Genomic DNA, 144179 nt, shown 5'->3' on the forward strand with positions numbered 1-144179 from the left:
ATGGACTCAGCAGATAGACAAAATAATTGTGAAATGTAACGAAAGGATGAACTTGCTGAGTATATCGGGGGACTTATGAAGGAGCAAGTATGAAAACTGTTAATGATCTATAGAGTGCTGATCAGGCCTGTACTATGGCTGTATGGTATATGAGGAAGCAGCTAGTAAGGAGCTGGGAAAATTGGATGTGGTACAAGCTAGGGCTCTGAGAATATGCAGTGGAACACTATGTTCACTGCCAGTTGCAGCATTGCAAGTAGGGGAAATGCCTCTCTTTTTAAAGAAGATGATGAGAATTGAGTATTGGACTAAGATAATGAATGGAGGAGATGGAAATCATGTTAAAATGATTTCTGAGCCCTGTAAGGAAAGGGAATGAGTGTGATAAAAGTTTAGGGGTGAGAATTAAGAAAGATTTTGAGGAGCAGGTAACAACCAAAAGACTCTATAGGAAGGATGAGACTAAAAAAAATATAAATTCAGTCATCAGTTCCTTGGTGTTTTAGAAATCCAGTGATTGAGTTGTATTTATTACAAGTTAAAGAAAAGGAGGAAAGAGGGGTTTTCTGTAAACTGGTGGGAAAATTACTGTAAGATTTTTACAGATGGGTGTAAAAATACAGATAATGGCAGGGTTGGAGCAGCTTATTACATTCCAGAATTATATAATATATGGAAAATATGTACATATTACAGATAACATGTCTATTATAATGGCTGAACTAATAGGGATTATTTTAGCATTTCAATGGATTACAAAGGTTAAGGTAGAGAGGGCAGTCATTTTAGCGTCAGAGTGTGTGCGTTTAGGATTGTATGTGGTTTTTGTGTGGATTCCAGCGCATATAAGAATAGAGGGGAATGAGAGGGTGGATGGGATAGCAAAAATGGCAGTGAAGAAAGTGAATGTGGGTCTGGATGTTCATTATGGGTTAAGAGAGCATTATAAAATAATAGAAACAATTCTAGTGGATGAATGGCAGAATAAGTTGAATAGGGAAAAAAGGGCGTACATTATATAAATCACAATCAGTTTGCAGGAAGGATAGTATGGAAGGAATAGACAGGAGGAAGTTAAATTAATAAGGCTGTTTATAGGACAGCCAACTTTAAATGAACATTTCTACAGAATTGGAGCTCATGAGAATGGGTTATATATGAGATGGGGGGGGGTTATGGAAACTGTGGAACACCTGATGCTTGAATGTGTTAGGTACAGGGGAGTGAGATTAGAGGTATGGCAAGAGTCGAGGGCTTTAAATATTCAGAATATATTTTTTTAGTGATGGTATAGGGGATGGTCAGGTATATAGGGCAATTCATTAGGAAAATGAAGAGATTTAACCAGTCAAAAAGAAATACATAAATAAAATAAATAAATAAAAATAAATAAAAAATCAGGAATCACAGTGTTGTGTTATAACGATAATCAAAACAAACAGTAGGTGGCGACAATAAGCTTCAGCGGAAGCTTGGCGGCCATTAACCAAAAAAGAAAAGACGAACACCTTGCTTTGCCCATATATATATAGCAAAATAACTGTTTCGTCATAATTCCAGTGGGTATTTTCCTGATATTTTAAAGAAATTACTTAACTTTGGGGGTTTTAAATATATGTGTATAGCTATGGAGTTGGTTTAACCGTAAGGTTTGATTTTTAAACTGCTACAGCTCATGTCAGTTTCTTTATAGCACTTCAGAAACGACCCCTTGAAACCGGGCGGTTTCGTCCTGCCCACGCCCCTGATCATGAGTTGAAAAAATGATCAGAGCTTTCCATGTAATTACATATTTAAAATCAAAGGTTGCACATACAGTAAAGCTGGACAATGTGAACTCTACCTTTAAATAAGATAATATTCTTAGAAAAAAAGGGACGCGAGTCAGATTTATCCAAGTCTTTACAACACAATGCTTTGAAAGAAAAATCTAACATTTATGTTACATAACTAATAACAAACACAGCCTCAACTTAAATAACCTTACAAGTTGTCTGTTACCTGTGGCTGTTTCGCATGAATTGAACCAAGTCTAGTGGGCAAGGGTTTCAAATAATGTTGTGTGTTTACTTTTGTGTTGTCAACATTTTGAAGAATAGATGGCCCTGTTTTTCCCAGTTTGCAATAACAAAAAGGTTTGACTTATTTTTAGTAAAGCTATGATGCTACAAAATTGCACTTTCTGTAATTGCATGTAACTTAGACTGGGGTATTTAGCTTGTGAAGGGGCATTTTCATCACAGCTTATCAGAGGAAAATGAATAATCCAGGCCTTTGTGCAGTGTGTGTGTGTCAGTCAGTCTCTGTCTGGCTCTCATTGCAGCTCACTGCAGACTGGTCAAGCCGTGTGCAGTTTAGAGACGATCAGATTGACAACATTTCTGTGAGGTGCAGCAGTGACTCCAGTTCAAGTTCTGAATCGATGAGGGGCAGCAGTGAGGAGGTACGCAGTTGGTGACATTTCTGTTTTTCAAACCCTAAATAATATTTACAAACATGATGCCAGTGCGTACATTCATATCACTCTAAAGCCAGTCTGCAGCATTTGTTCAGTACATGTGTGGCGTTCAAACACCAGCCTGACGTGTTCTCAGGGAGACCTTGCCCGAGATATGTAACTGATCACTTTAATAAATGTAATAATAACTGTTCTGTGGTACAGTAATTAAAAAGCATGTTATAAATATACTATCTATTTAGGGTTTTTGATTTTAGGTTTTAACCCATAATCCAGCTGCAATTTCAAGCAACCACTGGCACAGAGTTTGAATGGGAAACAATATTTACAGGCCTCTTAACACCCAGCTTGCATTAAAAACCCAGACAAGGTTTACTGCAAATAAATTAAATTTTCAGGGTGCTGACTATATAAGTTTTATAAGAATTTTTTAACGGACCTAGTCCCCTGAGCCAGAACAACCAACTGGAAACCAGCAAACCAACCAGCTCTGTCCATTGCTGGTCATGGCTGAAATTTCCCTCAACCCCCTAAAAATATGTCCAACAGTCACAGACCTATTTTGAGTTCTCATAGCCTCGTTCAGGGTGAAGGTTACCGTATTTTTTTGCTATTGTTGGATTTGAAAAAATTGTGGGAATTAAAGTGGTATAGTTTAGATTACAGCTGTTAGTGTACACCTGGTTGCCCAAAATATCTCAATTAAAACTAACGTTTCCCTTTTCTTATTCTCGCTGATGTCCCGGCACCTGACTGGCAGACACCAGTATAGTAACAGAGGTAATACCAGTATCATTGTTCGCATTGGGAACTACATTAAAACAAGTTAGGAGAGATAGTACCTTTATATTGGTTACCCTATGTGTGGTACTGGGAGAGATTAATAAAATGAAGGGCATGAATGACAAACTCTAACTCCATTTCAATGTTGTGATATCGAAATACTTGATACTCGTGGCCTTTTAAACAGGTCACTATATTTGAACTAACTCTTAAGGGAAAAGTAATAATAATAAATAAATACATTTGTTTGTTAAAAAAAAAGCCAGTTTGAAAAGTGCGCTTTTAAACTATAATGCAGCGCACCCGGTAGAAGCGCAGCTGCGCGGTACGCAGGTTCGCGTCCTGGCTGTGTGAAGTAGGCCGGCACTGGGGACGTGAAAGGGAACGTCGCATTGGCTCTGGCAGGGACTGTTTCTCCTCATCATGCCATAGCTGACCCTACCGGCCAGGCACCCAGTTAACCATTCTATATATTACAAATGATAATTGTATTATGAGTATTGTGATTGTGATACATTTTGCAATACTGCAATAACTTTATACATTGGACACTCCCAACCAATATTTATTCTTGGGCCGGATTCTGACAGTCATTTATTTTCATCTATTTATTTTCTTACTTAACCTATGACTATGAATGAAACCCCCATCAGTTATAACTTGTATCGTTACTCAAGTATTCATGTTTGCTTTTCTTTTTTTTTTTTTTTACTGCAAATAGTAATCCAAGAGCTGAGAAGAGCCGTTCTGTTGGGAACATTCATTGCTGGTCAATGCCAACCACACTCAAAACATTTTCATTAGTTTTCCCATTTTGTTGCTGGCATTCAAATGAAATACAATTAACACTGCAATTACATTTTTTATGGACCATATAGGTTTGTAATTTTTGTTTTACCAACTTACCCAATGGCAATTCTAACCCAAATGTTTGTTACAACGATAATGACCTAGAAGCCTTTATTCAGGTATTTTTCTGTTAATGATTTAATTGATAACCTCTAAAACCTGATGTGAACTGGCCCTACAGGAGCAGTTTATGTTTATTTTGTAAGAAGGAACACTTCACTTACCTCTCAACATGAATTTATTGAGTACCAATTTGATATTTTTTTCTAAATCAGAAAGCTGATTTGCAATCATTTTATTTGTTGCCTTCCAATTTTCCTTCATTTTTTCAACATCGTCTAGGTTATTATAATAATAATAATTATTATTATTAATTGGAAGACATGGCGATATTCAATAAATTAGCTCACAAAACAGAATCAACTCAATGTATTAACCTGCTGCCATATATTGTCACCCATAGTGTATATTACAATTATATTATGATGATTATGCTATGTTAAAGTTGTTTGTCAGTTTGCTGCTAATTTGCATAACAAGTTGTGATTACAAGTAAAACTTCCTGTGGATTAACATATAACTAATATTATGCCACACAGGATTAGTTCATTATGCTGATTAACAGTACAGGCCACATTAGCATACTGCTGTTAAATTAATAGTGAGCACAAAACGGCATTCAATTACAACGAAAGGCAGACTAGGCTTATTGTAGAATAGTACATTATCTCAAAAGGCATCATAGTTTATTTTGTATATGACCTTAGTTGAGCCATTACAGACCAAGCCACCTACTTTGCACACATGTATTTCTTTTACAAGGACGTCAGCAAACTGAATTCAATCAGACAAATGGGCTGCTTAGCAACCAGAGCTAGAACAAATACATCACAGTGGCACCAAATGTTCAGACTCTACACCAAGTTTCAGTAGCCATAAATGTAGAATGTATAGTATATAAATGTACACTTAAAAACTAGTTTCCTAATAAGTCAGCAAACGCTGTTAATTTTGAAGCAATAGTAAATATATACCAACCTATTTTTTTACACTAATAAAAGTATACAACTAAAACCAGATCTCATTTGTAAAACACACAAACAAAAGTAACCCCATTTTAATGATATGATTAACTTGGCACTGATAATCCTGAAGTAGGGATCTTATATTTGCTGAAGAATATTAGCTATTATATATATATTTTTTAAATATGTTACTATATATTAACTAATCACAACAAAAATGAATATTTCGTAACATTATGCATATTAAAGAAGATACTGTTTAAAGATAGTGCCTATGTTAATAAATGGACACAAAGTAAGAACAATGTAGCCTTTATAGGATTCTGCCAGAGGTTATTTTTTGGTGCCACTTTCACTATTCCTTATTTTGAGAATACATGGATTTCCTATTGCCAAGTGAACAGTAGACCATTGATAACAATGCTACTTGGTGGTGGCGAATAGGTTTACAATAAATAACAATCGTGTAATATTTGTAAAAGTGAACAGTAAATGGTACAGGAATAGTAAAATAATCATTATGAGCACTAGGAGTAATTTTCATTGCACTATTGAATCTGTATGAATGTTTATGCTTTATGTACTTCAATTATTCAAATGTAGCTGTACAACTCCTCCACTTCATTTTAACATTGGATTCCCATTTCTTTATTTATTATTGAAAAAGCGGGATACACTGTATCGTCATGAAAAGCACAGTCTGAGCGACAGACAACCCAGAATCTAGGTCGTGCTGTCTCTCACTTGGGTTGCTGTGAACATCGGTATCCATATGCGAAGCTGCAGAAGAAAATGAAATGATATCTAGAAAAAACTGATCACAAAACTCTGGCCAGGAAACAAAAACAAAGAAAAACAGTCACACACTGTGTTCTTTAAAAATAACCATTCCACAGAGCCATGTGTATGATTTTTACATTTATATGCGATCTTTAGTTTAACTGCAAGATACATGATTCCCCATTAATAATATCTTGGCAATATTCCTGACTTTAAAAACACATTTGGCCATTTCAGACTTACCAGTTTATGTATGTCATATTACGTCAATGCACCTCAAAACGTGACAAGCTTCTAAATACAAAAGAAACATGCCCTTCACCCCTGGTGTACTTTCTCTTTCAGTCAATACAAGTACTTTGGCATCACAGGCATAGTATACACAGAAAGTGTATAGCTGTGGGTTATGCAGCCTTTAACAACCCACAAACCATTGCTGCAATGTCTGCATTTACAAAACACAACAAAAATAAAACAGAACTTTTGATTGTAATTAATCTGATTTAGCATATTGCCTCCTTCAGAACCATGCCTGTTTAGCAGCATATTGGCTTACTTATAACTCAAGCCTACAGGGTTAGGCTTGTAACTATTGCCTGATAGCACTGTCATGACCCCTGCCTCTCTCTTGTATTCTAGAACACTGAGGTACTTCTGCAGATAGCTTCAGCTGATATGATAAACTGATAACAGAATGACAGTTTGCAGTAAGCACTCTCTATGGAAAGCAAGCTCCTTGTGAAAAAGCAGGGGGTGCCTGAGCTTATCTAAACTATGCACAAGGATGTGCTGGAACAGGCACTGAATTGGAAAGGTATTGTAATATTTGTTATGTCCCTTAGGGAAGATATACTATTTCAATTGGCCTGCATTAGACAGCCACAATTCTGCTATAAGTCTTACATTTCACGGGGGGTTGGCAGAAACAAAACAATACTGTACACCTCATTTAAGAATAGGCAATTAACAACTGTATTTCCTAAAAGGCAAGTCATACTCAAGGTTTATCTGAATGGATACTGTATGTCCTTTGTTAAGTGTGAAACAATGATCTCAGGTATATTTGATGGTTTGGTCCCTCAAACTGTAGAGAGTCACAAATTTGATTTGGGGAGCAAATCTGCAGAACTGTTGGAGAGGCATTTGTAGCACCCTTTAAGAAGACAAGGCGTTTTTGTGTAGTAAATCACCCTGAGCCTGGTTATTGCCGAAGAGGAATTGGGATGAGATGTAAGTCAGTGTAGTATGCTCAGTAATATTGGCAGTACAGGTGCTATAGGACATGCTCACCCTTGTACCTTTCCTAACCAATAACTGTAAACTTACTACCCAGTATACTTGGAAAACCACTTAAACAGCAAGGATTGGGAAGATTCTAATCAGTATACTTGGAATCCCCTAAAAGCGATCTTGGAAAGTAGCCGCTGTTAAAGACAATAATTGGTTTATATATAAACCAATTATTAGAATTATTATATAATATATATATATATATATATATATATATATATATATATATATATATATATATATATATTACACACACACAGTCACATTCTGAATCCGTGATGCACACTGCTCTAACTCGTCACGGATTCCCCGCTTGCAGAGGTGGAGTTTACTTCTTGTTGTATCCAGAAAACACTTGGGACTCACTTGGGTTCATTCCAGTTGTGAAGTGGTCACATTATTAAAAGGTTTTCAACCATTTGGTGCAATATTCCGAAGTCTCTTTCTGGTTTTGCATTAGAGTAAACGTCTTACACATATGTGCACTTACTAGCAAAAAATAGAAATTAAAACAGAATATACAAGTGCCACTAAATACAAATTTCAACCATTTTAAAAGCAAGCATACCACTTTCTTAATGCACAGTAAGCAGATGAACAAAAAAATACACTTGAATCCAGAATGCTTTCCAATTAAATAAATGAATACCATGACAAAGTTCACTTTAATAGATCTGTTTTGCGGTTAATAAGGGCAGCAACAGTTTATATTTGTTAAACCTTAAAATGTCATTAGAATCTAATTAAATAAAAACTATAACTATATTCCACCCTCTCCCCCACCTCTTACACCACCACCCCTCCCAAAACGCTGTCATGTGTTTATATAACATGTTCATTTATAATGAGTCCCATGCAGTACCAATATATTGCAACAAAAGTCATTTTCATTGTTATGTTATGTTATAGAATTGCCTATGTTACCAGAAAAAAGACACCATTGAAAAGCCGTAAAGGTTGTTTGGTCTGTCTTGAAATATAAGGATATAACAGGGCATCCTGGTCTGTAATGATTAATACTCTTTATATCAGTTCAGTCTGTTGGTATTGCCATTACCACTCTCCAGTGAGTTTGGTGCTTTGGTCCCGTTTTGGTGGGGCAGGAGGGGGCCCACGCCGCAGTGTTGCATAGCCTGAGATGTTGCTGGACATGTAGGAACCCTGCTTCTGTTGGTCAAGTAGAAGCTCAGGAGGGGGCGGCGGAAGGGCCATATCGTCCATGGTGGTTGTCGGCTCTAATTTGGACATCCGCGCCAAGGAAAGGGAACTGTGCCTGGTGATGGACTTCCTTTGCAGAGTCCTGTTCAGATCCGCCAGGAAATTGGGCTGCACAGACAAGTTTCCCTTGGGTGAGGTGGGAGGCTGTGGGGCCTCCTGCTGCTGCTGATGCGGTGGAGGTGTTGTAGGCGGCTCAGGGCCTTCCCCTAGAGACAGACGGGTACCGTCATTACGCCGGGGCAGTGTGGGTGGGGGAGTCTTCTTCAGGGAGGATTTATTCCACGCCTGGGGCTGGGGGTTGACAACAGCCACTTTGGGAGCACCAGGGGGCTCGGCTGGGGGAGGGAGGAGCAGCTCGTACTCCGGTGGGGGTGGTGGGAAGTCACAGTCTGAAGGAGGAGAGGGAAAGTCGGATGTGGGCTCCCTGGTCCCGCCGTTGCCCTGTGGGAAGACCATGGGCAGGTTGGATAGATTGAGCTTCCCTGGCTTCGGAGGGGCTGGGGGTCCAGTAGTGTCTTTAGAAGGTGATCCTGAGGAGGATGGGGATGACGATTCCGCAGCCTGTCCGAATTTATTCTTCAGGCTTTCCACTTTCTTCAACTCGTGGTACTCAGTTGAACTCGTGGATTTGATGCTGGAGTTCCGCTGGGGTGTTGGAGGCGGCCTCTTTCCGCCAGGGCTGGATGTCTTGGAGGCCTTCTTCACTGGAGAGCCACTCTTTGCTGGCGGGGCAGGTGGAGCGGCTGGTGTGGGGAGGGGGAGGGGGAGGGAGGGGGAGGGGGAGGGAAGGCCAGGCTGCTCTCTGGTGGTGGTGGGGGGAATTCAGGGGACTGAGGCTGGCCCCCAGGCTGCCATTTGGGTTTGATTTTGACAGCAGGTGGTGACTGAGGGGGCAATGCTTTGGGCTCTGGCTGTGCAGGAGCAGGAGGTGGGGGTGCAGGGAACTGGCTGGCCATTTGCTTGACTAGGGATGGGGTTGGGGTTGGTGAAATAGGTGCAGACATTGGAGGAGCTTTGTAAGAGAAGCTGTGCTGCTTGGGGAGGGTGGGCGGAGGTTGGTTTTGGGCAGGTGTGAGAGAGGAGTAGCCAGCTGAGAAGCTCTTCTGCTTCTTCATTGGTGGAGGAGGTGGCTGTGCTGGTGCAGGAGGGGGAGGGGGCATCGTTGCCACTGGAGATATAGGCATTGGCACAGCACCGGGCGCAGGGGGTTTGGCTGCAGTTAGTGGTGGGAATCCTCCAAATGGTTTGGCCGGAACCTGTGAAGCTGGTGCTGGAGCTGGAAGTGGTGGTGGAGGAGGAGGTTCTACCTCGGCCATGTGACCTACATTATTCTGGGGAAGGTCTGAAAATTTCTGAGCCAGTGCTGCTTGGAACCCGCTGTTGCTAAGCGACTGGAACTTTGGCTGAGGAGACTGTGGCGGGGCCTGTGGGGCATGCGGAATCCCATTATTCTGGAGGTGGGTCTGGAATTTCTGCGGGTGCGATGGAGGTGGTGGCATGAAAAGTGGCACAGCCGGGCTCAGTGGTCCTGGTTTTAGCACCGCCATGGCTGAACCAGGGACTGGTGGGGGTGGCGGAGGTGGTGGTGGAGGGGGAGGGGGTACATTAGCTCCAGCTGGGATGGTTATCTGGGGCTTCACAGACTGTGACACAGGGGCCTGCTGGCCCAAGGAGGGCAGTTTAAACTGATTGCCTCCTTGCTGCCGCGTGCCTGACACGCAACGTCTCTGCAGTCGGGTGATGGTACTGTACTTTGCAAACATGGTAGGGGCTGCCTGCTGGGGCGGGTTGGGTGGAGGGGAGGTGGAGTGGTGGGGTGTGGTGGTGGTGGTGGCTGGGGGGAGGGGAGGGCTGGGGGAAACATGAGAAATGCTTAACCTGGTCTGGGGGGGAGGCTGAGGCAGCTGAAGGGGGTAGGGTCTGCTGACGGACTCCAACCTGGTCTGAAAATGAGAAAAAAAAAATACTGTTCATTTCCTGTCAGTTATTGCTTACATACAGAGTACATATGCAAGAGTAATGTTGGTTTCTTATAACCCCATGTCACTGCTGTACAGTAATTTAACTGCTGGTAAAGTTCAGTACCAGTTGCTGACAGCTATTCACTCTGAACAAATCTATGACATTTGTAGCACCAACTTTGACATGTAGATAAGTGATAACTATAAACAAAAACCAAAAAAAAAAACAAAAAAACAATGAATCTAAATCAACACACTTTCAATTCAATAACACTGCCTGCTCAATGAGCATTCCTGGCTTCTCCTCTCCAATATGCTTTAAGCAGTCATTGATAATGTGGTTTCTGACAATCTCTAAATAAAACCAAACACCATTTCTTGCAGCTGTGCAAAAAGTTTTAGGACTTCACGACGATCAGCTGCATCCATGGGATACAAGTCTACGTAATTGCTGATAAAGTTGACTATGGACAGGCAACGACAGCAAACTGGCCTAGTAGTAAATTTCAATTAAAACAGTGGAGCTCCTTTTAAGATAACAATGCTTAGATTCTCTGCGCTGCCTCGGTTTGAGTACTAAAAGCATACCTGTACAAAATTAAATCTTACCTGTACAAAAGTAAAATCGTACCTGTATAAAACACAGCAAGTACTCTTGGCTTGGCTTGTTGTGGCGATATTTATAAAATGCCTGCTCTGCTAACCAAACCACAAACCCAGCACAATTCAACACTTGTGCCTTTAGATAGTCGTACCAATGTCATTAATTAAACCTTAGCATTCAAAACCCAGCAGCTAGACTAAAAGGGCTATTCACATACTACCTTTCATGCTTGAACGTAATCTCTGTGAAAAACAAAAACGAAACAGGTTCGACTTTTGGACGAAAAACGCTGCAATCGCCACCCTGTCCTGCTAAATTTGGATATAATCTGAAGGCAATGTGGATCAGATGCAAGCTGCCGCATGGTTATTGTACCGAAGAAGAAAAAGAAAGGTCTACACAAACGTGTATATATGTGTCTGACAACCCGTCTTCAGGACACGTGTATGTATGATTAGCCCTTAAAGATAATGACTTGCTGGCATCCCCCTCCATTTGTCTCTCTCCCTGCAAACTGCCAGCAGACAGAGATCCCAGACTAATGTACCCTCAATACAAACTAATTAATAGCATTCCTCTTCACAAGTATTCTAGCTAACCTGGGATGTATAATACCCCCTTTATTGCAAGTGGAGGAACTGAAAAATATTATCCTCAAATTACATCGCAGCATAATCCTGCTTGGTATAGTCCCCTAAAGCCAAAAGTCTACTAAATATTATAGGGACATACTGATAAAACATCATGCTGACAAATCCATATACTGTAGCTCTATACATTTAGGCATTAACAACCCATACATTATCATACATAATTTCTGTAACAATTGTATGGGAATTGTTTTTTTTGCGATTATCCACAAAACAGCATTTCCCTTCAAGCGTTCTCAGTGTTTCTGAAACAAACCTGCATAACCACACCAACCAAGACTGGTCAACTTCAGTAATCTGCTTTCATTGGCGTTATTATTATTAGCAGCATCATAGCATTATCATTATTATTGGGCTAGCTCACATTAAACAAACAACAACAACATAATTAGCAGTTACTATTAATGTATTTGTTGGGTATTAATACAGGTTTCACAAAATCTACAGTGAAATCCATTACAACCACTTGAGACTTTCAGATAAGGACAGTCTACTGTGCAGTGTTTGGTGCCATCTAATGGCCTTTTATTTGTCACAACAGAATATTGGGCTTTCTTGTGCTGCAGTGTAAATTGTATCAAGACACAATTCAGTATGGTTTTCAAAAGCTTAGGAGATCATACACGGCTGTGTAGTAGCTCTCTCTTCTTCCATGATATTTTAAATGTGCATCTTTAATTGCTTGGATGCCAGTTTCCATTTTCTACTGGATAAAAAATTGGGTTAGAAAACTAAATGCCTTTTGTTTAATTCTGTATCAATCATATCAGTGGTTCTCAACTACTCCCAAATCATCATGGTTTAGTTTCATCCATGTCCTGAATATTCAATATAAAAGCATTTACAAAAATCATAGTTATGTTCCACAATATACATCGCTCATGGAAATCTTTGGAATTTTTTTTTGGTGCAAAGCCTCTTCAGGTGCCCCCAAAGACTGAGGTTAAGAAACAGTGATTAAAAGATGATACAGCTGGCTAAAGAGTAAACCAATAGTTGCGATTCAGTGTTAGTGTGTTCCTGTTTATATCTAGAACAAGGTTAAATCCTCAAAGAAATAAACAGGGCAAATGTTTTCAACGCACTCACAATCCACACACACACACACACACACACACACACACACACACACAGTGAACTGAAAATCGAAAGGAAAAAAAAAGCTTTCCTTTTTTTTTTTTCAGTGACAAAGTAAATACATTTGATTAATTTTGTGCTTTAAAAAAAATAATTAAAAAAGTGCTAGGTGGATCAACTAGCTGTTAATAAAATCAAATCAGGTGTTTATCCCAATAGACATTCACAATTAGGATTAAAAGCCACTGTAAGAATTAAAAGCGGTTAGTTTTTAAATTCCTTTTTATATTTATTTATTTATTTATATATTAAAAGGTGTGTGGTTATATCAAATAATCTGTGTTACATCTACAGTCCAACAAACCCCCTACCCTTAATTCACCCCAGAACACAGGAGCACAGGCTTGCGAGGCTTGACCTTCGACCCCTGGATAGGCGAGGTGACAGGAGAAAAATGGACAGTAAGACACACAGGTGACATGGAGAAAATGAAAAACGGCTTAAAATCAAAAGTCTTATACCATCTTCCCAAGGAAACCAAAAGGTTAAAATCCTGAGCCCGTAATTATCCAATGTGCATGTATTAAGTACTTGATTATTTTTTTGCACGCACAAATTGATCCTAAATTTCCAATTCTCACGTTGAGCCTTCACACGTACAATTGGTGTAGGTGGAATTTGCAATTGAACTGCCCACAAATTTCCCACATACGGTGCTTTTGATCCTACATAAGCTGTCTGTGGAGTGTGTTTTGAAAGATGTTTCAGAAGAACACAAAGTGAATCGTAAAAAAAATGCGGAGATGGAAGTAAACATGTCGGAAGTTCATGCATGGAAAAACCTATAGAAAACCTATAGAAAATACAACGCCTTTCATAAATATGGGCCCTGGTCTTCTCAAACTTATCTTTAAGTGATAGCATTCTGGTTTATATTAACACACAAAGTGGGCCTTCATTGAGACTTGCACATTAAGGCATGTGCATTTATATCAAACAAATAATTTTAATCCTTAAAAGGCAATACCAGAATCCCAAACCACACTGAAGATACACTGTGGCCTCCTTACATAAAATTTAAAAAAGTCTATCAATGTTATCGAAACTGCTTTCTCCATTCAAAGGCAGTGCAAAACGGTGCACCTTTGTGTCTCTGACAATTTTACTCGACTAAAGGCTGAGAAGAGAGGTGGGCCTTAACTTATAGGCCTGTGCCACTAATAAGTAATCCCAGAGAATCCAGTGGTAGTACAGTCAATAGATGTTTGTGGCCCTTTGAACAGGCCTACCTTGCTAGTCTCCTCCATCTGTGTCCCCCGCTTCCAGGCCTCGGAGAAGATGGAGCTGACGATGCTCTGGGAACGAACATGTCCTGAGGACGGGCTATCGGACACACCGCTGTCAGAGTGGTTTGAGTGAGACTCTACCAAGGGAGAGAAAATAGTGAGCGCATTGCAGCTTTTACTATGAGCTTGATTAGCCACAGTGTGCAGGTAACACGCTCAGGTGTGAGGTTTTTTTTTTGTTGTCGTTATTGTTTGTTATTTATTATTGTTATTAAGAATAATTTTTTTTATAAAAAAATTTGTCCACACTTCCATTGTGCAGTCCACATACAATTGTACATACGATAGCATCAGTATCCGCATGCAACCGTAGTATACAAAAAATATTTTATATATTTATATTTTATATATATATATATATATATATATATATATATATATATATATATATATATATATATATATACCACACACACACACACACACACACACACACACACACACACAGGTTTAGTGGGAGATTTTTTTTTTTTTTGTGGAGGTGCTCAATTTGCTCGTCAGGAGTGGTGACCTATGCAGTTCAAACATCTTAACTAGCAGAATCACTTAGAGAGCTTGCATGTTCCGAAGCCAGTGTGACACAATCAATAAGCTGCGGCAATGGTAGTGCTAGCGGAGAGGAAAGTGAAACTTTACAGTATAATCGTAAATCTCGAAAAACTACTCACTTCTAAATCTTTTGTAGTCATTTTTGTATTACTTTAGTAAAAATACATGTTAATTTGGATTCATATGTTGTTTTTTTCTGACTTTATGTGAACGAAAAGCCCGTTTTCTCATTGGAAATAGTGATATTTTGAAATTTACCTGTCCTGGTCACAAAAGCAAAGTTTGTGGGGAATAATAGCCATTTTCTATACTTTTGAGGCATAAGCAATTAGGAAATAACACTTACTACCCAGGAACAAAAATTGTGTTACATAGTGTATTAATAAAAAAAAAAAAAAAAAAAAAAAAAAAAAAAACATGTGCCTGTCAATCCTGTAATTGGATGCATATTGTACAGACACAAAAAAAAATGGACAATAACAAACAACAAAATCGGCAAATCTATCCATGAAAAGGACTGCCTATTTTCCCATTAGGGACAATCTAGGGGTACTATTACTGTCTGGGGTCTAACCTGCAGATCTGTAAAAGTCACAGAAAGGAAAATACTTTTTTCTCCTCCAATGAGATGAGTCATCATATAAATGAATAGACTATTCACAGACATCGGTAACAGTGTAATCGAGGTAAGCAAGTCTTGAGCTAATTCAGATCCACAGTCTAACTCTCTCATTTCTATGATGGACTTGAATTTCAATTATTTCTGGATCATTGGTGGCTGGGGCGAGGGTAAGTAGACTTCTCTTTCTTACCTGGTAAGCTGGATGAGCTGGATCCTGATTTAATACTCGAGCTGGACAAGGATGACCAATCGTATGCTGCCTCAGTCCTTTTCATTGCCTCCTGGTAGTTCACATAGAGCTGCTTTCCATACTACAGACACAATACCCGTTAATGGAAAGAGCAAGAATCGATTCCAACTGTGAGAAATATAGGCTATAAACCATTATAAATGCTTCACCTAAAATAAGTAACACAAAACAACAAATACACACGTATAATGTCAGATTGCAAGAGATTAAAATACATTAAAAAACACATATTTATTTATTTTATACATTTACAAGAAATACTAAGAGCAGCTGATGTGTTAAAAGGTATAGTCGGCAAGGAAGCCAGACATCCAGCTGCAGTTACCTTGGCAATACGAATCCCGTTCACCCATTGGTGGAGGGTTCTGACATCATCGCAGCAGAGGTATTTTATGTACTGAGACTTCTTCTGAATCTGGGGGTACTGTACAAAACAGAACAGGTCTGTTATTGGACATGTCAAAACATTGTTCATTAGTTCATTTTATAGTCTTCCTGTCATGCTCCATTTCCCATAGAAACGAGAGCCAGCAAGTCCTACAGGGAAAAGCACATATTCCTTGAGATGCAACACAAGCACCACTGTCTGTGATCAAAGGAGACAGTGTGTCTCCAAGGTGCTCTTCCTCAAGATTACAAAAGAAAATATTGTGCCAAACTCTGTCGCCATTTTATTGTCATCCCTGCAGCAACAGTCTTTGCCATCTGGGCATCTTAATTGAGGAAATGGGAAAACCTTTAATCTATTTCAGACTACTGTAGCTCTACTTCTTTAAGCAAGCAGATGCCAAATTAAAAACACTTTAGGAGAGAGTTGCAAGCAACCAACGAACCTGTCGAGGCACTGAATCACCAAGTGAAAGACGACCCTCAATCCTGCAACATATGGGATTGAAAAAAGAACAAACCGTGCAGATTTATACTTATGCAATAAGACTTAACTCAAAATACACGGAATCTGGAGCAACATGAACTACACAACTTCTGAAATTCAAAGAGGTGAATCATATATAAAATAGGCACACAGAACATAAATATTGTATGTATGCCATTGTGATTAGCTGCATGTAATGCATGTTCAACACAAGTCTGCCTAACAATACAAAACATTGTCCCAGGCAGTACAGTGCACCACCCTAACCAACTACTGAACTCCACTAAAAGGCACTGTAAAAGGTTTCTGCAGCAGTAGCATAATATTAGGGTCAGACATCAGAACACTTAAACAATTTCTGAAATTTAATTTAGTTGTCATTGCAACAGCCTGCAACCATTCCTAAGGATGTGGACAATACAGAATGAGGGGTGACCTAAACTGTGAACGGAGGTCAGTATGTTATAGAGCAAGCGTCAGTGGACTTCAGGACCTACAGGTTTTATCATCTGAGCAGCTTTTTAAATGAGGCTGGCAAGACTTTTTGAAATGCATGGCTAAGAATAGATTTAAAAGCTTGTTTCAGTAAAACGAAAGCACATTGTACTGAATGTATTTTACAGAAATCCGGCCATGAAGGTCTGGAAACCAACCCGCACAACTACACTGAATTGTTCCTATTGGACTACTTGTGTGTTCTTTGGAGAACTCCAGTGATTCACCATCTCGTCAAGGTTTCCAACCAGCACCTATGGATTCATTTGAAATCTGCATTGCTTTTCAGTATGGAGTAGTACAGTAAAGTATGCATATGTATTGTTATTTTAGGTAGGTATGTTCATTATTTGGAACACGTCTGTTAATTGTCTCTGTGGAAAAGACAGGAACCGTTTTTTTATACTGCATATTTTTTTTTGTACTCAATGTAGTGATAAATCAATGTATTGACACTAGATGGAAGTATTGAGCCATGTGTTTGCCATTCAGATGCAGTTTATTATGCTGATTTTCACACCTAGCATATCCTTTTTTTTTTTTTTTTCTCTCTTACTAGAGATGGGCCAGGTTCCAGGTAGGTCAGGAAATCCTTTCTTCCTTTACAAGGGCAAAATATTATCTTATACAGAAACCCAACTGCGCTGTAGAAAATAATAAAAAGCACTTTGTCTGAACTAAACACTGAAGTCACAGGCAAGTTGCCGGTCACCCTAATGCAGTGAGCCAATGTGAATAATATAACCCCTTTAATATATTATATAGGTGCCACTTACAGGTGCCACTGGGCTAGATTGAAGCAGTAGTAACAATACCTATCTGACTGGGTTTGGGTGGAGGCACTGGTACACAGAGGCTGTCGCCGTCCCAGCTTGTAGTCCAAAGCATGCAGCCATTTGGACTACAACACACAAGGTGATGAGGTTCCAGGAAGTATTCCAAACTGAACTAATAAATACAACTTAAGAATCCAAGGGTGCCTGTTATAATACTAGTGCTTATACAAGGTGAGAAAAGGTTAGCATACCTACACCATTTACATGTTTCTACACAGCAACACAGAGGGACTTTTTTGGTTTTGTGGAGGCAACCAAGGGTCAGCTGCAACTGTCCCAAAATCACTCTAAAATAAAAGTTTCCTCCATTGTCACTGAATTGAATATATATATATATTATATATATTATATATATATATATATATATATATATATATATATATATATATATATATATATATATATATATATATATATTATTTTTTTTTCAATTTACATAATGTTCTATGCAGCATTCAAGTTGTAAAAAACATGGAACAGACATCCCCTTACTGCATACCTCAGACTCCAGCCAGCGCCTACAGGAATCTCATCTAGAATCACGGCCTATGCACTGCTATCCAGTTGAATTTTCAGCTTTCCCTTTGCTATAAAAAAAATCCAGTCAGGAATAACAAATCTACCACACACAGCTCTACCATGGTGAATATTTTAAGGCACAATACCTGAATGCCGAAAAGGAGGTCTGTTTTTTTTCCCCCCACCATTATCTTGAGCACAGAACTGTTGCTGTTGCCTCTAGTGGGCTGCTCCAGCTTCGCCCTAGTAATATTTAATATTCTCTAGTTTGAATGCAGCTAGCATACAGAAACATGTATCCCTGACACTGCGCCCTATTTCATTGTAACATGCCAATCAAATATCCCTTTGTTTTTACTCCTCCCTCAAATGTAGTCCATTATTTTCAAAAACACACATTCCACTAAAATCTTGCATAATCTTAAATAAAAATCCTAAAAGGTTTAGTTTTCTTTTAAATGTTAAACATCCTTTTTTTCAAGGATCTTGCATTGCACAGCCTCAGAGAATATATACTAAATATACAGAAGATTATTTAAAGGGTTATCCCACAGGCAAAATGGCAAGGGGCAATGGTCCTAGAACTGTTCAAAGCAACCAGACTGTACCAACCATTCTTTTAGAGTACTGTTGTGGAATCTGGCTGAATATCCTTTATGGTGCCATAAAAAAAATTAAAAAAAGACTAACCCTTTTTGAACTCCAGGGTTAGTTTTACTGTTTGCCCAGTCTAGATAAACTTGTTGCAGGATCTCCTTTACAAGCCGTTAGCGGGCTTGGTTAATATAAACAAGCTGGTGCTAAAGGCTGCTACTTTTCTCTGTTGAGCTCTCCGGTAACAGAGAACAGACTTTGAGCACGAGCCAGCAGCCTCAAGGCTGACCAGCAGACTGGGAAGCTACGGGACTCGAAATGGCATGCTGGAACCACTTATCTTTCCCAGGTCTTGCCAACTTTTATAAAATGACTTGTAATCCTCTACAGATTTGAAGACGTGCTAAACAATAGGCAGTGACAGAGAGGCTGATCGCTGTGATGGAGAAGTTTGTTCCACAGCCCCAACGGGTCTTATCTACATGCTGTGAGGGCAGGGGCTGGCTAATTTACACTACAGCTGGATGAACACCAAGCTGGCACCTTTGGAAAGGTCTGAGGGCTGTTACTACAGTAAGTCAAGTCAACACTCCAGCCTAGTTCTTTAAAAGGGTCATTTTCCAGTATGTTGTGAATGTGATGAAGCCCATTAGTCTTGCTATGACACTGCTATCACTTTCTGTGCATTAGTAGTAGAAACCCCCTCTGTCCCCACAGCCAGGACCAGAATTTGGAGTTCAGGAGGGGTCTGAATACCTGCTACACAGGAAGTGTAGTGTAGTGTCTCATGAAAAAATGACTAATTTCCTCAAAGAGAAACAATGGTTATATGTACTTTATATTCTGATATCAAGAATACTATGCTGGTGCATTTGAAAGTGCATTTGCAACAGTTTCCAAGATTGACAACAAAAAAACCCTTTTCCTCTACTACATTTTTCTGAACTTGATTGTAATGTATTGCTTGGCTTCGAGTTTTCTTCTCTTCGCATGCTGTAAACGACATCTCCTGACCGTGAAAAGGGAGATGATCGTAAAAAGACATTTGACTCACTACATTCAAAACGGACCGACAAGTCGCTCCCCAAAACAAAAGAAGAGAAGCCGTTACGTCATTTCTAAACTTCAGTGCGTGAATGCTTCATGACTCATCTGAGCCACTCAACGTCACTAAGCACAAGCAGATGGTCCATCATACCCAAGAGGCAGGAAGAGACGATTTTGTGAAGATTGAAGAAGGGTTTTGGATTAGTGTTCCACAGGATTTGGCCTTTTTATTGGGCTAAATAAAGAAACTATTGTGCAAATTGAATGCAATCGAACTTTTTCAGCCTGCTGCTTCGTTGTAGTTGTCAGATGAAAGTTAAAGGGCACCATACTACACAGCTGTGCTAGTTACAGATTGCCAGAGAGCTCATTATGGGATCCCCACAGTATATAAAACACTATCTTCACTGTAGTGACGTATGGGGATTGGACAGAAAAATACAATAACAACACATACCATGACACTGTCAATAGGCTGTAGCTTTATATAACACAGTATATAAATCATTTTAATTTGCAGGGGGGGTGGGGGTACAACATGTGACCATTCCCAAACCATTACCACCTTTCTTCAGGGAATAATTTTGACACTGTACTATAAGCAGTTGTATTAGCAAGCTATCAAAGTCTTGACACATTATCGTGGCTGAAACTGACTTGCTGGGAGATGTACGACAGTAGTTTTCTGTAATTTTTTTGTAAAGTGCTTTTTTATTTATGATGTACATAGCACACATCTTGCAACTTCTGCTATACTGTGCAGAAGACCCAGCTCACCGAGGTCCACAAACACAACCCGGGCTGAACAGATAATCGTGCCCTCAAGAACAACACTGGACCAAGTCATGTTGATGAGATCTAAAACTAGATGCGAGTCTAACACAAATCAGTTCCACTCAGTTTGTTCAGTTGCACAAATTCAAGTGCTTCCAAAACTGTCCTTGAAATAAAATAAAAAAATAACCGCAACCATTTTTGTACACCCTGATTACCGAGTTCACACGGTTTAAGGTGATATGGGCATGTTTTTTATTCACCATTTATCCATTGGTGAGCCACTGTATTCATTAAAATTAACTAATGAACACAGACATCTCAAGTTCTGAAAACTGCATGAGATTCTCAGTAGGCTATAAAATAAGCGACATCATTTTATATAAAGCTGCCCTACTAGACAATGATCACTAGAAAACGTAATTGTCAGTAAATTAAACACAAATACTCAAATATCAGCAAGAACAAGGCACTGCAACTTTCCATCACTGCCTTCCTATTAATTTACCAAACCAAAGAAGTAAAAGTAGCCATTATCTATTGTATCGGTCAAGAGAAACTACTATATAACTAAGTCTAAGATGCTACAGGCATTTGTATTTTTTAATTTTTTTTTTTTATTTCAAAACGGTATTGTGAAGATGTTGCTGTCTTCGAGTTGATAAAATTTTATTCCCATTTAAAACATTTTATTCCCATTAAAAAAAAAAAAAAAAACCCTAGATGCTGCTTAACTTTGCAACTGTGTCATACACACCTTAACTTTTCTTCTTTCCTTTGTGTTCATTACTGTTAATATGCAGGATGTTTTCTCATCATTAAGTTTGACAGTCTGCTGGCACTGCCCGTCTTAAAATGCACTCGATTGGCTATTGCTATATAACATTTTGCTTCTCTTAATAGGATGCTGTCCAAACTGATAAAGAGGGTATTCAGTTGCAGTGGTCACATCCTTACCCCCTATCGTTCAGACAGCCCAGAAAATGTTAATATTTTCTCCACAGTAATTTGAAAAAAAAAAACCCAGCATTCTTTTGCTGAGCTTGTGTGATCTGGAGTGAACACTGCTTCCATTTAGGTAGTGCCTGATAGAACTGTCATACCAGTGTGCTGTATTTGTTTTAAAACTTTAAATTCAAGTTATTTTCCTTGTTCATAACTTGTGTGTATTTATTTAAATAGCCATTTAGAAACGGATTACAAAAAAAAAAAGACACTATACAGCGGTATGACAGTAACTGTGGTGTATTTTTTGATGGTTACCATACCGTCAAAATTTGATACTTTGACATCCCTAAACATCGTACAGAAACACCTACCATCTATAGCACACACTAATTCTAAAACATTCGCAGATCGAAATACTGTCACTGTTTAATGTGGCACTTGAATTAGTTTTTTGTTTTGGTTTTCACTAAGACTTCTATCTTTTAACAGTATAAACGGTATTTAGATCGTACAACACTTAGATCAATTGATCAGACGCCCAGAATAGTTTATTATGCAAATGCAACCCCTGATCAATACTCATATAGCAAATAATATGTTTCTTTCCCGAATGGCAAGACTAATAGACAGAGGGGGATGACAGCAGCTGCTTGGTTTCCAGGTAGTTCTGCCTCCAAGACCGAGGTGCTTGTGGTCACACAGTATCAAAACGCCATTCTTGATTTTTAATGTAGATTTTCAAACTGAAGGATTAAGATGGAGTAATCATCAAGGAATGACCATGGAACAATTTGAACAGTTAAATCATTGTCGTGCTGGCTGCCCATGATGGAACTTCTTGACAGTGTTGTGTTACCCACAGTTTTTTTTTTTTTTTTCCCCTCACCCACCCAACCCCCCCCCCCCCCCCCCCCCCCCCCCCAAAACCCTTAAATCTACTCAGATTTCAAACACAAGGTCTATTTTGAAGGCAGAGATCCAGACCTGTGAAACTGATACACAAACAGCACACTTTTTAATATGCTAGAACTGTTCGAAACCCTCAAGAGAACTTCTCTTTCTTTTAAACCTTGTGGATGCTCCTTTTCGTATCGGCAGATGTAAAGAATTAAAACTTCAAAAGAGCCAAAGCGTTGCCTCATTTTTCAGAACACAAATCCAGGAACTGATGCAATCCCAAATCAGCTGAATAAAAAGGGAACTTTTTTTTTTGTTCTGGCACAGGATTGTCCCATCTGCTTTTATTATACATGATTTGAGTTTTTGGCAAGTGGAAGAAAAACGATAATATTTTTTTTTTTTAAAACACTACACATACTGTTACTAGGCTATGTAGGCTTATTACATTGTTTGTTGATGAGATTGTAGCTAACAAAACAATCCATACATCTTAGCTGTTCTGCACTTCTTTCAAAGCTACACATTTGAGAGTAGAAGTGCACTGTACACACACTAATCTGGTACTACACTGCTACCATGCCTTAATCTGAGAAAAATGGTTTCACTTGTACTTCTTAGGGTGTCTCAGCAGAGTCTTCTTGGTCAATGCATGTTACTGATTGACATCATGTCAGTCAATAGGGGAAGCAGATGGTTGGTTAATAACAGGAAAGAAGAAGTTGAAGGGGTGGGGACAGTTGTACCTGGAAACGACCAAAGAAGTGCAACACTATCTAAAAAGCAAGGCATGCAAACAGATTAATTTAACCTTGTGCATTACCAAATATCATTTTTTAAAATTCACACTCAAAACACTCAATGTTATTTTTACATAAATCTAAAAATAATAAAATCAATGACAAACAAGAAGTTTTGACAAGAAGAACGTTTGATGACAGAGATAGATTTCTACTCTAAATGTTTCTCCCTGAAGTTTTTTTTTTTTTTTTTTTTTTTTTTTTTTTTTTTTAGTATTTCTAGGATTTAAAATGAAAATACATACTTACTATAACATGTGTTTCTTTCAGAAATGTAGATCTGAGACCTATTACAGAACGGCAGCGCACAACAGGTACGCTTTAAGGAATTGTTTCGTTCGCTACAACCACAATGTGTTAAGTGTCTTTTGAGATCAGGCAGATATATAGCTAGATATAAAAATCAATAAATGTTGAAAGTACAAAGACACTGGTACTTGATCTGCGTGTTTCAAGCCCTAATTACAAGCTGCTGCATAAGTGTTTATTAACATTGCATTGAGGCAGTTTCAGACCAGCTCAGTGCTTTCACATGTCCAGGTCAACTGCCATTCTCTTCATGACATAACTGCTAAATGATCTGCAAGGGGAGAGAATCGCTTCCCACGAGGGATCACGTGTGTGCAATAAGAACTGAAAAAAATAACATTATATATATGACACACACACACACACACGTATAACAGGAAATTTGGGCTGGTATTAAATTAGGTGGATTTGCTACCTTGGTAGATTTTGACAGTTTTTGAATTGGTGTTTTTCACTTAGAACATTCCCAAAGATGCCACAGTTTTGTATTTCGACTTTTAATATAAAAAAAAAAAAAAAAAAAAAAAAAAAAACCCACACATTCAAATAAATGTTTACTTAATTAAATCTGTCTTCTAAAACAGTATCTCATTTACAGTAACTTGTTACAGCATCTATAGAGCCACTGTAGCAACATGGATAGCAACAAAGGCGGCCTTCTATAAATTAGTTACAGCATTAGTGTTATATATTCCTTCATTTTAAGATACCAGTAATTGGAAAGGATTAGTAGCTGCAGTACACTAACGATAGACATTTGCTAACTCTCAGTTTTAAAACATAGCTCTGGTTCACTAACATAACACAGTGGAATGACCACAATATCATTTAGTAATTGTAGGGCAGTATTGCCACATGTGAAAACTTTAACAATTACAACAAAAATGCTTTAAATTTAAAACTAGTTAATAGACTAGCAAGCACTGGCAAAATCAACTCCTTTTTTTATGGTGCAGAACTAAATTTATTTTAACATTGTTTGGGGACGTTGTGATACCTGCACGATGGGTGTCTTACTGGTAGTATCTACACCGAATCGACATTAACAATCCCAAGCAAATTTGCTTTTGTTACAGACTTTCTAACAAGTCTGGAATAAACTATTTTAGCGGTTACAGTACTTAATTAACCTTTGTAAAAAAAAAAAAAAAAAAAAAAAAAAAAAAAAAAACACACCACAACACTGAACTGAAAAAAAAAAACAGGTCGTAAAGGTACAGCAGCTGCAGTTTACACTCAGAGTTCCTGATCGCATCATAAATTCCAGATTTTATAAATCCATTGATGTACATGTCTGGTCTGCTTGAAATTTTTTCAGGCAAACAGGCAAAACGCTGCCTCTCTCATTCTGTTTGTGACAGCGGTACACAGAAAAACCCTTAACCCAGTAAGCTAAGAAAAGAAAATGGGTCGCGTAGAAGTTGTCACACGGAGCCGGATCAGCTGTATCTCCGGCCCTCTGAGCGAGACATATGGTGAAGAAGGAACTTTGGCAATAAACCGTTTTTTAGTTAGTTTTGGTGGTTATAAAGCGGGTTTTTAATTTAAGGGACGGTTTTACTAGGATACATAATATGACATATCTCTCCCCCCCCCCCCCACCCCCACCCCCCCCCACCCCCCACCCCCCACCAAGGAATGGGATACCTACTTTCCAGTCCTGAAAGTCATTTTGATATCTTAATTATATATTTTTTAAATCCCATGAACATTTATATTTACATAGCATTTGTACAGCCAGTATAGATTATTATTTTTTTTGTTTGCTTTTGTAGTTTAAGATGCAAATCAACAAATTCAGTTTAACAATACAGTACGTTTGTTAATACAGTACCCAATAGTGAGAGAGAAGGGAGTATGAAACACATTAAGCAGAAATCATGTTATCAAACAACGATATACAGCCCATTCAATTCCTAAAGCTCTTTGGCGCACTCTGCTTTTACACATCAGGCTGTTCCACACGATAATCGTGGTATACCCTGACTTGCCTCAAGCTACTATAAGATTACCTGATACCAAGGACATTTTCCATGGGACCCACATATTTTATTAGTAAGTGATGCCTCCCAAAAAGAAAATAGCATTCTGCTGAGAACCTTAACACATGTATCTGTGAAAACGTACCTTCAGCGCTAAACAGTAGTCACTTGGCGCTTTGTACTTGTTGCGATAGTCCTGTCCATAGTAAATATTAACGTGGTCCAGCTGAAGAAAACATACCAGGTCCCGCGAGACCTGGAAGAAAATAAATGGTGGGAAAAAAGTAACAATTGTTAAAATAAATAAGTTAAACAAAAACCACTCCAACAATAATGATCATATTGGTAATGAGAAATCCTACAATATTGCAATATATCATAATTTCCCCTTTTGTTTTATTATGGTTATTTTACATTTTTAAAACATTTTTGTCATCTTCCAGGACCCTTTTTTGGCAGATTATCTCAAAGGTCCATGCCAATAGGAAGCTTGAAAGTTTGGCTACAGTACAAAGCTGTTTCTGACATGCTGTCAGGTTTTCCCGATACAGGAGTTGAATGAATGAGCCCCTTAGGAATCATCCTCATGTAGCCCAGAGAACACGTGCCTGTTATTCTCAAGCAGCAACCAGACTAACGATTAAAAAAACAAGAGGCAGATCCGGGAGGCTTTGTACCTCACCTGTGTATAGACAGGGGAAGGCTTGAAATAGCCTGAGACACAATTCCAGAGGGGGGGGGGGGGGGGGGGGGGGGGGGGGGGGGGGGGGGGTCAGATGGTAGGTGACTTTGATGTACCTTACTATAGTGGACTCCCAAGAGTGACAAGATTTAAAAGATAAAAGTCCCTTTTACAGCACTATATACTAATATATGTGTTTAACAGTTAAAACCTTAATGATCTGTTGCAAAATGCAGTGAAGCACTGATGTACCTTTTCAACATCACTGTTTTTATACAAGTGCGTCAAGTGTAAACAAAAAAGTTTCATGCAATATTTCTAATGGTTTCATTTATTATGAGTAAACACGAATAATATGTTATTTAAACAGTTGGGAACTTGTAACGCTATATTTTTCAGACCCTCTCTACTTACTCTTTAAGCCTCACTAATTTTTGGTTGCTGTTGCTATTTTTATAATGTGTGTTCATACAGCTCCCCACAAAATGCCAATCTTTCTCAAAGCATTTTTAATGTTTCCATGGACTTGAATAGGAATTAATAAAGAGCTTTGCAACAGAAAGCATTGAACAAAATACCTCTCATCTGAGTGATACGCCAGTAATGCTTCACTTACAAATGAGTGAGCTACAGTGCTACCTGTAGACTAAAACGTACACCACCATTCAATAATGATCATCAATTGTCAAGAGTGTGTCCCCCAAACTGTGTTCACAACATCACAGTCATTACATACATGCAAAAGCCTTAGCATAGCCTTCACTTTCTGTTACTTTTCTTCATTCTATCTATATCTATCCAGTACTTTAACATGGAGAAATAACAGTGCTACAGTATGTGAAGCAAAAGGGGGTCGCATGGCTACTGTAGGTGGATCGTGTGACCACAAAATACTGTCATACCTTTAAATCCTTAGCATTTGATTACAGTGCATATACACTTAATCCCTAACAGTAAATTATGCATTATGAAGCCAGCTCTCCCATCATGTTTTACTATTCACCCATACAGAAAAACAAAGTAATGTATATATAATTTGTATTTATCCTTTCCTGGAGAGGTGTAAAACTTTGTATTACACAGTACAAGGAATCAGGGAGCTAATTAGCATATGGCCGGAGCAGGGCATGCTAGGAACAAGCGATTGGACTTTCTATCAGCTCTGAAGGACAGGTGGACTGTTCCCCTTGTGTACCAGCGTCCTCTCCTGTCTGGGGTAAGTGTGATGTGTTACTGTATTGTGTGTGTAAGTCGTGTGGTGTGACCCCCCCCCCCCCCCCCCCCCCCCCTCTCCCCACTGAGTGTTGAATTTCCTGACCTGTGTTGTGCTCTTCAGCTGTTGTTGGGTGAATCAAACTCGGTTGATTTAACTTTGTTGAATCTGATATCAGTTCTGGGTAGAATGGATGTGTAACACTAATGCTATGATAAGCTAAACATAATATAAATCAGAATGTTATATTTAAGGGTTCAATTCTGTAATTGAGTGCTTGGTTGGAACAAAAACCAGCAGGGCAGTGTTCCCCCAGGACCAGGGTTGAGAACCACTGATCTAGAACAGTGGTCTCCAACCCTGGTCCTGGAGAAACCCTATCCAGAAGGTTTTCTAGGTGACTTTACATCAGTGGCTAAAGATCTGGAACACCTGTTAATCTTGACTAATTAAGCCAATAACTGGTGCAATTAAGTAACTGAGAACTTGACTGAAATGAAAACCAGTAAACCCAGTAGCTCTTCATGACTGGGGTTGGAGGCCCCTGCTCTAGAATCACCATTAAGTAAGTATTAACTAAAGTATTTTAGTTAATACTTTAGTTAAAGTATTTTAAACACATACATGTTTCAGGCTTAGGGAGAGCTATTCTCTCATATATTCTGCTTGCCACAAATACATTATAAATTGACAGGTAGAGCAGAGTATAATGTTTAAGAACCCCTGCACTAGAGAACAACTGATAAATTGCAGGATATCTTCAAGGCATTTAACTGTCCTATTGAATAATTTTTAAATACCAGATCTAGGCTTTAAGGCCACTGCACAATGGATCCGATCATGCATCCGACTTTAACGTGCTTCTAAGAAATTATCATATGTATTTCATATTGCATCTTGCACTCTGAGTCCATAATTGTCGTACGGCAGTGATGCGTCAATTTTGGAATTGAAACAAGTTAGATTTGATCCAATATGATGTGACTTCATTATATTGACTAATGAAAAACAACTTGGAATACACATGGATTCTTGCAGTTCCCTGAACAAAATGGAAAACTAATTGTGTGTGTCACCAAACAAAAATTACTTTATGATAAATCCAAAAAAGATTACAAAGATTTTGAAAAAAAGAAAACATATGGAGACACATATCAGAGAATGAAGCATGACAGGGCAACCAAGAGCAGTCAGGACTTAACAGTCAGAATTTCTGACTCCATAAACAGAGAGTAGAAGGTCATTATGGCAAAGTATTTTCAGTAGCTCACTGCTAACTTTCCAACTTTGATACATTTATTACAGGAGGGAATGTTTGAAAAATTAAATATTGGTCATATGGTTTCTGAGGCTAGGACAAATGTGTTGTGTAACATCATATGTTTTTTTATTATTATGTATTGTGTAATCACATTATTGTAGATCTAGTAGAAACGTAATTAGCAAATGTTTTAACTTCCATCAGCATTTGCTGATCATTAAGTTTGTACTACATTTAATTTTTTTGTGTTCAATTATGTAAGAATTAACAGAATTGTATTTATTTTTTATTAAAATACTGAAACTAGGTAGATTTACTACAAAGCCCCCACTGCACAGCAGCGCTCTGAAGTGCAATATTAACGGATCTTTGCAATGGATTGACGCACGACTTTTTCGGATGAAGGATGCTAGATGACTGAATGGATCCAGTGTGCAATGGCCTTTATAGTTGAAAGCAATGATGCGTTGCAATTTTCAAACCAAGCTGTGTTAACTGTGTGATTTCACAGCTCGCATATGCCCCACTGGTTCATTAGCGAGTAACTATGCTGGGATTCAAGCCCAGGATCTTATGCTAGCCCTCAACTCTAACAACTAAGCTACACTGCTCCATTGCTTGTGTGCATTGTTGAGGATATGAACAACTATGGAAATGCATGGCACAATCTACTCTCAAAAATCAATTCTGGGCACCTTTGCAAACACCAAACACCAATAAAAGGTACATTTTTTACCTTATATATATATATATATATATATATATATATATATATATATATATATATATAATATATTTCTTTGGTGTTTACATTCTTAACTCCCACCATGAAACCGTTCTTGCAGCAGTAGGAAATTATAAATGTCTTCATAGCTAACCTCACCCCAAAAAACAAACAAACAAATAAAACATTGGCTTTTCTTAAACCTTCTGGATATACGTAAAATAAAACTGTACAGGGGAATCTAATAACTAAAACAGATTTATTTGGGGCATTTTACAGTTCTGAAATGTTAGGGGGTCCCCTCTAGAAACTCCCACTGTCTCTGCACATTATTTTTCATAAAACTTTTGCAGGATCTCCAGTTCCAACTTTACTTGCCTGCTTTTGGGCCCCCTTGGGAGCTCAGAAAGCAATATACAAGAGAGAGTGTGTCAAAGCTGCTGCAAGGCCAATGAAAGATAAGCTCTTTCAAATTTAGGAGTTCTGTGATACAGCTCTACACAGGGACGAAAAGCACGTCTGATAAACAATTTGTCTTTGTCAAGTTTTTATGTTATGTGACAAACTACAGAAGACTTTTTTGTTGGCAAGATGGTATGGCCATGGTTATTTCTCACAATCTCTGATGTACTAGGAACGGAGGTGAACATTATAACCTCAGACAAGAACACTGGCCTCTTGTAATCTTTTGGCTCTAGTCTTCATATTTTCTTTTAATATAAACAACATGTTTTTCATTGTGCTGAAGCAGTGACAGTTAGAAAAACAAAGAAAATGTTACATAAAATGCTAAATCTAACTAGGCAACCCATGCCTGCAAATGTATTAACTAATTAAATATATATCACTACTTCCCCCGGTAACAGTAAAGCATCAGCTTACAGTTTAAAAAATATACATAAAAAATAATTAAAACCATACACATTAACCCTGTTGATGCTAGTAGGGCAACAAATAAATAAATCAAATAAAAAAAGTTATGACACAGTGATCCAACAATAAAAGGGAAAAGCTAAAACCCTAGATATGCAGTGATTGAAAAAGGAAACATATCTGATTCACTGTCCAGAAACAGCAAAGTGGGAACTTCTCTAACTTGAAGCAGACAGAAGCTATATTAAACAGAACAGATAAGCTGATGGGGTCCCCTAGTTTAAAATACCAAACCTTTGTAACGCTAAACAAGATGGTACCCGTTCCTTTGGCAACAATATTGATATGGTTTAAATCTACAGCATGTTAAAGGAAACTGTTTCAAACAGGCAACAAGTTAGATAATCCAACTTTTCAACACTGAGCAACCATACAGAAAAAAGCCCAAAAGACGACTAAATTACACAATAGCAGCATTGCATATCTTAGACTGGTTAACTCGCCACCTGTGTGTTGAGTGGCATTATTTTTCCTAGATTGCAACAGAGTTCTGCGGTCTGGTCTGAGTAATTTCCTAGACCTCTATGGACCATCCCCTGGAGAGTTTAAGTATCATAAGCTGTTTGTAAGATGTCTCCAAACTAGAACACAATGCAGCTTTGGTTCAACTGTGGACTCACTTTCGCTTTGCCCTTAGGGACGTAGTAGATCCCAGAGGCTCGGAGCAGGAAGTAGCGTTTCTTCCATGACTTTTTCCCATCGTCCTTAAGCCACAAGACTCCCTCAATCTCTGGGACTGTAACTGAGCTTCCACAGAAACACTCCTAGAATGAAAAAACAGAGGGAAAAGAGGGACCGCCATGACACACAGAGGACACACAACAGCTTGCTGTTCTCCTTGTCTTTAAGCACTGCTGTGTGAGTGTCCACCAATGGATGTATGAATAACATAACCTCATGCAAACAGAAAATATTAATGAGCTACATGGACTGTTTAGCTAATATTTAGTGAAAAAAAAGACTTGATATTCTTAAACTTAACATGCCTTTTTATATGTGCACTGTAGCTGTCGTTAACTGCTGCTGAGATGCAAGATGTTCCACAGTTAAAAGTGTGGATTTTCAGCTGAGCTATTTCTGTATTCTCTCACCTCCAGCAGGGCTTCTTTCTTTCTGTCTGCCATCTCAGATGTCTCCTTCTTCCCCAGCAAGTAGTTCTGTTATTAAAGAAAATAATAGGTTTGTTATGACTGCATACAAGAACAACCCCCACAAACAAACTCTTCAGTGGTAGAGTGAACAGCATGCAAGAAGTACAATGCAGCTGGCATGCTCATTAACAGCTGCCTTAATTAGACAAACAACCTGATTTTAGAGAAGCCCTTAGTTTATCATGTTACTGTTATCCGGACTATTCCCTTCCTGGAACTACTGAACAGTTATTTTATACATGTATACATTAAGTTAACTTAAGCTTCTATACCTCTAAAGTTGCATAAATAACCCAGTTGACATGTTCAAGTTAATATGTGCAGACTTCCTTTCAGTCAATTTGTTTCCTTTCAGATGTGCATTAAGGACCCTTTACTGCACATGACCGAAAGCATTCCCTGAATATGTGCAGCCCTGGAGGAGGGCCCTGCTCACCTGTGGGTTCTTGAACAAGGCGTATTTCTCAATGCGTTCAATGAACATGAGTTTGTTCTGGCTGTCTCTCGTCCAGTTTACCAGATTCTCCACCAGGTTCTCATGATCTTCAAAGATCCTCTCTGAGCATTCAAGAAACAGTCACAACATTAGGTACATGCCAACGGGCCTTCATAACACACATTACTGTATTTTCAATTGCTCTAAATGGTGGCGGAGCTAAATGCTTCCACCATTTAGAGCCTTAAAATAGACTAAAGAAACCTGCATGCACGGTCAGAGATGTTGGTTTTCATGAACGTTTGCAAACAGCCAACATCTGCCTGTTCACATTTTTACACATGTGTTAATAGCAAACTATCTTAGAAGAGAATCTAGCGTGGATTTAATGGTCCTTACCACTATGCCCCAAGCTTGTTCACTGTTAGTGTGCATCTCTAACAAGATAGGGAACAAAACTGAAGTGCTTGTAAATTATCAATGTAACTGTTTCCCAAAAAAGTTTAAGTCATGTAAATGTACATTTCGTTGTGCTGCAACGTTAGTAAGTGATTATAAATGATATATCTAATTGACTCGAAGGTCAGTTAAACTACTCAAGATGCAGGTTGATTCGAATGGTTTACACAGTGCTATAAAAAGCCAGTGTCAGCTAACAGAAACAGCTACACTAATAGTCTGAAACAAAATGTCACCTTTCCCAAGAGAGGAAAAATACCACAAACATTGATTACACCGTGTAACAAATTTTTTTTTTTTTTTTTTTTGTTCCTGGGTAGTAAGTGTTATTTCCTAATTGTTTATGCCTCAAAAGTACAGAAAATGGCTATTATTCCCCACAAACTTTACTTTTGTGACCAGGACAGTGATATTTCAAAATATCACTATTTCCAATGGGAAAACGGGTAAATGTGTGTCTTTTCGTTCACATAGTCAGAAAAAAACAACATATGAATCCAAATTAACATGTATTTATACTAAAGTAATACAAAAATGACTACAAAAGATTTAGAAGTGAGTAGTTTTTCAAGATTTACAGCATAATTTACCCGTTTTCCCATTGGAAATAGTGATATTTTGAAATATCACTGTCCTGGTCACAAAAGTAAAGTTTGTGGGGAATAATAGCCATTTTCTGTACTTTTGAGGCATAAGCAATTAGGAAATAACACTTACTACCCAGGAACAAAAATTGTGTTACATAGTGTTATAAGGCAAACATTGAAACGGTTGAGGTCCAGTTTAAAAAAAAAATAAATAAAAATAAAAATAAAAAAGGCACTTTTTCAAAAGGTCACTTATTCATTTTGCCTTATATTAATTACAGCAAGGACAATTTTAAAGAATTGTAGTTGTTACAGTATATAATATATACTAGTAGTAGTCATACTAGTTGTAGTAGTAGTAGTAGTAGTGTATTGCTGGTACATTCAGAGCTTTAACATGTTTCTCATTTAGATTCAGATTAACATACAAGGGGGCACATTGTAAAGCGTATTCTCCGGGTCTTTAAACCCTACTTTGAGGATAAACAGACCTCTTAACTTTACAAAACTAAAAGCAAATAATAATTTCCTCTTGGCAGATGGCATATTTCCATCTGGTGTTTCACCCTCTCCTTGTTTTTACACAGCAGCTGTAGAAGAACAGTAATCTGACTGGACACCTGGACAGTTCAGTAGTTTTTCTGGAGAATGTGCTGCAACAGTTTAAGCATTAGCTAATAATAATCCGCTGCACAGAAGAAAGAAAAAAAAAATAGAAAAATGACACCTGGAATAACATTTTATAAACTCATTCCAGATAACAGAGGTACCGACAGCACAGATTTTCCTTTTCCATTCTCCAGTATTTTACCCTTTGTAAAATATGAGGCTGTCACAAAACAATCTTCCTTCTTTAAAAGAGCTCCTTAAGACGCTACAGATAAGACTGAAGCTTCTGTTCTTTTCCTCTGGGATGTGGCACTGTCTTGGTAGTTATTTGTTTAGGCACTAACTCTTTAAACACCAAGTAACTTTGCACAACAACACTACTATATAAAATAAATAGTTTCAGTGTCTAAAAATAAACAAATAATTTACACACAGTTTTGAGTAGAATAATTTTTCCTGTCTCTTTAGTGGGATGCAGTGTTGACAGTTAATACAACTTTATAACATTAACATGGCTGTGTGGTCCAGTGGTTAAAGTACAGCGCTTGTAACCAGAAGGTCACCGGTTCAAATCACACCTCTACCACTGACTGACTCACTGTGTGACCCTGACCAAGTCACTTAACCTCCTTGTGCTCCATCCTGTGGATGAGATATTAAATCAATGTCCTATTGTAAGTGACTCTGCATATAATGCACAGTTTACAGCCTACCTCTGTAAAGCACTTTGTGATGGTGGTCCACTATGAAAGGCACTATATAAAATAAAGATTATCATTATTATTATTATTTATTCCTACTTCATGTTAATAAAGCTATTTAGTTACATATTTAATGTATTAGCTAAACAGATAAACTACTGTTCTAGAGTACTGTAACAAGCTTACGTATATAATAACACTCATAATAATTATTGTTTTGATTATTGTTATGATTATTAAATAATTATGTCTTAGTTCCATCCCTGAATTTAAATATGGTTTACACCAACCACTCCACACTGTAAGTGAACTATCAAAAACAATCTGACATGGTATCAAAAGGAGAACTGAAGTGTGTTGAAAAGGGAGTTCCCATACTTTTTTTCTGGCACCCCTGATTTAATGCCATTTAAGAGCAATAAACTCCAACGCTAGGTTATTACCATAACCCTGGTTCCCTGAAAGAGAATGACAACCATTACCGAATGGGAAGAGCCTCTCTGACTGTCAATCACTCAGCATATATAAAAAAGATGGACTTGGCTGTGGCAAAGAAGTCGACTCGTGCCGGTCTAAACCTCTCCCAAATCTGTTTCACTACTTGAGGATGCAGTCTCCACTCCGAGCTGTCTGGAGCGCTTCTGGACAGGAGGTCTGCTGCCTTGTTGTCCACACCAGGGAGGTGAACTGCCCTGATGGAACGCAAGTTTTTGTGCGTCCAGGACAGGAGTCTGTGTGCTGCGTGGTGAAGGCCTGGTGAGTGCAGGCCGCCTTGGTGGTTTACGTAGGCTACCACTGTGGTATTGTCCGTCCGGACCAGCACATGTTTGTGCACTACTTGCTGGTGAAAATGAGATAACGCCAGTTTCACTGCTTGCAGCTCTTGCACATTTATGTGCGCTTGCTACCAATGTCCCTTCCATTGACCTCTTATTCCTCTCCCCTTCCAGACCATTCCCCAGCCCAGGCTGGAGGCATCTGTAGTGATCACTTCCCTTCTGTGAGGGGATCCGAGGGGAGACCCGAGGCGTAGATTGCCGGGACAGAGCCACCACTCCAGTGTCTTACGGCATTGACTGGACACTTGCACCAGGCGGTAAGGATCTCTGACTGAGTGCACCTTGCGCGTATTTACCGAGGCTTGAAGCGGGCGAATTTTCAGCAGCCCTAGTGGAAGGATTCTCGAGACGGGTCTGAAACCGCCGTCTCTTTTGGGCACCAGGAAGTACCTGGAGTAAAATCCGCTGCGGGCATCGCTTTACCAAGCTGTGACAGGACTGGAAGGAGTCCCTGTCGTAATTTGCCCTCCCGACCACCGGCAGCGCTGTGTAGGGTTGACCGTGATTGGATCAGGAGGCTGAACTCTGACCATGCAGGAAGTTCCGGGTCAGGCAGCCATCTTGGCCCAAGGTAGAACCATGCGGCCGTCGGGTCCCATCATTGCAATCAGCTGTACTGTTCTCGTAGATTGGCTGACGTGGGGCAGCGTGCTGATTGCAGGGGTGGGACTTGGCAGTATTTAAGCAGTATGGTTTTGCCATTCGCGCTGTCTGGGCTGAACTGAAAACACATGCTGTGCTTGCTTTGTTGCTTTCATTCACTGCTGTTATTCACAGAAGCTTGAAAATCTTGGACACTGTTGGATTACTGGAGTGAGGAACCGAGGACTGGCCATTAATCTGTGAAAGGGAGCTAAGAAGCGGTGAGAGGAAACCCACCGCAGTACCACAACGAAACCCAGTGCTTCCTTTGTTGTTATTTTGTAACCGTGACATTTTTGTTTACTCTTTTTATTTCAAACCTGAGTTTACCATTGCTGGTATTCCAGGTGGTTTTCTTGTTTATTTTTTGCAATACTGGACTGTTCTATTTTTATTGTTTTTGTAAAATAAAACCCTGCCCTGATACCATTGATGATACAGGGCTCTAAGGACTAATCTCCATTTCCGGCTCCTGTGTGCTGTCATTTCTGGTCCTTCCCAAAAGCTCCACCCACTACCCTCCCACACAAGCGTACAGCGTTCTTCCTTTGAAGATTGGCGATCTACTGTTGAAGGAGTATCGTCCCCGCTGGTGGTGAAAGCGTATCCATGTCTCATTGTCGATAGCACCCAGGACTCCGGGGTGCAGCCTTGCCATGGGTCGTTGCAGTTGGTCAGTCTGGTTGTGGGGGTTTGGTGTAGCCAGGGCCCCTCAGGGGCGGTCTTCCTTGGGCTTGGGAGGGGGCGGGTCTTTCTTAGGCCCTGGCCTCGGTCTCCAGCCTGAAAACCGGTTACCCCTGGCCTGCGGTGCTCCCCTGCCGCTGGCCATGCCTCTGCCTCTGCCTCTGCCTGCTTGTCTACTCTGGGGTGGGCGATGTTCAGACCCTTTCACCCCGGCAGGCTGCCCATGCCACCTTGGGTGCTGACGGTAAGCCGGAAGGCGAGAAAACTTGGAGGCAACCTCCGTGGCCTTTTGGGACCTCTCAAGGCTCACATCAATGGTCGCCCCAAAAGTCTGCCCCGGTGTAATGGGGGTGTCCAGTAGCACCACCTTCTCTGTCTCCACGACCTTGGCTTGTGTCAGCCACAAATGCTGGCGGGTGGCCACCAGCGACCTCCCTGATGACTTCACATTGCTCCCCCGCTGCGGCACTAACCTGCGCTGCTTGGTTCCCAGTTAGATTTGTTTCAGCATTTTGTTAGCATGTTGTACTGGTTAGCACAACAGTGGGGAAGCAAGCTATAGGTACACTGGATTTGTGAACTGTGGAAAATCAATGTTGGCAGACAGAGGTTTAATAATAAAAATAATAATAACCCAGGTACAGTACTTACCAAAATCCCAATTATCTTCTAGTAACCAAAAAAAGAAGAGAAAGACAGACTGGAGCCATAAATCATATGATGTCATGAACGGAAGGAGCTTTGATAATTACAATATGCTTCCACTGCAGAACACATCACATTTATACTGGACAGCTGGAGAAGCCACATTTAAAAGAGACAATAGTGTCCCATTTTTGCATACATTTGAAATAAAATCATGAGGAAAAAATCTGACTAGTGGGGCCTTCACCTGACATGACACACACGATTTATTTTTATTTATTTTTTATTTAAACTGAAGGGTTGGAGTTTCTTCCAAATCTGTTCTGCTCTCAGAAGTGGCTCATCGGCCAAAAGCAGTATATTTTCTGCACTTTCACATTGGTACAGAAAGGAAATTGAAAAAATCAAAACACACAAAGTGTGTGTATGTGTGTGTATACCATGTGTTTATGTACTGTACACTGTAAGTACAACTTTATGCTACATCTAATAAAATATGCGCAAATTATCCTAGCCTAGGGAAGTTAACATTACAGATTTTAAGCGGTAAAACTATTAGGTACGTGCCCTGAAACTTTCACAATTTGACAGCTGCTCGGCCCATCTAGGGGGAATGGCCTTGAACACAGAGTCCTGAAAATGTACGTTAGGTCTTGTGCATGAGTGAACAGGACTGATTTAAGGCCATGATATTCACTTCAGCGCAAGCACACAATTAGTTTCCTTTCTGATTGCTATCCAATGAGGCTATGACTACTGGCCAGTCTGAGGATAATGAACTGGAGTCCAAAATTTGAAAATAACAAGTTCCTGGTAACATATCTGAGGGATTTATGAAGCTTGACAGGTATCTAGAATTCTCCAGGGTTATAACTACACTTCCAAACATAACAGTTAAAAGTGTAATGCCCTCTCAAGAGTACAGTATGATCTGGACTGGTTGATGTACCAAGGTCCATGGTCCAACTAGACATCAATCTATTAAAATAGTTAGGAATGTTTGCTTCTTCCCTTATCCTCCAACATGCGTGTGGCTGGGGAAGTTTACTTTGCTCAGATTGAAGAATCACACACTACCATACTGTATAATGAGTCAATGCGAGGTTCAGTGTCACATGGTACAGTACCTTACTTGTCATATCGACCAAGGTTCTGTAATTCTAATATCATACTGTATGTCTTTAATTCTAACATAGTAAACCTAATTTCTGGATTCCAAGCTCTGAAACCTAGGTTCAGTGTTCCACGGAGATGCTCAACTGAATTAGCTTTAATTGAAAACTGCCTACAGCATACAAATGATTAAAAACATGCAGCACAAAAGAGCCCTGCCAATTCTTTTGCACCTATTTCTACAATGGAGCAGCAGATGGTACTAAGCACTGTGCCCATCATTATCTAGGGAGGCTGGGTTTCTTTAACCCTTACACCATCCTGGACAGGTCTATTTCCTGTAATTCAAAGTGTCTGGGGCCAGTTGCATTGTGTTTTACAGGCTCCAGGGCTTTTCAAGTGAAAGCAATAAAGATTAAACAACTAGCACAGTCCTGTGAACATACACTAACTTAAAGCAAGGGATTTATTAAACTGCTGTGGTGGAAGTACTGTACATTGTAGTGCAATGAAACTAGGAATGTCAAGTGACCAAAGGATGAGTGTTAAGATTTTAGGACTACCACCTCCACTCCTAGAGGGTGCTGTAGCTGAAGCCTATACCGTAAGAATGTTAACTGGTCAAAATGGCCTTACAAAATAAAGGTTTCCAGGCTGGGCGATGCCTTCACTGGACCAGAAAATTCAAAAAAACCAAAAACAGCAAACCAAAAAAAATAGCAAGCACAACCATCCGCTTGCTTCCTCAGCTCCCTCCTCCCCCTAATGGGAAGCTGAGGCCTCCTTTTATGTCAGGTGGCTGGGTGCTGATTGATCATTAATTACTCCAATCAACCCCAGCCACCTGAACACAATAAACCCAGGCAGGTAGAGAAATTTAACCTCATCCCTGCCAATCTATATTGGGCAGAGCTCTGCTGTGCCACAGCCACCAGTTGTGTTCATGAGGGCTTTAGATGTAACTGTAAAAACAAAAGACTGCAGCATTTTCACAGGCACACACCTCTTCTACAGTTTACAAAGAGGCTAAATTACTTTTCAATCTTGGTGTACCATACACCAGTGGTAACTGTATCTTGTATCCTTAAATACAAGGTTATAAGTGTTACTCACCCATTTGCAGTTCAGAAATGGTCTCTACCAGTGACCAGTCCGGACTGTAGCCACAGTGGGACTTGTCCAAGAGGCTGTCCAGGACCTGCCTGACTGTCTGTCTCTCGTCCACCATCATGGTTTTGGAGCTGTCATCAGACATGTGCACTCGGATCACCAGCTGCAGCAAGTGAGGTAAACAAAGCAGCTGCTTAGCTTGCTTTAGAAAACGCAATGAACTAAAGTAGTGCATTCTGGCCATGCCAACAACCAGTGGGCTCTCAAAGAGCCAGAAAAATCACTAGCGTTACTAAACCAAAACACTGTTCAGTATTTGTTTAGCTAAAGATGGATTTTGACTGTACTTTCTACCAACAGAACTGGTATTCTTTTCAAACCCATTACCAATTTTAAATGGGTCACTTCAACTAAAACAAAATTAAATTTTGGAGTTTGAGTTATTCAGTATTGCTCAAGAGTCATCTTATGGATAGCCCTGGACTACAGAGATAGGGAGGATCAGTCAGTCTCTGGGGAAAGTAGGGAAACATTTTCCAGCAGAATTAGGGAACCACTTATCAATAAAACATAAATAATGTGGGTCACCTTTTAAACTGCTTACATTAGTGGACAAATTAACTGAAGCATTCAATACCAACTGAAGGCTTTAAAAGTTTCTGTTCATTTTTGTTGGTCCTATTTGTGGTGAAACCGTTCAGGTTGTTTAATTCTCTGTAGCCCATCACTTTAACAACGATTAGAGTTAAATATGAGTCTGGCTTCCACAACTGGTAAATTATTCCACTGTATTGAACAGCTCCATTTAATAAGCAGATTACTGACCAGTTCTCTGGAGGTCAGTCGACACATGGAATTCTCCACAGTCGAACTGCTGAGATGGGATCAAAAGTTTGATTTGAATCAATGGAGCAATAAGAGTGTTTGCACTTTGAACTGGTTGGAATTTAAAAATAAAAACATATATTTACTGCCCTGGAAATGAGAATTCTCACCCAGACGGACAAGAACTGGCACAGACAGGCTTCAGTCTCAAGCAGCAAAAGTCCCAAGACTAATGCAGAGTACAGTAAGAGGCTTTGATCTGAATAAAGCACACTGACTGCCAAAGTACTACAGTTTACAACCTCAGACTACTTCAATTAATAAAAAAATACCTTCCAAATACAATAAATAGTATGTCAAGTCTGACAAGTCACTGTAGCTACAGCAGGTGCATTGATGTCCAGTAAGATTAAATGAAGTAAAGAATCAGACATGGTCTTGGAAGTTTTGGGCTTTCGTACTGATATTTCTTATTTCACTGTGCTTACCTGTCAAGCTGTACGGATGCATATTGTAAAATAGCATGCATATGGTACATAGGAATGCACTGTATATTTACTTTTTTTTGTAATTTTGGATCAGTGTTATTGATGGTTATACTCAGTTAAATATATTAATTAATTTCAGTCCTATACAAGCTTATATCCACCCCACAAGAGGTCACAATACACGTTTGTCTGCACTTTACTAAGAGCATACAATGTGTGTACACATGCATGTATGAATAAATATATGGGCATGCAAATTAAATAAAGTTCTTAGTGGAACAGCATCAAAACTCCTGACAAGCACCTGCTCACCTTTTTTACTTGTGCTTCTTTGATCTTCTCCAGAGCCACTCTGATCTTCTCTGCTTTCAGCTTGGCAGCCTGTTCCTCCTACAGACGCACAATGTAGGGGTTTAAAAACACAAATTAGATACAAGACAGCATCCTCACCACCCTGCCAGAGACCTGGGGTCTTTCCTGGCAGCAGAGGGAACTTAGAAGGGAGCCACTTTCATCAGCAACCACTGCTGTTTCTTCTTACTGATTCATGTCAGGTAAATGTGCCACTCACAATGCTAAATGTAGCTATTCTAATAGGACAGAACGGCAGACGCCATTCAGAATAAACAGAGTGCTCATTTCTCAGCCTTAGCTATATGTCTTACACGGCATTACACTTACCTGACTCTGGCAGCAAGCTGCCATTGTGTGCCTTTGAAAAAAATATATCCCCGCCTTTTACCAGGCAGTGTTTCCTGGTCCTTTCACACAGACAAATTCAGTGTCCATGAGACTGGGGTCTACAAGAATATACCCAGCTATAGCGGCAACATTTCAAACAATGTCCTATTAGAGATGGCAGTGTTACACGTTCACCCCTTGACTTCTTGTTTGCCTGCCTTCATTCAATTACAAAAAAAAAAGAAACAGCCTTCCAAGACCAAGCCTGCTCTGTGATACAATGGAGAACCATTTGCAGTAATACAGCCCCAGCTGATTTACCCTTTTCTGTGATCCAGCAGACAGAAAGGAGACAGCTGTCAGGTAGACTTCTCAAATAGATGTTGCACCACAGACTTGTTTGTGTGCCATTTAAATTCCCTATACAGGTGACAGAACTTCCAAACAATGGGCTGCAGTACGCCACTCTCTGATGTGTAGTTTCTTCTTTAAATGTACACTATTCCTGCAGGAAAATGACAGCTGTTCCTGATGATTTAAAAAATAAAAATAGAGTAGCAGCAGCTCAAAACTTAAAAGTCCAAGGACCCAGGATTTACGACAGGGATGCAATACCTTTTTAATAGCCCTTGTAATAGGACCTGTCTTGCCTTTTGTCCTGATGCAGACTCACTGAATACTAAGAGTTGCCTCAGTAACAGTAACAGCTGTGTAGCTTGGGTTAGGAGTCAGAATGTGTAATCCCCTTAAACAAAAGCATGCAGGCGGATTGCCTGTTGACAGGGACTGGAAACGTTATCACTGAACCCAATCAGGCAGACAACAGAAGCTTTCACTGCCAGCTGTGTGTAAATGGACATACAGCTTTTAGCTATAGTTAACCTACAAGCTTTTAAAAACACAACAACACTGATGCTACGAAGTTACAGCCTTAGCATCTAAAAATTAGAACTGTAATATAGGCCCAACCCTTTCAAGTGTTAATGATACTGTGGCAATGCTGGGATTATATGCTGTGCATATCAGTAGTGTGTATTTAAAGAAATCTCTCTAACCACTAGCTAGGGTCTGCGCTTCTAACTGTCACTATATGGAGGTTGAATATTTATCATACTGTATGTACTATAAGGCCAACATAGAAATAGGGATCCTATTAATCAACATCCTCTGTACAAAATCAGGCTTGCTAATCCTTTTTATATCTGAATGCATTTCCAAATGCAACTATTTTAAAAATGATTGACTATGTTTTAATTTATATTCATCACTTTTGTGAGGAGAATATGCAAAGCATCTTTCAGTTTTCAAGCAGATTAGTGTCAACATGTGCATTTAGAAAAGAAAAGGATTCACTAAAATGTTGAGATGGGAGAGTGTGGCACAACGCAAGATCAGCTGGCAAGACCTGTGGACAATGGAATAGAGCAGGCTCAGTTTCCTCATCAGATCAGCATATGATGTTCTCCCATCACTACAGAACTTAAACCTCTGGGTAAGAGAGGATCCCTCATGTCCTTTGTGTTCATCACCTCCAAAATTAAGGCACATTTTGACAGGATGTAAGGTGGGTCTTAGCCAAGGAAGATTTACTTGGCGCCATGACCAGGTGCTGCAGCGTTTGGCCTTGGAAGACAAGCGTAACATGACCAATAAAGTTGCCACTAGTTCCATCAAAGCATTACACACAGAAGACAATATTCCTCCATCCAGGACAGCAACCACCAAGAAAAGGCATTAAAACAAAGCCTTGTCCAGGACACCTGGAAGCTGCTAGACACTGGAAAATGCTGGCAGATTTTGGTCAATGGTTTATTTTTTCCACCTGAGGTTGCAACCACTAACCTTCTACCAGACATTGTCGCGGGCTGGATCAGAATGCCTTGTTCATCTGGTAGAGTTAACAGTGCCATGGGAGGATGTTGTGGATGAGGCGTATGAAAAGAAGAAACCTCGGTATGTTCAACTAGCTGCTGAAGCAGAACAGCTAGGATGGAGTCCGGGTTTACTCAGTGGAGGCGGGTTGTCGAGGATTTGTGGCACACTCTACAATTTCGGGTTCAGCGGCCAAGACTTGTGTTGCACAGTGAAGAACTTATCTGAAGCAGCAGAAAGGAGCTGTAACTGGTTGTGGTTGAGATGGAAAGATTCTGGATGGGGATCTCAAGCACAACAGAAAGAAAGCAACACTGATGTATGGATAAGTAAGCTGGGTTGAGTTGAGTGGGGGGCGGAGGGGGGGGGGGGGGGGGGGGGGGGGGGGGGGGGTAGTGATGCTGGGACACCAGAAACACATGCCTAAGCAAATGTTCAGTCTAGTATAGAAGTACTTTGAAATTGTTTTCCTGAAAAGCTATAAGAGTAAAAAAGTTTCCTCTTACTTAAATCCTCTGCTGATAAGCCATGTTTCTACATTAAGAAAGCAATCTATGAGTTTACATCTGTGCAAGTATAAACATGTTAAATCAGATAACCTACTGTACAGAAACACACATCTTTAACTTCTTCTTGTGCCTGTTCCAATACGCTTAAAGCCTCTCCCCTCTTTATTATACTACTTCTACCGTGCCATCTGAGCCGACAAAATATAACTAAAGCAACAAAGTCTCGTCTTTCAGTGCCCACTACCAGATGCTGTGTACTGTGTTTAACATGTTGTTGTTACTAATTGCACTGGAGCCTGTCTTTACCCTACCCTTCTTTGTCACAGGGCACATTCATTCTCTTTCTTTGTAGTTTCCCCTCCCTTGGAAATTCAAGTCTATTTCACAGCCATCTCTAAAAGGTGCCCCTTTTTAATGTCCCCCACCAAGGCAAAGAGAGTACTTGGTAAAACCGTGCATGCCACTTATCTGTGAAGAGGTTTTGTCAGAAACACTGCTGGTAAATGGAAATTGCTTTGAATACCACCTTACTTGGTTGCGCTACTGCACCAGCGCTTCCATTAGTCACCAATAAAAGAAAAACACACACATTATATATATATATATATATATATATATATATATATATATATATATATATATATATATATATATATACGCACAGAATACATTGCATGCATTTGCATGCTGTCATGCGGGAGTTCTGTATGACAACCCAGGAACACACACAGAGCAAAGAACAAATACATAATTAAAATGCAAAAACAAGCCTGACTCCTCTTTTTCACAGCACTCTTTCACAAGGGGAAGGGGGAGAGGGAGAGAAGCTAACACACACACACAGCACCATTTCTAGCAGAGACACTTAGAAGATTTCAGTGATTTCTTTGCTTTTGTCATTGGAGACATGCATTTGGCAAAGGATTTGGGAAAGGAAGGCAGAAGCGATTAGGTAAACAGGGAGATAAGGGGAGGGGAGAGAAGGCAAAAGAAAAGCCCCTTTTTCATGCGGTTATATGAATTTAATACAAATTTGGTGTAAACCATTAAAAGACCATTAAAATGTAAAACCATCATAAACACCTTTCCTCAGAAGAGAAAAGGCCATTTTACTACTGAAAAATACAAAATGGAAGCGTTGAGGCTTCAATGCACTATCCTTCTTAGCAAGGTTAGCACGGAGCAAGACTGAATTTTGAGCTAATGCACCATCTCACCATTTGGACCCGAGCAAGTCACATACAGTATAGTATGTAAGGAGTGCAGTGGATCTCAAGCCTGAAGTAGACTAGGTTTATATTCCAAGCATAGTGGAGTTCATTTTTCCCTAGACTATTAAGTTTAAACTGATTTAAAACTTATGTGCCAACGTGGTGCCCCTCTGGAACAAGGAGACACACCCAACACTGGTTCAAGTGCTGTTGTCTACGGTACGGTCATGGCATCATGAAAAAGGGTCTGATTGGGGGAGTGGTGGGTGTTATGCATTCTACCTACAGGGCATGATCACATGCAGGTGGAAGAGGAGGCGTCACCTTGGTCAGCAAATGAGAAGGCTTCCCTGCAATGTTTTTCAGAATCAGGGAGGTTTCCCTGTCCAGATAGGAGTGCTTGGTGCAGAAAATAGGGAATAAAAGACAAGAAACGTCAGTGAAATGATTTTGTTTTTTAAAAAGTGTGCAAGCATAGATTTAAAGCTACTGAAGTAGTGATCATGATCATCAACTCTGCAGAAAAAGGAACCCTGGAGCAGCCATCCAATAAATCAGTTGCATTCGTTTTTTTATTTTTTAATTTTTTTTATTAATATTATTTCATTATTAGTTTTGTAATGTATTTTTCAAACCCTTTTAGCATTTATTGAGGGGGTTAATAACTTGTTAATATTTTAAGTGTGAAATGCCTTTAAGCAAAGAGGAGCATCAGATCAGGATGTGTGGTGCTGGTAGTTAACAGTGTGTGGCATAATACAAAACATGTATGATATTGTCTATGATGCCTTAAGGGACACCATGTACAAATCAGAAATGCCAATAGGCAAAATGGATGCAAAGTCCAATGCTTTTGGAATTGGTACTAACAGTACTTAAATATTCTGTAAGCAGAAATACAAGATGGTCTGTTTATAGGATTGCTGCTGCTCCCAAAGCACTGAAGTCATTAAAACAGATTCCTGCTTTACATCCCCACGAGATTTAGGAAATAACTGAAGGGTACTTTCTCAGGTCAGAAATCAACGGTTTGTGTCTCAATGATCCCAGCTGTGAAGTTATGGGTTTTTACAAAGGGCTCGACCAAGAGCAGGCCCAAAACCAGGAGTCTCAGCTATTACCGGAAGAGTCCCATTATTATTATTAATAAATAAAGCCTCCACCCAAAGGAGAAGACTGCACTGTAGGTCAAAGAGAGAAGGGTTAAAATATTAATACAAGCTCTGATGAAGCTGAGAAACCAGAGATTCCTCAATGTGATGATATGAAAAGGGAACACACAGTAAACACTGAATGCATTTGTTACTTTGTTCTGCTCTTTCATCAATACCTTTTGCATTTCAGTTTCAGCACATCATTCTAATTTATTTTTTGTACTTCTAGCACATCTGACAACCTGTGAATCAACCTGCAATTTTGACAGTAGTATGACAGCATAAATTACTACTGACAACAGTAAGACAACATAAAGAAGCCCTGTTGTACAGAGCCCCATACAGGGGAAACCTTTTATGTCAATAAAACAAATGAAAATAAAAGAACGACAATGAACCTCAGACTATTTAGTTCACAAAGTAAAGGATGTTTTAAATAATTTCAAGATTTTCATTATTTAGCAGCAGCTATTTGATCAATGCATCGTGAAAGTTCGGAGATACATAATATTCTGGTACATGGGTTTGTTTTATACAGAATCAAACACTATACATTATGCTAACAACCACAAACATATTTTAGCGTGAACTTGTTTTCCTGCACCCAACCAACTTCCAGGCAGAACTGAAACACTTCTTGAACTTAAATTTTTGGGGTTGTAGCTTCATATTTCTTACTTTGCTACTCTTATCTGTTGGCAGAATTATGAAGCGAGCTGTTGTGTAATTTGTCCATTTTAATGCCAATACAGAACTCACATATATTCTCCTGTCTGAGCACCTCAATCCCAACTTCCAGAGTTGACTTAAAGTAATACAAATCTATCTTTTATTTCAAAGAGTTGCCTAGGTGACAGACAGGCCTGTGCAATAATTAGTTATTCAAAAGTTACCAGACATGTGCCACAGGCAGCACAAAAGAGAACAAGCACACAAAATGTGTACATTGTAAAATATATTCTGCATATTGTAAAATGATACGTCTCAGTATGTAGGTTTTAATACTATGGAGGTTTGTTAAATCACTTAATGTTCATTTAAGTCACAGTGTGGGAATTCAATTGTTGAATAAAAAGTAGCTTTACTACAAGATGTGTTTATGGTGCAAAATAGTGACTAGATCCAGACTAAAACAAGTCAAATGCATGCCACGAGCCCCTCAAAATACCACTTGCACAGCAGCTTAGGCTCATTACAAAAAGATTTGCATTTAATTAATTTGTTTTATTATTTTAATGTGTTTAATGTGCTATTAAAGCTTTTCATGACTATTAACAAGGAATAACAGTTTATTACAATTCCATTTAAATGACACATGATCAGCATCTAGCTACATGTCATTTTATAAAGACTTTCCTACATTATTAACAATACGTTGCTTAAGCCTGTTATTAACAAATATATCTAATATCTTTTTAAACTTTCTAACTTTAAAAGATACATTGCTTACTGTTTACAACAGATCCATAAAAGTGTTACCAAAAAATAAATCTGTTATAGTAAACTACTGTATCATCCTTTCTCAGTGAGGCAGACAGCTATAGCACGCTGTATGCTTTTTCTTCAGTTTTAATTGGCAGCGAGAAGTACATCACAGTGTGTACCATTAGCAGCTGAGGAGGAAGCTTCTTCTGAATACTGTAGATGAAGCCCTGAATGGATCCATGAAAAACATGCTGGCAGCACTGAAGGAAGAGGAGGACAAGAAACTGGTTGCATTTGCAGTCACACTGACATCATTTCCGGGAGAATACACTCTACTTCTACATGCTGGGTTAGTTTAAGACCAGAAGATAAAAGTAGCAGCAAACACAAAGCAAGCCCCCACACACTTACAGTGCTCAGGTCGACTTCCACTTCCTCTTCCGTGAAGTCGAGGTGGCGCTTTGTCTGCTTACTGGGCCGCCGCAGAGGAGCATGCTGGGAAGGTGGAGGGATAGACACCACAAGGAGAGAGGAAGGGGCAAACAGAAACCATTTAAAATCATGCAGAGGAGGCAAGGCAAGATGTGTCTTTCCAGGGTTTGAATTTAGATTGTCATCTGGGCTGGATGGAGGCAAATGTTTACCATCAGAAGCTAACCCACTAGACAAATTCATAGCAACTGGTTTTACTGGGTGTTGTGGAGAATTGCAGGTAACTGGCATCTTTAAATCAACAACCATTTGCATTCAGCTTATTACGAGCACTGGCATGTGCCAAGTTATGCCCACGTCAAGTTTCGTAACAAATGGATCAACGGTTCTGAAAATACAATGTACTCTATGTACTCTAGGTAGCTGTGGTCTAGGGATATTCACAAAAATCTATTTAAGAGCCACAAGGGCTGCCAATGACCCTCAGAATTTCTGTACATCCTCTTTAGTGGCACTTTCATCACATATCTCTGAATTGAAATTGCTTCATTTGCAAAAAAAAAAAAAAAAAAAAAAAAACCCACAGCGCTTGTCTTGATTGTTTTTGGAGAGCAGCAATCAGCTATGAATTCCTTTCGAACGATTAACTTTCTTGTTAAAGTTGCTGGATTTCAAAACATGGAAAAAATTGATTGCTGTGCATTATTCAAACAGCGCAGGAGAACGGGAATGGCAACATTGAACCATAATGAGCATTAAATTCAAGCCCAGTGTAGGGAACAGAAAAACCACCACTACACCAATGTAGAGCAAGTTCATGGGTTTATTTTACAGCGTAAAACATGCAAAAAAAAATAAATTAAATAAAATAAATCCATGCTTTTTAAAATCGCATGCAAACTTAAGTCCTGGGGGTTGTTAAAAATGTCAAAATACTGTTTACTTTAACGGTATGTTTCGTATCAGGTATCCCCCCTTCATAATAGTTTTGACCACCCCCTTCATGAAAGTCTGGCTCCTCCCCTGGTTACCATATATTTTAAAGTGAACCGACCTGAATAACTGATACAATGACCAATGCTAATGCATGCTGTGTTAACATGCACAGTGGGGAGCACTACATAATGAAAAATAACCCACAGGTGAAGATGTTGCTCTGTAACCCATAAATTAAAGGGGAGTGATTAACAAATCTCTCCTGCCAAGTGGGGGTGTTACTGGCAGGAATCCACTGCTTGTTGGTTGTCCCATTTCTGTTTCTCAAAACGGGATAGCGGAGACAAAGTGAAACCAGCTGAAGGACTCACATGGATATAAATCAAAATTTCTGAAGACTCGCCACGTGGCTTAATTTTACCAGGCTTCAACAGAACTAACAAATGAACAATTGTTATTTCTTTATTAAAAATACATACTTCATTGCAAACAAAATTCTACTGTATTAGCTTTGTATCAGTTATATGACAATCCAGTAATTAAATGTACTGTAGTCCAAGTCAAATGTTGCTGTTCCACCTATATTTGTAAATGGAGCCGTTTTATAATGTATTGTGATCAGAGTAGTTTGCTCTATAATGTTTCAATGGGGTTAGCAGTCATTGTCTAAAAGCCATAAACAAAAATGAATGTCATGTCCTCTCTCAGTTGTAAACAAGCACTTGAGGGACTGCTTACAAAAACAAAGACTTAGCTGAAGTGGTACAGGATACCATGCCCTATCTTTCACTTGTTTATTGAAAGTTTATATTATTTTGACTGCTCTGCTTCCCATATGAAGGAACACAGTTGAAAACATTGAACACTCGAAATACACACCCTGCAGTACTATATGTGCCCTTCAGCCCACAAAAGCAGTCAGTCTTGGAATTTAGTTTTCTGCATATGGAAAATAAAAATTGTATTTGCATTTAAGGGCATATACAATAGTGGCTGTTACAAAAGTAAGAACTAGACTGAGGTTTGTGCGGTTAAAAACATTAATTCTTTTCATTATGCAAGAATTTGTTCTGTTTATGTAGATACATTTAGAAAAACAAAACAAAACAAAAACATTTTTTAGTGGTTGGTAACTTAATGATATAGCACCTCTTTATACATTACAATGCTACTGGAAACCTAACTGAATGAAATTACTGACCGAAATTAAGGCTGGTTTCAGACCCTTGATTAGTATTGAACTCCTGTACATAGCATTAAAATGGGCCTGGATTAGTGCTAATCAGGGTCTTTGAAAGCAGCCGAAATACATATTGGGCTGTAATTGTGTAATTATATCTAAGAGTAATGTGATTAGGAAAAGTATCTTTGGGAAGCAGGTCCTTTTGTGGGCTGTGTAAAAAGGGACATCATGTAAAGAGCCCTTACTAAAACCAGCTAAACCACAGTTAAGTGCAGTCACATGAAGCACTGTGCATATGTTTTGTAACTGCTATTGATAATTGAGAGACCACAGCATCCATACAGAGGAATCAGACTCACATGGAAATTAGCCCACTGTGCTCATGCTCTCCACCAGGGTAGCTTCAGTCAATTAACAGAACAATGGAATTCAGCCGCTCTATGAAGCTAGCTATTTCAGAGGAGTCCCTCAATAATGTGTTCATGGCAATTGTGATGGCTCGCAAAAAATGTCAGCCATTTTCTGATTTTCCTAGAAGGACAAATGGTAAAATTAACATGCTAGGCTTGATTCCAAAAGCATTAGGGAGCGGATTTTGCAGACAAAAGGAAAGTTTTCTCTAATCTTGGAGGCGTTAACCACATTAAGGAACTGTGTATTACATTGATCGAAATGCAGTACATGGGGTTCCTGCCAAATAACTGAATGAGTGTACACAGATTTCTCATTCGCTTGCTTTAGTTTAGATTTCTCTGGGTAAAATAGTATTGATGTCAGTGTCAATCAGTTTCATCCTCTCCTGCAAAAACTATTTACAGTAGATATATTGTATATAGTCTGAAGTCTGTTTAAATAAAAACAAAAAAACACATACAAATTACTTGTTTGTGTGAAAAAGGCGGATACAGCTTTGCACATACACTGGGTCAAGAGAAGACTTGCAGAAACTAGTTTTTTTGGTTTGTACAGGCTCATAGTCCAACAGTATCTATGGGGTATGTAACTATGAAATCGTAGGCATTTTACACAACCTAAACTAACTCAGGCCCTTCACTTAAATAATGTAACAGCAGACAGCTGACAAGAAAAATAAAAATGAACTTATTTAAAAATTAAAAATAAACAAAAAAAACTACAAGTTGATTCACTTTGTTGTCAAAGTGTTGTCAAAGCCCCCCCCCCCCCCCCCAAAAAAAAAAAATGATACAAGTCAAGTGAAAAAGACTGATCAGCAAGAAAGACAAATTGTTCTCTCACCAAGCCTCAGTAATGGTAGTAAACAAGCCATACAGTTATTATGGTGTCTCATTAAATCAATAGTGTCAGCCAGTATGTCATCATTATCTCTGGGATATGTTGTCAGTGGCTACCTGAGATGAAGCAGTTGGTGATTTGTGTAACTCAAACCTCACTCCTCTCAGTAGATAGATGCTACTCTGATTCAGTTTTGCGAGGCTGTGATTTAATTTGTACTGTATTTGCTGGTGGAACAGCTCTGCCATGACTCCTGAAACCTGAGCCTTGATGACCTAAATCCATTAACACAAGAGAAATGATGATTATGTACACAGGTGGTTTAACAGCATACTCCATGACTTCGTAATCAGAAAGTCTTTCTTGAAGGTAGTTCATCTCAAATTTATGCATGAGAGAATTGCCATTACCAAAAGGACATAAATTAGATTAAAAACTGTTTGGTGTATGAATATTTTTTACTGGATTGTAAAAAGCTGTGAGTCTAAAGCTCAGGAGGGCACCCACTGGAAGATAATGACAGCTCTACCTGAACTGCTTGGGTAAATACTGTAGCCAAAAGTGCTGATTACAATTCCAGGGAGGTTATGATGAGGTTGTATAATGCACTGGTGAGACCGCACTTGGAATGCTGTGTCCAATTCTGGTCACCACAACACCAAATGGGACCCTGGAGAGAGTCCAAAGAAGAGCAAATCAGACTACTCCCAGGACTTAAAGGACCGAGCAATGAAAAAAGGCTGAAAGAAGAATCGGGGGGGGGGGGGGGGGACACGACACTTCACACAGAGAGTGGCGAGTGCATGGAATGGGCTACCTCTTGGATCCTTTAGACCACGGCTTCTCAAACAACTGCCCTGGGGACCCCCTGTGGCTGCTGGTTTTCGTTCCAACCGAGCTCTCAATTACTTAACTAGACCATTAATTGAACGGATAATTTGCTTAATTATACATTTTTACTTGTTTTCAGCTGTTGAACAATTGCATATTTCACATTAGCGATAACATTTGATAAGTAACTTGAACTGCAACTGTTAAACAGTTGGAAACAAAACCAAAACTAAACAAGCTCGGATGGGCTGAATGGCATCCTTGATTGTAACTTTATGCTTCTTGTTTCTCATGCTAGACTGTTGGAGAAATAAGAACTGAGACGCTAAATCAACTGGGTGATCTCTGTATTTCACCTACAGTCCCAGTGGAGCATTGGATTACATGGATATTTTACACTCACATCCAGGCTGATCCTCAAAATAAAAAAATAAAAAAAAACTTACTCAAGGGCATGCATTAAACAATTAAATTGAATTGAACTTGGCTGTTCTAATATCCAAGCCATAGTCCATCAGTGTGCTGAAAGCGCTTCTAAAAACTCCATCCAAATCACCATCAATGGAATTCCCTTTCCAATAAAAGGGAAGTCTAGTTTTATGTCAGAATTTAGGATTCTTGTTCAGGAATTCTCAGTTGAGTATGCACACCACACCCCGTGCTAACATCTCAACACCTGCTTAAAACAGCGTTTCTAACAAACTTTTAACCTCATTCACCGGCGGGGGATGGGGGGCAGGGGGTTGCACAACAGCACTGCATCACACTGCCAATCTACACCTACATGAAACACCACAAAATGAAAGTAAAGTATTCTTGACTAAAACACAGCTCCAGTAATAGTACAAGGGAAGGGCTGTACCTCGGTGGAGGGCTGGCCCTGCTGCAGGATGTCGAGCTCCTGAGGTGGGAGCACCTTGTCGATGTCCAGGGAGTCCATGCTGGAGGCAGCAGAGTTGAAGCTGGAGCGCGAGGAGTTGCTGATGGAGCGCACGTCAGCGTCGCTCACGGTGCCCGCCGAGCCCGTCCTGCGGTGCTGGATGGTGGGAGGGGGCAGCGAGGGCCCGCTCTGCCGCGCCGCTTCATCCATGCTCATGGACGCCTGCTCCAGCTGCGCCGTGATGTCGTCCAGGGAGTAGTTGGAGTGCATGGGCTTGTGGCCCCGCACCGTGGAGGAAGGGGAGGCCCGTGCACTGCTGCTGTGTTTAGCACCAGAGCGCCCCGCCGGCGGTTTCTGCCTGACTTTCTGTTCTGTTGGCAGGGCGTGCTTGGCTGAGCTTGGCTTGGACCCGATGGTGCTCAGCTCCTGCTCAATAGAGCAGAGGTCAGCCATAAGAGCATCCAGATCGACGGCATCCCCTTGATTCAGAGCCTCTGGAATAAGAAACAAACTCGTTCGGAACCAATACTGAATCTTCCACATAGAAATAATATCACGGACTGTGCTGGACATGGCAACTTGGCTTGGGTCACCTACCCACATCATGCATGTACCTTACAAGTACTGCATATACACAAGACAAACTTAAGGAGACATTTTCACATTTACTCAACATACTAACATTTTAAATATACACACGGAAACAATTTTAAAAAGATCCCCCCTGGTGACACCTGCCATGTCCTGGAGACCCCAAAGCTCACCATTCAAGTTATACATGGAGAAGCGATAGGAGAAGTTGGCTAGGTTGGTCTCTTGATGGCGTGGCAATTTCCTCAGCTGATCTGGCTTCCCATCATCAAGACTCTGAAATGGGAAAACAAACAGATACATCAGCATGCAAAACCACCCGACAATTTCGTACCCCCCTCTTTAAAACAACACCATCAAATTCTGTTAGAGGAAACGTCATGGTTTTGTGATCTACAGTCTTTTTATATAATAAGATTGAAGGATCTTTTAATTAAAATTGACACACAAATAGAAACACGTGAAAGAGGGAGAACTGACAATACCTGTTTTGTTAAAAACACAACAGCAAACAGCATGAAACAAGCAAAGTGTTTTCCTAAGCATATCGCACTGCTTGGGTGTTGCAACTAAAAACAAAAATGTTCTGATGCCAACATACGCATAACCCTTTTCAATAAGGGTATTGTACAATATCTGGAATTGCAGTGTATCTCAACTTTGCTGAGTTCATACCACCAGCCATCTGTTGATATGTTGAAAGTAAGAAGAAAAAAAAAAGTGTTGAAGACGAATCTCATTTTATAATGTTCTACAGACCCTAGTTATTAAGTCACTTTCAAGAAAGGCTTGCCGCAGGAGTTATCATAAAGTCTGCATGAAAGGATAACTGAAAACATTAAAACGTGACAGATGAGGATCTGAAGTAGAGATGAAAACAAGAGAGAAATGAAAACACCCCTGACCCACAAGCTGGAAAGGAGACTACAGCCTTCAGCCTAAAAGACCAAAATACTGTAACTCAAGACAAGTTAGAACTGATCTGACAATATGTGGGCTTCAATTTATGTCTAAGACCAATAATGTAAGCGTTGTTCTGACAACAAACATTCACTGTATGTAAACAAGATATCACAGATGTTGCTTGTGGCACTGTAAACATTTACAGATATCGTGCCGTACTAGGTTTTAAGGGTTTTAAAAGAATAGTTTATCAAAAGTCTTATTTTAAGGACTAAAATAGTGTGAACTCATGAAACTGTCCTTGACAGTTATTGGCTAGTTTATAGTTATATTTTGTGACTAGGCCCCTTAATCTCTGTCCTGTCTGGTGGTAATAAATGAGGTTATTGTAAGTAAACACTTTCATTTTTAGACAGCACTGGCAAGTCACAATAGGATGTCCTGAGACTTATTACGTATAGTGTACTGTACATAGTCTAGGACAGTGTTCTTCAATTGGTGGGCTGCGGGCCCAATCCGCCCTGCGAGAGCCTTACTTTTGGTCCGTTGACTGTCAGCTGTCCTTTATTACGAAAGCTAAAGTTGCTGATTATGCAAGATTGAAAGGTCACCGTTATCTACAGGGCACTTGTGTCTTTTTTTTTTGACAACACGCCATAGTATTGGAACAAGGGAACGGATTGTCCGAGCTTTCATTCTGATCAGGATTGCATTTTGGAATGTGTCACAAATCTCTGCCCATTTTGCTTAGTGTCAGTGCTTGGTGTTAAATCAATGAGAGAAGGCTTTAGTAGTATGATATGAAAACAGAGGTGTGACCAGGTGGGCTGGCGGTTACATAAGGCCAGGAGATGCAGGACACAGAGTGGTGAGTGAATTGCGCTGGTGCGCAGATTTAATAAAACAAAGTTTTCACAAAAAAGAAAACAAAAACGGCACGTTGGCCAAAATAAATAAACAAATACAAAATAGAAACGAAACAAAACAAGTATCTTGCTGGTGTAAACCAGCACGGACGGCAATTGCTTTCTAATAATACTGACTCTCTTGTCTTGCATCTCTCGTTTTGACTTGGAACACACAACCACATATCACCCACGATCACCTTATTTATACAATCATTTAAAATCACTTATTCAATTTACGGCTCCAGCCACATTCCCACGTGTTTTTGCAGGGAGGATTTTAACTTCCTCCCGGTCACACACTATTCCAAACTCTCACACACACACACACACACACACACACACACACACACACACACACATCCCTGTGCTCACAGATCAAAATACCATTTTCATCTGCATGTGAAGTGATACCTAAATATAAATACACTTTAAAAAATCACCCATGCTACATAACCCACACTGCGTACACCAATACATACACACCACATAACAGAAAACACAAAATACGTACAGGGGCGGGGCACACCACCAGAAGCAGTATGCAGTAAGATTTTTTTCAGTGCGGAGAAACCATCTGAATATTCTAACAAACAACACTGCACATGAATTCGTAGGCAAAAATCCACATCTGTGTCTGCCATATATTACATATTAGAAATATGTATCACAACGCGTTTTGCAGTGATGCTTTAGATTTGGCAAGTGAGTCTGAATCGAGGGATACAGATACTGTATTAACCACTCGAAAATGCTTCATACTTTCCAGACACTGGCCAAACTTGCAAGGTAAATGTTATGTGGTGTTCAACGTTTTGTTATGTCGTGATCCAAAGTAAAGACTTCACAACCTATTATTCTGGAATACTACAGTTTTACATAGAATTTTATGACATAAAAGTATTGGAAAATCGCTTTAAATTTTGCTAGATTTAGTTGGGAATTGTGCAGCATGTGATTGGAACAGGAAAGTGAAAGTAGTTTTTGTATTTATTTTAAATGCATTATCAATGTGTTTTAGCTTAGGTATTGTTAAGTTACATCAATTTATATGATTGATTAACCTAATAAGTCTGCCCTTAAATAAAAATAAATCTTGCACAACACCGGAGTTTGCTCTCCAGTTTATTATAGAATTGCCTGAAGTTGTGCGGGGCTTCTGTATGTTTTTAAATGAGAAACAGCTTGGTTTTATTATAGAAATAAATGAAAAACTTTAGAAGTGCATATATCTATATTTTCTTTATTGTTCATATGATAAACTTTAGCAAATTAGCAATGTGGCTCTGAGGCCACCAAAAACAATTGTTTGAGAACCACTGACCTAAAGAACCACAATTATGCTTTTTATTTTAAACACATTTTGCGGTAAAGAATGACTCACTGTCAATAGCTCCAGGCAGCTAGAGACACAGACAAAACAACAAACATCGAGAAGACAAAAAAACCCATTAAACTTGAATGCTTGCTGCCCAGTATTTTTTGAAAACAAAAGATGGTGCGAGCGAGTGTCAACATTTCTAGTTTTAATAAAATTAAAATGAATAGCAAGATGTTTTAATAGCATTACAGTGGGATTTGTATAATTTATTCATTTGAAAGACGTCATTTGAATATTGTCTGAAATATTTTTACTATTAAAACGGCGATCAGACATTGTTCATTGTAAATGGCTGTTTCTGATTAGTTGACTGGTGCAAGTGTAGTGCTGAAACGTTCTGTTAATGTATCTAAAGTATGACTGGAGAGTCAAATTTTCATGACCATTTAAACAACCCCCCACCGATATGGACATCATGGCGCCCTGTGGCCCCCCCAAGGTTTGGACATTACCTTATCTCGTCCGTCAGAGAATGTAATTGAATATCACTGGTTTAGGGCAGTGCAGGTGCAGTCCTCATAGCACAGTGGAAATCCTATTAGTAACTGACCTGTGTCAGCTTGTCAAGCTCCCCCAGCCAGGCTCCAAACATCTTATCGAGGTCCTGGTCCTCTTTGTCACTGTCCTCCTCCGCTGCATGGTCAACCTCCTCATCTGAGACCTGCTCCATCTGAAACAAACCAGAAATATTCCATTAACATAACTGCCATAAATGCAGGGGTTTCTTTTCACAAGTCACAAACATGCCTCACTTTCCCACATTAATAAGTGGAAAATCACACTTAGTTGTGCCACTGTTTAGACAGAGATTGTGGTGTTCCTGCATTCCACTGTTGTAGTCACATTTGGTCAGACAAGTCGGGCACCTACTGTACTAGCATTCCCCATTCAAAACCCCAGTTAGGGCTTGCGTGCTCCGTGTCCAGCTCTCAAATATGCCAGGAAGTAGCGTACAGTACTATTGCAGCTGTAAATGGCCTCCCCTCTGCTTTCCGAAGCTGTGCAGCTACTGTAGGTTCCACACAAAGACTTATTCCAGCAATGTGTACACAGTGTGTCACACAGAAGCAATTTACTGAAGCCTCAGTCCTATTAAAAAAGTGTATGAATAGTAAACACAACCACAGAGTCACTGCCCAGGATCGTCCTTAAGTTCTTAAACAGCTTTGCACCAGATAACACCTGATAATTGCCGTTTACTGGCACTCCCTCTGAAAATTACCGGGGGCACTTGCACTAGTATGATATGCCCACCAAATAATTAAAAAGAAATAATACAAATAGCATTAGTGTATTCCCAAAGCCAGAAAGAATTTGGGCATTTTAGGGACAGTTCCGGGACAGCTTTATCTAATTTAAAATTTTGGTTTAATATAAGTCTTCTGTCAAATACGGGTTTAAAAGTAATCTAATTTAAAAGGATGACTAAATTATTATTAAATATTGACGGTGTACAGTAACTGTACCCAAGGAAATTCACCCCTCTCTGGAGCCAAGTTAAAAAGGATTAGGCAGATTTATAAAGCCTAAGTGTCTGTGCTCAACTAGTTCTGGCAGGAGTTGGTGAATGTTTTCACAATTAGACAAGTTTACAGTCATGGTCATCTGCCTATCTGGACAGTGGTTCTGTGGCTGTGTAACTGCTATCAAGACAAGCGCCAGGGGGCTTCAGTCTTACTCCGATACCAGCAAAACTACCTCCCAAGAGAGACTGAAAGATTGACAACTCAGACGTCCTGCCGGTAAACATAAAAAGATCTCTTCAGATCCATGCCTGTGTAATACTAACTTGTGTAATGGGTACAGACATACATAGTCTTATCTCAAACTGCTAAACCAGCCTTGGAATAAGAAACCACAGCCCTTGTATTGATTGATCTGTTGCATAAACGCACATTTATAGAGTACATGTATGAGAATTAGCTTTTTGCTCAGTGCTTGAGAGTAAGAGACATCTTAAAACATTTGTAGAATTGGTACTGCAGCTTGGAGTTTACTACAAGTTAGTTACAGAATATCAGTATTTTAGCTAGTTCCACACAGCCACTTGGATTAGAAGGCACTTCTCATGCAGGCCTGAGCATACTGAATAACAGCTAGAGGAGTAATGTCTTAGAGTCCATCTGGTCACTCTTCTGAAGGCTTGCCAACTGATTGGGAGGGAGCCAGCATTAGTGGAGTCAGCACAGGGGATTGGGAAAATATTCTCTATAGGATAGAGGTCATAATGAATGCTCCAAAAAACAGCACTCTCTCAACAAACAGATACACAGCACTGAAGGGAGTTGTGGAAGCAGACTGATGCTTGCGTGCACGCTTTCATAGGCTGCATGTACAAAGAAAAATACGGTGCAGGTCAGAAAGTTCTTAACAATTTTGACCTAGAATTATGTTTTTGTTTCATCCATCAGAAGCAAAACTATTGCTATTACAACAGGAGATGCCAAAATAAAATCCAACCCCTTCACCTACAGTACTGCATTAGGCCAAAAAACTGACTTGTGTTAAAAGTGCACTCAGGAGGGCCACTGTTTCTCAGATTCTGAAGCAAACAGGCTGTTGTAAATTAACATTTCAGTTGACCAGCTAGCATTTTGTTTTTACCACCACACACCAAGTCAAACAAAAACCCAGAAGAAAAGGCAGGCCAATCTCATATCAAAATGTAGATCCATTTTGGTTTATAAATAGCACTGCTGGTCAGTAATTAGTGTAAGGGTCCTATCTCTTATTAAATCATCTGCAAAGGAGCCAGCTCCAAATACTGAGCGATTAATAGAAAATAAAGAACACTTATGAAGTTGCCTCCTAGGATGCTTATCGGACCCATTAACTGAACTGTCTACAGTCAGATAAAACGTGCCCTTTAGGAGCTTAAAATACATGCTGACTGACCTCAAGAACTTTGAAACTCTGCTGTAATTGAATTACAGAGTAGATAAGGACATTGTTATACAGTGAAATCATTGTGACAATATGACTTTCCATAAACTGCCAAAAGCATCACTTCAGCAGCCTTGATCTTTAAATACTCTGCAACACTATGACAGCCCTTATTTCTGACAATGTTGTACCTGTAATTTTTATATGTATTAATGTTAACAGAAGTGCCATACCTTGAATATTTAGCCTTTGTTACTGAATAAGTGCTGACAGAAACATGTTACAGAAGGTATGAACATGACAGCAGTACAAAACAAGCCAGGTTTGACAGAGGGCGGTGCAAGCCATCGGGAGTCATTTCAAAAATCACACTGGACAGTTCCATCAATGCGTTCCATAAGTTTACCAACTAAAGCATCACCATTTTCTGTCAGATATTTACGATCAAGACTGTCGACGTTAGGCAGTGTTTTAACTGATGGACAGACAGTACTGTTGTATGATGTCATCACTTCATACCTCTCTGCAATAAACAGTGGCTGTCCAGCAAAGCACAGAGCTCTGACAAACTTATTAACAGTCATTGTGTGCTTTTGTTTATTAAAGCGTGTGTAAAAGCCACATAAATGGATTGCTTGTCTCTCAGTTCACTTTGTTTTAGTTTAATGTGTCACTTATTTTTCAGCTTGTTCTTTTATTGTCAGCTCAAACATGTACCTCAATGCAGCAGTATTTGCAACGCTATGCACCCTCTGCCTCATATGACCCACTTCTGTTATTTTTGCTTTTTGTTTACTTCAAAACATTTGTTTTCTTTTGAATATTCATAAAGAGCTCTGTTTTCTCCCCATTCCGCAAAATATATTTTTGTGTAAGTATTTCGATTTAGTTTTTGATCAAGCTAGAAGTTACTACGCCCCGCACCTGCCACAATAATCAGACTATCAGGCGATCAGGTGATGATGTGTTTGTGAAGTGACAGAGCACCACAGTTGAACGTTATTTGATCCTCTGACGTCTAAACATCTGCTGTATCCTAGGATACAGTGTAGAGCTGCTTATTACAATGTCGAAATCAAAATAAAACAGCATTTTAATCAAAATATTGTGAACTTCCTAGAAAATAGTAACAGGTAAACATTGAAATCGGGTATAAAAATCAGTAAAAACTGACGTCCAGTCAAAAAAAATCCTTTAATTTTTTGGTAAAATTCAGAATAAACCGTGTACATATATATATATATATATATATATATATATATATATATATATTATATATATATATATATATATATATATATATAGTAGGCTGTAGTATATTCTGCAAGCAGGACAATAAATATATTAGCATTTAAACTCTAATGTAAAATACAGCAGCTGACAAGAAGTGCCTGTATGGGTTACTATCACAAACCCCCATGGCCTTGCAATAAAACTGAATTAGACACTGCACAGAGAGATATTAACATAACCTTCCAATTTACAGAATCCCATTGACAAAATGTCTACTATCTGTTTGTGGCCCACAGAGGGAAAGTGGGCTATTTGCAGCACTGATAAAGACCAAGGCACGTGACAGCAGAAGGTTAAGCACTGATATACCCAGGGCATCCGTAAAAGACTTGTAATTTAGTTTTTCTGAACAATGTATATCCCTTGTTAATCCCTACCCTCCACTGGAGCGCAGCTGGAGAACAAAAAGTGCTAGAGCGACTACACCTCGAAACTAAATGTCACGTACTGGGGCTACAGTCACTGAAAGAAAAAATGAATAAATAAAATAAATAAATTAATTATTCAGGTTATTATTCAATTATTTTACAAAATAAAATGCGAGACACAAGCAACATAGTTTTTTTTTTTTTTTTTTTTTTTTTTTGGCTAGGTACTTCATGCTGCAGTTATGTTGCTGTATCTATCTATGCCCATGGCAATTCTAGTTTACTGTAGCTTTTCATTTATTGGTTCAGCTGGAAATTCTGGTTCAAGTTATAGTAGTTTGACTACAACGTTGTTTTGTTAAGTAAACTGTATGCACTACCCAATATCTGGCTATAATCTAATTTTTCTTCATTCTTAAAAGTATTTCCAAGGACTATGCAAAAGCACAGAAATACATTTAAAACTAAGACACACTAACTATATATCTCAGTGAAAGTCCTTTTCTGGCAAGGTAAAACCCTGATTTTAATAGTTTTAAAGCACATTCTAACATATTTTTAAGCAGTACTTAAGTAATGCGGTTTGCTTTTAGAAACTCAAAATCTTTGAAATGCATTTCCTTCAACTACAGCGAGTTCAATACATCCAGAGTTCAACTCAATCTGAATGGTGGGGACTCCAATTACTATCGCCATTTAAATATCAAAATCACTGCGGGTCTAAATCTGCCCTTGGATTGCATTTAAAAAGACAAAAATACACTGAAGAGATTCACAAATAATTCACACATCAATGGTATTTAGAACTAGTGGATGATTAAATTCAATATATAAATACACCCGCCCCCCCAACTCTCATTAAAGCAGTATATTAGTGACACAAATAACTCTACATCATATGAAGGAACGGTCTTCCTAAAATGTCCCAGTCCCCTTCCTTCACATAAATGCATCTACAAGAATAGTAATGCATTAAACCTTCAAGGATAAAAGGCAAGAGAGAATATTTACATTACACTATCCTGTCAGGGGTGTGGTTTAAGTTGAATCATCATGAAATTATATATAAAAGGGAATTAGCCATACATAAAAGCTTGTAGTAGCTGACCCATGAACGCACAGTACTGTGCTAGAATACCATCAATGTACATGCCTCTGTAGACCACCTACCAATTGAAAGGATTCTCTCAGCTAAAAACTCACAGGGATGGCACTCAAACCCTGTGTCCACTTGAACATGCAATGTATTTTGATCCCCTTCTGTGCAAAAGGACCAAGGGTCCTCTCTAAAAAGAACCGCAGTTTCTCTTTGTGCTCAGATTGACGAATTATAAGGAAAGATGGAAGGGACTGCGAGTGTGCTGTGTGCCAGGAAACCACTCTGTCAGACGGAGCTCAGTTTAGATACTGGACTGCAGCCACCATTCCCCTGCGTGCTGGGTATGCCACCGCGGCACCAGAGCCACTAAGTAACTCACCCACCCGCATGCATCTTGGATATTTCACAGACAAAAAAGAAGGAATTCCCTCCAGCAGTCCTGCTTAACCACAGGCAGATGGCACATTGGCAAAGTTGTGCTCCGCACCAATCTGATCACTGAAACAAACCAGTTCTCCCTGCTGAGGGACCACGGCAGAGCTGCAAGAACTAGAAGAACAGTTTATCAAAAACAGTAGATGGCTTTCAATCAGCTATGCAATCCGTTTCTCATGAAATCAAGCAGCCACCAGTGTTGAAAATAAATGTTTTTGCTTTCAAGTCAAAATGGTGTCCCGCTTTGTGGAAGCGTTATACTTGATCAAAACGCATACACATTAGCACTGAATATTTAGCACACAATAAAATTAGTACAGAATAGAAGCAGACTTTTTAATTGGTAACCAAATTCAATGTGAAAGGCAAAATTGCAACAGTTTTTTCTCATGCTACCTGCAGGACCTCACAGATGACGTACATCTAACAGAAAACAAGGAGAACAATCTATCTCTCTTTGCTATAAGGCACGGAAATGCTGCCTTTCTAAAGTACTAAAAGAAAATAACATCCATTGACACACTCCTATTCAAGATTAGTTTATACTGGAGCCTCAAACTGTACAAAGAAGAACACTGTATAAGTACAATAAGTAGTCCTACTGTTCCTTACACAGCAATGCTTGCTTTGCAGGTGGTTTTTTCCTAAACAGTACAGACTTAAACAAACAAACAAACAAACAAACAAACAAACAAACAACAAACAAAATGTCCTGGTGCTCTATCCTGTTTATCTAGGCTATAGGTCTGTTATGACAGGTTGTCTGTTAACACTGTACACACACAACCCTGATGGGAGCAATATAGTTTTATTAGAATCCTCAATGCTGGAGTGGACTCTCTAAATGTCACGTCAGAAACAAAGATGTAGTTCTCGTCAACTCAACACGAACAAAATCACCAGCTCAAGCCCATAGGAAACATAACCTCCTTTGACGAGCCGTCTCATGTTCAGGCATCTCACTGTATTTATCGCCATCTCTCCTCTCTCTGTTTTAAATCAGGCTGCTGTCACGACTCTGCTGCTTTTAGTACAGGATTGATTATTTTACTTTTTCATTAGTGTGGCTCCACAAAACATCTCTGGCAAAGGTACCACTCCTTTAAAACTCAACCTGCCAAAGTATTACTCATATCTGAACATACACCCATTTTACTTTACTGACTCCCCTCCCTCATGAATGATGTAATAAAAGGGTCTCTGTGTACAGTGTGTGTGTGTGGTGGTGGTGGTGGTGGGGTCTAGCTGCAGTACAACCAGCAAGAAAGTCATACAGTAAATGCAGTTTAAAGCCATATAAACCCAATTACCAGGCACTCCTAATATCGTAAAATGCTATTGAACTGCGCAATCAAGATGGATGCATGTGTCCAGTCCAGCTCTATAATATAATTTCAGAGGAAAGTGGGATTTTATTTGGGGGGGGATATTCAACAGCCACACTCCTTTACTGGAACTCCCTCCAAAGAGAAACAGGGGGCTGAGAATATACCCTCATTTAAACCATTTTTATTAACCAAATCTTTATGCCAGTTTGCTTTATGCCAGCAGATTATTATTATTTTTTTTTTCTTACTTTGGTTTCCTACCTGCAAAAAGTTCCTTGGTGCACTTCACCACTCCTTACCTAGCATTCTAAACGGCTGCAACAAGGATACCCCAAATTTAAAGAAGCCAGTGTCAAGGTCTAGACAAAGAAGGTTGAAGGAGGGTTCTGTGATTGCAAGTCAAACACAGAGTAAAGCAGGACATCAGATAGCTAATTTTGTAATGTAAGCAAGTTAATCTGTTTTCAGCTCAAAGCTTAAAAAGACAGTTAATTGCTTGCTTTGTTTAGGTAAGTGGCCTTGTGAAAAGCTCCTTCCATCTCCCAACCAGATTAATTCAAAGTCATTGACAGTTCCAAAGGAAATGACAGAATACGAGGCAGAGAGAGAGAGAGAGAGAGAGAGAGAGAGAGAGAGAGAGAGAGAGAGAGAGAGAGAGAGAGAGAGAGAGAGAGAGAGAGAGAGAGAGAGAAGAACACAGCTCAACCTACTCCCTGGCGACAAGCTCAGTCAAAATGAGCACACTCCCCTCCATGCTCATAGCAGACTGTGCCCTGCTTTTTGACAGTGTGCTCATGATAGCCCAATATCAGCAAGTAGCTGGTATCTGTCCACACTCCTGTCAGCTCGAGAACAACTCAAAGATTTTTTCAATTTTTTATTTTATTTTTTGGTCCCAGCCTCCCACCATCTCTGATGGGCCTAATCATTTTCATATCCTAAAAAAGAACACTGTTAACCTTATACTGTCAATTGCTGCTTTCAGACAACAGTTAATCTTTCCATACTGCAACATGCCCCATAAATTGGTTTCACATTCCTCTTGTAACATATAGTCATAAACCAGTGTTGAAGGCATAGTATTACAGTATCTGTATATTTATTGAACAGTGTAGGGGCACCATTTTAACTAAACTACAGTTTAAAATCTTCCTCAGAAACTTTAATGCAAACAAAATAAACTGAAATCCACACAAGCAAAAGCAAGTTTTTGATTAAATGTCTGGTGGTCATTTCATCAGTTTGAGTGCACTTTACAACAAACCTGTAATTTGTATAAAGTGACAGCAAGTCTCCTGGTGACACCACAGAAGACTGACCCAGTCAAAGGTAGGATAACTGCAATTACTCTATGGGGCTTTGCCTCAAAATGTTCCCTTACTGTATGTCATATAAACAGCTATAAATCATTCACCACCACTGCTGCAGTCTGTCAGTGGTTATTGCAGCAGATCAATAAGAGATGCCCCAGACTGCGCATCAGCTCGGCCTAGTCTGCAGGTTGCAGCCTGTGTGGACTTGCTGCATTCAAAAGGCCTGCTGACTATTGCATGGTTTACTCGGTCCAAAACAGCACACAAGACAGCTCTTGTTCTGGCTCCAAACTCTCTTGGCTAATATTTATTCTTAGAAAAACAACAAAAAACAGGACACACACCAACCTTCAGTGTAATCAACGCAATGTGTTTTATTTTTATTTTTTATATAAAAAGACCAATGAGGAGTAATGAGCACTGTGCTGTTATTATGTTTATGGGATTACAGAGCCTATGATTTAGACAGCCCTTGACAGGGTGTGTGTCTACTGGAGTTAGTTTTGGCAAAAATAGTTCATGTTTCAAGATATAAAAGGGCTTAGAGCATTACAGAGAGAATTAGCACTTTCAAAATAGAAGTACATTTTTCAGTCTTGTATTTTTTTTTTTATTCAACTACATCCCTGACTAGGAAATTGTGACACACAGTAAGCAGTGCTTTGCAAGTTTTTTTTGTACCCTCTACCATGTTTATACAGGACCCCCAACTCCATAATGTAGTGATAGTAATGTTCACCTATGTATAGGTTAACCATACATTACTTATACAGTAGATGCCAGTTATTAGCAACCCTGATAAAGACAACTTTTGGTTAATAACAACATTTTCCCACGAACAAATCCCGTCCCATAGACTTTAATGTTAATAGAATTCTGATATTAGCAACTTTATGCAGCTTATTGACAACTTTATTACTAGTTGCCAGTGCTACAGAGTGCACTTGCATGATTTATGCACATGCCTCATGCAGCTTTTACAACACACTGACTTTTCAACTGCTGAGTTATGACAGCATGCGAGTTCACTGATGCACTCACTTCTTGAAGCCATCCAAGCTGCTAAGCACCCACAGTTTGAAGAGCCATAGGACACTGAATCAGACGAGGAACCCAAACAGCCTTCCCTCCAAGAGAGTAACGTGCTGGACACTTTCCGCATGGCATGCCAGAATATGCTATGAAGCTGTGAGCACAATTCTGATGGATTTACAGCGGGAGGTGGTACATCATAAAAAGCCGACAACGTTCGACAATTCCTTATTTTAAAATTGCGTTCTTTAGAATTGATAAGTACAATACATATGTTGTATGTTTTCTTTACTCATTGTAAGGACATCGTTGTGTAGTACTAGTTGTATAACCCTACTCCCATTTGTTCTTTTACACACACGTGATGTAAACAGTTCTATGTTTGGGTAGTACGTGTTTCCCATGTTAATTTTTTAACACTAACATTTAAAAACACATTTCAGTGCCATATTTGTACAACTACAGTGCATATATATATATATACATATATAATCGTTGTTCAATATAAATACACTGGAAAACTGGGGCTTTTCACTTATTGGCAAGGTTTTGCTGGGAACCGAGAGGTTTTTAATATGCGGCATCATAAGTAAGTGCCACAACAAGTTAATCACTGACAGTTTCATTTTGAATACAATGCAGCAATTCTCAGCCAGTCGGCTGCATTACCACCTTGTATGCTTTTCTTTCTTTTTTTTTTTACTGCATTTGTACTTGTGATGCCAACACCCTTTACTAGTAGTTACTGCAATCCCTGTAATAATCAAAGTGTAAGGGTTTCTTATACAAAATCAACACCAGTTGTGAAGTAGGGAAATATATCCAACCAACTTGTAAACAGATTTAAACAGGAAATGTCAGGGATGTATCAAAATTCTTTATTTCCCTTTTCTGGGACTTCATGTAACAGCCTTGTAGTCCCCAAGGACTATGTTAAAAAAATTAATAAGGTGTGGTGACTTAATAACCAGCAGCCAATCACAGATAAAAACATAGAATAAGCAAAAATACAGATTCAACAGAATAAAAAAAAATATTTTCCAACTAGGGTTTGTGACGTGACCACATCACAAACAGACCTACTACACGTAATGGCTACAAGGCAATGCAACTCCAGTCTTCTTCTTCAAGTATATGGCTGTAGTATTTGTATACATCTTACACATATGAATATGTACCTTATACAGTGCCTACAGAAAGTCTACATCCCCTTGAACTTTTTCACATTTTGTTGTGTCAGCGCCTCAGAGTTTCATGCATTTAAATGACGATTTTTTTCCACTTATATACACCATACTCCACACTTCAATAAAAACCAAAGTTTTTATTGAGAAATTTTATATATTAAAAATACAAAACAAAGATAATTGGATAAGTCTCCACCCCCCTGAGTTAATATTTATTACAGCTATGAGTCTGTTGGGATAGGTCTCTACCATGCACACCTAGATTTGGCAAAATTTGACCATTCTTCTTTACAAAACTGTTCAAGCTCTGTTCCTTGGGGAACGTTGGACAGCAATCTTCAAGTCATGCCACAAATTTCCGATTGGATTTAGGTCGGGGCTCTGACTGGGCCACTCAAGAACATTTACTTTTTGTTCTTTAGCCGATTGGCTGTGCTTTGGGTCGTTGTCATGCTGAAAGGTGAACTTCCGTCCCAGTTTCAGCTTACTTGCAGAGGGCAGCAAGTTTTCCTTAAGGATTTCTCTGTACTTTGCAGTTGGGTTTGCGCCAAACATAACGCTTTGCATTTAGGCCAAAAAGTTCAATTTTATTTTTGTCCGACCACAAAACTTTTTGCCACATGGCTACGAATCTCCTGAGTGTTTATTTGCATACTTCAAAACGGGATTCAAGGTTGGCTTTCTTGAGTAATGGCTTCCTTCTTGCCACCCTACCATACAGGCCAGATTTGTGGAGTGCTTTGGATATTGCTGTCACATACACACTTTGACCAGTCTTGGCCATAAAAGCCTGTAGCTCTTGCAAAGTTGCCATTGGCCTCTTGGTAGCCTCTTTGATCAGTCTCCTCCTTGCTCGGTCATCCAGTTTGGAGGGATGGTCTGATCTAGGCAGGGTCTTGGTGGTGCCATACACCTTCCACTTCTTAATAATCATCTTGACCGTGCTCCAAGGGATATTCAACGCCTTTGATATTTTTTTTATACCCATCCCCTGATCTGTGCCTTTCAACAACTTTGTCCCAGAATTCTTTTGAAAGTGCCTTGGTGCTCATGGTTGAGTCTTGCAGAGGGAGTCTACAGGAACATGTAAATTTATCCTGACATCATGTGAATCACTACAATTTAACACGGGTGGAGGCCACGCTACTTGGTGTGTGATTTTGAAGGCGACTGGTTACACCCGAGCTAATTTAGAATTGCTATTACAAGGAGGGTGGACACTTATCCAACCAAGCTATTTAAGTTTTTATTTTTAATCAATTTTCTATAAATTTCTAGAATATTTTTTATCACTTGGAAGTTGTATGGAAGGATGTGTAGATAAATGAAAAAATATATGTTTTAATTGATTTTAATTCCAGGCTATAAGGCAACAAAAGGTGAACATTTTAAAATGGGGTGTATATATTATATATATATATATATATATATATATATATATATATATATATATATATATATATATATATATATATATATATAGGGCTGCTCCGATTAATTTTTTAAAAAGAGGAGATCTCTCCATTGTTGGAAAGGGCATTAATAGGAATAAAACAGCAAACAAATTCAGAATTGGCAAGAGTGCTGCTGTGACAGATAGAAAAAACAAGTCTGCATCGAGATAAAAACAAAGTTTGCATGGGACAGGTGCTGACATTCTTTGGAAGTAAACAACGAAATGCTCCAACGCATTATGCAAGTACTAGTACAGTTGTGTGCAATTTAACTTCTGTGTTCTACTTTTCAGTTTTAGTCTTAATTTATTTGAGCAAATGAAAGCAACCTCTAGATTTTGTTTGTTTTGTTTGTTTTACTGCAATCCCACAATGCACTTGTAAATTACCCGACAATAATGCAAATCTGTAGTGCACTAATATGCCTACTGAGGATCTTTCAAACAATGGGTTTATATTTAAACAGAGATTGTTTCAATGCTGAAACAGGAGTTACTAGGAATAAAATGGCACAAGATTTAAGAACTGCAATGCGCCGCTGTGATAGATTAAAAAAAAAAAAAAAAAAAAAAAAGTCTGCATCAGAGATACTATACAGTGAGTACTGTACACATTTATATACTGTATATAAACAAAGTTTGCATTGGATGCCAACAGTTTCTTTGGATACAAACAAAGAAATGCTCCATGACCGCGACTGGAATTATGCGTTCCGAGCCATAGGCTAACTTTTGCTATTTCATCAGGTAACATTCCGCTGAGGAAAACAGTCTCTAACATAATTGGAATAGAAAAACGACACACACGTAGAGAAAATGTTATTAGTAAAAGTATTATTATTGCTAACATTTATTTATTGGGGTCTTACTGTGTAGTATTGAGTCGGACTCTAAACTTCTCATTGGAGGCGGGGCATCATTCAAGCAGGCAGGGAGTGGATTGGCTGGTGCGGAAAGAACTGAAACAGGGTTGGGAGTTTGACTGGCTGGATTTGAGGGAGGGTGTTGTTAGGATCCAGACGATAACAGAACTGTGGACCAAATCGTGTCTCCCCTGTTGATTTGCTGCATATATATTTTGTTTAGGGTGGTAAATAAAATTGCTGAATATATAGCGTGTATTGAATATATCTGTGTTATCACCCACAGGCGTGATCATAAAATTAATGAAATTGTCAAGCTAGAGGGCCTTTGACAGCATTTAAATGTCAGCTTCTGATGGCTCTACATTATGTGTCATAACTCTGCACTTAGCTATTACAGCATTTCAAACACAGAACAGAGACCCCATCAATAACACAGGCCACAAGCTGTAAGCTTCTGGGTGTTGTGCATTAGCCATTGATTCCCAGAGGGCTGGACTGTGGTTCAGTGTGACTATGCAGTTTCTGTGCTCCATGGGCTGGAACTCACCAGGCCCACAATGTGCTGAAAGATTCATGCCTAGAAAATCACAGCAGCGATCACTGGCCATTTTAAACTGCTTTGTTTCTGCTTACGGTCTGGCCCTGGTCCAACCACAGGGTGGAAGCATGATTTTTCTTCGGGACAGCACTTTCCTGAAAACAGTTTGACCCTGCCAAGATCAGTGCTTAGCTTGTAGAGTGGGTGAATCCATTTGTCTTCATGTATATTTTATAGAACAGACAGTGAGATGGCTGATTTATTTTAAAAGTATTTGGTTAGCATAAGCCGGTTGATCCCGTTTACAAATGTGCTTTTATGCAATGGCAGCAGCATAACACATTCTTTTCATACAATCAGTTGAACGGGTTTGTGTCAGTTTAAGAAGCTCTTTAAGACTTTTTAAAGACTTGTCAAACGCGTCAGGTCACATGTGTTGCCCATTTATGCAGAGCTTGTCAAATATATATATATATATATATATATATATATATATATATATATATAAATATATATATATATATATATATATATATATATATTTTTTTTTTGGAAAGAGTAAAGCAGCCATTGAATCACAAAAGGACACTCAGTACTGCATCTCCAGCCAAGCCCCACCCCTTGTTCGCTATATTCTTCACATACCTCTTTATAGACGTGCATGCTAATAAATCCTCTCCTGATCACTAATTTTATCACAAACTCCTCAATAATGTGATCCAAGTCATTATTTTATTACCAGAACATCTCCAAAAGCTCTGTAAAGATGTCCAAGACATTCTTTACGCGCTGGATGCATCTATCAGATACGCCCTTTTTTTTCGGCTTTATTTGGCTCCTATCGGTCTCACTCTGCCATTGAAAGGTTTTCTCAGCTTTTACCAGAAAAAAAAACTACCAGAGACCTGTGCTTTATGTGTTTTTGATGATGTCGGACAGGGTCCGACATCGGACTGAAAAGGGAAAATTGTAATGTCGAACCTAGTCCGACATAGGACCGCAAAGGGTTAAGGAGCCTAGACTAACATAAAATAAAGTTTAGTTTTCTTAAAATAAAATACCTGACTGAATAGTAGCAAAGACATTTTTAAAAAGCCAAACATTTAACTGGCATACTGGTTGACATGGAGGTCATTTAAATTTGACACAAACTGTGGCATCAACGTTAACCTTGAATCTTTGAGTCGATCAGAGGGTTTATTAACATTTTAATTAATCTCTATCTACAACATAATATCTTAAAAGGACAGCACAGTGTTTGAGTAGTCAGCACAACACAGGTGTTTATTATGTAAATACAAAAGTCCCATGAAAGACACTTCTGCTGAAGTAAGGCCATTATCAAAAGGTCCTTTTCGATATAAATCAATTATAGCTTTCCTTGAAAACTTCCTAATGTAACATTTGACTTCCTTTCATCAAGGCATGATTTGTTTAACCACCTGCTTGATTCTATTGGGGTAAAGCAAGCAAAACAACAGGCTTACAGGCAGCACATGGCACAGTCAAATGGCGCATTTGGGTCAGTTGCAGGAAGTATAACTTCTTGGATAACCCTTTGGTTTATATACAGTAGATTGTTGGCAATGGCAAGGTTGTTTAGGTTTATTTATTTTTAATAACCTCAAAGCTGCACTACACCTTAATGCTGTCAGGTAGGTATGAACAAATTCAAATTCCCAAGGGGTTCTACAAGTTAAGTTAAACATTCTAGTTTTCTTCATGGCTCTGGGTCTAACTCGACTAAATCACAATACAGTTGGACATGTGTGGCAATACGGAAAAGGAGTTGAAAGCTTTATGCCTCCCAACGCATTGTCTCAGTACAATCTCACACCTCCAACTGTGTTGCTGCTTTAAAAAAAGAGCTTCAATTGGCAAATTAGTCCCCACTTGAATGCTTGAACGATTATCCCTTCTGCTGATAACCAAAAGCTCTAGGCCCAAGACCTCATGAAGGCCCTCAAAAGTGTTTATACACAATAGCAGTATGTTTAACTCACTGCCCCGCAAGCTTACATTCCGATACTGATCCAAGCCGTCACTGCTAGTACTTAGAGGCCCTGATAATTTATTTATCACATAAGTTATACTGAGCAACCGGGATACCAGCCAATATTGTACACTTACTCAACTAAGATTGCTTACAGCCTGGGATGAGAATAATTTAGGAGTCAGCAGTAATCTACTAGGTTAGCTTTACAAAATGAAGAGATGCAAAGCAAGGCAGACTGGGGGGTGCAATTAAGCAGGTCTGCTGCCAATATGGAAACACAGGAGGGGGTGGGCACCAGTAACATTAAGCGTATGCTCTGCAATCACAGTTCAATAACAGAGAGACCACGGTAGAATTAATAAAATTGGCCTGTTCTTTGTAACTTGGAAGATTTAAACAGTTTATTTATGATAAACTGTTGGTGCATATGAAAGGTGCTGGATTGCCCGCACTGAATCCTGAGCAGGAGATTTTAAGCCAGGGGTTCTCAAAATTGGTCCTGGGGACCCCCTGTGGCTGCTGGTTTTAATTTCAACCGAGCTCTCGGTTACTTAACTATACCCTTAATTGAACTAATAATTTGCTTAGACATTTTATTTGTTTTCAGCTCTTAAACCTTTGGAGTTCAAGTTACTTATCAAATGTTATAGCTAACTTGAAATATGCAACTGTTCAATAGTTGAAAAAAAGTAATTAAGCAAATCATTAGTTCAATTAAGGGTCTAGTTAATTGACTGAGAGCTCAGTTGGAATGAAAACCAGCAGCCACAGGGGGGACAGAGTTTGAGAAGCCCTGTTTTAAGTAGTGGCAATGTGAGCTTCAACACAATTCCCCAGGCAGAAATGGAAAAAAAGAAGAGGAGAGACCACCCTTTCTCTTTGACGTTCATAGTGAAACCACTTGCAAATTATTTTGTATGCACTGAAGCAGCGTTATCCCTGTTCAAGCACAGCAAATTAGTACATTTAACATCCATATAATTCAAGCAACCCTGCTGGCCTTCTTGCTTACTAACTAGCCTTCTGTGTTAAACAGGCGTGCAGTCTCCTGTCCTTACATCACGGAAAGCAGGGAGATAATTATGCATAAAAGGTCAATAAAAGACTAGCATTACAATCTAATGATCTACCTTCAGTGCCCAAGCCCTAAAGTGTTCTCATTCAATTTCAATGAAAACTAGTGCTGCAGCTGACCTGCTATGAATCTGAATGACAGTTGCTGACACCTCCACTGTTTTAGCCCTTCCTATGGACAGCACTGATGGATTAGGTTGTCAGTTGAGGAGACTGAAGAGTGCCTGTTAAGTGCATCAAGGTCCATTACTGCCCCAGTAAAAATTTCTAGACCACAACTTATTACGACGATAGTGAAGAGAGTACAAAAAAAAAAAGACACAACAACAACAACAACATTACTAATCCCCCCTAGGTTTTGTTGTACAAATAAATATTTGCAGTAATTCTATAGGTTTACACGCTATAAGCCTAAATGACATTTAGATTCACAATGGCCAGCAATACAATGTTCTGATGCATTGCGAATAGGAAAGAAGCTAACCTCCATCCCTTTTTCAAACTTAAATAAAATAGAAATCAGATGGGAAAAGGCACATCCAATTATACATTTTAAAAACTGGCTTCCATTTTAAGATATGGATAGCGGGTTTTTTTTTTTTTTTTTTTTTTTTTTTTTTTTTTGAAAAACCTCCAGTCCAAAAACAGACCAGGATTAGGGTAGGGATTTGCAAACTAAAATCAAGACAGTTCTTACCAAGTTCAAGCGATCAACCAATTAAATTACCCAATAATTAGTGAATAGAAGTGCAGAATACACTTCATCGTCTACAGTGAATTCATTGTTACTCAAAGCATCTGTTTATGTGTGCTGCAATTACTTCAGATCTTAATATTAAAATAATAAATATAGGAAATTCAAAATAGTCAAGGTGTCTACAGCCTAGAAACACTGAAATCATAGCCAAAATATACCACAAGATTTTTTAAAAAATGGGAGGATCACCTACAACACCCACATGACATAAAACATTGGTCCCATTCACCTCATCTGGGTTAGAACACTGAGAAAAGGCATTACTTTCTAAATTAAAACCAGATTTGAAAAAAAAAAAAAAAAAAAAAAAAAAAGCTCACTGACTTCAGAAAAAGCTGCAGCTTCCATCTGTTGAAAACTATTACATATACCAGCACACAGGGTCTACAATTCCAGATGTCAACTCCCACGCTAGTGCTCTTGTTTGTGTGGGTTGGTATAAGAAATGGGTAGCAGGCTGTCTCGGCTCCCTTTGACCCAGGTGGAGGAAAAGGAAACATGCTGCTGAAAAATCCCAATAACTAACCCAATCTAATCCCACGCTTCCTCTCCCACCCCCCCACCCCCCCACTGGAATTTGATTGATAGAGATCATACTGCTGCCTGTGAGGAGGGCTATAGCCACAACAGTTCGCATTCGCTTCCAACAAGGAGCTAGTCTCCTGAGAATGCATTCTACCAAGGAGCAAGTCACAGAACAGGTATGCAAGCTGCTTAGCACTCAGTCTGCTGTAATCTTCTAGAATCAATTAAAAGTCAATGATGTTCAATTGCACGCAATATACTGCCCCAGAATTGGTTGAGGGAATATAAAATAAAAGCTCCAACTTTTTTAACTTCAGTATTATTAGCAGCACTGCATGACACAAGAAAAATCACATGCTATAAAAGTCTGCTCACTCTCTATGTGTTGAGCTAGACAGTTACCGTACTGCCAGGGGGCACTCATATCAATGATGATTCACATGGGTTTGTGAGTTTTAAAACACCCAAAACAATTTCATGACACGATGTAGATTGATTAGTAGACAACAGAATGTGATTTTTACATACAGATCTGAAAATAGTCTAAACTGATCAGGGCATTCCTTCAAAAGGGTCCTTTCACATGGTTGTTTCCACGTTTGGGGCGAATTGAAGCATTCCGTTCGTAGTATTGAGAACTGAAGCATTCCGTTCGTATTGAGAATTTAAGTATTCAATTTGTTGTATTCAGAAAATAAGTAAGTATTTGGTTTGTTTGAAGTTCATTTGCTCATATGTGAAAAGAAAGCAAACCAGGAACTCCTCCTCTGCTAAAGGTCATGTGCAAATGAACTTGGTTCAATTCACATGGAAACCAACCAGATGTCAAAAGGGCGTAAAAGTTAAGTTCAGCATCATGCAACATGCACAGAGCTTCAGACAATGCAGCCCATGGCTCTGGCTTCACTTCAAACAATTGATGATCCTGTCCCAAAATGTCTTGATTGCATCTTGTTATAATGAAGTCCTCTTTTTTGTAGGCAGCAAGATAGCTGCATCACTTTAAAAGATAGATCATTCTCTTCTCCCAAAATCACTAGGCCTCTTTTCACACACTCAACTGTAGATCAACAAACTGAAAAATATGTTTTTAATGCAGTTGTTAAAAACAGACTAATTTAAAAAACATCTAATCAAGTACTTCTTTTTTTAAACCACTTGTGAGTTGTAATTTCTGTCGCCCTGGGAAAGAACGTCTAGCTTTTCATTTGGAAGTATAAATAGGAGCCACTTAATTAAGGACATTCAGGATCTCAAGCAAAAACTAACGGCTAGTTAAAGATCAAAGCTAAACCAGGGTTTGTGAAAGTAGCCTGAAACAGTAACAAATGAAGTCCCAGGGACCCACTCAATGTTTGGTTTATGAAGAAAAAAAAAAAAAAAAAAAAAATGACTGAGGCATGTCTAAGTCTAAAGCTGCTGTCCTGCAGACCCCAGAAGTGTAAAAAATATCCCAGTCTTAATTGCAACATTCATTTAGGGATAGGGAATGCTTGAGACCTTTGAATGTTGCTGAACTGTTTACAGAAAAGAGCATTGAATTTACATCATGAGATGGAAAGGTGGTCCCTTAACCAGCTAAAAGATAGAACGGCCACAGCTCCCATTTACCGCACAACACCATTCCACTACTGCATTCTTGTTTTGTAGTGCCAATAGTCATCTCCAACGGTTAGTTAAATATATATCACATATATCTTTTAAACTCAGAGGTTTATTACCCCTTTAACTGACAAGCCAGCACACGCTACACTGCAGATGGTAAGCCAAAATAATCAAGGTGAACTTTTGCTTGTCTCCTTACGAAAAATCAATGTTCGTCAAGCTCTAAAATTATCAAGATGGGAGGTTCTGCAAAATGTCTTTTCACCCCCTAAGCCAGTATGATGCTCCACATAGTCTGTCAACCATATACTGTACTGCATGTATTTATTTAATTTTATGTATTTATTTATCGTGGTTAAGAAATGAGAGTGTCCCGTGGGTTGTAAAGCAATGCCTGGAAATATTCCAGGTAACGTGCTGGTAAAGATCAGCGCTCCTCAGCAGATCTGTCTGGAAACATGAACAGATATGAACAAACAGGATGTGGTTAGATGGCTTGCTGCAATGGTACATTGCCTCCATTCTCCTGGCCAACACTTCCAGAGAAGAAGTACTGCATAACAATAGCACTATGCTCACTGTAGCTTCTTAGCACTCGCTGCAGGTGTTCTGTATTAGACTAAGATTACTTGTTGTAAAACAATCCTTGCAGAAAACCCCCAAAAAAGGCTCGACCCCCCCCCCCAGCACTAAAACCATTTAGATTCCGAAGGCCCAGAGTGCTGCTTTTTTAGCAGCTAGAAGTGAAAAACGGAACAATACTCAATGCTGTCAGTAACCTCCCAACCCTGGACAGAAAAGCACTTGTTAATGGAATTAAGTTAACAAGATAGAACAAAAACGACCTTTTATTGTTAAAGGGCACTCTAAACTTAAATTTTGGTCACTTAAAAGCTGTTAAATAAACAACATAGGACATGGCAAGTAATAAGTTATTGGGTATGCCTTAAAGAACAGCTTCCATCAGTAAAACAGTACCCGATACTGCCAAACAGGACACAGTCAATGTTAGGGTAAACTTTCCTCCCCAGCTCAGGTATAATTAGGGAAGGATTCACTGAAAGGAGCAGCACCCACCTGTTTGGGACACACAGAGATATAATTGCTACTGCCGTTTAACCCCTACTGGCATCAGGCCACATAGCAGAAAAGTGTGTTTGTCGAGGTATGAATTACAGGGTTGAGGATATTGATTCTGTACAAGAATACACAGATCGTCAGTTGGGGTCAAGTCAGATATATACACATTGTGAACTTTACTTTCCATCTCTCATATCTAAAAATCTAGTAAAGATTAAGGAAAAAAAAGAAAATTCCTGACATTGAAGAGACTCCTGTTCTGGAAATCACTGAAGTCAATGCAAAACTAAAACATGGGTGTTGGTTTAGTAGCACCAATTTACAAGGTGTTTATTCACAGCAGCCTCCTGTTTACACCCAGGTTCAGTTGCTTGCGCTTAAATATATATATATATATATATATATATATATATATATATATATATATATATATATATATATATATAAAATACACATACACACAAAAAAAACCCTTTGGTGTACCAAATGTAATATGGACATTTGAGTTATTGTCAATATATACTGACGCATAAAAGAAATGCAACACACAGACCTAATGTATTTAATCAAATACTTTAAACACAGATTTCAAACAAAATCACAGAATATGTGAACAAAAATACAGATCATGATACGTTTTCAGTATGAAACATGACACACTGTCAAAATGAAAACATTACAAAGTTAGTATCGGGTATGACCTTCCTGAGCATAAACACAATCCTGACAGCGTTGAAGCCTCTGGATAGACTGCTGTGGGATGTTCTGCCACTCTTCCTTTGCAGCTGCAGCCCGCTGGCGAAGGTTGGCTGGTCGCAGTTGTCTCCTGGCGATTTGGTCCCACAGATGTTTTAGCGGACTCAGGAGAAAAAGCTGGCCATGGCAAGATCTTGACATTGTTTTCTTGAAGTTGTGCAATTGTAATCCTAGCACTGTGTGGTCTTGCATTGTCCTGCTGGAAAAACTGACACTTCCGGATTGGCTTGCAGGAATGAAAAAACTGTTGCCTCAAGGACTTTGCTGAGCAGTAAGGTTGCCCTCAATCTATACCAAAGGTGTTGTGTTAAAGGAGTTTCCTCCCCACATCATCATACTTCCACCACCCCACCGGTTGCCTTGAACAATACAACAGTCAGCATAATTTGCTCACCAGGACGTCTCCACACACGTTGTCTTCTGTCAGGTCTGTCAAGGGCAAAGCAGCATTCATCTGTGAATAAAACACTCCACCACTCTCTCTGCCACCACTTCAGATGTTCTCTGGCCAACAGAAGACAGCGATTTCGTGTCTCAGCTGTCAACATGTTACCCCTGAAGAACCTCCAAGCATGCACATCATTTTCACGCAGACGGCGAGCTACAGTCATTCTGCTGATGAGCAGGTTATTTCTTCCTGGAATTTCTCGTGCTGTAGCCACTGCAATCGGAAAGCAATTACGCAGATGGATCAGTCGGATGTGACGGTCCTGGGCCGGTGTGGTGACCCTCTGCCCTCCTGGACATGGCCTGTACCTCACAAAGCTGGTTTCCTGGTTTCTCTGGACTAGTCTGCTGATTGTTGAAGCAGAACATCTCACTCTCTGGGCAACTTCTCATAGACAGGCCGCCTTCAAATGCCGATAGCAACCAGGCAATTGTCATTACTCACGTGGGGTATGGTAGTATCTTTCGCTGTTGTTGCGTTAATTAAAATCATGTCTTTTCGAATGGCTATTTATACAGATTCTTAATCAACTCATTTTGGCAATTTTAACTCAACTCAAATACCAAACACTGAGCACCAAGCGTTTTTATGAAATCACACGACTTGAGCTCAGTATTTTGTTAAGGAACAATACGCAAACAATCAACAAACTTATCTGCTCACTAATTAAAACATAAATAACATTATGTATGAGCCCAATGAGCTATTGATATAAAACTCAGACTTTTACATTTTTACAATACTGATGCACTATCCACTTGTTCCCTCTGACAATTTGTTCATAATTTTAAAAACGCACAATCATAGATTCACACGGAAAAGCAATAAGAAACCAATTCAAGCTGACAAACAATGTGTTGTAATGATGAACCACTACTAGCTGAAGTACTCATTTACCTGACTTGGGTTCTTTAAGGTTTTCCCAGTAAAATTACTATTAACTTGCCTACTACATTTTCTGCCCCATATTGTGGTTTAGATCAACTTTTAATTTCTGCTGGACTTTTGCACCTTGACATGTCTTTCAATCTATACCAGAATTGTAAAGTGCGGTTTATTACTATGCTGTGAAAAACTATAAAGACGACTCCTTTTACAGAACTGTGCTGTATTATTCATAACCCAATCTGCTTGGGGAAAAAGGGAGTGTTTCCCTATAGATAGTATTCCTCCAGTGATTTCAGTTTATTGTGTTGTCCTGCGCTCATTTAACAACGCTCCACATTCCAAGAACTTCCAGATGTTGTGAAAAGGATAAAAATAAGACCAGAAACTATTAAAACACTATACAAGTGGCTTTGTGGTTGACCCTTACATTTCTAGGAACATACGTTTGTCCATCAGCCCATTATTAAAATTCACAGTCTTTCACCCAGTTCCACTTATAACAGGTCTATTATCAACCATTCACCGACTGCCCCACATACAGTATATGCCATTTACAGCATTTGTATCATGCATGACAAAATGTCCTGCTAACATGTCAGGCCTCTTCAAGGCTGAAAACATCTTAAGAGTTAGACTCCTTTCTGTAAGTTAAAGGAAATGCTATTCATTTAATGTATTTCTCTAGTATCTGGAAGCCAGAGGCATCATGCTTAGAAAAGTAGTCTACAAACTCAGTTATGTGAACAAAAAATGCATGGAAACGAAAAATGGACTGGATAGTCTGAAAAGGGACCGGATAGGAGGGTGAACAGCTAGTCAGAGGTTCAGTATCCATTAGTGGGCCACTGCATCATGATTTTAAGGTATATCCAAAAAGAATACATTAAGTGCTGTCTGTGGGTTTGTGCAAGGAAGAAATGAATGGACCGAGGTTTAAAAATCCGTTTTGCTTATATGTTCCAGACGTCCTCCTTGTGTAAACAGCCTCCACCACGACTTTGAAACAGAAGTCCATTTCAAAAGACAAGTTACACATGGCAGTAGTCCCTGCATTACACCAATGGAAATGGCATGCCTTTATTTTCCACACCTACATCACACAAGGGTTCTATTCTATGAAAGTGGGAACAGCAGAAGCCTAGACTCAAGGTGGGGCTCTGCAGTTCTGACTTACCCAGAATGGCACTAGCACTATCCTTAGAGACAGGCGGAGCTGAAACTAACCGCTTTTTTGAAAGTCAGTTGGAAAAATGTGAATGTGAAATAAAGCGTTTTGCATTTGACTGGCATACACTGCAGCATACGTTCGCCTTCATTGGCTCCGTGCATTAGTTATATTGTAACGCAGACTTTGATAAAGGCTTTTGTTAGTGAAGATGCATTAGGTGTGCTACGATATACTTAGCCAATCCACTGCTCCTCTGAGGTTTCTGATAAAAAGTCCTATCTTGAAAATCAACAGAGCATATTTCAGGAGACATCTGATCCCCACTGGGCTCATGGAAAAGATACAGGAGGTCTTCAGTGACTTTTCTGAGAAGACCATGATATCACAGTTCAATATCAACGGGACATAACTAACTGGATTACCCCAAGTTATCAACAAGGGCTTCAAACTCTGCTTTCTGTCAATTTTGAATATCCCCAAAGCAGGCCCTATACTGTAGTGCCAGATCAATGACAACTTTTTTCAAGGTATGGTACACTGGCCTCTCCGTGTTGAACTTACTATATAGTACAAGTTGCTCCCACATATCTGCAACTTTCAGTGCGGGAAAATCAAGCAGAGATATTTTAAGACACCAAGCTACTGTATTTTCCACCCAATTTAGAATGCCTGAAACACTACAACAATCTCTAAGGAAGTGGGTGTCGGTGACGAAAGCACTATGAGCCGCATTCTGAGAAGTTCTGGTTAAACAAACAGAAAAACAAAAAAAACAAAACAAAAAAAAAAAAGCACTGCTGGAAATTTTAAGTGCCGCAAGACTATTTTCTCATACGTGATTCTAGGCCACTATCTTTAAGCATTATAGAAACAAGGTACACTGCAAAAATACAAAATTAAGTCTATCTAGGTATTTTGCAAGTGGTGCACTGAAGATTACGCATATATTACTCAGGCACCATAAAATCCAAAGTACAGGCTCATGGTTTTCCAAAGACGTATTCAGTGTGTGTATGCGGTACTCCTAGCCGGAACTACGACTGCCTGAAATTAAGCCTCTCATGTGACAGTGTTCACAGCTTAGGTATTGTTTTGAGTATATTGCTCTGTCACTGAAGCAGCTAGACTGAAAGGGGCAGTATCATTGAAACTAAGAATCCCCCCTCCCCCAGCAAACAGAAATTAAAGCCCTACTACTGCATAAACCCTAGCCCAAGAGTATTTTATGGCTTTAAAAGTTAATTTGCTTCCAGTTTACCAGCAATGAACACAAAAAAAAAAAACAAACAAAAAAAGTATTTATAACCCAAGCAAATTTAAACAGAAGGTACAGACAGGGAACATGAGCACAGCTACAAAAGCTTCTTAAATGGCCAAATAACTGTTAGAAATAACCGGTATTAAATTATCTGCTCTTTCTTGCAGTTTTGGCCTCCTTGCTGAATACTCTTTTAAAAGCACTGCCAATTCAAAGGCTTCTTGGCATTCAGATTAAATCCACTGCTTGGCCTGTCAGTTGCCAAATTAGCTTGTCTTTATCAAAGAGGCTTTTATTTCCTTCTTTCTCCTTTTCAAACAGAAACATCTTTCTGGCAAAAAAAAAAAAGTATATTTTTTTGGGTCTGCAATTAACAGTCACCATGAATAATAATGTGGAACGCTGTTATTTTGGTAATGTGGCACTGTGTTTCCAGGGTGGTGAAAAAGTTCAGAAATCTCACACCACCCATTGGACAGATTATATGGATTAGGAGGGGAGCAAATCAAAACAAAAACAACCTTTCCCATGTATCTATATATTGAATAATGGCAGCACTTGTTCCAGGGAGTCCAGGCCCTACTGCATGCAAGCAGTGGGAAAAGTTATACCATCAGTGACAATATGGATAGGACACTGGGGGTTTATTTATGCAGAATTACATGATGCTGGGGCTTAAAATATAAAAATTTTAAAATCGGGGGGAAAAAAGAAATATCAATAAACAGGCTCCCAGTTAAACATCTTTCACAGCGCTTCATCATAAACTTTGGTGTTAAATTATAATAAAACACATTTTCCAAGCATAGTAAATAACAAATATTTTCTCCTAGGATATAATAGGAATAGCAAAATGTTTCCCGTTCTGCTGCGGAGAACACAGGGCCCAAACAATGGTGTCAGACCTGAAGGCTATTAAAGCAATGTTGCTCAAAACATAAAAACACTGCGCCATAAAACACTGCTTCACTGTAATGACCAGCAACTCCTTAATTGCTGCAAATATCTGCAACTCAACAGTCGATTTTAGCATACAAATATCAAGTGGTTACAGTTTGGCGAAAAGCAATCTTTATTGTTCTTATGAAGTTCTATCTTTATTGTTCTCGGGAAGTTTTAAAGCTGCAAACATGGTTCAAATAACAAAAAGGCCTGCACACATGAGGGTTCCAAATCTGTGCATCAAAATTAACAAACATTCCCAGAATTATGATGAGGTGAAAGCTCATTAATGTGTTCCGCAAATATCTGTAAACTTCACTGATTGCTAATAAGCAAACACACTTAGGATTTCAGTGAGCTACTAGAGGAAATGCTTAAGATGAATGTCCAAATTCCTTTCAATAATATAGCAAGACATAGACAATTACTTTATTTCATATAAATCTAACCTTTAATGCTCAACACTGAACAATGCTGTTCAGTTAAACACAATTCCTTGATGTCGGTTTTTTACATTCTGCTATAGTTTTGTCTTCCAGGCACTCTAATTTAAATCGGAAATCAGACGATTGTTTGTATAATAAGCTCTATTCACAATGTGTTTTTTGTAAGTGCTAACTCAGTGTATGACAGCATTACCAGGTGAAACCCTGCAGCACTGACTCATTACACGGTTTCTCCAAGTGGGTCAGGCACAGATCTAAATTCCAGGGTAACTTCTCATTCGTGATGGTGTGAATATTTATTTCTACATGGGTGGGTTAGGTGTGCAGCCCTTAACTATGACCTGCAATGCATTCAAGTGCAACTCCCCTTCTGCAGAGGAATTCGCATAAATGGCATTTAGTGCACATATATCAACACAGCCCTTGTAGACAAACAGAATGAGGAGGTAAACCTGCATGCAAATGAAAAGATCGGATTTCCAACGTAAAGCTCTAGATCTGATAGAATTACACCAGAATCCTGATTTGCAAATTACAACCTAAAGTAACCTGAAATCTCTGTTGAATATATGTCCCAGCTATGAATTTGAAATTTAGAAAACTGCAGTCAGATATTGAGGAAATTGAAGGTTCTTTCTATTTTTGATATTGTTCCATGCCCAACAGTTATGCTTATCTATCCATCTATCTTATCTATGGTGTTCCATAAATTGAATGTTATCAGCTGTCTCCGTCCATGCGTATTAGCTAATTGATATTAATAGGACAAATATTCAAAGTCATTCAAGAAAGTGACATTACTGAAAGAGTGATAATGTGATTGACCCATATGCAGCACTACAGCTTTAAATTACTAAAATAAATAAGTATTCCATTACAACCATAGTGCCTTGCTTCGTCTAAAAAACTTATTATGACTATTAAAAGACTAAGTTTATTTATTTTACACCAGTGCCAATTCCACTTTAACTACATGTACTGTGTTCTGATACCAGATGGGCAAATAGCCCACATCATAAACAAATATCCCGTGATCCTAACAGCTGAAAAGTCATACAGTAACTAAAAGCAGGCTGTCGAGTTCTTTTCAACTCACCAGTTGACGATGCCAACCTCCATAGCTACTGCACATGCTCATTCCAGACATTCTGGGCTTTTGTTTTGTTACCCATCATTTGCTCATCATCTCGAATTAATTGTACACGTCTGAACTTGAAAGTACAGCATGTCTGAATTGAAATATGACCTCCAGTTAAAAAACTAAAATTCAATGTCTTCCAAAACAGACTTCACAACCCCTTCTACCTGTCTGTACAGGCTCGCAGAGTGGATCTAGGTTGAGTAAGCTACAAATATGTGGACCAGCTTCTTTAATCTACACACACACACTCATACAACTAAAACCAACCCTTTTAGTTTTAATTCAATCATACAGGAATTTCTCCTGATACTTTCAAACATTCAAATTGTACTCAATTTAAGAACAGTAAAATCAGAGCGATTTCAGAAGGATTTAGTCATGTACAGTAATTTGAAACAGTGTCAGTAGTTCTTTACGCAATACACAGCCTGTCTGGACACTTTTATTAGGTCCTGTACCCAGCATCAGGTTGGCCTACAATTAGCCCTGATCAAAGCCTTGGCATGACATGGCATAGATTTCACAAGGTGTTGGGAGGGGTCTTAAGGGATGTTAATAAATTAAGTCTTTATAAATAAAAATTGGTGCAGAGAGGTAGGTAGATGATCATGATAATGAATACGTCTTTCAATTTCATCCCAAATACGCCCAATTGGATCGAGATCGAGGGATTGTGGCAGTGTGGCCTCTCATGCTCTTCAAGCCATTGCACAATTCTGGCACAGTGGATGGGTGCCAATTAGCCATTGCCACCAGTGTACAAGTGCACTATTTTTGGGTGGACCAGATTTTTAATCATGCTTAAGTAAACTGTTTTTTTTTTATTTTCAGCTTTCCAGATTAAATAAAGGGACCCAGGTATTGGATAGACATGTTATAATAAAATGGCCAGTCAGTGTATGGCGTTACATTCTTACTCTTATTGTTGTTGCTTCACATTGTTCAGAGTTTTAACAAACTACTAGAAAAGTGTGCTATAAGGACAAGAACCTGCCGGCCAGCAAACATCAATAAAAGTATTTCACAACAAAGCTCTTAATGATTGACTCTCTCCAACGGAATTTAGGTCATTAATCTAATAACTTCTCCACATGTGCCAAAACTTGAGGAAACACGATTAACTGGGCCAAATGCATTTGGAAATCAACAGGCACGGAATTTATAGGTAGCGTTCAGCAGCCCTCACGCTAAACTGCTGTTGACCGTTTAAAATGCCTGATTTTAAAAACATCAGCAATAAAACAAATATACCTGGGAGTAAGGGCAACATTGAAATGAATTATACTGTATAATATAATATTCTAGCATCAAATCAGATCACCCAAAGGTCTCTCCTTGGAATAACCTAAATAGAATACACTGACATTTAGTTTTTGTAGATTTCATGTAGGTCTTACCGAAGCTGGACTTCAGGTCAATATTCAGAGATAGATGAATGGGTAGCAAATTCGATCTCGTTCAATACAACAGATTTAAAAAAAATAAATAAAAAATTCTTCATAAGCACCAGTATTATAGACTATTTATAGCTATCACTTTACCAGTACAAACTAGCACATTATAAGTACCTGACCATGATCTTGACTCCAATGGAGGTAAAAGGCTGTCTGCAAAACAACCTCTTAAAACCCTCTCAGGTTCAACACTGCTGCTTACTGGTTTCAAGGGCTTGTATGAAGAAGTTCATTGCGCTGCATAGCAATCTGCATTTTTTCATGGTTTAAGAAACAAGCACAGGCTAGCCAAACAGCCTTATTTTTATGTTAGATGTTACTCAGCACAGTGATAGCAGGATACAGCAGTGAGGAGCATATCCAATGAACTGCTTCATTACTCCATTTTCTATTTGGTTTCCACTTAATCATATGAAAGTACAACACCACTGCTACACATCAAGGGAAACAGGCAACCTCTGTTCCCACTGACCAGTCAATTGAATTTCACCCGCAGTACCTAAAGAATGGATGTTACCAAGCTCTGCACCCTGTAGGAAAGAGCCCAGCTTGGAAAGTTTCTGCCTGGGCCTATGGAGAGCCTGACCAGGTTAATGCGTGGGCCCTGAAACTGCACTCCCATGACATTTACTGGATAAGCCACTAGGGGACATTCAAATACAGTTATAGGTACAGCACAGTTAATGAAGAATGACGTGCATACTGTGTATACCATCTTACATCTCAATATATTGCGCAGTCTTCCTTAGTAATCCTTTTTACTAGGCAGGAACACTTGGGAGAGATGATCTTTATGATCAAGAACTTTAAATAATACCCTTGGGTAGCAATTGAAAGTATCCTAAGTCTGGGAGTGTCTAACAGATACTAAAAGGTGATTACCCAAGTAGTGCAAATGCTCATTTTGTAGCACCTTTGCATGCACTGTATCATTAATTTAGTCCCCCTTACAATGTAAGGACCAGGACTGGATGGTTTTGTTCATCTGATTTTTAATGAAAACACTCAACCATGGGCATCTTTCATCACAAATATCCCACATTTGAGGGAAAAAATAAATAAAATCAAGTAAAACTAAGACACATTCCATTATCACATAAAGGTAATGCACAACTTCAGCTTTAAAATACTCACACTTCTATTTTTACACAGCAATGCTCAAAGAGCTCAGAAAAAAAAAAGAAAACAGCTGTTTGGAAAGCAACTGTGCTCCGTTACAATTGAGACAATGTTTGACTCCAGAAGCAGGTGGTCAAGGCATTCTCATGGTCTTTTTTGGTTTAATTGGCCAAACAAATGAATCACCACACTCCTCTTTCAGAGTACACAATAAATTACATATATACATATTCATATTTATAATATATATATAATATATATATTATATATATATATAATATATATCTTATATATGATTATATATAGATATTATATATATATATATATATAATAACACCTTTATATTGTTGATATGCACCGTTCACACCAAGGTGCTGCCAATATGTTAAACTAAATTTGAACATAATGGAAATAATAATAATAATAATAATAATAATAATAATAATAATAATAATAATAATAATAATAATAATAATAATAAGGTCATAATACATTAAACAGGTAAAATACAAATAGAAACCAATTCCTAAGATTATAAAAACAATAATTACAAAAACATTAAGTTTCAAGAACAAGTCCACAGGAGCACTGTAAAAAAAAGCTGCCGAGAACAAATGTTAAAATTCAACACTGGTGTGGAGTCTCAACCGCAGCCGGGCAGAGTTCCAGAGAGAAAGGGCAACACGGCTAAAACTACTACCCACTAAGAGTAACCCATCTTGGAACCAAACTTTATAAGTCCAGAGTTTGAGGATCTAAGCTGTCTTCCAGTGATGCAAGGGCTAAGAAGGTCCATAATGTAAACTAGAACCCTGACCATGCAAATCCTTGTATGTCAGCAAAAGAATCTTGAAGGCAACACAAGAATGAACAGAAAGCCAATGCAAACGCATATGGACCAGGGTGATATGTTCTGTCCGCCTAGTGCCTGTCAAGACCCTTGGCACAGCATTTTGCACCACCTGAAGACAATTTAGAGAACGAGCAAAAAGAGCATCGCAGTAATCCAATTGAGAGGTTACAAAGACATACAAGAGGATCTCTGCATCCCTGAGGAGAAAACAACAAACTCTGGACATTTTCTTTAGGCGATAAAACCCTGCCTTAACCATGAAATTTACTGTATTTAATTAAAACAGTTTTAGCCTACTGTCCTTTCAAGGATTAAGGCTTTCACAATTGAGAAATAAATTATAAGGAATTTAATATATTAATTAATAGTATCATACATTTTTGTAAGCAGTTTTGAAATTAGTTTCATTTTACATTGGCTCAAAAGGATAGATTATTTTCCTAAAAAATAGAATCTTTTAACACACACACACACACAAATGGAGCAAAACACAAAATGTGCATCACACTGCAATAACCAGCTCTTCAAAAGCAGTGAGGATAACCCGGAAGCGTAATCAGAGCCGTTCTTGTCTTCAATTCTTGGCCTACAAAACTCATCCCTCCCCGCCCCCCCACCTCTTCAATTTAACTTGAACTTTGGACTTACTGGTGATGGGAACTAATATTTATATTATATTTATTTACATGGAACTCTGAAAGCAGACAGGCAACCAACACCTGCTACATGCCAACTGGAGTTGCATTTTCAAATCCCCCCCTCCCCCAACATCAGATTTCCCTGATACGGTGGGACAAATATTTAACAGCTGCTTCAGATTGCTTTTAAATGGAACAATTTGGCACCCGAAATCATGTGACAAAAGGCTGTGGCCTTCCTGTCGGTCTGTCCGCCAGCAAAGCCAAGTGTCACTGTCCTCCCTCCTAGTCTCTCATACCCCTTTCCTCTCTACATCAGGAGGAAAGAGCAGCTGCTTTTCCCAAGCAGGAAGAAAGCGTGTGTCGTCATATTTGGACGTCCACTGGCTTCCTTCAAAACAATCTTCAAAGCCAAGGCCTGCGGCAGTACAGTTGGATTATGTGTCACATTATTAAGGGCCAAGCTCTTCCATTTTGCAAGCGACAGCTTACCATCACACTCACAGCCTGGTCTTATGTAAAAAGCTTCCACCCTTCCATACAGTCCAACCTGTGTATGGTTCAATTCTTGGTTTACAGAAAGAATACTGGAAATGCAGCAGCAGCCAAAACAGAATGGCAGTATTAAAAAACTTTCCACAAGATGAAAAGAAACTTAAGGAGCAGCAGTTTGTTAGATGGGCAAGTCAAAACTTTATTAGGGATGATGACACTGGCTCAGCAGGTAGCTCACTTTCACATCTGAAATAAAGCAACACTGTACTGTAATGCACATCACTGGGGAAAACACTCTGTTTACCATATGACACAGTATACTGTGCAGAGAACAGTGATTATTATTTACTCTCACTAACAGGAATACCACATATACTTCAGTTCAAACATCTATTAGCATCTGAAAGCAACCAAAGCATAATCACAGCACAATGCTTAACACACAGTACCGCGCAGAGAGGACTCTTGGCAACAACCCTACTCAAAATAAACATCCCGTTGAGAATGATCTTTGAAGGGTTTCTTCATGTTTGAAAAAAGTCCAGAAAAAAAACAATAAATAATTGAAAGAAAAAAGCTCTGACTGGGCAAAGTCATAGGCTTGGAAACAGAACTAATTGACTGCAAAGTGAACTGTACCAGCGCCAACAAAGACCCAAGTGAAACCGTGGCAAAAGTGGTGATGTCATCTTTACTATAGCTCTTCAGAGCAGTCTTTCAGGCAGATATGAAAGAACACAATGCTGGTTTATCATGTAAAACACTAATCATTTAATAGTGGGTCAATATAGCGCTCAGAAGATTAAACGGATATTCTCACTTCCAACACAAGTGGAGGGGACAGAAATATCTTCGCTTTCCCTAAGCTGATCAACGACCTTAAAATCACGCGGATAAATATCAAAAACAATCGCTTTTTTGTTTAAAAAGATAAATCTGAAACATTATATACATAGGACAGCTCAGCAGTAAGTTATGAATGTTATACAAGTCATAGGGAGTTCACCAGCACTATTAATCCTGGTTTAAGAATTCTGTAAGCTTCAGGTTTACCTTTCCCCTAGAGGCACGGAATATTCAAGAATTGTTTTGGCCTATTATGCCAATCACAAGGGAGGCAGAATGTGCATACTTCTGTACAGCTGGAGGCTCTGCTAGTTCTCTAGAGCCTAAAGAGAAAACATTGAAACCAGCCTCAAAGAAAATAAGGATGTCTCCAACACAAATCAAACAAACAGTCTCATTTCAGGCAGGAGCTGGACGACACTCTTCCTGCTGTTATTCAAACCTGCTTTCACACTAGCCCCCATCGAGCCTCAGCAGGCATTCAAGGGCTTGCTGTACACAGCCACCTCTTTCTTTTCCTATTCCAATTTCATCACTTACACACTCCCCAAATGCATGTCCTGGTTACCTTAAACTCAATTACACCTCAACCTCAATCTTGTTTTCCAGAGACAATCTTCTGTAAGGGGGCTGCAGGTGTTAAACCTCATGGGGTGTGTACGAGAACACAGGAGAGTCACAGACTTATTAAAGAGCTGGCTGCTGATAACAAACCACCACCTGTCGATTTGTTTTAGAGCCAGTTAACCCTTGCACATTAACCCTTGGGTCAAACTGAACCTGCTCTCTCTACCTCAACCCTCATCGTGCTACTTTTAGCAGGTCTTGCATATCTTAGTTACAGACTGGTCTTTTACTTCACATAAATTAAGGGTGCAAGGTTACATGGACAAGGGCTAAACTACGACAGTTGTAACTGCTGTTGCTTGTCTAAATGTGAAATTTAAAAAGGTGCTACACTGAAATAATTCCACCAATCTTAAGTTGTGCAATTCCATTGGCCATGCTGGCCTGTTAAGTTTTAAAAGAAATACATGAAATATGGACTGGAGAGGAGGCTCAGAGTGGGAAACTATGTCCCCCAAGGGAAAAAACTATAGGTTACCAACAGGAGACTATAATGCCCGAAGAAACAGGTCAAGAAAGTAAGTGAGGCAAGGTTGTGTGCTTAATATGATTTTATATATTTGGTAGTAGTACTTGCAGTAGAAGTTTGCATTCATAACATATATTAAAAGAACATTTGCAAGCACGGAACAGAGGAAAATACAACCATAACCCTTTTGACAAGTGTCAGATTATTTATATATATATTTCTAGGGGCTCAGAAGTTAATACAGACAGCTACTATAGGCAGCTGTAAAGTCCAATGGCACAGGCTTACAAAAGCTTTAGAGCTTAGCTCAGTGACTTAAAAAAAAAAAAAAAAAAACATGATTAACATCATCATCCCACTGTATAAATAAGAAGGATGCTGCAGCTGGGATTTTCAGTTACAGTCCAACAGAGCTTCCTGCTGAAACTACACCCATTTCAATGGACTTGGTCACTTCCTGTCTGACGAGTGGCCTGCCAGGAGGAAGGGAGAGAAGTTTAACTGTTAGGGAGGGGCTGAAGTCAGTTGGCTAATTTTAATATTATTTATCTTTACTGTACATCGTGTATTATGCATTTCTCTGTATTTAAAGTATTATGGATTTCAATTTAAAAGATTGATTGATTGAGTTTCATTTTTCAAAACTGACTACACCATTCATTGTGAAAGTGAAGAGGAGCTTGAGCAAGTCAAAGAGGATGTAGATTTTTTCTGATTCAGTTCCATAGATTCAATTATTAATCCCTATCTAGAGAGACAGATATTGAGACTTCCAGGACCCTCTTTATCCACTAGGTGATAAAGTAATATGCTCTTTCTGGGGAAACTATAAATACCAGGAACACAACAAGTGCTTTCATTGGAGTTTTTTATAATTGTTTTCTACCGACTTCAATTGTTTCCTCATCAATGGGACCCATATACTGCACTGAACAGCAGGAGTTTTGTTATCAAACTACAGAACCCTGGAGGCAGGGGTCCTGTCTGGGCCTGACCAGCAGGGGATGCTGAAAAATTATGACATTAACTATAAAACAGCTTATTACCTAAAGGCCAATTTTGCATGACTAACTATTCTATTCTAAACAGCAATTCTATTCTATTCTCAATTCTATTCTAAACAGCAATGCTTTTATTAGTTGGCACTGGCAGAGCTTTTACTGGGGATCCAGAAACAACATGTTTTGAAAGCGGACAGCAGCTCTCAACAAAAAATGCAGGCCAGCACTAGTGGTGGCTTCACTTTTTAGAGAAGGGTTTTTGAAAATCAGCTTTACCCAAATGCTGTATTGATCTGGGCCAAGGTTTGTAAAAACTACCCTCGAGTCAGGTAAACCAATATGCCACCTTTCTCCTCCTGTGAAACACATTAAAAACTAAAACGGCATGAGCAAAGGAAAGAGAAAGTGCTCTCTGAAAGCAAGTTCTACTCTGTGTATTTTGAAACCATATCAAACTACAGTAGCCTAGTAAAAAGTATTAGTTGTTGTGGAATACCCCCCACCCCCCCCCCCCCCCCCCCCCCCCCCCCCCCCCGATTATATAGGCAATCTTCTATTCTATGGAGGTCTGTTTGCCTAATTTCTGAAAGGTTATCATACCACTTATAAATGGCCAAAGGAAGCAGCTGTCCCATTCCAATGTATTGAGCCAGTATGTTGGTAGCAAGCACTGTAACACTTAATCTGATCCGTCTGATGAACCCAATTGCATCTCTGGAAGAGCGATGGTTACAAATAAATAACAAATAGATAAAGTAAGGTTCTGAACAATGTTAATTAAAAAATAACGTCTTATCGGGTGGTATTTTTCATAGGACTGTGTTTTGGAGCCCAGAAAAAAAAAAAAAAGTAACAAGTTGCTGTAAACCTATGATTGAATGGTTCTCCCCAGGTTTTTCTTTTTAGCCAGGCAGGGTGCTGGGCTAAGTGGTTGTCGTTGCCCTGCTGAAAAACCCTTAGCTGCCTGTCTTGCAGATGCTACTGTGTCTTTTAACAATAAGGACTGATTGCACTGGTAGCAGACTAGATCACTTGTATGCACTGGGTGAAAAAAATAATCTTGGAATCACGACAGGTTTGTGCTGTTGCGTCCTGATGCCAGCCGTAAAAAAAATAAATAAAAGAAACATTGTGATAGTGGATATGATACATGGGGAAAAAAATGGAAAAAGGTTTTTTTTTTTTTACAAGGAATGATGTGCAAGCTCTGCCAGAAACAAAAAAAAGATTACAAAGGATCAGGGGGGAAATGGAGAAGTGCAGCCTGTGTACGAATTATTCATTATTCAATGTCTTATTATTATTAATTCAAATTCTTTGCCTCATTATAGATTTAAGGTAAGGCAATTTTATTTTTCTGTTAAGCGCTCTTGGCTATAATGCTCTGCCATAGAATTCTTTGGGAGAAGATTTTTGATCATGGAAGACAACCCTTGTGGGCCACACAGTAACTACCTGCGATTCCAGCTGTGTGGTGTTGAATTACATCCAATGGAATTGCCCCCCCCCCAGTAGATAGTCCTGTTGTCATGGTATACAAAGGGTTAAGAGTAAACTTGACGTCACAATGAGAGCGCACATGACGCAGTACAGGGGAATAAGCGGGCCTCTGCATCTGCTGCTCTGTAGTGGATTACATTACAGAACTCCCCAGTGACATCTGGGCTGAGTGTGCAGCACAAAGCAGGGCTCTCAGACAGCTGACAGTCCAGTAGAAAGCAAATAGCCCAGTTTCTCCCTTGTTAAGATGATGTATTCCTTTCCTCAGGCTTTCCACAGTCGTAGTCAGAAATGGAGGGTTCAGGGTTTATTTAACAGTTTTGTTCCTGAGAAAATGTTACCTAAAGTGTACAAAATACAAACTGCAGGTTGGTGTTATTTTATATTTTGTTCTCCGAAAGCAAGATATACTTTCCGTGCTTACAAAAATTACTAAATGTAGGCTGAGAAAGGCATTTCTCTCAAGCGGAAGTGTGGCATTGAAAAGAACTACAGGGTAAATGTTTTTGCAAAAACAACATTGGAGTACAAAATTAATCCAAATCATGCTATAATGTAATTTATTTAGCACTGTTTCATTTTTGGACCTGGACATGAAAGTTAAAATGTTTACAATAGACTGCTACGACTTTACCCTCTGCCTGGTGTCAGACGAAGCAAATTTATTAAACCAGTCTAAAGTTGAAAAAATACCAATTCAATCACTTTATATATCAGGGATATTATTTCTATTATTTAACTACCTATGTATGACTTACAGTACAACAAGGTCTTTCTTTTGGCTTTAAAACTAGCAAGAAAAAAAGAAAGAAAAAAGAATGACTTATTAAACAGCACTCCAAACCTTCCAGGTTTTAACGTGAGCTAACATCACACAAATATTTCAGCGATGATCAGATTCAAATCCACAGGGTGACAAAAAGTTAAAAGGTTAGGAGGCAGAATGACAGCATTTATGTTGTTCATGAGCCAAAGAATTCACTTTTTTTTTTTTTAAAGCATCTTGATTCCCTAAGGTACTGTAATGGGCATGTCTTAAAAGAGAGAGTCACACATAGATCCATCAAAAAAGCCAATACTTGTCTATCAAGGAAATGCCTTGCCTCTATAGCTTTAACAAGATGTTCTCAAAGTTAACATCCCCTGTGTATCAACACAGTACAAGGGCTAGAACACTGTGCCCTTCCAAACCTGCTCCTCTTCAGCTCCAGAGTATGTCTGTTCTCCACAGATACCCTGCAAAGGACTTCTTGGTGGTAATTAAGAAATTAATATTCGACAACATACTCGCTCACTATGAAGTCCAATATATGAATTGTTTATGCCATGTCACTGACCGATCAATACAGAAACTGTTACCAAAAGTACTATACACACACACACACATATATATATATATATATATAATATATATATATATCTCGAATGAGAGCGTCAACTAGCAGTGTTGTAATGCAACACTCAAAGAGAGTTCTTTAAAATGTTACTTTCTTGCATGCCAAATTTGGAAAGGGAACCAAAAATTTGACACTTCTGGTAAACTCTTTACTGACCAGTCACCAATTGTTGACAATTTAAGTTTAAAAATATATTCTGCACGAAAATATTGGATTTCATTATTTGTTTATTTAGCAGACGCCTTTATCCAAGGTGACTTACAGAGACTAGGGTGTGTCAACTATGAATCAGCTGCAGAGTCACTTACGTCTCACCCGAACCACAGAGCACAAGGAGATTAAGTGACTTGCTCGATGATTACACAGCGAGTCTGTGAGTGAGTCGGGATTTGAACCAGGGTCCTCCTGGTTACATGCCCTTTACTTTAATCCACACAGCCTCCTTGGAAAATTTAACGGAAGGCAGAACCCATTACGGGTAATAATTCCTTCTTGTATTTACAAGGAATACAAGGTTTATTATGCGACTCACCAATAAGCAAACCTTTTAGGAAAGAATTCATTTCAGCAGGTGACTTTGTTGTTCTGCTTTTTGCTCTACACATGACCGCAACCCTCATTTCCTTTGTATTTCAGAATAGAGTTAAAATCGCACCTGCAATCTCGCTTGTAATTGGTCTTACGCTACAGCACAGCTGGCCAACCTCAACAACTAGAAAGTAATTTAAGAGCCATAACACACACACAACTGGTTACATTAGTATTTGTAATTTGACTTGTTTCCAACAAAAGCTATCGAATGTCCATCCTTGTGGAGCTCAATGAGCCAAACAAGGATCAAAAGCCATTGGTTGGACAGTCCTGCGCTACAGTATACTGCACTGGGTTTGCAGATTACTGTCTGTTGCTACCCATTCATTTAGGCTTGTGGGGGTTGTTAAAACCTTAAAAGGCCTATTTACTTTAGATTAGCAGGGAAGGGTTTGGTGTTATTGTGCTTTGTAATTTGTTAAGCGCTTCTGATTCCAGTGTCTGGCTTAGTTCTCAAACAGTGGCGGTACAGAACTGTAACTATTAAAAAGACCAGAAAAGGAGAGCCCACATTTAAAACTGGATCTGCCCCTTATAAGGCAAACACTCAATGCAGCAACAGGGAGCTTTCCTTTGTATTCTTTCACCACATAACAGATGTTTGTAACACACTATTTGATGAGTCTTACACTGGATAATACACTGTATACCAAGCAGTTTACTGGTACTTGTTTTCCACACAAACCAAATACTTCAGCAGTAAACTTTTAGAACTTTGGTTTTGGCCCCAATTGTCAAAAAAAAATAAAAATAAAAAAAGAGCATTTTGTTAAGCTTTGCAAGCTATATTTTAAACTTAAAACTTTGAAATCAGAAACACTTTTGTGATCTTTTAACTTTGTAGTGGTACTGTAGTCCCACATATACCATCACAGCTCAGTTTATTTATTTATTTATTTATTTTTACAAGGAATTGGTCTGCACCTCCTGTAGTCAGGGCAGACTCTTTCTGGATTATGCTCGCTCTCATGCTGGGTTTTAGGTTAAATTCAGAACATCTAAAAAGGCAGATAAATGACTGCTCAGAGAAGGCACTGAACACACACACAAAAAAAAGAACTGGCTTCACACAACATTTGTACTGCATTGAAATATCGCTTTTAAGGCAGGTGATCAACAAAAAGGTGGGGATGGAAAGTACATAGAATTTCTTATAATAAATACCTACCACAGGTAGGCCCTGCATTTTTCATGTTATTTTATAACCTGCAATTCAGTCCTAAACCTCCACATGGCCATTTAGCCATTCCAGCTAAACTGATCAAAAGAACAGTGAAGCAATCAACCCATAAAACTATGGCTAATAGTAAACACCCCCTAATTACGAGGGACAATTATTGCCATTCTAGAAATTGATGTGTTTACAGAAAAAGCTTATCGCGAGACTTGCTGTTTTAGAACAAACAGATGCACCAACAAACTCAAAAAGCATTTCTTTGAGAGATAGCACGCAGCAATATCCACCTTGTGTGCTACACATTGATGGGTATAACGTATTTTGAAAGCCGTAACGTTAGAATTCAAACATATAAAGTTACAGAATGAATAAATACATACATATTGAGCACAGGCATAAGAGTTGCACAGCACAGATTACAGCATAAACAAACAGTATGTTTTTAAAACTTTCCAGAAAGTTTGTGAAAAATGTATGAGTTACTACAACCCTGATCAATGCAGACTAAAATCACGTTTCTCACAAGCTCAGATCTCCTGAAGGCAGTAAGAATTTTAAGACAGAACAGGAGATTTTGAAGCAGCACAATTTGAGCTCATGGATCACAATGAAACTCGCAACATATAAATTCCACTGCCTGCCCTTTCATTCCTCTCTGTGCCATTTTACTCAGCAATGGCTGAATAAATCCAGCAGTACAGCAGAGACTACTACTCAGAGTCACTTCAAAATCCATCATCCAGGCTGCTACAGATACAGCGATGTGGCATTCAAATGTTACAGTCATTGCTTTTCCAATAGCGTCGGTTTTAATGACTGTAAAAGGCTAAAATAAAATGAAAACTGAACCGAAATCATAATGTGGAATGTTACTACAGTGTAAACGGCTAATATTTTAATCCAGTTGAAACTAATGGAGCACCCTGGACACCACCCCCTCCCTTTCCAAGTATCACCCCTTCCTATTTCTGTTGCTGTGTCCTGAAAATACAGAAAAGTAGGACTGTCTATAAGTAGTATTCGAAATGTGTGATTCACATACATTTTCACTGTTCTCTACTGCCATAATCATAGCTCACAAGAACATTACAGCCCATTTCTACTGGCGTCAGTCCTGCTGGGAACAGCTGTACAGTACGTTCGTGCTTACCCACACATCTCCACTGGTTCAGTCCTCCTAACCTGAGCTGAACTGACCTGACAACCCCTACTGTATTCTTGTAATTGACAAATCTCATTGCATCAAAAGACACTTACAGCCTAAAACGGCTAGTGAATTTGTATTCAAGCTTGTTTTAGCTTTGTGGGGAGATATTTGCTACCCCCCCCCAACCCCCCACCCCAGATTGGTGGGATCTACTGTAGGCAATTGCCACAGTGCCCAAACCGCTTGCCACAATGCCCCTCAAATAAAAATAAAATAAACAAAACTTACGGCAAAAGTTGGCTGCAAGCCCGTCCGTCATTGTCGTCTGTGTCCGTCAGCACTGGCATATCTGATCTACAGCCTGTTCTGTCACATTCAAATTTAATTTTGTCTAATCTCGTTCTGCGAGAAAATGACTATCATAATGTATTATTGTTGCCATTCTTTTTACTGTACACCTCCCAGAAATAAGCCATGAGAAAGACGTACTGTATCATTGGTTAATGAAGTGCAAACAGAGGGAGGGATGCTGTTAGACTTAGCTCAATATGACCGTGCTTCAAGAATCACTGTGTGATTTTTCTGTCAGTGGGGAAACATGACCTAATGTTCAGGTAAGAAATGGGTGCACAACAATTCGCCCCCAACAATAGTAATAATAATAATGTGAACTTACAGTTGCCAAGTACTGCAGAAAAGACAAGATTAGACAGAATGAAATTGAATTGTTAGAGAACGGGCTTAAAATTGCAATCATTTAAAAGGCAATGATGCAATAAAATGAACACCCAATAGGTAGATAATTATTAGTTTTGCTCAAATTCTTACATGAAAAAAGAGCAATTAGCTATGACATGGTTCAAGAAGCAGCTCCCTGCATTAGTAGGAGAGAGAACCATAACAAAACAGTAAATCCTTTGCAACTGTAAATCAAGTACTGTGAAACTAGTATTCTCAAATGTAATCACCTAACATTATGTACATCCAGCTGTTCATCGTTGTGATGGCGAGCACTCTCCATTGCCTGACCAAGTTTCTATTTCGAGGTTTTTTTTTTTTTCAAAGCCGCATTGTTTGTAACGGTTGCATACCTGACAACTTCTGAAAATACCAAAAAAATCAGCTGTTGCGTAGACACTGCAGACCAAACAACTCATTGGACCACTATCGTTATTAAACTCCAGCCATGGGTAAATCTTCAGCCAGTTTGCCTGAAAATCAATCTTTAACTTTCCTTTCACTGACATTTATTTTTACAATAATAAAGTGACCTATATTTTATTGTTGTAACAATCAATGTGTGAACAACTCATAAAACATCGATTTGTGTTTGTTTGAATTAAAATTTCATCAATTTAATAGGCTCTCTGTACAGTAATCCGTCACATATCCGACTGCGGTGGGCATGTAAAAGGATGAACGAATCCTGTTTTAAATACCATTATACACAGCTGTAACAGTTACTAGATTCACACACTTATTGTTTTGAGATTCAGCTTTTATTAGGGCTCTCCCCCTAAATCCCTTGGGTATTAATGCTTGTAACAGAGTAGTCTTCTGCCATGTGGCTGCATGTATTCCTTGCCGAGTGATAGGCAGGAGAGCGAGATGGAGTTTGAAATTGATATGCCCCGCAGGCGAACATAATTTATTTACATATCAACACACTGAACGGCTCACGTGACACTACCAGCAATGGCAGCGCACGGAGCACACACAACACAGTGCACGAAAACTTTGGTAGGATCGACAATCTCTGAACTAATCCTCTCTGTTCAACAATAAACTAATGTTGCTGAAGAGGTTGATCATGGCGGATAACCGGTTAGGTTGGATATGTGACGTGCGAATTCAAGACAGCTTACTGTATTTATTTTTACTTCTTTTATGAGTATGAAAATTGCCTTGCTGTCCTTGGGTTGGATTTATGTTTTTGCCTCTTTGCCTCTTAGAACTGCCTTGGTGCCCCTGAATCTTTACGCCCAATGAAGGCAACACTGCCTTGCCCTTAACTTCATGCCCTGCTACTGCAATTAATACGTTTGGAAGCTTCCCTGCAACTGGAAGGAGGAAGGAAGCTTCCCTGCAACAGGACTGCCGGATCCGCAGACCAGTCATTTGATACCGAGACCCCTAGCCTGAGGCTGGAAGAATGCATCACACAGCATTCTGACTATCTGTTTCTGGTGAGCTATAGGACTTATGGAATAACTGTACTAGGGCACTTTAGTACCCTGCATTAAAAACACCTTGACAGCTTCTTATTTCCATGAACTCCTGTAGCAGCCACTTGGAAAGGCTGGCTTGTGCATCACAAGAGGCAGGGCAGGAATTAGTGGAAGATGTGGAAACAGGGGTGCGGGATTCATGACTCGCATTTAAAAGCAATAACACCGTGTAACATTTTTTTTTTTTGTTCCTGGGTAGTAAGTGTTATTTCCTAATTGCTTACGCCTCAAAAGTACAGAAAATGGCTATTATTCCCCACAAACTTTGCTTTTGTGACCAGGACACTGATATTTCAAAATATCACTATTTCCAATGGGAAAACGGGCAAATGTGTGTCTTTTCGTTCACATAAAGTCAGTAAAAAAACAACATATGAATCCAAATTAACATGTATTTATACTAAAGTAATACAAAAATGACTACAAAAGATTTAGAAGAGAGTAGTTTTTCAAGATTTATGATTATACTGTATTTACAGTAGTTTTTCGAGATTTATGATTATACTGTATTTACAGTATAATCGTAAATCTCGAAAAACTACTCACTTCTAAATCTTTTGTCGTCATTTTTGTATTACTTTAGTATAAATACATGTTAATTTGGATTCATATGTTGTTTTTTTACTGACTTTATGTGAACGAAAAGACACACATTTGCCCGTTTTCCCATTGGAAATAGTGATATTTTGAAATATCAGTGTCCTGGTCACAAAAGCAAAGTTTGTGGGGAATAATAGCCATTTTCTATACTTTTGAGGCATAAGCAATTAGGAAATAACACTTACTACCCAGGAACAAAAATTGCGTTACATAGTGTAATCAAAATCCAATGCATTAAGGGAGTCCCTTAAAAACACAACACAATTTAAAATGGCTTAGTTGTGAAGGCACAGCAGTGAGAATGTCTGCATGTGGTTGCATGGTGAGTCTGCAGTGTGTAAAGAAGCGGTCGGCTGACGGCACACGCTTCGGAGGACAGTGTGTGTTCGTCTTCGCCGCTCCCGAGTCAGAGTGGGGGGTGGTAGCAGTGAGCTGAGCCTAAAAATAACTGGCTATTCTATATTGCGAGAAAACAAAAAAAAATAATTGGCGACTACTAAAATTAAAAAAAAAAAAAGAAAAAAAAGCAAAACGACTGCACTCCCTCACAGTCATGTTTAATGAACAAATAAAACTTCAAGATAATAAGCTAAAGAGGAGAGGAGCTGCATGTCTCACTACTTCCTGACTGGTTTGGTGAACAAATAAGAGCTGTTCTTATTTCTCAACAGACCTTTAAATGTCAATAAACCACCCACAAATTACAGCTGGCACTCTGCCTTTATGATTCATCTTTAATACTGCCTTATACTGGCTATCTCACATCACTACCCTATTCAAACACATCTCCTTAGTCAAAACACCTTGATAACACACAGCATGTTGTAGAACAATGAAAGTTTTAGTCACTGATAACTAACTGCAATTGACTCAGGAGAACATTCACTGAATAACTGAAGTACAGGGAGGGTTAGCGTAGTCTTCAGTATCGATTCTTTTTTTTTTTTTACTCCACTAATAAAATGACTCCTGATCCATTACTGGGTGAAATCAGATGTGAATTCATTCAAGACCCATTACAAAATAATGGATAATTATTCTTACTATTTATTTTATTTATTTATTTGTTAGCAGATGCCTTTATCAAAGGCGACTTACGCCAGTTTCAGACGGATGTTCTAAAAGGCGCGCTGCACTCAATTCAAGCACAAAATTTTGTATAAGTCCCAATTAAATACATGAGTAGAGCGCCACCTGAAACAATTAAGTTTGCCTCAACGCTCTTTTGACGTGGGCACGCCTTCCTCTGCCGCTCCAAGCAGCTCTGGTGCACCTTGGTTTCATAAGGAGCTCCAGCGGCGAACTGAACTAAGCTGCACTTAATGCTAACGTACACAAATGATATGCTAAAGAGTATTGTGTATCCCAGGATACTAGCCAATCACCTGCCAGAATTATTCATGGCAGAGCCCACGGAGGAGCAGCGAGCCAAGTGCGGTATTCTTGAACGTCTTAAGACAAAACTTAAGAAAGTTCGTAAGAACATTAAGATCTTCCTAAGATTGTTCTTATGTTCAATTCTTCCAATTTTTCTTACGATTGTCCTAAATCTCTTAAGAACTTCTTAAACACTGTCTTAAAAAAAAAAAAAAAAATGGAGTAATTAGGCCTAAGGCAAACTGAATTTAAAATACATGTATTGTGATTTAGTTAAACATGTGTTACATTTTAATTAAATGTATGTATGTATTTATTTATACCATTATATGTATTAGAGTATTGCTAAAATAAATAAACCACGGAAATAAATCCTTGTTTGCATAAACATTAACGTAAATGCACCAAGCTCTTATTTTTTAAATGACCAAAAATGGTGCTTAGCACTACAGCTTCCGAAAACGAAGACAGCCCCGGTGACTAGACTGTAGTTCAGCCAATAGATCATGTTCTTCTTAAGGGTAAAAACAATCCCTAAAGACTGAAAAACATTCAAATTCAGATGTATTATTATTATTTATTATTATTATTATTATTATTATTAACAATAAAGGAGCCAAATGATGGTTAAATGTGATTAAAACTTGTTTAGCTGTATTTGTTTGACAAGCAAACTGTGCTGTGTAGGCCTACTGTTCTCAATTAAGAGTTTTTCTTTTTAATAACCATATGTCATTATTTGTCTACAATGCGACTTTATTTAAGACTCCTTTGGAATAAGTGCGATACGCTTTCGGTTTGCCAGATTAAATTCATCGAATTTAATGAAGTGCGGCTCTAGCGCATACTTAACTTCAACTGAGTTCGACACGCCTCTGGAAAATCTGTCTGAAACTGGCCTTACAGGTGTTAGGCCTACGGGTCATTTTTGAGCTTTCATCTTTATTCCTTTAGTAAAATGAGAGATTACTGAATATAACCCTTAGGGCAAAATGTAACTACATCACACATTTATTTCATTTACAGCAACAACTGGGAAATGCGATATTGTGGATCTTCAGAAACCAGGATAATTCCACTGCGAGGGCCTAATACCCTGTAACACTGAAACAATGAGAAGGGGGGCTCGGTGCAGACAAATACAAGAACCATAACAAATTAAAGTAATTACAGCACAAACACAGTCGGCAGTAGCCATCCACTGTAGCAACAAGAGGCTTGAAACTCTGTACACTACACATTGATGCCCTGACCTTTATACTACACGCACCTCATACTAACCATAAAACTCAGTTGCTATCATTTCATACATGTTTTTGCTACTTCTCACTAGGTTAATTGTTAATTGAATTGTACAGTGCACAGGAGGCAGCAACCATATAAAATTATAATGTTTAAAAAAAAAAAAAAAAAAAAAAAAAAAAAAGTCTTAAAATTGGTGTCTGTCTGGAGACTCTCTACCCTGAGTACTGCTGCTATCACGGGCTGATTGGTTCCGGATGCAAAAATCAACTTTGATTAAATAAATATAGAAATCTTCCTCCTGCTGTCACCAAACAAACGAACCATGACTTGCAATCAATGCTCGTAAAACCCTGTTGCAGTGCCGGCACAGATTTAGTATTAGATTTAGAGCCCTCTACCTTTTTGGTGTGGTAGAGATTAATATAAAAATAAATCTTGACTGTCCCATTGGGTCCATCTACCCCTGGAAAAGTAATTAGGTCTGGAATGGAATTTATGTAAACACAGTGCAGGCAGCTCAAAGAATGACCCCACCATTTAAGTGTGTTATCCTAAGTCATAGCACAGAACAAAACACAGAAGTGAGCTAACTGCTGGGGTGGTGGTGGGGGGGGGTAGAGGACTGCCAATATTCAGAGCAGTGGAGGCATCTGTCTAAAAGCTGCAACGGGTCAACCCCTCCTTACTTGTAGGAGCAGAACATGGACATGCTTGTCCTGGACTATAAACTTGACATAAGAACAAGAGTTAAGATACAGATATTAAATGATATTCATTAAATAGTGAGTTGTTTTGTTTTGTTTTTTTTTTGTTTTTTTTTTTTGGGGGGGGGGGGGGGGGGGGTCCCCAAAACACTGTAAAAAGAATTAATTAGTTTTTATCTAAGAATGCAGATATTTATCAGATATTTACAATATTTTATTATTACTTTAATGTATTAATGCCATTCATATAGGACAACATTGTTACTGTACTAAAACAGGCTACTACTGTGTACAACCTTTGATAGTGTACAATAAGTTACTGTACTTAAACAAATCCATTCTGAAGACTCTAGAGCAAGTAGCTGGTTTGACATTACCTGCATTCAATCTGTTCTGTTAAAAAGAGGTTGGTCTTGTTAACCAGTCCTAATATGACTCTCACTTCAGTAACTTCTCTGACCGCTCCAGATAATAGCTTGGTAGACCCACTGTGGGAGGAAGCGGTGAGAATGGGGGGGCAGCCACAACCTCAGGAAGTGCTGCAATAGAAGTTTGTTGTGTACAGTTCAGTGGTGTGGAGTGCTTCACCTGCTTCACTTCCTCTTTTATTCAAAGTCAAGTCTGGCTTACTGATAGTGACCGCAAAACTTCTAGTAAATAAATGCATGTTGCAATTTTTTTTTTTTCTGTCAAAGAAAAAAGGAATCACAGAGATTGCTTAAAGTTAAGAAAAACACAATTGATATTTGGTGGGGGGTATTTCAAGTGAAGATAAATACAGCTTTTACTGTTTATGGTACAATTTATTTCAAGTGAAGATAAATACAGGTTTTACTGTTTATGGTACAATCTTACAATACATGGTGGCCTAAAAAGACCTTGAATCCGACAGCATATATGGACATGACAGAAAGTTAATCTCACCCACCGTGCCTGACAGTCAAAAAATGTCAGTTTGGAGATATGGTCACAAGGGAGTTCATTAATCATCAATGAAGTGTGGCGTGAGCCAAGCAAAATGATGCAATAGTTTATTGTAAGTTATCTATTAGAGTGGAAGCTGTTAAACATTTAAGACATTATTTCCCTACTGTGAGTGTCAGAGGGTAAGCAATTGTTAAGTTTAAACTAAAAAAAGAAACAAAAATAAAAAAAAATGTGGCTAGCAGTGTGTCACAGCTGGGTAAGTATTAACTGCCACAAACACCTCCAGTTAGATGAATGAGATCATGGGTGCCTCCAGGAAAATTCAAAGAATAGGTTACAATCCACGATTTAGAATAATGACACCTACCTCGAGGGTCCTTCTTCAGATTCAGCTTGAATCTGTGTCTATTTGGCACCGTCTAGAAACATCTGACACTCTGTCTCTCATTTTCCCCAGCCTTTTTGTTGGATAATATTCCTATTTACCACAGCTCTCCCTCCAGGCTTTCTTCAGTACAGAAGGATCCCACAAGTTTAACTGTTTCACAGCCAACAATGGAAACAGGGATTGTTGTAGAGGACCCCTCTGATGAGTTCCACAAGCTTCACAGGTCACCAGAACCTCATTGTAGGCGTTATCACTTCAATTTTGGAGGAAAAGCATTCGAAAATCCTCTAAGCATGCACGTATGAATAGAACACACCTCTGCAGGAAATCTCCAACACAGGCTGAGGACCAGAAATCAAAGCGGGGGAGCAAAATGTACTCTACTCCGTCATCTCTATAACTCAGCCGTTTTACACAGTGCATCAGGGTTGACAATATTAGAAGATGATAGATATATTATACTTGATGCATTACAGTACTGCTTTATTTAAGCTGGACTGTATTTTTAAATGCGACTGACTTCTCAATAATCTATAAAAAGCATTAAATAGTAATAACGCCAACAGAGGGAAAACTAATGCTAAGGGATGTATGTTCAGTGTCCCTAAAACTCAAGCAAGTACAGTAGAAGTGATACTAATTCTTTCTTCCAACAAGTGCAGCCAATGGATATTTCCATGTAGATAACTGCATTTAGTTAATGTAAAGCAACAAATAAGAGAAACACTTAAGCAGGCAGTGGTTTGCTTTTGGGGGGGGGGGTATTTTTCCAGCACATGAAATATTCCTGTGACATTATGCCCCTCCAAAAAGGGGCGGGTGCCCTAGCAAAGCAGGTTGCCGAGTCTTTCATCAAAATTCTGAACAAACAAAAACTAAAGTATGGGGGGGGGTGGATCACTTACAACAGTACTGCTGGTCTGCTAGCATTTATAACATCTGCTGATGCTTAAATTCACTGTAAAATCAAGTAAAACTCTACACTACTGTATAGAGTACATATTTATTGTCCATTTGAAAACTATTTACAGGACAGACATCTTGGTACAGCTTGATTATTTTCATCCCATAAACATGAAGCGCTCGCATTCCACAGCATGACATTGAGACTTTGCAAGCGGTACTCTCACTTGGCGGAGCCTGTGCGTGTTGTGTTGTCAGGCCCATGCAACAGGGTAGAGCTGGATGAACTTCCCACATTCAGTACAACCAGAGAAACATTTTCCTAACCCTCCGGCGTGGGACTGCTTGAAGTTATGAATACATGTGGTGTGTTTTTCCACTTGGTATTTTAAGACACACAGATACTTTAACATTGAAAACGCAAACGATTAAAACGCAATTGGAAAACTAAAACAAGGCCTGGTAGACAACCAGCATACTTTAGTGTTCCAGCTCTTAATTTACTAGTACTGCAAGTAATTAGCATTTTGGCACATTTCACATTAACAATACTTAAAGCTGACACTGTCAGCCAGACAGCTACTGTATAGAAACAGCGAGCATCTTCTAAGCCTCCCATCATACCTCATTACTCAATTTTCCACAAAAAACAGCCTTAAATCTCTATTGGTTTGGAAATTTAAGGGATCTGCATTTACTTTGGAAAAAGAACAGCAGCTGTCTATTAAAGTCCACAAAACCTGAATCTCCCAAAAGGATGGGATTCATTCCTCCTAAAGCCTTGGAAAAATCTCTGAAAACATTTCAGATACTCTTTCTAGCTTTACCAATTTTTAATGCAGAAATGCAGTCTGTGTAAGAGATTGTGTAACTTTAAGAATAGTGTGAACATCAATACAAGATCCATCACCACAAAAACCCTGAGCGTGCCAGTAGTCTGATATCTATGACTTGCTGTTTTCATGGAATAGCCCTGAATAGTAATACTGCAATGTATAAAAGTAGCTTGATATTGTGGCTCGAAAATAAAGATAGGCATTTTAAATGTTTAAAACGTATAAACTCTAAAGAAGTGGTTAAACGTTTAATAACATGCTTGACGTATAGCCAGTCACATGACAAACGTTTTTTTTTTTTTTTATGTATTATATTTCAGTAATCAGTAGTCCATCTCATATCCGACTGCTCTAGTGCCACAGTAAGGGCGGAAGCAAAAAATAAAAGGAGGGGGTTTGGCAATTGCCTCCTAGTAGCTTTTCTAATTGGTGCAACAGAAAGATTGACACTGGGGCGGGTTTTATTCTCTGAAGATCTGTTGCTTCACTGGTGCACTGTGTGTGTTTATGTCTGTAGTAGGCGTGGTATGGTATCAATTCCACCGCAGGGTAATAACGCTAATGACAAGGGTTTTTTTTCTGAGTTTGTTCTATATTTTAAAAGGCATCTCTAAACAAAGGAAGCCACTTTTGGAAGTATTCTGAGGAACCTGACGAGAAAACCGTGGTTTGTAAATAATTATGCCAAACAAAATTGCCGTACCACAAAAACACAAGTTAAATGCTTCACCATTTGAAATTAAAACATTTAGAATTACTGTGGATGGAGCTACTGATGGCAATAAAAAAAGCAAACATCCATAACAACATTTGCTATAGATTTGGCAGAACAGGACGTGATCAATTTATCCCCTATGAGTGTCAATTGTGAATGCTGCAGTTCTGAAATTGATGCAAGATTATCCCAATACTGTGCCGACCCATAAAACAATAACAGTGAGCCTGGAAAAACAAAGAAAATCGTGCTGCAGCTGTTTATGCAAAACTTTGAAAGGGAGAAAAAAAAGTTACAATTACCAGAGACTCATGGACCCCATTCCCCAATCTTCCCGTAGGTGGAAGGCTTTTGGTTCACTTGAAATTGTTCTGTAAGCTTTTGGACCGAACAGTCATTTATGTTTAGTACAATTTTGATGTGTATGTTGGAACTACTGCCCTAAAGTAAAGGACCCCAGACAATTAATAGTACAAAAGGCAAACATTATATTAAATTACTTAATTGTGTGTTAGTTTGGCATTTAAAATAGGACTTGTGGCAATGTTTGGGAGGTTTATGTACATTAGTACAGTGTGGAGAGTACAGAAGGATCTTGAAACTGTAATGCTCAAGTACTCGAGCAATATATCTCAAATATCCCACCCCTACTATCAAAGACTGTAAACTTTTAAATCTCAGAGGCAGACTTTTTAATCAGTCACAGTGCTCTTCACAATTCCAAAATATTGTGCTATTATATCCCTGATAATTACGTTTTCAAGAACTTTGATGTGTAGGCTACATGTTTTTTTTTTTTTTTTGTTTATTTATTTTTTTGTTTTTTACTTTGTAGTTAAGTCTTTGAGACATTTATTATTTACTTATTTAGGGTTTATTTGCTTAGAAAATACTAGCCAGGGCTGTCAATATCAGAATTTAATACAAAGTCTGTACGTGTGTGTGTAGATATGGTTTAAATGCTGACACTGCAAAGCATTTAAATGTTCATAAAAATTTACCAAAAACACATCCTTACTCAGTGTATTTTCTGCTGATAAGATGGTCTCTTGGATATTGCTTTTCTCTCCCGCTATGCTGTGGTGATAAATTGGACCATTTCAATGACAAACAAAAAGCCACTTGAGAGGAAAACAGGGAAACTTAGAAGGAAGAAAGTCATCTCAGAAACTTACACCTACTTCTGCAGGGTTCACTTTTTACAAGCATCAATATGGAGGCAATAGTAAAAATGTACATATCTTTATAAATTTTAGCCTCACTATATTCTTCATGAGAAGAACAAGTTTACAAATTCATGGAACATTACCTGACTTTTAAGACTATTAATAAAAACAGACTAATGTAACGATTGGTGTAAGGAGATAATCATATGTACAAATTCAGGTATAAACTTTTGCACACAAAACATCATACATTACATAAATCTAGCAATAAACAACAAGCTGCAAGTAAAAGCAATTCAGGCACACTTATACTGTGCCATAAAGTGAAAGATTTCTTTGAAATTTAAAATGGCTGAGAATTTCTAGCAGTGCTACTGTACAGTGCGTCACAGATTCCCAATACTGCAAGGTAAAATGAAATTTCCTTAAGGGAAACTATTCATCCTCTATCAAAACATTGCAGCTGCTGCCTTGGGTTCTCCGTGCAAGGCATAAGGAATGCAGATAACATTTATACATCTTCTTTACACCTGGGGTGTTGCAGTATCGGTCATTTAATTAAGTTCAGCTAAATAAAAAGGACAGTCCATTGCTTTAAAATGCCTATATTATTTTGACTAACTTTTTACAATGCTTATGCTGCTCTTACATTGAGAAAATAAAGGCAACAATTGATCCCCACCTGTCAATCTAAAGCAGTTGCTGCCAAACAGGTACATACAGACTTTACAGAAGTAAAAAATACAAACCTCAGTATTTAAACAATATTAAATCAATATTTAATTGCAGGCACAGATATGGAATACAAAATAGCAATTAAAGCTATATACTAATGGTTGGTTTCACAGACCATGATTTACACTAGTCTTGGATTACCTCATCTTTATGGAAAGTAGTCCAAGATTGGTGTTAATCTTGAGTCTGTGAAACCAGCCATGCATGCAAATACTTGCAAAGGCAGCAAATGTATGCCTAAATGAATGCTTTCCACTAAAAATTAGTTGTGCAGTAGAGGGAAGATCACTTACTTCTCCCTCAGTTTTACTTAAGGATTCCGACTGAATGTTTTGAAGTTATGAGAGATCATGGGAAACTGAGCCCATCAAAGGAAGAAAAAATATATACTGTATTTATATATATCTATGGTAGTCTCAGCTCAGTCCCACTGCCAATTCAGTGTTCTTATCAAGTAACAGATTACGACAATACCTCAGCATCTACGACAAACTTTACAGCATTTCTGTGCAAATATCACGAGGCGTTAGCTGAAATCCAAAAGCACAATTAAACACTTTGTGCCCTAGCAGACAGGTGGGCACGGATAAAACAACCCCACAAATCACTTTCCAAATATAAATGGCGCCCCCTTCAGATGTTTCCCAGTTCTTTAACCATAATATCACCCAAGAAAAGCTTCACTCTACATCTGTGTTCGCCAATTAAGTTTACCCCCCTGACCAAAGCTTTAATTTGACTGCACAGCATGTGCAAATACTGCAGTCATGGCACAGACTTGCCACACACATCAGAGTGACTTTTCAAAGAAAGGACACACAGTTCAAGCCAAAACATTTCTTTAGGGGTTTGCCTAGCTATTTAACACTTTTAAAGCTAAGAGACTCAATTAAAAGTATTGGAAGTTTCTAAAACACATGCTGCATTTGGTTTCTGTAGTTGCAGTTTTGGACAAGACGCTGTCTGATAAGGCATTCAAATTGTCAACTCGTTTCCTTGTACTGTATTATTCAAATACACTGTGCACAAACTCATTTAGGAAGCGAATGGCATTACTGTGTATGTTACAATGATAAAAAGGTATAGCAAAGGTTGTTACATAATAATGTACTCAGCATATCCCCAGTACAATATACAGCACAGAACAGGCATTGGTACCATGAAGTAGGTCATAACGACCGACATTCACAGCAAATTTTATCTCATGCCTGTGAATAATAAAAAAGTACTTTCCAATGTAAAGCATTCGACAGCCAGTCAGTACCATACAAAGTATGCTTTACAGTTCTACAATGCAAGACATACTGTAATAAAGCTGTACAGTAATACCATTCATAGCAAACGGGTGCATTACATCATACGGTGAACTTGTATTCATGGCTCGCGAAAGGGGTTAATATGGCATGACTGGCCATTTATACGAGGTCAGTTTTGTACAGTATGTCTTTATGCTGAAAATAGATGGCATTAATGGAAAAGCAACATCTAGCTATATTACCATTTCAATTGCTGAAGAACCTACACGTGTATTAGTGGACAAAGCGAAATAAAAATCGGGGGCGTACAGTTTGTACAGTTCGGCACCACATTTTTTTTTTTCGGTTGTTTACAAATATTTTGTTAACAAACAGTGAAAGCAGAAACACAAAGGATACATTTTTAAGTAAATGTATGAACGCTGCAGGTTTGCTAGAAAAACTAGCCAAAGCCTAAGAAAAAAAGCAACAATGTAACACGAAGGTCTTTTTGTTTTACAAACAGGAGTTTATTAACATCAGCCACATGTCCGGTGTTGCTGTATTAATATTTACAGTACTGGGTGGGGATCCTAGGCTATGATGTTACTGCTGTGTTTCCATATATATTTACCGGTGTCTCTTACAATTAATTAGGTTATAGCTTACGAAACGGTAACATTAAGCTTATGAACATTATTTGATCAGAAGTCTTTTCCCCAATATATCGATGTAAATGGATACAAATGGTAGGTAAATCATATGCAGACTAATCATATCCATAATCTATATAACCGCACACATTTCGTTGATTTTTGTTATCATTTATAACTGACATTTCACATTTTGCTTTTTTTCTAACATGGTTTTATCGCTCTAATTTATTCGCTCGTTATCCTACAGGCCGGGAATGATCCGCGGCTCTTTCCTGTATATCTCTTCCCTCAGTCACAGACCCCGTAACATCCAAGGGATAAGACCATCACACAGCCTCGCCAGAATGGACTGCTTCTTCAAAAGGAATAAAAGACAAAACCTGAATATAAGCATTGTTTAAAGTTATCTATATACATGTTATAGTCCTAGAAAGGCTGTACGAATCCCATCTTCCTTTTCCCAGCCTTACTTAATTCAACAACGAACTTTGATTTTCATTCAATAGATTTTCAGAACAGTTAATCCAATTACTCTACAAACACTTTATAATCTTTTTTCTAATTCATAAAAAAACTGCCATGCGTCTTGCGCACCCTGACTAGACACCTTTCCTCCTTTACCGTTTTATCTTCTTTGGAAATCAAACATTGAATGCAGCCTACTTCACATACTGATTGAAAACTGTCAGCTTTCACTTCGACCAAGAATATCAATTGCTAAGCTACAGAATTTGCACGCCGTTTTCAATGTCATGTTTAAACTTACAATTAAAAATCGTTACTTACTGTCAAAGATCCTTGGGATTCGCTAGGGAGTGGATCCTTTCACCCTTCCTTCCTGCTCTGCTCTGATCTATAACACGCAATCTGGTCACAAATCCAGCAGGATAAAGCAGAATGTTTGTTTTTATTTTATTTTTTAGGCGTGATTGTATGTCGCGGTCCGGTCCCTTTTTTATTACTATTCCCAGTTCCAGTTACAAATTCATTCAAGTGACCAACGCCGTGCACTAAGTCAGACTAAGCAATGAATGGGGTGGGTTTGCGCTTCTCATTTCCTGTGCAGCCCTAAATCAGCCTCTACTAATCAAACTAAAAGCGCACTGACAGGGCTGCATGGCGAAGGACTATGTTATCCGGGCAAATAGAGATGTCCCTTTGATATTGATATTGATATTGATTGAGTTGGGCTGGATTACATACAGTTTTTTCACACTAACGACCGCAGCAGTGCCCTTTTTTTGCCAGACCTTGGTTTCGGTAAATGTTAGCAGCTCGATCGCATTAATTAAGTTGCATTTTATTTGGTGATCTTAATTTGCCAACTGTCCCCTATTTTCTACTTTTATGATGCATAACCACTGGCGAGTATATCTTTTCTGTTTTCTTCATCATAAATAAATAAATAAATAAATAAAATATCACTCTAGGCTAATTTAAATATGTGTTATTGGAACAAAACCTTGTATTATTTATTGCAATTGCAACCTATATACATTTTAAAAGATTTGTCCCTACACATGTAAATAATAATAATAATAATAATAATAATAATAATAATAATAATAATAATAATAATAAGACTCAGAAAACAACAATTGTATAGCGCTGTTGGCCTATATTGCTGTGAAATAAATAATAATAACAAAACAAATAAAAAGCAATGATGAAAACAAACCCACAGCAACTAATGGAAGCGATTGGTTTTGCACAGTACAACAGCGCACATTCGTTTGGGTCCATTACTGGTAGTTATGACGTCTGAACTGAACAGCTGATGTTGCTTCTGCTATAGCTCTTATACTTTACCCAATACTCTTGGGTAGGAGTACGAATATGTTATGATAAAGAATACAATGAAAGGACTGCCTTTTTTAGGATCCCACAGGGACCTGCTCAATAACCCTCCAATAATCTACTAAAAACACAGAGGACTTGGGGATTGGAAGGAAAGGAATGTGGTTTTATTTTCTCTCTAAAATATTAACGAGCACACTAAAAGGCTTTTGGAGGAGGAGCTCCAAAGGAGGAGGAGCAGCTACATGACACCACTGGTGCACCAACTACTGGAGTTTCCATGAAGAATCCATTAGTGGACAATCAGCCTCAGGCACAGCAGAAAAGGGGAGTCGAAACTGGCCCCTCTCAACAATCCCAGGTGTAGTGGCTCTCCCCTGTTTATAATTTTACCATTGTGACAAAGAAAGTGCACCAGTAATTCTACAAACACTAGTCAGAAACTTTTAAGCCCTGTTTTGTTTTTCCATTATTGATGCAGGGAGAGTTTCATGACTCGCCAAGGGTGAGGTTGATCATTTTACATTTTGAGAGATCAAACTTTGTTTCAACTAGTCAGACAGATATAGTAATACTTCCAAAACCATGACTCAAGATGTGCTCACTTGTAAACTATTGTTGTTGTACTGTACATATGTGTTTTTTCAACATGCAAAGACATGCAGTTTTGGGGTTAATGAGATACAGCTGTAATGGAGTTTGCAATGAACTACCATAATAAATATGTTGTGCTCAACAAGGGTTCTTCAGTAACAATTGCCTTTTATACACAAAAACAGTTTACAACAGATTTTATCGCCCATTTTATTTACATACTTTACAATGAAGTGTTCATTTTGTGTGAGTCTAGTGAAGTATGGTTCTCGAACACTAAGATGTATTTTAAATGTGTAAGTAGCTCTAATTGTAATTTCTTAGAGTGAATTACTCAAACATTGTTTTTTTTTTTTTGATAAAGTGATTTCAGGAGCTCCTTCTTAGTTCTGGTTGTCTAGATCAGTCATACAGTAGTATATAGAATGAATAGCCAGTGCCTAGTGATCTGCCACTTTGGACCACGTTTCCTTTTGTTTTGCTGTCAGTACACTGCTGTGCACAAGAGGGTGCTGCTGCTTGCTAATATAACACACTATGGCTGATCTAGCCTACTTAATATGTGTCTGTGGCAGACAACTTGAACTGAAGAATGACTCCTGAACTCATATTCACTCATACTCCAAAAAAAAAAAAAAAAAAAAAAAAATTGCAAAAAGAAATACTCAGAGTGACTGTGCGTTTTTATTATTTTGATTATATTGTCAGTGTCCATAAGCAACCACTAGCAGATCACTTTTCTTATGTCTACAATAGGAGAGGTATTCATTTGTTTATGGCAAACTATAGAAAAGTCTTTAATCTATCTAAACTCACTACTGATGCATGATCTTGAAGTATCTTAAAGCTTTTAAAATGCAAGTCATAACCTGGTATCCCATGAGACAACAGGTTGCTTTGCAGTTTAATAATAGCTCTCCCAGTTACCACTTACCTTTAGCTGACTATCAGAGTAAAACTGAGCCTCTACCTTGAGATAAAGGAGTATTACCATACTGGTATGTGAGCGGCTTTTTGATTTCAACTGCATGCATGGCATTTATATTATAAGTGACATATTAACTAAGTGAAAGGCACATGAGGCCTGTCTGTGATATGTTTACTATGCTGCATACTGTAATAGTAATGGGACCTATAGAATTAAAAACTAAATAACACATACAATGGACACTTTCTTCATTTTCCGCAAAATAGTTTTTACAACAGCTGTAAGTTGTTTTCTACCAATTTTCACCTGAAATATAATAATACTTCTTATTATTTTTACCAAGAACATCCTTGCGGTTACATATTCAGTAGATGCATTTACGTAAAAGGTGAATTTGTTTTAGTGAAATGTAAAGCTATCTATTTAATGTACCTTAGTACTGATATATAGTAGGTTAACCTCACCAGCTTTAAACTGTCATTTAGATATGTTTTAGTTTTACTTAGTAAGTGAAACAAAGAAAGTATTGTTTATTGTAAATGTAATCTGCATTAGTACATTCTTAGATATCTTTTCGCCCCCTTAGACTCAATAACTGGTTACACCACCTTTAGCAGCAATAACTGCAACCAAACACTTCCTGTAGTTATTGATCAGTATCTCACAGCACTGTGGAGGAATTTTGGCCCACTCCTTCATGCAGAACTGCTTCAACTCTGTGACATTTGTGGGTTTTCGAGCATAAATTGCTCGTTTCAGGTCCTGTCACAACATCTCAATGGGATTTAGGTCTGGACTTTGACTAGGCCATTCCAAAACTTTAAATTTCTTGTTCTTCAACCATTCTGATGTAGACTTGCTTGTGTGTTTCGGGTCATTGTCTTGCTGCATGACCCAGCTGCACTTCAGCTCACAGACTGATGGCTTGACATTCTCCTGTAGAATTCTCTGATGCAGAGCAGAATTCATGGTTCCTTCAATGACGGCAAGTCGTCTAGGTCCTGTTGCAGCAAAGCATCCCCAAATCATGATACTACCACCACCATGTTTAACCCTTGGTATGAGGTTCTTACTGTGGAATGCAGTGTTTGGTTTTCGCCAGACATAACGGGGCCCATGTTGGCCAAAAAGTTTCACTTTTGAATCATCTGTCCATAGAACATTATTCCAGAACCATTGAGGATCATCCAGGTGTTTTTTTGGCAAACTTGAGACGAGCATTTATGTTCTTCTTAGTGAGCAGTGGTTTCCGCCTTGCTACTCTGCCATGAATGTCATTTTTGCCCAGTGTCTTTCTGATGGTGGAGTCATGAACACTGACCTTAGCCGAGGTGAGAGAGGCCTGCAGATCCCTGGATGTTGTTCTAGGGTTCTTTGTGACTTCCTGGATGATTTTAGGCCTTGTTCTTGGAGAGATTTTGGCAGGATGGCCACTCCTGGGAAGATTCACGACTGTTCCAAACTTTCTCCGTTTGGACAATATGGCTCTGAATGTGGTTTGGTGGAGACCCAGAGCCTTAGAAATCACTTTATAACCCTTTCCAGGCTGACATCAACAACTTTTTTCTTCAGGAATTTCTTTTGATCGTGGCATGATGTGCCTCTAGAACGTGTGTGCTGACAACTTCACTCTGATGGTAAGGGCCAAAGTTAGTCAGATTTATATTGGGCAAGGCTGGCCCAAATCAAGCCTGATTGTTAACCAAAGTATTCAAACACTTGACCCTAATTATCCCTTTAATTGAGTTGAGTTAACTAGGGGGGCAATAACTTTTTTCACACCTGAAGATTGCATGTTTGATTACCTTACATGCCAAACAAATGAAAGAAGCACCAAGCTTTGGTATAATTTTTTCTCTCAGACTCCCTCTATATACTACTACAACCCACAAAAAGATCTGACCAAATTCGATGTGAAAAATGTGCAAAAATGCAGAAAATCAGACAGGGAGCAAAAAACATATCATACATATGTATATATATATATATATATATATATATATATATATATATATATATATATATATATAATATATATATATATATGGTATGTATGTGTGTGTATATATATATATATATATATATATATATATATATATATATATTATATATATATATATATATATATATATATATACACACACACACTGCTTTGCAAAATCTTAGACATGTTGCATTTTTCTACCCTGATGCATTATGAGCATCAACAATTTATTCAAAGCCTCCACTAGTGTTTTCTACTATTATAACAATCTTGACTTGCATAAGAAGGAAAAACATTGAATGGTATCTGAAGCATCCTCAACAAGTACAGAGAAACATCATCTGTAATTGACAAACACAGGACTGGAAGACCAAAAAAGCTGACCATCAGGGATGAGCAATACTTATAGCTTTAATATCCTTAAGGAATAGAAAGAAGACAGTCGTTGAATTGACAACAGAACTGGCAGAAGGCACAAATGTCGTTGTCCATCCATCAGCAGTCCAAAGCACCTTTGACCATTGTTCCATAATCCAATGTTTGTGTTCTTGTGCATATTTTAGCCTTTTAGTCCCCTTTCTTAACAGAGGTATTCTTACTGCAATACATCCTTTACGTCCTGATTTCAAGAGTGACCTTCATACTGTTGATTTGAAGGGCGACACCTGTGCCTTTTGCCAATTCTGTTGTCAATTCAACGCTTGTCTTCTTTTTATTCCTTAAGGATATTATCTTCATTATCTACAGCTTTTTGGGTCTTACAGTTCTAGGTTTGTCAATTACCTTGAAAATCGAGTGATGCGAGCTATTTCACTCAATGTTTTTCATTCCTCATGCAAGTCAAGGTTGTTTTAATAGTAGAAAACACTAGTGGAGGCTTTGAGTAAATTGTTGATGCTCATAATCCATCAGAGTGGAAAAATGCAACATGTTTTAAACTTGCACAGCAGTATATATGTATTAAGTATTGTCTATTGTTTTTTGTGTTTCTTTTATGTATACTAACACACTCACACACATACTGTATTTACATAGATTAATATAATTGAATATCTGGTTATGATACTGTTCTTTGTGTTATGGTTACCTTGATGGGTAATTAAACTGCTTTAACTGTATCATATTTGTTTTCATGATTAAAAAAAAACACTAAATGAAATAACAAAGCAACATACTGTACACTGTATCCAGCCGTACACTGGAACACATGTTGAGTTGCACTGCCTTGATCATTCAGACCATCTTGCAGACTCATCTGCCCTGTCTCGGCACATTTAAAAGACACGGCTTTGTGGGTTGTTATGTCATCTTGTGGCAGTCATGTGGTTCACTTCTGCCATAAATCTCTGTCTCAGTCTATTGACACAGGGGCTATTCTTTTAAGTACAGCTCTGCTTACAGACATGCAAGCACATTCCTCTCCGACTTCATGTGCTGGTTTAACACACAACGCTTTAGTCTGCTGTCAATGCAGCTGGCACTGCACCAAAATAGAACAGTTGCATTATAAACAAATGTGTACCTTATGTTATCTCCTCTTTCTTTAGGTCAGGAAGGAAACCCCACATTTCAAAGGTTGCATACAATATGTTTTTGTGTGCACATGACTTCCTGGAGTTGTTTGATTCAATCTTTATGTAATTATAATCAATCCAGATAATGATTAATTTGAACTGGAACATTGTATCAATAAGCCTAACAGAAGGCACTTGGTAACGTCAGTATAACTGCATGCTTCAGACACATTCTTTGCCCATCCTACTTTTTAATTCAGTTTCAATTGATCTTTTTCTACCCCTCTGGCTATGAAAAACAACATGTTCTAATCGTATTAAAAATGTAAAGGGTGTAATAACATTTTCAATGAGTAGGCATCTTTGTATATATCTATATGTAGAAAAGGTAGGGCTGGTGGTTGAAAGGTCATGAATCAAACAATACAAGTTAAACACAGCGTTCCTGTCTTATTATTTTTGTCTTACTGTTCCTCAGATAAGGTGTAGACCTTGTATTAATACAGAACACACACATTCAATAACTCAAAATTGAGTCTTAAAGAAATGTCAACGTTGGGTACAGGCAAAGGCTTGTTTACAATAACACTGTGTTCATATTCATTATACACATGGATATTTCTCAGCTGCAGAGTGCGACTGACCTTGTTCATAAAATATGAAGGATGAGTGTGCCCTCTCTTGGTACAAGGTGATCAGTACACATGTGTGTGATCTCTATAGTATTGAAGGCTATACTAGACAGACATTACAGTATGTCTGTCTATCAGTCTTGATTAATTCTTAACCCAACATTATAATTAATAATAATCTTTAGTTTTTATATAGCGCCTTTCATAGTGGACCAGCATCAGAAAGCGCTTTACTAGGGTGTGGGAACTAAGAGTCACTTACAACGTCTCACCAGAAAGACAAGGAGGTTAAGTGGCTTGCTCAGGGTCACACAATGTCAATGGCTGAGCCAGGATTTGAACCGGGGACCTGGGTCAAGCCCATTTCTTTAACTACTGCTCCACACCGCCTCCTTTGTGAATAGGAAAAGACTGAACAGATGGCAATCTGCAAATCATTCCAGTGAGCTTGGATTAGCTACTTACCGCATCAGCTGTTTTTGCAATAAAAAGCAAGTAGAATGTCTGTGTTATATTGAGACGGATGGAAACACTTCTAAGCATATTGTGCTTTTGCTACATGCATGGCATTGATCGTTAGATTAATGATACAGTCCTGAATACTCAGATGCTCCAAACACACACTGCATCTTAATGAGGAGAGCTGTTCTGTATCACAAATAAAAAAGACATTGAGCCGTATTCACAAAGCATTTACCACTGTGCTAAACTTGCACCACTTTTTTGTGAAGTGAAAATCAAACTATGAAAGATGCAGAGATAGTTCTTCTTTTTTTTTTTTTTTAAAAAAGAACATGTTTTAACTTAGCATGGTGTTAAATGATTTGTGAATAAGGACTCTAGTTGGATTGTTTATATTTGTATACTCCCACAAACACATTAGAAAATATGTATTAATAAGTATTAAAACAAAGGATACAACTACTACTACTACTACAGGTAAAGGTATTTAAGACATGAGGTCCAATATGATGTTTGTGATTGACCAGGTGTCAGGGTGCAAAGGTCAAAAATGTCCCCTTCCTTTCCTGTAACTGCTGCATGAGGAAGTCGGATCAAACAAATATAGGAAAGGGGACACTGTGACTGCTGCATCCTGATACTGCTGCTTTATTAATCAGTTAATAATTAAATGAACATTAAAGTTAAACAATACTTCAATATCCAAGCAATATTGAATTGCGTGTACTGGTTTGTTAGTTTGTATGCTCTTTGAGGTCTTCAGTATTCTGGGAACACACAAGTATAAACAGTTCTCTGATCTTTTATTTATCCAGTCATATTTATTGAGCTCCCCTCATTAAGATGAAGTGTGTGTTCTAAGCATTGCAGTACAGATGACTGGCTATCAATCTGTTATTTAGGCTGTATACTAACGGGCAATGTGTTGCATGTAACAAATAGAGGAGATGTTTGAAAGTGTGTTTGTCCGCCTCAATAAAACACAGACATGCTATTTGATTTTTATTGCAAAAACAACTGAGGAAGCAGGCTCATTGCTAAACACAGGGAACAAAATAAAGGAGACCCTTTTTAATTGCTTCACCCTGTCACTACTGGGAAACACTGCTTTAATGATCAGTACCTAATGTGATGAAATGTAAACATAAGACTTCATGCGGGGCATAATCTGTTTCAAGCTGATAACCAACCCCTTCTCAATGCCCTGCCTCTTGAAGTTACAGACTGATAAGAAACACAGAAAGGACCGTGCTATTGCCTCTTACCCTGCTTGTTATGATCACACTTTGTCTGGGTGTTTTGTCTTGTTTTTCTGTTTAGTTTCTTCAGCTATTAATTTCCTCTTTCAGTATGTTGTTGCTGTTCACATTACGTGTGCCCACACTTTTCATTTCCCTCTAAATCCCTGCTTTATACCTGCTTATTTATTTGTTTATTTATTTATGCATTCATTCACTCATATATTTCACATAATAGGAGTAACACAGTCCCACAAGGGTTAAGGTCTGTGGAGGCCAGTAACCTCTAACAGGTTAACGGGTGGGAACGAATTCTGCTTGCAACGCGTGTTTACTGGACTCACGAATATGCTGTGTTTAGGATATAAAAACGTGTTACATCAGCATTACATCACTTTGGTCTCACCAACATTCTTGCCAGCTCTTTAGATGCATATTTTCTGTGAAATTAAATCCCTGTGTGCAGTGCTCATGCTGCTGGCTTTTGTTTCTTTTGTTTTTACTGAGAATGAAAAACAACACATTCCAGTATTGTTCAGTCTCAGGGATACGTGAGGGTTAGAATAGTGACAACATTTAGCTGTGTATTGTGTTTGTGCAATATTGAGAGCTCTCCAGTGATACAACAAAATATAGCAGAGGCACCATATTTGCAAGTATGCATTTCCTGATGATTTTGTCTCCCTACCCTGTAGGACCACCAGAGTGTAGTGGAACTTTTCAGGTCCGCAACTTTAAGGAGTCAACTGCACCAGGTATTCAGAGATATAAAGCTTTATTAGTTTGCGCAAACGAGAACAGCTCAACACATCAGTGTTAGGAAGCCTGAGCAGTGTTCTGCCATACAGAGTTAGCATACAGTAATTATACCTTTACAGAGAGACAGGGTAGTTTCCCTTTCAACCAATAAGCTGGAGCCAACTCAGTTGGGGGAACAACAACAGGGGGGACAGGTATTTACTAGGTAATACAATAAAGATCAACCGATAAGCTGCAGCCAGCAGGTCGGGGTAATTAACAGATAAGCTGGAGCCAGCTCAGTTGTCACACCATCCACAGTTTGGTTTTCAGCGACATGTACCTGCAGTTCAATACATTTCATAAACTCAAATTGTTTTAAAACATATAACTTGGTGAATAATGGTAGTACAGGGTAGCAACAAACAGGTACAGGAATGGTTCTATGCAAATATTCCCCTACATTCCCTCCTTTTTTAATATAATTACAACTCAGATAATTGCAATCCTGCAAAGGGATTCTTCCTCATCTTCGTTATTGCATTCACCTTCCCTGGCAAGCAAGGGCATATTAAAAGCGAAATCAGTAGCTCTAGTGCACAGTTTCTTTAGGCAGAGTTTACAAACATACATAGCTATTAAAAAGGGTACACATGCGTTTCGTAGTGTGAAACACCCATAAATACTCCATTTGTCCTGTTTCCCCGACACCAACAAAGGGTGTTGTTGGAGAAACAGGCAGTTCGTGGGACAGTGTGACTTAATGGCATGTTTCGATTCGGCCCACCAACCAATTGCTTATACCACTGTACAGGTATACTCAGAGCATTATTCGAATAACAGTCAGCATGGTTGACAATACAGCCGGAGGTGATGCGATCAGTTCCTGTATAAACATTCATGGCTGCTCTAAAAATGTTCATGGATACATTTTGGCTCTTGTTGTGGAGATCCACCATCTCGTTTATACAGCTCTGTTGTGTCATTTCCCTGCTGGAGGCCATAACTACAGTATTTGCAGGTGCAAGGGTGTTTGTTGACACTTCTACTGGGTACAAGGGGAATGGTTCCCCTGCTGAGTGTGTCATTAGAGAACAAACATAGCAAGGTTCGATGATATTCAAAGTGTTCCTGGTAGTGTGGCGCAACAGAGACCACCAGGCATTACTGTATGGTCTACATTGTGTTCAGCACTCCACTGGTGCAGTGTGTTCCTTTTTGCTTTAGTACTGGGAGACTCAAGGAGCAGCAGGGTGAGGAGACACACGCTCAAGAGCATGGTGACTGGTCCCAGGAGAAACTTGAGTGGAGACATCTTGGTCTGGATCGTGCGGCACCTTCCTGCAGTGACTGACGTGGACCCACGTGGACCTTTCAGCTACTTTTATTGCGGTGGGAGTTGTTAGCAATAGTTGGAATGGTCAAGACCGTGTGCCCACTTACTCATAAAGGGATTGCAAGATTGGGGTAGTATGGGCTTGCTGTTAGGGCCTAACCACAGACCAGAAGAGGATCGGCTGCCACGTTGTTTCCATTTATGTTTCTCCTTGTCATTGGTAGAGGCCTGTAAATCAAAAAGAATATCTTGGAGAGAAAAGGGTTGGTCAGTAACAACAGTAGTAAACAATGAGGCAGCAAGGGTAGTCCCCTGTGTAGCTGCAGCTTTTAGCTTTTTTAACTACTGTGACCGTGGTCAGATAGTCCCAGGCAGGGGCTGCTAGAAAGGGCCTGTTTTAGTGCCATAAAGGAATATAGCTTGCACTCTTTCAGACCCCAGCGACTTCCCTGCAGTTGATAGTTTGTGACCCAAATAAGTTACTTCCCGTTTGCACCGAGCTCCCGGGGCCTGAACGGTGGCTCCTTTTAGTACCAGTTCTTCTGACAGTGGTTTTATGCCATCAGTAGCATCCCATCCCAAGGGGTATTGTTTCAGTTTGGATCGGTGTGTGATTTTGGGTGTCACCACTAGAGGTTTGCAATTCTTAATGTGACCAAAATCATTTTTTACTAGTGGGCCACTGTTGCTGGTGTATGTCTTTCAACAAGGCTGTCTCAGGGTCGTGTAACAACATGACAGCCTGTAGTCCAGGCATGTTTGAAAGCTCCACAGCCACTCAATGGCACGCCCAGGCCCCTCTTTGTAACATCCGGTATGCTTGACTGGATGGAGAGTACTTGCCTCTGGGCGCCAGCACCCAATCAACTACTTTAGCTAATGCTAACACCCATGGACCCAAATCTTTCCAGGCTCGTTCTGGTCACTTAGCAAAAGATACATGAGGGGCAGAGCCCTTAGTAGAAAAGAACACTTTGTTCTTTTGACAGACAGATAGAACAGAAAACCTTTGACCAGTATAAATATTCAGAGGACACACATTCAACATAGACAGGGCACGGAGGAGTAAACCAATCTTGCGTTGGCCATGTGAGAAAAGCGCCATGCAGTGCATACGAGGTGCTGGCATAAAGTCTGTTTGTGAGCCTCATACTTCTCGTGCAAACCTTTCCAACTGTGTGGTTAGGATTTCTGGCAACAGGTCCCACGCATACACGTATACTGCCAACCGGCTTCTCCGTGATATAGTTATGGCACTTCAATGATAATGCCCTCCTGACTACATTCTATCGTGATGCGTAGAGCCGTTAACAGATCCCTCCCATACAAATTTACTGAGCACAAATGCAAACATATAAACGCATGGTCAACAGACATATTATTACACTGCACCCTAGCTCTGGTAGTAACCTGTTCCTTATTGGTTTGACCTGAGGCCCCAACAGTTAGTATAGTGTTTCCTGATAACTGCAGGTGTCCTGCCTCACTGTGTTTAATTACTGATCTAGCTGCCCCGGTGTCTACTAAAAATATAATCTCTTTCCCTTCTACTGTTAATGTTATAGTTGGGCTAGTATGTGTATCAAACTGTAAAGGGCATAATTTAATTGGTTCATTATTAACTTCTTTCTCTACAGTTCCCTCCTTATTTCATGGTTAATTTAAGCCCCATAACCCCATCTAAGGTTGTATTTGCTGTTGTGTTGTACTGCCACTTTCAGGGCAACCTCTAGCATAATGTCCTAATTTACCAAATGTAAAACATTCATCTCCTCTCTGGCCCACTGAGCCCCTACCTTGCCATTGACCTCATCCTCGTCCTTGTCCGTGGTGACCACGTCCTCCCTGCTGTCCTCCACCCCTGCCTCCCTGTTGTTGTTGCTGCTGGTAGTACTGTAGTTGTACCATCTGCAACTTCCCTTGCTTCTTTTCTTTCTCTTCTTTTTTTTTTCTTTTTGTGTTGCCAATTGTCGATTCTGATGCACTATGTGGGCTAGCAAGTTGGTCAGTGTGCCGGTTTCTCAGCCGATGCATGACTGCACTACGGGGCCACGGAGATCAGGTTTAATTCCATTCATAATGACAGTCTTTAGTACCTCTGAGTACTGGTCCTTGTCGTCTCTCATACCACTATGATCACTGTATCACTTTAGCAGTCGGGCATAATAGTCATCCCAGCTTTCTTCAAGACCTTGTTTGCAATTGTGGATTTTATTCCAGTCTGATTGGAGCAACCACTTGGTAGTGATCCTCTTACATAGGTCCTGGGACTATTGCTGGAAGTCTCCATCTGCTTCAAAGTTCATGTTGGTGTTAAATCTTTCGCTAACACTGTGCCAGTCCAGTTGCATTTTTCTACGCATCACCTGTCCGATTTCACCGGCGCCAGGAGGGTACATCTGTATTAGTCCCTGCACTTGCTCTTTTGCAATGTCCACAAACTGTCCAGAGTTTTTACGGTTGTCTGGCAAGTCGTACTGTACCATCTTTCTTGTTACGGTCTTCTCACTGTTGGGTTTGGATCAGTTGCTTCTCTTGCGCTGTCTTCGCTTGCGGTGGAGTAGTCAGTTTCCACCACTGTTTCGGGGGGGAGGAGTGGCGGTGCAGTTGGTACGGTTACCGGAGGCGCGGTCACCCCGGAGTATGGAGGGGGAGCGAGTCTCTCTCTGAGCTGTTTCGACTTCCTCTGATCCATCTGCAACATAACTTGAGCCTCCCTGTCTGTCTTTCTCTTTTCTTGTTTCTCTTTGTCCCCATCTGCCATTCATTCCCACGTCCTAAAGCTAACCCAGTCTATTCTGCCCTTTCTCTTTTTCTTTTCTTTTTCCTAACCTTCTAACTGGCTGCATACACTGGCTAATTTAGTTACACTTAAACTTCCTTCTAGTGAAAACCCACCCTTGTCAAACCATAAATCTATTTGTTGTAATACAACAGGACCCCGTCTGTCACATATTTGTTTCTGTGGTCCTGTAAGGTTATATACCTGACATTTGTTTAACTGTTTACTACATCCCTGCCCCATCCTGTTTTGCTAACATACTGAAGTAGAGAGAGAGAGAAAAGAAGAGACAACAGATCAACAGACAATTAAACACACATGAGCACAAATCAAATTAAACACAAATGAGCTCTTTTCGAACAAGTCAACCCTAAACAGAAACTGGCTCCCATTCTCAAACTGTAAACAGATTCTGTCTCTATCTCAGAGTCTAATTGCTGCCAAACGCTCTGCTAATTCGTATCGTAAACACAGTTTATGCATTCCCGCACACACATGCACGCACACACATAGGCCTACTCAAAATTCACACACAGTTAAACACACCAAGACAAAAACACAAAACAACATACTTCAACATAAAGGCAGTTCGATGCTGGTAACATAACTCGGTACTTTATAGTACTGAGTTTTTTGTTTCATTATTATTTGTTTTCCATTCAAAGAAAATGTTATCTCCCTGCTCAGCTCAGGCATGAACTAAACAATCATTAATAAACAAATTCTAAGTTCTTGTTTCATTAATACTTGTTTTCCATTCAAAGAAAATGTTATCTCCCTGCTCAGCTCAGGCATGAACTAAACAATCATTAATAAACAAATTCTGAGTTCTCGTTTCATTAATACTTGTTTTCCATTCAAAGAAAATGTTATCTCCCTGCTCAGCTCAGGCATGAACTAAACAATCATTAATAAACAAATTCTCAAAATTCCTTTTTTTTTTCCCTTTTTACTATTTTTTTTCTTTTTCTCGGACGTCCTGTGGTCCCAGACCACAACTAGGTTCCAAACCTAGTATGGAGTATTCCGTCTTTTTGGTCCCAGATCAAGGTTAACCTACTGAGTCCCAGACTCAGTATCATCTGACTCACCTCTCAGTTGATCTCAGGATCCTTTATCCACCTCGGTGGAGCCCTCAGCCAGACTCAGAGCGGACCCTGCCCGTTCCCAGAACGTGGTGTCCTGATTCCAGTATTTAAGTTGGAACCCCGTCGACGGTTGACTCTTTGTCCCAGGACTCTTTCCATCAGGCGGAGTTTAGGATCCTGCTGACTACGCCAAAATGTCGTGGAACTTTTCAGGTCCGCAACTTTAAGGTACAGAGTTAGCATACAGTAATTATACCTTTACAGAGAGACAGGGTAGTTTCCCTTTCAACCAATAAGCTGGAGCCAACTCAGCTGGGGGAACAACAACAGGGGGGACAGGTATTTACGAGGTAACACAATAAAGATCAACCGATAAGCTGGAGACAGCAAGTCAGGGTAATTAACAGATAAGCTGGAGCCAGTTCAGTTGTCACACCATCCAAAGTTTGGTTTTCAGTGACATGTACCTGCAGTTCAATACATTTTATAAACTCGAATTGTTTTAAAACATATAACTCAGTGAATAATGGTAGTACAGGGTAGCAACAAACAGGTGCATGAATGGTTCTATGCAAATATTCCCCTACAAGAGTCAGTATGACGTTCCCTATGGAATACCCAGAGATGATTAGTACCTTCATACAGCCTCAAACACAATCAGTAAATGCTAATGGCCTGGGTTGATCAGCTTGAACACATGCCCCACATCTACTGATCATTCATAGTTTGAAATGGTGCAAACTTATAGGGGTGGTCGATCAATTAGTAACACTATAAAAGGGAAGGGCAACACTAATATTATTTTTCATGAAATATTTTAAACTATCAATATATGAGTACATATTGAATATGGTTTTTGGTCCAATACACACACACACACACACACACACACACACACACACACACACACACATGCTTATTTGGTGCACCAAAAAGGTTATTTTTTTTTTTACCTTAAGTTGCAACAACAAGACCTGCTCAGGTAAAACCCAAAAAGAACAAAATGAGTATATAGTCTTACAGTACACTTCCCTTTGTAGAAATGCAGCAGTAAACAGAGGCAAGTCAGATAAAAATGCTGTGTATGAGCAGGCTGTAATGCTGTGATGCCGTGCTGAGTTCCGCTGGAAGTGGTTTCTGTGGTATTTTCTATTGTTTTCACTGAACAGCGGAATGCGTCTTTTTGAGCTTTTAACTTTTGCCATAGAAATAATCTTTTGGCATTCGACCAGCAGTCAGCCCCCAGTAAAGCATTTAGTCTTCCTTCTTTGTATGGTCTGTATTATTGTTGTAATTTCACTCATATGATTATGCATGGCCAATATTTACAATATGTTCTCACAAATGTACTTTTCTTAGAATTTATGGCACTTTATGACAGGGATAAACAACTTGTCCATACACGAACACACATGTCCATGACAAGAATGATCTAACACACACATGCATGTAATTGTATATAACTTTCATTTTGTTTGTCCGTGGACAATATGTTAGTTTTTATTTTTAAATGCCCATCACCACTCGATATGGTGCTGACCCCTGCTTTAAGGGGATGACCTAGAATTTCTTGATAGCATGATAGCTATAAACAGCCAAGACAAGATAGGTGTCACAGCGGAGACAATTACAGTCATATAGCAACCTCTGTCATAGTTAGGGAGTTTTGTGTCTCAGGGCACATAACTCCAGTCCCTGTCAGTTACCACATGGTAGGCCTTTATTGATGGGCACTCTAGCTTAAAAAGTAACTTGTGGTTCCCACTGCTGAGGGAGTTTTGTATTTTAAACTTTTTGGCCAGTGGGCCCTAGATCAGCCAATAGATTTATTTTCACTTAAATGTATAAATTTGATGTGGTAACAGAGTAAGGTAATGTTTGCAATGTCTGCTATGGGTTTTTTTTGTCAATTATGTAAATCTATTTGTTAGTTTAAAACGTAAAACATGTTCTTATATATGGGGTTTGACAAAGTGGTTAACAGTGTGCAGGTGCAGGAATGTGGTGGTGAACAATAAACAGACAGACAATGATAATCCAGGTGCAATAGTGGTTTATTTGTACAATCCAAAAGTCTGATGGCAAACGGCAGTAAATAATAACAATAACAGCGGTCTGTATTGCTCTGTTTTAATCCACGGGTTGGTCCCGAAATAATAACAGTCCCGTGGCCTTTAGTGATAGCTCCGGATCATGTTAGCTGTCTAATAACAAAAAACAAACAGTTTTTAGACAGGACAAACACACAAAACACTCACAATTACAATACAGGTCTCCTTCCAGTTTAGCGTTAACCATAAAATGATTGATTACACTCACAATTACAATACAGGTGAAAGTCCTGCACGTGTCTGATTTTTATGACCCACTCCCAACCCGGAACCACAAGTACACAGCGTGACCCAATGTCGCAACCCACTTTAGCACCATCTTCTATCCTGCAACCCGACCTGACCTGCTTTTTTAAAACTCGCAACCCGACCCAAACTGGCAATCCAATAATTAAATGATATTCTTGCTTTGTTAACTCAAAGCACTAATTTCTATTAAATCTAAAAGTCATTTTGTTCCAGTTTGATTGTTTGTATATATTTTGACTACAATCAATAGCATATTGAAACCTATTTCTAATGACAATTTGTAGCTTCAATTTTTCAGACCACAATGACAGGGAAATAAAGAAGAGCAGAAAAACTGAGAGTTATATCACAAATAAAACCAATATGAAAAAATGATATTTCAATTTTTTTGCCACATTATGGCAATACAGTTTAAACCTAAAATTTTAATCATCTAGTGTTCCTGGTTTCAGTTGAGTTCTTCTTTCTTGTACAACAAACCCTCTCTCACTTGGAACAATAGTTGTTGGGATTGTCAACACAAAGTGAGCCATTTCAGCCAAGCTTGGATAAACAGTAGTGTGGTCCTTCCACCAACACAAGAGACTGAAATATTCGTCTTTGTTCGTCTTGGGACACTTGTATTTGATTGCACTTCATCTGCTGGCAAAACATCTGCGTCATCACTGGAGTCCTCAACATCGGCTAAACCGTTAATCTTCTTGGTCATTTTCCTTTTCTTTGCAGGTATGCATTTTGTTGCACCTGCTGAGGCACAGGGTTGTTCCTTTTGGTCTAGAATCTCAGTCATCATGCATCGAACTTCATTATGGACACTTAAGATGTCCTCCTTGCATGGCGACTTTGTGCAAGATATGAACTTTAAATTTGTTCAGCAGAATGGAAAAGCATTTGCGTTTCAATGAAGAAAAGGTCATTTTGTCGTTTGATGAAGCTGGAAGGTGACTTTGAAACTGTTCGAGGCAGACAACAGTGAGATGCAATGATGGGCTTTTTGAAGCTTCCAATGCATTTCTCGCTTCTTTGAAATGCTGTAGGAATGAAACTAGGCTTCCAATGTTCTCTGAATCCAAATTGTTGAGGCGGTGATCTTCACCCCTCTCAGTCAGTATTGTTTGGATGTTCTCATATTAATTCCAACATAATATAAAGACTGTTCCAGCGCATTTCAGCAGAAGCCTTCAGTGTCTTCTGTAGCTGATTCTGTAGGTTGAATTGTTTAAAGCACATCACCAATGTCTTTCCAGCTTCAACAATGCTTGCTATTTCTTGGGAGAAAACATCCTCATTTGCATGTCGACCGATAGTATTTTGCAATACTGTATTGAGCAGGTGTGCACTGCAGTTCAGGCGTGTAACAGTTCACAGTGCTGATATGATATTAGCCCCATGATCTGTTACATAAACAAGTTTAGATAAAAGCCTGGCCAAATCAAACTTTCTCAGTGCACGTACTATGGCTGGTTTAATGTTCTCTGCAGTTTTTAGTAATGTATTGTCCGATTCAGCAGTACACAGCACTCTTTCTTTCAAGATCCACTAATCATCAGTCCACATACCTAGTGTGATCCCTCCGCGACCTGATTCACCCAAGTTTTCCTTCAGTTCAGGAACAATACTATGGCGAATTTGTTCTGCATATTTGCCGATGTTTTGCTATACAGTAGTTGGATCGGGCAACAGTTCTGTTGAATCAACACGGCCCATGCGAGCACCAATGTCAATCAGACCTTGTGCTAAGTCACAAAAACCATCTCCAGAAACAGATTTCGAAAGAACATACATCTTTACAAACATACTTTACCGCCAATTTTGTTATTGCCTCCTTGTCTTCTTTTTGGGTGCATTCAACTCATTTTTAGCCTGAAAATACCTCTCCATTTGTTTCGTGCCACCAGACGAAAGGGAGCTGCACCTGTGCTTCTGCAGAGATGATGTTCCAGTTTTGTGACTGTCGTAAACAAAAACTTGATTGCAGGTCTTACAAGCAACAAATCTAGCCACCGTTCGTCATTTTCACTCAATATAATGCCAAAAGATTTCCACACTTCTGATTTACCTCTCGAACTATTATCTACCACACGGTATACACCTTGCACCTCATGGGTCATGCCACACATAGCACTACATTGATTTTACGGAAACAAAAGTGGCTTTATATTGCTCAGTTGTCCTATTGCCTCCAGCAATTGCTTTGGATTTTCAAATTTGTACATTCATTATGTGAGGAAAGGTTAAATCCTGTACCCTATAATTTACTGGCGATTTAAATTCAGACCTGACCCTGACCCAAAAATTATATTTTCTGAACCGCACCCGAACCGCAACAGTCAAACAAGTGAACGTTCTGACCCGAACCCGACCCGATGCAGGACTTTGATACAGTTCTCCTTTTGGTTTAGTGTTAACCATAGCAAGGAATAGATCACTTTGCTACCCCCTCTTTTGTACTGTCAATCATGACCCCTTGGTTAACTAGTGCAACTGCTCCTCCAATCTGCGGCTGTCACGTCGTTTCCCTTTCCCGGTTGATGATTTAGTGTATCATAGCTCCGTCCCCCTTCCAGCTGACCAACCTCTGTCTAACCCTGGGAATGAATTGTCTGGCCATCCACAGTGCTCTCACAGGTCGGGAGGGAGATTTATCATCGAGAATCATCCCTTCTCTGTCACATGGGGACATGACTATCATTTTAAAAAAGTTTTTTTACTTCCATTTACTTCCAATGTCACAGTATTTTTAAAAAAAATTACATATGTCATACTTCTTTCATTTTAGAAAATGTGACCTTAGACTATAGCAATGGAGGCAAGAAAATCACGACACATTGAAAAAGGTACTAGTAGGTCCCAGTTTTTAAGCACTTGGGGCAGATAATACATTAAAGAACAGAAGAATAACATTTTTACCTTTATTAAAGAACATTGGAAACCTCATTCACAGAACTTTCATCCACCAATCAGGAAGCAGCATTGCATGGCACTATCACACCATAAAACTTTCAGATAGAATGTCTAGCTTCCAGGAAGTGGTATTTGAAAACCCCTATCATCAATGCACACCAGCTTTTATGGAAATTGCTAGAAAATGGTGGAAATGCAGATAAAATCTGTTTTTCTACAAAATGATTATTTAACTTCTAAAGCATGTAAAGAGCAAGACAAAGTAAATAGCAGATAAGTGGGGTAAACAATGGTTTCTCATGGTAAAGCATGAAAAAATGCATAGTTTTATCATAGAAACAGCAGCTTGTCGACGTGGACACAGCGGATGTATGTTACTGTGGCAGGCTGGCGAGTGGATAGAGGCCCAGAAACAGTCTGCAGTTAAAAATAAAAACTAATTTTATTATAAATAAACAAAAATACAGGTGCACAAGGGCAAAACAAAAAATCTTTAAACACAAATGAACCAAAAAGCAAAATTCACCAAAATAAAGGTTTCCAGGCTGGGCAATGCCTTCTCTGGATTCAAAACTTTCAAACTTTCAAACTTTCAAAAATATCACAGCAAACCACCAACCTGCTTCCTCAACTCCCTCCTCTTTAATGAGAAGCAGAGGCCCCCTTTTATGTCAGGTGGCTGGGTGCTGATTGATCGTTAATTAAACTAATCATCTAATCAACCCCAGCCACCTGAACACAATGAACCCAGGCAGGTAGGGGAATTTAACCCCATCCCTGCCAATTTCTAAAGAGCAGAGCTGTGCTCTGCCACAGTTACACTTACATTTTTAAATATATCTAGAGAACTGCTTATTTAATATTAAATTAATACTTTTTCATGTTACTGATAGAGCTCTTTTTGTATTTACAACCATGCCAGAGGATTATATCACTGACTTTCACAGCTCTGTAAAATGTAACAAATGGCAGAGGCTTACGGCAGTGACTTTTTATAGTGTCAGTACAATCACATGCTGCCCAAGTAGATGCAGAGTGAAGTAAGTTCTGGTAAAGTCTGTGCTCGCTATCGTTTCCCTCCCACTACAAGGTACTGTGCACTGAATGATATCTACATTATCTTGTCTTTGTTGTGTTGTTTTTCAACTCTTGTGACATTTCAGGCCCTCCCACTCACCTTTTCCTGATTGGAAACAGTGTCGAAAAACAGAACACAGATTAATGACTGTATAATTGTGAACCCTAAATCCAAAGGCTAAATGAGATGCATTGGGGTACTGCTGGTAATCTCACTGAGGTTCAGGAGCGGATGCAAGGGTAACGGAATGCATTCAACTGGTGCCACAAACCGCAGCACCAAAATATACATTTTCTACCACACGCTTTTATTTTTAGCGCAACTATTTTGACAAGCCAGGTGAGGGTGCCAGCTGTGACACCAGCAGGTTTTTTTAATCTTTGACAAGGAAAACATAATCTGGAAGTAAGAAATGAAGAAGAAAGGTTAAGGTGTGAGGTGTTTTAGGATACATCTTGTATTTCCTTTAATAGGAATAGCTTTTAAAGCTCCCTTATAGTGTTGCTTTTTGAATGAAAGGCAGTGTAGTAATCACAGTAAAATACAATTAGATTACCTATAATTGCATCTTGGCCTATGCAGAAAGATCTTGAAAATTTAGTTGCTTCAAATATAATATAAGTGGTTTAGGGTTCTGTTGCTCCAATATTATAATTTTTCATTAATTATTGCTTTGAACTTATTTGGAAAATCCAAAATGGCAGGTTAGTGATTTGTCCACGGAAAAATACCAAGCACCAGGAATGCTCTACCCACAAACTGAACACATCTACAATGCTTCTATGCATATACTGATCACTTTTCTTGGAATACTCTTGGAGTATGTATCTTTTTAACACTTTCAAGTTGAAGGGGTTAATAATATTGTTTTGTTAAAAGCATCTTGTGCTTTGAAACAGTTGTTTTGCAATAACCTCAACTGTTCAGTCTTGTGGTAACTGTAAAAATAGTTATAAAAATGCTGCTATCACATGATTAACACATGTTTGTGGCAAAGTGGCTGCTGATTGTGAACCAGTGCAGAGGTATTGCAGTGCAGGAATAATCACAGACAGACAATTGTAATGTGGTTTGGAAAACGGATGGTTTATTTTTGTAATTCCTAGTCTGGTGACCAAGCAACAGGCTCCGGCTATACACAGCAATGTGTAAAGCACGGAGAACAAAAAGACAGGGGTTGCAGCCCAAATAATAAACACACGTTATCCGCCCCACAATAATACTAGCCACGGTTACCAGTCTGAGTGTGTGCAGTAGTGATCGTGGGAGTTGATGACAATTATTTATAGTGACTGTGGTGAAGTGTTGATTCCGGCTTTGTGCTGGCCCAAGGCGACAGCTCTGGATACGTGTTAGCTGTCTGGTGGTTTCCAAACACAGACAATTACTAACAGACACAAACAAACAAAACACTCACGAATATTCTTTAAACAGATCTCACTGGGTCTCTCACGGTCCTTCTAGTTTCAATTGCAAAAACTAAGCGAAGGAGTAGATTGCGATTCCCTGACCCATTTTATGCCGTCATGCATGACCCCTTGGTAAACAAGTGCAGCTGTCTTAACAAGCTGCTACGTCGTTTCCCTTCCAGGTCAGTACTTTCTTGCAACAGAGTATCACCTTCTTCCAGACTGACCGACTTCCCGACCTTGGGAAAGAACTGTCAGGCCAGCCCATCCAAAGGACTCTACTTTCGCTGCTTAGCCACCTCACAGGTCAGTAGGGAGGTGTACAACCAAGGTTCATTATATTTCTGTCACAATGCTACGGGAACAGAAAATTGTATTCAACAGATAAGGGGGTTCTGGGATGAAGGCAAGGCCAGGCACAATAACAGTATTTTGTAACATAGTGTAGAATGCCCTAGAAATAGTGTGGAATAATTAAATAACTCAGGGCAATGCCTGCTTTCATTAGTATACGGCTTGTTTTGTGATGGCAAACTAAATGGTAAAATTGCTTTTTGCTGATGTAGATCTTCAGATGGTTGTTGGAACCTCTACAGAGCACTCTGAATTGTTTTGTTGGAATTCGCTGTTGCCAGGAATAAAAATATCATTGATTTTGAAGTCGGACCCGATCGTCTCTGTGTCAGGTATTTTTTCTCTCTGCACAGTCTTAGATTTTACTAAATATTGACTAGCTTCCAGCTACTGTCCCACATCAAATGCAGAAACACAAACTGTTTTGCAAAACAGGTTGTTTATTATTAATTTTACATCAGGTATCAAATCAGAGAATGGAAACAAACAAAAATGATACAAGCTGTTTAAACAACAGGAAGTGTGAAAGCCTTTATATACAGAATAATAAAACTGTGTGGAGCCTGCCTCTGTCTCGCATCAGATACTGGAATGTATTGAATTGATATAAACGTAGATGAATCTAAAAACTACTGTCCTTTAAATCCCTTAACAGTACAGCAATACACTAAGAGAAAGACATGCATTGTTAGCAGTTTGATTGTCATAACGTTGGTACAGTACTACAATGTTAATGAACTCTGTGGCAGTATTTAGATTCACCACTGTGTAGAGCCATTGGTTTGGCCCCAGAGACTCTTATATCTGAACCAAGAAATAAATAGATGTAGCCCTCTGGAACGAATATGCCTTTAAATCTACTGTAACGTTTCACATACTGTAGATATTGCAGTAGCTGTTCTAAAACAACAGTACATGCGACAGGGCAAGAGTTACTAAGGTCTTTTTTTCCAATTCTCACCATTTTTGTGAAACAAAAATAAAACCAGTAACAAAAGTTTCACTTTTTAGAACAATTTTTATTAAAAAAACATTGGTGTAAAGATTTTCACAGCTCTGGTCCTTTAAACCAAAAGACACCTGTTTGTATGTAGTTTTTAACAGATTTGTAGCATAAACGTGTGAAGTGACTAACTGTCTCCTGTGAATGTTAGCTGGCTGCAAGGTCTGACTCGGAGAGTCTTACTCATCTATCAGACCTTGCCAGTAACAGTCCTTCAGATATTTCAATAAAAAAGATGGGGGTTTCTTTAAATATTGCTAAATTAAGGTGCTATTTTAAAGTGGGGGAAAATGCCTTATCGACTCACTATAGTGAAAGAGCACACCTTTAATGACATACAGGCATAGAAAACAGCACATGGAGCATTCTGCTTGAGTGCAGGGAAAGCAGGGATAAGCAATCATTATTACACTTCAATCTTTCTTGTCAGATGCTTTACCAATATCTTTATTTTACAAAATGTACTTAAATACATTCAGGGGGTCTTGCTATAGAGATCTCAATTAAACCTGTTGCCATTTAGTTTGCGATAATAATGATTGCTCTTCCTGTTGTCTATGTGTTTCATGTGTCCAGTTCTAAACACCAAACTGCTAATCTTTTAGAGTAATGACAAATCTGCAAACAAATAATGTATATTAACAGAACTGTGCAAACACATATTTTTCTGTTTGGTTTTATTTATTTTATTGACTTATTTGCAAACTCACACAATATTGGAGGCAGGCCAGCTGTTACACATTTGGGTGCCTGGGATGACTCCACACTTTCCCTGTTTATGCTGCATTGTAAACACTTGCATTTGAACTAAATAAAAATGAATGCAGTTACTCTAATGTGAATATTCACATCTACACCGGAGGCAGAACCATTGAAATATAAACGCAGGCTTTGGAAAGATGTTTAGACAAGCAGCCTGATAGTTGTTCCCATCAAAGAGGAAGTCCACCCACATACGAGCACAATTATGTTCCGTGAACTCAACTCCGTTTGCAGATTTTTTTTTTTAATTCCCCTGTGGGGATATGAATTTGCAGAATTCAAATGCAGAATGTCCGAGCCCTTTAACTTGCTTTACTGACATGGAAATTGTGTAAAAAGATGTCTTTGAAGAATACACCAAATCTGAGTTTTCATTGCCTGGTTTTGAATGAACGCTGAGCTCTAGTTTATCTGTAAGCAAGCAGTCCTGTGTGGTGTATCTGTTTAACATCTCTCGGCATGTAGGAAGATCAAACAGTGTTCAACTTGCGTAAAGTATTCAGTTACCATAAAGTAATGGTTTAATATTATTTCTGGAGATAAAATATCTTTATCTTTGGTGAGGGGCGTCAAAAGATTAAGGAGAATTACAGTGCCTCCTGTGTCATGGGCTGATGGAAAAAATCAAGTTTTCACCTTCGATACTAGCGACATTTACAATGTAACTGAAGCCTTTGTTTTGTTTAACCATTTGCATCCTCCTTTTTCCCCTTTGACGTTATTTTTTTTGGTTTTGGTATTGTTTTCTGATTAAATAACTGACATGGGTACCGTATATAATGTAGCACTGTAGCAAGTTTCAAATTTGTTTGAAGACTAAAAGTAATTATAATGTATCTCAAGACTGGCTGGTCACAACCTTGCTTGCCCTGTTATCCTCAGAGTTTGTGATATACACTGCCGTTACAAATTCTGACCCCTTCAGTGACATATGGATGCTGCTTGTACAAAAACAGTGTCTGATTATATCACACATACACATATTTTGATACAAAAGACAGTATTTCAGATTTACTTCACTCAGGTCTTGTGGCTGTGTCTTGTGGACACATAACTCAGTTTGGGCCCCTTGTTATCCATGGAATCAGCTAACTGTTGTTAATTTCAACATTAAGTGTTCCTAATCACACTGTACGTAACATCATTATTATAAATATAGTTATGTAGTTACAATGGAAAAAGAGGCTTTAATAATTACAAAATGAATTACATAATGTAATTACTATGTAACCACTCGTGTTATTACTGTGTAGTATATACAGAATTTGTATTAACTAAAAAGTTAATACAAAATATATATATAGTATATACAGTAATCCGTCGCTTATCTGCCCGTCACATATCCGCCCATCACATATCCACCCTAGCTGTTTATCCGCCATAATCAATCTCTTCAGCAACGTCAGTTTAAAACTGAGCAGAGAAGATTACTTCAGGGATTGTAGATCCTACCAAAGTTTTCGTTCACTGTGTTGTATGTGCTCCGTGCACTGCCATTGCTGACAGTGTCACATGAGGTGCTCAGTGTGTTGAAATGTAAATAAATCCCGCTTGCATGCAGGCGTATCAGCTTCAACCTCCGTCTCGATCTCCTGCCTGTCACTCAGCAGTGAAAGCACGCACCCACAAGGCAGACGGCTACTCTGTCTTTTTGTGTGAATAAAGTAATTGTTACAGCTGTGTATAATGGTATTTAAAAAAGGACTCATTCACCTGCCTTTTTACATATTGTTACAGCTGTGTATAATGGTATTTAAAAAAGGATTCATTCACCTGCCTTTTTACATATTGTTACAGCTGTGTATAATGGTATTTAAAAAAGGATTCATTCACCTGCCTTTTTACATATTGTTACAGCTGTGTATAATGGTATTTAAAAAAGGATTCATTCACCTGCCTTTTTACATATTGTTACAGCTGTGTATAATGGTATTTAAAAAAGGATTCATTCACCTGCCTTTATACATATCCGCCCTTACTCTGGTCCTGCCGCAGTCAGATATGCAATGGATTTTTATATATATATATATATATATATATATATATAGACACACACACACACACACACACACACACACACACACACACACACACACACACACACATATCTTGGCGACGTGCATGCACAGTACTTGTTCAACAATTGGTCAAGAAAGAGCAACACCAACCTCCTCGTGTCACGGAAGGTAAACCCATGTGGATGTCACATACAGTGTATGGGTTAGGTTTTGGACGTTTGCAACACCAGTGCAAGATACATATATATATATATATATATATATATATATATATATATATATATATATATATATATATATATATTAGTTCTTTGCAGGCTGACTACACACATGGGTAATGCTTACATGTTCACATGCTATTGTCACTTGTCTCCACCTGGCCTCCACTGCCACATGACCAACCAGTTGGATACATCAGGTTTTACTGCTGTTGACATGCACCCTCAGTTGTACTAAATGCATTACACATTCTAAAAAGTTAATACAAAACAAAGAGAACTTGCTTCATTGATTTACCTTTAGACACTGTGTCATCCCAGAAAGCTCAAGGGAAATCTACTAAAGTGATATTACAGGGGGGCTCCTTCAGGTTTCATTATAAGATAGCAGCAAGGGGCTGCCCTGTGATGCATCTTTGCTCAGCACCTGCAAATACGGCTTTGTAAGAACGAGGACAACCTGTTATCATAAAACCACAAGACTGCGGTACTGTTTCTAATGAATCACTTCCTGCTCAAGACTTGCATGCACTGTTAAGTGAAAACAATGGATTTAAGCATGCCCTTGCCCTTTTCTGTTAGCAAGTGTAACAAAGTGAAAAAGCCATGTTTAAAAGCTTGACTTCATACATTGGAGCGTATATTAAAAGGATTAACTCTTTTTTTTTTGTAATTTATTGTACAGAAAGGTTACAAAAATGTTAAAGGAATGCAATATACTTTTTAGATATTCATTAAATATCTGCAATGGATATTTGGTATGTGCAATAGTCACCAGCACCTTTGAGATTGTCTCTCAGCAAGCCTGAGCAAGGTGTTTAATAAGGCCAGTATAAAAATGACCACTAGGGCTGAGCACTGATCATTTCTCCAGTGTGGTTGCAGTGTCCTGTGTGTCAAGGGCGCTGGAACTAGGGGTGCTGCGGGTGCGGCAGCACCCCCTTGACTTTGTATGGCTTCCATCATATACAGGGTTTACAGTTTTGTTCAATGGCTTTCAGCACCCCCACCTTAAAAATCGTTCCAGTATCACTGCTGTGCGTGGGATAAAATCTATACAATTTTAACAAATCTTAACTGCTAATGGTTGCTTTCTTATCTGTGCTTTATAATAACTACAGTGCGCACCATCGTTTGCACAAGGCATATCTGTCTTGAGTGCTGGAACAGCTTTACTGATGAATCCTACTTTCCAGTCACGTGCTGCCTGTGTATATCAGCAGTGTGCTTTCTTTAGTTGCATTTCAATCAGAAACACCAAAGCAGAAACTTCCTTTGTTTGCAGTCATGATGCTTACAGTGATCTTCTATTATATCTTTCTAAGAATGGTCTGTTCAGAAGGTAAATCCATTTTCTTTTTCAAATTCTTTTTAATAGCTTACACACCAGGTTATATTGTTAATGTGTAACATGTGTCTGACAGCCACATTGAGCTGTGACACATGCTGTATATCCTGCTGCACATTGAAAGAAAAGTTTTGCAATCTGTTTTTTTTTTTAAACCAAAATGCTAAAATGGACTTATAAAAATATTTTTTTTAATTTAAATGTATAAAGATAAGTGTGTGTTTTAACCTGTAAATTTGTCTTGTAAAATAACCTAAATTATGCTGGTAACATAAAATAAATGTAGTGTACTCTTAAAGACAGGTACATGTTACATTGTCGTTACCATTTATTAGTATCTACTACATGCACCTAGCACACGATTCTGTGATAGTACGGAACTCCAGATAATATTTTCCCAAATGTAACAAAAAATGTAATTAAAGTGTGGTTACAGTGCAGTTAATGTACCTATATTTTGTATCCAAGACGTACATCTTTTTGTTTTACACACCAATGTTTTTAATCACTTTATTCAATGTTCAGAATAGTAATTCCTTTTGTTAAATGTATCTGTCCTGCTTTAGATTGCAAGGCACAAATAGTTTATTTATTAGAAACCTTTTCCTTTGTTAACACACAAAGAAGTTAAGTTTAACAAGGCAATGGAAAAAGGAATTTGTATTATTTTATTTCATAACTGTACTAGATTTTGCAGACAAACAGACTAGTTTAAAGATCTAAACCATGGAGGTTCTAATACTGATGCCTATTGTGGAGCTATTTTCCCTATGCTGTGTATTTTTGTAGAGAATGAATGTGGAAATACATTGGCTGTGTATTACACAGCAGTATTGTGGTACTAATGAGGATGCTAGTGGGGCCACCAATAGTAATGTATACATGACCATACTTTACAGAAACTCAGATGCAGGCTGTATCAGAGTAGCCCACTCAAGATTTTTTAGTATCAAACATAAGTAATAATAAATGTGATAACCCACAGAATGATTTTTTTTAGATCATTTTACAGAACTGGGGAATCGAGCTGGAGTGTGTCACCACTTGTGCCTCCCAGGATTACCCCTAAAAATAAGGGATGCAATGCAGGGGGATTCCATGGTGCTGTAAAATGTTCTTAAAAACCCAGCTGTGACTTGCCCCAGAATGGTATAGATTTATCAACCCCCCCCCCTGGTTTTTTTAGTATAACTGAATATATAACATGATGAAATCAGTACAATTTTGTGAGAAGAGGTGACCGGTTTAGTGGGTTGGAATTATACTGGAAAACTCATTTTAAAGTGTTTGCATGCCATGAGTAAATGAGGTACAAGCAGTAAATATCCTTGCTCTGAGTCAAAATGAAACTATATTCGGTTATAAACCATCATCGAAAATACAATAACAAAAAACAATTGCACTTCCATATATAGTTTTAGTTTTTCAAAGAAGCCAAGAACAGCAAAGTCGTCCTGTAAGTCATTCAATTCTAATTATAGTATCTTAAAACATTCATTTGTAAGTCATTGTGCAACTTTCAATCTATCAAACTTGGACAACAACATCAGTTTATCTAACTATTTCTCTCTCTCTCTCTCTCTCTCTCTCAGAGAGAGAGAAGTCATCGATAGAAACCTCATCAAGTGCTCTCTCTCTATGAGAGAGAAGAGGAGATATATATATATATATCATATCGGTTAGTATAGTAGCCATCTGTATCAGTCTGTGGGTGGATAGTTACTGTATTACTGCTATTAGCCAAGGTGTCAAGGTGCAAAGTACCGTATGCTTTGACATTTCATTGCACTGTAAAAGCTATCTGCATAGCCTCTTTTCTGCATTTTTCTCATGATGATCAATTTCCTATACATTTAACACTATCACATTTGATACTGTTAGTAACTTCGCTATTGCTGTTTTACAGAGCTTTCTTGTAGAAAATGTAATTCTTCTACTACAACTACTACTACTACTACTTCTTCTACTACTACTACTACTACTACTATAATAATAATAATAATAATAATAATAATAATAATAATAATAATAATAATAATAATAATTATTTAGTAAATTGCTATTAAAGCTATATACACATTACGAGGGAATGAATGTCTGAATGGCTGTTTGTTGTTCCATCAAATATAGAATGCATTTCTATTTTAATTCACAGAAATGATCCAGCCCAAGTTCATTATAGCAACAGAAGATGGTGAGGCGGCTCTGGAATGTATATATGCTTTGGAGGAAAAACATAAGCGAGTTACGCTGGACGTGTTCAAAGGACCAGATGAGATCTGTGCACCTGTATCTGTGAGGCAAATAGATAATGGCACTGCTGTTAATTCAACTGTTCATTTCAAAAACTGTAAGGGAATGGCCAAAGGGGACAGAGTAGTCTTCAAACTCTCAAGCCTACAAGAAAAGGACACTGGCACATACTACTGTCGGCTCAATATAATGTATCCACCTCCTTTTCGCAGTCCAGTGGGAAATGGAACCTTGATAATAATTCAAAAGAAAAATAACAGTACAGGTAAGTTATTCTTAAGTAAAACGATAATTATAATACCCTGACCTGTTATATATATATATATATATATATATATATATATATACACACACACACACACACACACACACACACACACACACACACACACACACACACACACACACACACATATATATATATATATATATATATATATATATATATATAAATATATATGGTTTTCAAACTGTGTGGCGCGCCCGATGAGGTTATTAAGGAGGCGCTAATACCTGACTGACTGTAAAATACTTTTTTCTGACTTCCTAACGATTGTAAAATCTCTGCGGTAAGTGGCAGACTTGGTGAGCCCGCCTCCAGGATGATTGACTGATCAACTACCCAAGCAGGGAGTATGTTTAATCTGACCAACCCCCTATGAAATCTGACCAATCCCTCTGAAATCTGACCAATCCCCGTCCACATAGTTTATGTTGTTTCAAACCTATTGTAGCTCAGCTCTCCTTGATTTGAAAGTTGTAGATCTAATCATGGCAATTGTTCCTACGAAGTGCAGCGGTGGGTTTTATTTTTTGTTCACAAAAAAAAAAAAAAACATTAATACATTTAAGTAGCCCTGCAGTTTATAAATAGGGTGGGTAGGGTCTTGACTAAAGTTTTAGTTTAATTAATAGCTTTCAGTCTGTGGAGAAAACGAACAACGAGGCTGCAACTTTTTATGAAATAGATATTTTATAATGTTATAAAAACAAAATCAACAACAACAAAAAAAATACGCTGGACAAATATTACACTAATAAACTAGTCAGTTATTAAAATGTTGCACCCTTGTTTTCTTGTTCTTTATTCTGCTTTTATAAAATGCGAAATTAAGGACTTGGATGATTTAAAAGTGTTTCAATGGTTACCTTTCAAGTGGAATGACAACCATTACATAATGGGAAGAGCCCTCTCTGACCATCAATCACTGAGCATATATAAGAAAGCTCCCCTATCAGGGCCCTGCTGTGAGGAGGAAGACCCTCCAACCTCCTGTTGAAGAGGGTAGTCCTGACATTAGCATATCGACATTTTCTCTCTCAGTCCACTGAGTCTGGTCACAGATTATCTCGTGCGTCTTTGTTCTGGAAATTGGCTGATTTGTTGGTTCTTCGAATCTACAAATTTCACATGGTAAGCTACACTCTCAAGTGTTTTTTGAGATTGCTCTTGCCCGAGTCTCGCGTTAGTATTACTGATTAGAGCTGGTTTCGACCCTTCTTTTGAGATTGGGAAGCAGCCGTAATTCTCTTTTTACTATCTTGTGTAGTCCAAATTACCGTTGTGTGAGCTATTGTGGTGCTGTAGGGTGACTCCGCGGGCTCGTCCCCTATGCCGATTTACTTGATGTCAGCTACCTTGCAGCTCCAGCCTACTTGTCCCTCCCGAGTCTCCTAGTGCGGC

The 144179-nt window shown here is 38.8% G+C and overlaps 2 protein-coding genes across 3 annotated transcripts in view; one reads left to right on the top strand and one right to left on the bottom strand.

The window, feature by feature from the left end:
* Positions 1–7722: 7722 nt before the first annotated feature.
* LOC121322122 (ras-associated and pleckstrin homology domains-containing protein 1-like) lies at positions 7723–112757 on the bottom strand. Its single transcript, XM_041261661.1, is given in 15 exon segments — positions 7723–9132; positions 9135–10346; positions 13985–14118; positions 15403–15523; positions 15788–15886; positions 25683–25793; positions 30971–31114; positions 31442–31507; positions 31938–32059; positions 39330–39489; positions 40952–41029; positions 52990–53501; positions 53772–53874; positions 57338–57457; positions 112482–112757. Coding segments are annotated over 14 exon segments (3876 nt in total). The 5' UTR covers positions 112482–112757; the 3' UTR covers positions 7723–8238.
* A 27384-nt stretch (positions 112758–140141) lies between these two features.
* Positions 140142–144179, top strand: part of LOC121321600 (T-cell-specific surface glycoprotein CD28-like) — a 9121-nt gene continuing 5083 nt past the window's right edge. For both annotated transcript variants that reach the window (XM_041260604.1, XM_041260605.1), the window contains exons 1-2: positions 140142–140236; positions 142398–142760. In XM_041260604.1, the coding sequence (XP_041116538.1) occupies positions 140182–140236; positions 142398–142760 (418 nt within the window). In that variant the 5' untranslated portion in view covers positions 140142–140181. The remainder of the gene's footprint in view (positions 140237–142397; positions 142761–144179) is intronic.

The sequence above is a fragment of the Polyodon spathula genome, chromosome 10, assembly GCF_017654505.1.
Source record: "Polyodon spathula isolate WHYD16114869_AA chromosome 10, ASM1765450v1, whole genome shotgun sequence".
In the NCBI taxonomy this organism is placed as follows: Eukaryota; Metazoa; Chordata; class Actinopteri; order Acipenseriformes; family Polyodontidae; genus Polyodon; species Polyodon spathula.